The 144,179-nt window shown below is 46.1% G+C and overlaps 1 protein-coding gene and 1 long non-coding RNA gene across 8 annotated transcripts; one reads left to right on the top strand and one right to left on the bottom strand.

Moving 5' to 3' along the window:
• The first annotated feature begins 24,149 nt into the window (after positions 1-24,149).
• LOC119964821 (LIM/homeobox protein Lhx9) lies at positions 24,150-83,111 on the top strand. Of its 7 annotated transcripts, none has more exons than XM_038794856.1 (6): positions 24,150-24,678; positions 44,379-44,481; positions 74,745-74,946; positions 76,284-76,639; positions 78,853-79,055; positions 80,208-81,561. In XM_038794856.1, the coding sequence occupies exons 1-6, from the start codon at positions 24,445-24,447 to the stop codon at positions 80,469-80,471; spliced, it is 1,362 nt and encodes a 453-aa protein (XP_038650784.1). In that variant the 5' UTR covers positions 24,150-24,444; the 3' UTR covers positions 80,472-81,561. The 7 variants fall into 7 exon arrangements, with proteins under 7 accessions (XP_038650784.1, XP_038650780.1, XP_038650783.1 ...); XM_038794852.1 differs by lacking the exons at positions 24,150-24,678; positions 44,379-44,481 and adding exons at positions 64,481-64,653; positions 73,663-73,865 and having other exon boundaries at positions 74,743-74,946; XM_038794853.1 differs by lacking the exons at positions 24,150-24,678; positions 44,379-44,481 and adding exons at positions 73,318-73,553; positions 73,663-73,865 and having other exon boundaries at positions 74,743-74,946.
• Positions 83,112-83,280: 169 nt separating this feature from the next.
• On the bottom strand, positions 83,281-106,130 carry LOC119964823. Its single transcript, XR_005460374.1, has 4 exons — positions 106,071-106,130; positions 89,053-89,216; positions 87,693-88,030; positions 83,281-83,514 (listed from the first exon to the last, which is right to left on the bottom strand). It is a non-coding gene; the product is annotated as an uncharacterized LOC119964823 (long non-coding RNA).
• Between the last annotated feature and the right edge of the window lie 38,049 nt (positions 106,131-144,179).

The following is a 144,179-nucleotide window of genomic DNA, read 5'->3' as shown; positions in this document are numbered from 1 at the left end:
CTCTTTGATTATCATTAATACAGATTGTAAATAGTGAAGGCCCCCACACTGATCCTTGTGGCACTCCCCTAGTCATAGCCTGTCAACTTCAAATGCTTTGTTTATCCCTGCTCTTTACTTCTTGTCCATTAACCAATTCTTTACATGTGCTGATATATAACCCCAACTATATGAGCCCTTATCTTGTGTATTAACCTGACACTTTATCAATTGCCTTTTGGAAATCCAGTGATACTACACCTACTGTTTCCCTTTTATCTACCTTACTATTTACACCCTCACACAACCTTGAAATATTGTCAAACATGATTCCCTTTCATAAAACCAGGTTGCGTTTGTCTGGTCATACTACGGTTTTCGAAATTCATTGTTAAGACTTCCTTACTAGTAGACTCCAACACTTTCCTGATGATTTTTCTTTTTAAATAATTTTTTATTGAGATTTTCAAAAACATAAAATAACAACAAGAAAACAGTATTAACAACAACAAAAAGAAAAACACACTAACCCCCAAAACCAACCCCCCCCCCCCCCCCCCAGTAACTACAAAAAGAAGAAATAGATAAACACCCGGCATATTCAATAAACACATATACACATTTCTCCCTTCCCCCAAAACAAACCCCTCCTCCCCCCCACCCCCAGGTTGCTGCTGCTGCCGGTCTATTTTCCTACCGTTCTGTCAGGAAGTCCAGGAAAGGCTGCCACCGCCTGAAGAACCCCTGTACTGATCCCCTCAGGGCAAATTTCACCTTCTCCAATTTGATAAACTCCGCCATATCATTGATCCAGGCCTCCACGCTTGGGGGCCTCGCATCCTTCCATTGAAGCAAGATCCTCCGCCGGGCTACTAGGGACGCAAAGGCCAGAACACTGGCCTCTTTCGCCTCCTGCACTCCCGGCTCCACTGCAACCCCAAAAATTGCGAGTCCCCAGCCTGGCTTGACCCTGGATCCTACCACCCTCGATACCGTCCTTGCTACCCCCTTCCAAAACTCCCCCAGCGCTGGGCATACCCAGAACATATGGGCGTGGTTCGCTGGGCTCCCCGAGCACCTAGCACACCTGTCTTCGCCCCCGAAAAACCTACTCATCCTCATCTCAGTCATGTGGGCCCTGTGCAGCACCTTGAACTGTATGAGGCTAAGCCTCGCACAGGAAGAGGAGGAATTCACTCTTTTCAGGGCATCCGCCCACGTCCCCTCCTCAATCTCCTCACTCAGCTCCTCCTCCCATTTACCCTTCAACTCCTCCACCGAGGCCTCATCCACCTCCTGCATGACGTGGTACATCGAGCCCCCCACCTCCCCCCATGCCGTCTCCATTGCCCCCAAATTTTGAGGGTAGTCGCCACCACCGGGCTCGTGGTATACCTTGTTGGAGGGAGCAGCAACGGCGCCGTTACCAGCGCCTCCAGGCTCGTGTCCACGCAGGACGCCATCTCCATCCTCTTCGATGCTGCCCCTGCCCTGTCCATTACCCACTTACGCACCATCGCTGCATTGGCAGCCCAATAGTACCCACAGAGGTTGGGCAACGCCAGCCCCCGCCCCCTCCCTTGCCTCGTTAAAGGTCCTAACCAACAGGGGGCCCAACAGGTCTGCATACATTTTGTAAAATTCGACCGGAAACCCATCCGGCCCCGGCGCCTTCCCCGACTGCAGGCTACCTATCCCTTTGACCAGCTCCTCCAGCTAAATCGGCGCCCCCAGCCCCTCCACCTGTCCCTCCTCCACCTTCGGAAATCTCAGCCTATCCAAAAAACGCCCCATCCCCCCCCCCCCCCCCCCTCTCCACCGGGGGCTCGGACCGGTACAATTCCCCATAAAAGTCCCTGAAGACCCCATTAATGTCCACCCCCCTTCGCACCACATTACCTCCCCTATCCGTCACTCCACCAATCTCCCTGGCCGCGTCTCACTTACGTAGCTGATGCGCCAGCATCCTACTCGCCTTCTTCCCATATTCGTACACCGCTCCCTGTACCTTCCTCCACTGAGCTTCCGCCTTTCCGGTGGTCAGCAAGTCGAACTTGGCCTGAAGGTTGCGTCGCTCCCTCAACAGTCCCTCCTCCGGAGCCTCCGCGTATCTCCTGTCCACCCTCACCATCTCCCCCACCAACCTCTCCCTCTCTCTTTGCTCTCCCCTCTCCCTAGGGGCTCGGATGGAAATCAACTCCGCTCTAATCACCACCTTCAATGCCTCCCAAACCGTCCCCACCCGGACCTTCCCATTATCATTGGCCTCTAAGTACCTCTTGATACACGCCCGAACCCGCCCGCCCACCTTCTCATCCACCAGCAGTCCCACCTCCAGGCTCCAGAGCGGGCGCTGGTCCCTCTCCTCCCTCAGCTCAAGGTCTACCCAGTGTGGGGCATGGTCAGAAATGACTAATGCCGAATACTCTGCATCCTCCACCCTCGAAATCAGCCCCCTGCTCAGGACAAAAAAATCGATCCGGGAATAGGCTTTATGCACATGGGGAAAAAATGAATACTCCCTGGCCCTCGCGAACCTCCAAGGATCCACCCCTCCCATCTGGTCCATAAACCCCCTCAACACCTTAGCCGCCGCGGGCCTCCTGCCCCTCCTGGACATGGATCGATCCAATGGGGGATCCAGCACTGTGTTAAAGTCCCCCCCCCCCCCCCCCCCCAGTATCAGGCCCCCCATCTCTAGATCCGGAATGCGGCCCAGCATGCGCCGCATAAAACCCGCATCATCCCAATTTGGGGCATAGACATTCACCAGCACCACCCGCTCCCCTTGCAACTTGCCGCTCACCATCACATACCTCCCTCCACTGTCAGCCACCACCTTTGTCGCCTCAAATGACACCCTTTTTCCCACCAGAATCGCCACCCCCCGATTTTTTGCATCCAGCCCCGAATGAAACACCTGGCCTACCCAGACCTTCCTCAGTCCAACCTGGTCCGCCACCTTCAGGTGAGTCTCCTGAAGCATAGCCACATCCGCCTTCAGCCCCTTCAAGTGCGTAAACACCTGGGCCTGTTTGACCGGCCCATTCAGCCACCTCACGTTACAAGATATCAGCCGGATCAGAGTGCTCCCTGTCCCCCTCCCCTCCCGACTAGCCATAACCCATCCCCTGCCCACCCCAGGCCAGTGCCCCCCGCTCGGCCCGTTCCCCATGGTGGCAAACCCCTACCCCGGCCCCCCCTGCATACTCCAGCTCCTTCCTGGCCATTTCAGCAGCAACCCGGTACCCCTCCCATCCACCCCCCCCTCCCCCCGCCAGGCTAGGACCCCTCCCAGCCACGTTACTCCCTCCGTAACACTCCCGTGAGCCAGCTAACTTCTGCTGACTCCCACCACACCTCCGACCCTCCCCAACGTGGGGCTACTCCTCCTCCCCCAGACCAATCAGCAGACCCTCCTCCTCAGGAAAAAAAGCCCGCGCTTCTCAGCTCCGACCCCGCCCCCATCCACCCTCAGTGCGGGAAACAGAAGAAAAGCCCGCGCTTTCCCTCTGCCCGACCCCGCCCACGCAAAAAAGACAGCACCCCACCCGCCCAAGAACTAACACACAACCAGCTTAAAACAGCATAAAATAGCATAAAACAGTACCCTTCCCACCAAAAGTTAACACAGTTATTTACAAACCCCCGACCCTCAGTCAGAGTCCAACTTCTCGGCCTGCACAAAGGCCCACGCCTCCTCCGGGGACTCAAAATAAAAGTGCCGGTCCTTGAAAGTGACCCACAGACGCGCCGGCTGTAGCATGCCAAACTTCACACTCTTTCTGTGGAGCACCGCCTTCGTCCGGTTGTACCCGGCCCTCCGCTTAGCCACCTCCGCACTGCAGTCCTGGTAGATCCGCACTACCGTGTTCTCCCACTTGCTGCTCCGCTCCTTCTTGGCCCACCTAAGCACGCACTCTCGGTCAGCGAACCGGTGGAACCGCACCAGCACCGCCCGTGGCGGCTCATTCGGTTTGGGCCTCCTGGCCAGTATTCTGTGGGTCCCCTCCAGCTCCAGGGGCCCCTGGAAGGACCCAGCTCCCATCAGCGAGTTCAACAAAATGACCACATAGGCCCCCAGGTCTGACCCCTCCAGTCCCTCCGTGAGGCGCAGGATTGGGGGCAATGGAGACGGCACATTTTTCCGCCTCGACCGGTTCTCCATCTCCTCGAACCGCTCCTGCCACTTCTTATGGAGCGCCTCATGCATCTCCACCTTTACCGCGAGGGCCGCGGCCTCATCCTCTCTTTCGGAGGCTTGTTGTCGGAGCTCCCGGATCTCCACCCCCTGGGCTGCCTACGTCGCCAACAGCTTGTCTGCATTCGCCTTCAGCGAGTCTAGCAGCTCCACTTTTAGCTCCTGAAAACATCGCTGGAGAGTCTCCTGCTGCACCTGTGCCCACTGCCTCCATTCCTCGAGGCCTCCGCCGGCCGCCATCTTGATTCTCTTATCCCGCTTTTCTTAGGCGCTGCCACCGCTATTTTGCTGGCCCCACTCCTGGTCAAGACCATAGACCACTGGGGATCCGCTGCAGACACCTTCCCACGTCGGGAACCGTCGAGCAAGTACCGCTGGGGGCCCTTAAAAGAGCCCAAAAGTCCGTTCCTGGTGGGAGCTGCCGAACGTGCGGCTTAGCTCCGCATAGCCGCAACCGGAAGTCCCACTTTCCTGATGATTGATGTCAGGCCAACTAACCTGTATTTCCCTGTTTTCTCTCTTCCTCCTTTCTTGAATAACAGTGTTACAATTGCTAACTTCCAATCTGCTGGGACCATTTCACAATATAGTAAATTTGAGAAAATCCTAGCCAGCACATCTACCATCTCTACAGCTATCTCTTTAGAGCCAGAGCATGAAAACCATCAGATCCTGGAGATTTGTCTGATTTTACCCCTGTAAGTTTCTCCAATAATTCCTCTCTGTTGATATTAATTACCTCACTGTTATTAGCCCCTTCTACCATTCTCTGTTCCACAACATCTGGGCACTGTATATTTTCTCATTTCCCTGCTGTTTCATATGTAAGAGTGAACTAGATGCATCCATATGTTCTCCCGCGACATGTTTCCATAATAGGTTTAAGATGTCAGTAGGACGGGGTGCAGTTATGGAGTGTTGATGGATGAGAAACTAAATTGCATGGAAATGAGGTGGGGAGAGGAAGCTAGAAAAAATTAATCAGGTATAGTGAAATATATTCTAGTCACCCTATTGGAAAAAGTATACACTTCAGAAACCTTTCCATTTGTAAGTTAATGCCTTTCAGTCCTTTTAATACTTCAGTCTTGCCTATAAAGTTTATTCCAATATGGAAATACAATGATCTTTATGCCCACACCAGGTTTGGACCGAACACCTTTTATTGCTGTGTGGAAATGCAAGAATGCTTTTTCATCAGACCTATTGCTGTTTTAATATAGGTTATTCTTGTGCCAACTCGGATTTGCACTCCCCATTTCAGGTTATCTTGCAATCAACCTGCCACCCTTCAAATTTACAGTTTTAAGCAATACAACCCAAGTAAAAAGATTATATTTATTTGTACATGTAATGTGGCAGCACATTTTGACATTCTTGTCCTACTGTTGTTAAGCTTGTTAATTTTTACTTTGGAGAAGTGCTTTCAGGAAACTGCTGGCAACAGATTAGAGGTGGAGGACCAGAAAACTGAGCTAGTCATTTAGCATGAACTTTGTAGCTCTACAGATGTTATTAATTGTAACTAATGAAAACAATCTGACATAGTTTCCAGTATCAGCACCAGGTAATTGTGACACTGATTATTTAAAAGGGAATGCATAATCAAGTTTGAACATGCAAAAAACATGGGCAAAGCAGAGTTTCTTTGATCGCTGAAATAACGTTCAAATAATTCTATTTTATGCTGTGGTTGTACTCAACGTTCCATCTAAGCTGTACAGCTGCATAACTAGCTGAAGGTTCCCATGCAGGTCTGCGTACAAATCGGTCCCTTTAAGTGATTGCATATGCCCAGCCACAGAAATAAATTTAAAGGAGCCATTCACTTAAACAAATCACCCACGCATCTCCCTCCCCCTAAAAAAATTGTACTGCACATGGGTTATACTGGAATTATACAGTATCAATTTCAGTGTTACGGCCACGTGAGAACCAGTAGAATGATTCCCCTCCTTCCCACTTCTCGGTTGACTGCAATAAGTGTTCTTAAAATAATTTGCAAACCAATTCAGTGGATGTTTAACTGTTTAGGTACTGTGACTGTGAAAGTCACAGATGGACAGAGTTTCTTGTAAGTTTTTAAAAGCAAAGGAGATAATATGCATTGTACTGAACATCTGATATGTAAAAATAACTTTAAAAATCGAATCACACACACAGAACACATAGAAGGTACAACGCGGGAGGATTGGTAAATGGTTTAAGAGTCTAAAAAGACAGTCAATCAGAAACAGATCCTGTAGGTTGATGACTTGGATGGTTTCACGTTAGGTTCAGTGATCCTTCTGGAATCTGCGTCAATCTGATTGACAGTGTTGGTGGATGGTCTCTGTCTCTTCTATGAAATCAGTAGCTGCTTGGTTCATGTTAAAGATGTTGCCTGCTATGTTTGACTGGTCAGAATACAACCAGAGCAGAGTTACAATATGGCTGGAGAGCGATAGAGAGAGAACAGATACCACGACTTGTCTTCTAGCTGTTACCAATTCACGGTCTTTCTGAGCTCTGTAAAACCTTTCTGGTTGGTCTCCTCTATTCATATTAATTCCACCTGCATTTTGCAATCTTTATTTCCCTTCCTGTGTATTCTTTAAATATAATTTAGATTTCCTGTTTTATATTTCCTGGTTTAGTCTCTGTATGGCTGAGTGAGGATGCTTCAATTTGTTTGGTTGAAGAGCCTGTTTCTTGTGCTGCTCATAAGACACCGCAGACTCCCTGTGGAGGGTGCCACACTGGATTAGCCAGTCTTTTCTCAAAAACCTAGCAAGCAACTGTCAGCATAGTGAACATTGTTACTTTACTACTCACTGCAAAAGCAAAGTGAGTGCATTAAAAGTGAAGTGCAACTAAAAACAGTCCAGTGGCATTTTTTTCTGAACAACAGCATAGATTGTAACAGTGAAGAAATAATACATTTGTATAAAGCAATGATGGTGTCAGATTTAGAATATGAAGTTCAGTTTTGGGTGCCCCTTTATTGAAAACCTTTTGCAATCCAAGGATGCATATATTGTCATAGTCATAGAATTTACAGTGCAGAAGGAGGCCATTCAGCCCATCGAGTCTGCACCGGCTTCTGGAAAGAGCACCCTATCCCCACAACCCAGTAACCCCACCCAACATTAAGGGCAATTTTTGGACTCTAAGGGCAATTTATCATGGCCAATCCACCTAACCTGCACATCTTTGGACTTAGATTCATCAGGGTAACATCAAGAACAATAAACTTGAGATTCTGGAAGTATTTCTATTGCAGCAGAGAGGGTTAAAAGAGGATTTAGATGTTATCAACATTATGAACCATTTTCACAAGATGAGTAGCGAAAGACTATTTATTATAGTTGGGGAATCATTAATGAGAGGTCATTGAAGGATCATAAAAATAATGAGAGGGAAGTTGAGAACCAAAGATGTGCAAGTTAGGTGGATTGGCCATGATAAATTGCCCTTAGTGACCAAAAAGGTTAGGAGGGGTTATTGGGTTATGGGGATAGGGTAGAAGTGAGGGTTTAAGTGGGTCACTCCTTCTGCACTGTAGGTTCTATGTTCTAATTACCCCTTTATTGAAGGTTGTTGGGGCATGGACTGCTTTGTGGCTGAGAACTTATGAGGTGAAGACCATTGCATTTATTTCGGGAAAAGTTGTTATATATTTAAACCAAAGGGAGACATTAGAGCAATAGCATTCATCTTGAATTTCTCCAGCAAATATCCCGCACAGACACAATGGAATAAATGGCCTCCTTCTGTGCTGAAGATGCATATATTCTGTAGTTCAATAGATGTGCCTTACTCCAAAGGGTTACCACAAATAAATGGAGGTGGAGGGGGAGGGGGGGGGGGGGGGGGGGGAGAGGGTAAGAATTAATAGACATGATATTGGCAGAGATAGAGAAATTTAGATTGGGTGCTGTGGGTGCTGAGAAAGTGAAAACATAAAACCATTGCTGGTGACACAGAAAAAAAATGTTAATGAGAAAAAGGAGGCCATCAGGTCAAAATCAGAGATGTAACTTCAAGTTCCAAAGTGATGGGCTCAAATATGATTGCTGTGGGTTTCTTTGATTCACTTGGGATAAAGTGAAAGATCCATACAGTAAGTAAACCCACAGAGGAGTGGTTATACTAAATCTAAGTTTGTAACAACCAGTGAATGGTGGAGGAGCTTAGTTAGAGAACATTGTGATCTTTGATTACAAAGTTTTTGTAATAGTAACATGACTGCTATGATACATCAATGACATTGTTATCACCAATCTTTTATTGAAACAAAAGAGCAGACACTTGGTAAATCATAGACCTGCTGCTGTTGCTGTGCCACCTCATGTAGAAGGCATCACAACGAATTCCACAAAATTTCTATCAGATTTTCTGAAATTCTCAGTCTACTATGCAGGTTTTTGGGATCGATGCCGAACATGCAGGTGAAAGTTGAAGTAGTTCTTGAGTTGTTGGCATAAACCTTAGGTCTGGTTCATGTATGGGCAGCTCTTGTAATAATTTTACTCCAGTCATAACCATGTAGGACAGATTGTTTTGGCCGGAGGTTTGCAATGTTGCAGAGGGTAGGTTGTATCAGCATAGGTTTCCTCACCATTTGTCTGCAGGATTTCAGATTATTCCCAGTCCAAAAGTAAGAGGTACACATTTTTGTAGTATATCAAATATTAACTCCCTGTTGAATGTCAACTGAGACCTGATAGTTGGGAGTTTTTTGTTAAAATGTGTTTCCTGCGTTTCATATTTACCCAACCTATGCACCCTGTCTTGTAACTGAAGGAACTTTAATCTCCTGACTCATATCATAAGACACCAAGGGAAAAATTGTTCCCAGCTTTTCTGTATTCAGTAGACATTGTGTGTTTCTTTTCTGTCCCATGTATCAGATTGCACATGTGAATGAACTGGTGTTAAATGAGCTAACACAAAGACCTGGCTTTTGTTTTTAAAATTGTGAAGAAGCAGTTGAAATAGGTTCAAGATTTTCCTATTCCTGTAAACAACTATTAGGGATTCCCAAGGGATATGTTACCATAGCAGTAAAGGCCTTTGATTATACTTTAGAATTAATGAATAAATGCAGATAGAGGTCTACATTAACATGTATACATTGTGTTAATAGGAAGAATTGCATTTCTACCATGCCTGTCATTTTCTCAGGCTTTTCCAAAGTGCTTTGCAAACAATGAATTATTTTTTGAAGTATTTTATATGAGCTGACATCCAGCACCTCAATTCAATTCTCACCTGGAAGACAGCAAGTCCCACAGTGCAGCACTCCCTTCGTAAGGTATCAGCCTTGATTACTAGTTCAAGCGGGGCTTTCTGGCCTGCCACCTATTAATTAATGTGTGCACAGTATCACCATATTTCTAGCTGAAGCACTGAGATTCACCACACAATTGACATTTAAGCTGACATTTGAAACAATACAAGGTACTCAAAATGTGAGATGTAAGGGATGGCTGAGCATCAGATGATTTAAAGGTTGTAATACATCAAAATGGCTTTTTAGAATGGAGTTGAATATCGGTGCTGCAGGTGTAGTAATATTTCTGATTATGAACCCATACAAAATATCTTTCATTGGATATAGATGTATTTTGCAAGGCTCAACCCTGAGCATCCTTGAATTGAGTGGCTTACGAGATTAGCCATTTCAGAATCAACCAGACCAGGTAAAATCTGGCCAGACCAGGTAAAGACGACAGGTTTCCTTACCTATGGAACATTAGAGGACCAGATGGGTTTTTATGACAATTGATTCATGAAAACATTAGAGAGACTAGCTTTCAATTCCAGCTTTATTATTTAAGTTCCACCAGCTGCCATGTCCCCACAACATTACCCTGGGCCTCTAGATTATTAGCACCATGATATTACTACTAAAGCACCATCTCTCACTCACTTTTATGTGGATGACAAGACAAAATGCTACAGTGTCCTCTTGAGGCATGTTGAAGAATTCTAACCCTCCAGTTTTGAAACATTAGTCAGCTGTACCATGAATCAATGCATTTTTACTTTTGCAATTGGTGATGCGCCATATGAAAAAGGACAGCAAGGTGCATTCCTACCAATAATTTCACTCATCAAATTTTTAAAGTGCAAATTAAAGAGAGATTATAATTATAAGATTGTGTTGTAGGATGTTTAAGATACATTGAATTTTCCACACTTCCCCCAGAGCTAGTCAGAGCAAGCAAAATAACAAGTGGTTCAGCAATATTATTCCATGTATGTGGGAGACTTCACTGTCCATCACCAAGCACCACGACTGAACAAGCTGGCCAAGTCATAAAGGAGGTTTCTGCGAGACTGGGTCTGCATCAGCTGATGAGGGAACCAACAAGTGGGAAAAACCTACTTGGCCTCCTCCCCATCAATCTACCCATCGCAGATGCATCTGTCCATCATGATATTAGAAGGAGTGACCACTTCAGAGTCCTTGTGGAGATGGAGTTCTTCTTCACATTGAGGAGACCCTCCATCGTGTTGTGGGGTACTCCCAGTGTGCAAAGTTGGATAGATTTTGAACAGATCTAGAAATGCAAAACTGGGCATACATGAGGCACAGTGGGCCATCAGCAGCAGCAGAATTGCATTTAATCACAATCTACAACCTCATAGCCCGGGATAAACCCCCCCCCCCCCCCCCCCCCCCCCCCATTACCATCAAGCAGGGGTCAGTTGAACCCTGGTTCAATAAGGAGTGCAGGAGGGCATGCCTGAAACAAACTTTGGTTGCAGTGGCTGAACAAGCCATAGATTTTGGGAGGCCACAACAACTGTAGGAATGAAGAAAAGCCCTGGGGTGTCTGCTCTACCCCAGTAACTCCCATGCATTACCTGGTGGTCCTCTTGTGGATCTGAGGACTGCAGTAAACTGAGCTTCCCGACGAATGGAAGAGGCTTGTCCCTCTGACTAAGTGGGAAGTGGCCAAGAAGTCAGCAACAGAGCTATTCTCCCTCCAACCTGGAGACATTACACTGAGAATCCAGGGCATGAAGAGAACATGACAGATGGGTGACATAACACTTTCAAGTGTCAAACCTCATACTCTTGACTCACTCAGAATTCTCCTGCATAGAACTCCTGAGGAGAACACAAATTGCAGTTCCTCTCTTTGCAGGCATCTCACATCCCTATCTGAACAGGCAAAACTTACACTAATCTCATCCTATTGTTCTCTTGCACCCAAGCTTCAGAGTCATCTGCTGCAAATGTCCTCCCCTCCTGTGCAAGCCATAATGATCCATAATTCTCTCTTTTCTCTCCTTGCAGAAGAAAAGAGCTCATAATTTCAGGGAAAGGCAGAGATCGGGTTGGGGGTTTTGTTGGGGGCAGGGGAGATGAGATGACTCACCATTGACTGACAACTTGTCAGCCACTGGCAATGAATCTGATATAATAGCCATTAGCGAGACATGAATATTCAAGATTATTTGACATTCTGGAAGGACCTAGTATGATGTAATGAGGCAGGATTAATTAATGACCTCATAGTAAACAATCCTCTAGTTAAGAATGATCATAACATAATAGAATCTCACATTCAGTTTAGTGTGAGAAATGCGGTTTTGAAGAAGTGTCGGTGATAAAGATAGAGTTCGCTAATGCGGACTGGGAAAATAGGTTAAAAGGTAAGACGGTTAAGAACCAATACTGGACATTTAAGGGGATATTTCATACCTTTCAACAAAGATATTGAGAAAGCAAGACTTTACATATATACCATACATGACTCGCTAAGGAAATTAAGGATGGTATCAGATTGAAAAAAGACATTAAATTCTGCAAAGATTATTGTAGTGCAGAAGACTGTGAAACTTTAAGAAATCAACAAAGAATGACCAGAAGAGAAGAAAATATTGAAGTATGAGAGGAAGTTTTCAAGAAATATAAAATCAGACAGTAAAAGCACCTACAAGTGTACAAAAAGGAAAGAGTAACTAAATTGAGCGTTGTCACTTAGGGAGAGAGATTGGGAAATCAGTAAAATGAAAGAAGGGAATTACAGAAACCTTGAACAAGGATTTTGTATCTGTCTTCACAGGAGGAGACAAAAAGCATCCTGACAATAGTAAAAATCAAGAGACAAAGGCAGGCTGGAACTTAAAGCCATTACTCTCCCTGGAGAAAAAGTACTAGAGGTGAACATGTCTCCTGGAACCAAAGGCCTGCGTCCTAGGGTCTTAAATGATGTGGCTGTAGAGATAGTGGATGCATTGGTTCTAATCTTCCAAAATTTCCTAGATTCTGAAAAGCTTCCAATGGATTGGAAAAATGTAAAATTAAGAACATGGGAGGCAGAAAGCAGAAAACTAAAAGCCAGTTATCTTATGTCTCAGTTGGAAAATGCTTGAATCCATTAGTAAGGGTGCAGTAGCAGGACATTTAGAAAATGTCAATACAATCAGGCAGTCAATCAACATGGGTTTGTGAAGACAATGGTGTGTACACAATGTATTGGGGTTCTGTGAGGATGTAACAAGCAGGGTGGAAAAAAGGGAACCAGTAGATGTTGAGTATTTGTATTTCCAAAAGGTGTTCAATAGGCTACCACATCAAAACTAACTTCAGAAGAGCTCAGGCGTGTTGGAGTTGAGGATTAGCTTGCTAATAGCAAGCAAAAAGTTGGGATATATGGGTAATTTTCAGGTTGGGAAACTGTAACTCGTGGAGTGCCACAGGGATCAGTGCTGGGGCTTCAAATATTTCCAATCTGGTTTAGCACAGTGGGATAAACAGCTGGCTTGTAATCCAGAACAATGCCAGCAGCACGGGTTCAATTCCTGTACCGGCCTCCCCGAACACGCGCCGGAATGTGGCAACTAGGGGATTTTCACAGTAACTTCATTGAAGCCTACTTGTGACAATAAGCGATTATTATTATCTTGATGACTTGGATGAAGGGACAGACTGTATTTTAGCCAAATTTGTTGATGATACAAAGATAGGTAGGAAATCAAGCTGCAATGATATACAAAGGGAGAAAGATTGGTTAAGTGAGTGGGCAAAAATTTGTTGGATATAATGTGGGGAAAATGTGAGGTTGACCACTTTCATAGGAAGAATAGCCAAGCAAAGTATTATTGGAAGAGAGAGAATGCAGAATACCACGGTATAGAGGAATTTGGGTGTCTTTACATGAATCAGAAAGGTTAGCGGGAAGGTACAACAAGTAATGAGGAAGGTAAATGTAAATTGGCCTTTATTTCATGGGAGTGTAATATAAAAGTAAGGAAGTCTTGTGACACCTGGACAGGCATTGGCAAGATCACACCTCCTAGGGCACCTTGTCCAGTTCTGGTCTCCTTGTGTTGGAGACAGTTCAGAGAAGGTTCACAAGGCAACCCCTTCATCCCAGGTATCAGACTAACGAGAAAAGATTGAGGAGGTTGGGCCTATACTCATTGGAGTTTAGCAGAACGAGACATGATCTTATTGAAATATATCAGATTCGGAGTAGATATGACAGGGTGGATGTTGAGAGGGTTCCCTTCATGGGGGAATCTAGAACCAAAGTTAAAAAAAATAAGAGTCGCCCATTTAATCTGGAGACAAGGATTTTTTTCTCTCAGAGGGCTGTTACTCTTTGGACTTCTCTTCCATATAGAACAAAGAACAAAGGAAAGAACAGCACAGGAACAGGCCCTTCGGCACTCCAAGCCTGTGCCGACCATGCTGCCCGACTAAACTACAATCTTCTACACTTCCTGGGTCCGTATCCCTCTATTCCCATCCTATTCATGTATTTATCAAGATGTCCCTTAAATGTCACTATCGTCCCTGCTTCCAACACCTCCTCCGGCAACGGGTTCCAGGCACCCACTACCCTCTGTGTAAAAACTTGTCTCGTACATCTACTCTAAACCTTGCCCCTCGCACCTTAAACCTCTACCCCCTAGTAATTGACCCCTCTACCCTGGGGAAAAGCCTCTGACGATCCACTCTGTCTATGCCCCTCATAATTTTGTACACCTCTATCAGGTCGCCCCTCAACCTCCGTCGTTCCAGTGAGAACAAACAGAGTTTATTCAACCGCTCCTCATAGCTAATGCCCTCTATACCAGGCAACATCCTGGTAAATCTCTTCTGCACCCTCTCTAAATCCTCCACATCCTTCTGGTTGTGTGGCGACCAGAATTGAACACTATACTCCAAGTGTGGCCTAACTAAGGTTCTATACAGCTGCAACATGATTTGACAATTCGTATACTCAATGCCCCGGCCAATGAAGGCAAGCATGCCGTATGCCTTCTTGACTACCTTCCCCACCTGTGTTGCCCCTTTCAGTGACATGTGGACCTGTACACCTAGATCTCTCTGACTTTCAATACTCTTTAGAGTTCTACCATTCACTGTATATTCCCTACCTGCATTAGACCTTTCAAATGCTTTACCTCACAGACCTTCCAAAATGCATTACCTCACTATTAAAATGCATTACCTATAGAGCAATGGAGATTGGGGCATTACGAGTTAGACAGAGTTTTGATCAATAAAGATAGCGGGGAGGGAACTTGAGTGAAGACCACAATCAGATCAGCCACAATCATAATGCATAGTGGAGCTGGTTTAATGGGCCAAATGGCCTACCTCTGTTCCTATTTTCTGAGAATCTTATAAATGCATCATAATCTGACTCAATGGGAAGATCTTGTTCCATAAGGCTGCAGATGTCAGCAACAACCTGCTGTGAAAATGAGAGCTTCCCAAGGCACTGGTGCTCACAGATGTCAGGAGTCTTGTCTCAGGCTGGATCTGTGTCTCCACCTCTCTGGCCTGTGGCATGGTATCTGGCTGAGGAGAAGGGGGATGGTGTTGGTGTTGCTCCAGCTGCTTCTGTTGGTGTTACTTCTCCTCTTGGTTCATATCAGAGGTGCAAGATAGAACTACATAAGCTGCTCCCATGCTGTGGTGAAGGGAGGCAGAAGGGAGGTGCAGTTGATGGTGACTGAAGGATAAATTGGATAAAGTGACTTCCAAGGAGTTGGCAATCACCTTTCAAGCACTTGAAAGCTGCAACAACCTCTCACTTGGCCCTGGCTACAGATCTTCAGCTTTACTAATGAAAGGCTTCCCAGCCTCTCCGTTTCACCACTGAATCACTCCCCCCCCCCCCCCCCCCCCCCCCCAAACGTGTTCAGCATTCAACTTGGTGACCCTGGTGAGTTGTTGACAGCTTGGGAAATATGTCCACTCACCATAAAAGTCAGAATCATTGGTTAAAACTGAAGTTATTGGTCTATTTGAAACTTTAAATGGTTTCCTGACAGCTGTGGAGAGGAGAGCTACCTCTCCTCTTCAAAGAAAGAAGAACCAAGATGATTTCAGGATCCTGACCCAACATTTCTTTCAGAGGTCATTTCACTTGTCTCACTCCCTCAACCCGCTTCCATTGGCTCTAATAAGATTCAATCGCTTTTCTCCCAATTACCATATAATTATACAGAAATCAAGGTATCATCTGACCAGAGCATAAAAATGTTTGATCAGGAATCCTTTGTACTGCATTACGTCACTGATTACCGAACCACTTAAGGATTCTGTAATTTTGTACTGTGGTAACATTTCCTAGCCTTTTAATTTAATTTCAAAGTTCAGACTTTGGTATTTTTTCTACTTTCCTTTCCGAATTTCATCTCAAGAATCAGCAGAAATTCTCAAATGTATGTGCAAGAGGCCGGAACATCAAACCCACACCAACCTACTTCGATCAATCTATTTGTTTTATGTTGCTTGTGCTGGCATATTTGTATTCTTCAAAAGTCTTCAGAGAATTTCAGTCAGCAATTTTAGTTTTATTTTGTTATCGTTGTAGTAACAAGAACTGGACATAATGTTACAGCAGCAATTCTGAAAAGATGTGGAAGACATGATGCACTGTCAGTTTTGTCCAAAGTTCAATTATATGACAGGCCATCTCCAAAGCTTCTGCTCTGTACAATGCAGAGCAGTTCTTTCTGCTTCCACGGATTTGCACTTCATATTCTATGTTCAACTCAAAGATACACCTCAAACAAAAATGCATTAAGAGTGGTTTAAAACTTCAACAAAATCAGGTACAGAATGAAACTGTCTGAATCTTCCGAGCAGTGGCAATGCTGTGTGCACTGCAGCTATGTGCGGAGATTCTCCAGGCCTGACACTATTGTGCATTACTTCCGATCCCAGTTGTCAAAGAAATGCACAGAGCAGAGTCTGCCGGGGATCTACATCAGAGCAGTCGGAGGAAGTGAGGACACATCACCTTTTTCCATATTCAGCTACGTTTAAAAAGGTCCAGGGCAGGATTCTCCATTGCCTAACGCCGATATCGCAACGCCGATATTGTAATCGGCAATCAGGCGGAGAATCCCTTTTTTATGACCGAATCGTGAGTGGCGTATGTTTTCGGATGCTCCACCACCTCCAAAACGGCGTAAACGGTGAGTACACCGCACGCCGTTGGGACGGCCTCAGGACATCACCTGAAGGCCCTCCCCCAACGGGCCGAGTTCGTGACAGCGTGGATCACTTGTGCTCCTGGATTTTCGGCAACATCGCGTGACGGATGCGGGCTGTGTCCAGCGCAGCCACAGTCGGGGGGGGGGGTAGCCGTGTCGCTGGCCGGGAGTGCTTTGGCGAGGGCTGGGGGAGTGGTGAGGGGGGTACTATCAGGCAGGTCTGGTCCATGCGCGGCTGCCGCCATGTTGTACGGCACGACTGCTGCAGGTTGTCGCCATGTGCATGCGCAGCCGCAGACCAGCTCATTCTCGGCAGGCAGACTTACCCGGCGCAGCTGCTAGCCCCTCACCGGTTCTGAAATCATTGAGGGCTCACCACAGGTTTTGGCGTCGTAAAACACCACTGTGCCCACACTGGCGTCGGCTCTTAGCCGCAAAATCAGAACATCCAGCCCCCAGTCTTTGAGAATGGGTTAGAGAATGGATCATTTGGTAGGTGGGCAAGTGGTAAAATGGTTGAGTGGATAGGTGAGTGAGTGGATAGGACGTGAGGGTTGGTGTTTGTTAGATCAGTGGGTCAGTGGTTAAAAAATGGGGGATTAGGTGGATGGATGAGCAGGTAGGTAGGTAAAAGATAAGGTGGGTGAGTAGGTAGGCAGATGATTGGGTGCGTGAATAGATGTCTTCTAGTTTGTGTATATAATCCACACACACGGCTCCTATTCTTTGCATAGAGAAGGAGTATGCCCATGCATTACACCTTTTCCAACTGAACAAAAGCTTGGACGACCACCATTCCTGGTTCATTCCCAATGGCAATGCTTTGACCACTCAGTTGACAGTCCTAGTTTAAATTTGAAGCAAACCCTTGGCAGTTAACTGTTCTCCGATGTTTTCCATGGTAATGCCTCGACCAAAATTCACTGACCACCTAATCAGCACTCTTTTCTCATCTAGTATAAATTGTTGCTCCGTTTACTGTTGGTTATCTTGTGTAGGTGACCTGGTGAGTCCAAAATCAAAAGCTTTGACAGTGTGTCTCTTTTTCAACAAAACCCAATAACCATTTATTTTGCTGCATTTTTAATATAGACAATCACATTTATTCTAAAATGTCTCCAATACAAAAAAACGTTTTAAACAGAGAAATTGGGGAAGCACGGTGGCACAGTGGTTAGCACTGCTGCCTCCGAGTGCTGAGGATCTCAGTTTGATCCTGGCCTTGTGCCACTGTCCATGTGGAGTTTGCACATTCTCCCCGTGTCTGTGTGGGTCTCGCTCCCACAACCCAAAAATATGGAGGGTGGGTGAATTAGCCATGCTAAATTGCCCTTAATTGGAAAAAAAACAATTGAGCACTCTAAATTAATATTTTAAAAAACAGACAAATTGGAAAGGTATTTTGAACAAACTTGATTGTTCGCAGCAGCCAACTGATCTTGGTCAGGATGTGCACAAAAGCGAATTAGATTCTTTTCAATGACAACCCAGACAATCTCAATTGATTAGTACATTAATTCAGAGGTGGATTTGCAGTTCATGAGGCCCTGCGCTCACCTTCATTTCTGGCACCAGCCCCCACAGACCCCATCCACCCATCACAAACTCTCCTTCCCCCCAATGCAACCCAGCCCTCACACACGCTCCCTTCCTGCAATTCTGGCTAACCTCGCCTCTCACACTTTCCTCCCTCACACTCTTCCCACCCACCCCCCCCCCATCCCCTCAGTCTCCCCCCACCTCTCACATTCCCACTTGCCTGGGGTCTTCAAGGAAACCTCCCCCTCATCATATCCTCGTACCTCAGGTTTGATTTGGTGTGTCGCGCCTCGCTATTGCTGGTCTGCCCTGGGTCAAGTCGCAAACCTGCTCGCCTTTTGCAAAAACGGTAAAATCTCAACAGCATCTGCCTCTCCCTCCTCGCCTAGTTGCCCCTCTTCATTCCTCATGTGTACGTGCCTCAAATTAAGTTTGTACGGGTTTGGAACAGTAATTTCCTGCTCTTTCAGACTCACCAATCAGAGACTGATTTCACTCTGCAGAGCCTACTGATAGGCAAACACAGATTAATCAAATCAGATTGGATACCCAGCACACAGGCTGGTGCAGGGTCCTCCTATTGATCGGGGCCCTGTGCCTAGGCACGGCGTGTTTCATTATAAATCCACCTCTGCAATAATTATTGCATTTTGAATGTTTGACATTGAGGTTGGATTAGTAGCTAACTGCGCATTTGTAAAAGTGCATTTATAATACAATTTTACTATAATCATTGTCATTGCACCTGAACCACCACACATTGGTCCTAAAACGTGAATCAAACAGGTTTGCTTTTTGTATTAAATATTCCAATTGATAGGGTGCATGGTGGTGCAGTGGTTAGCACAGCTGCCTCACGGCACCGAAGTCCCAGGTTCGACCCTGGCTCACTGTCCGTGTGGAGTTTGCACATTCTCCCTGTGTTTGCGTGGATTTCGCCCCCACAAGCCAAAGATGTGCGGGGTAGGTGGATTGGCCACACTAAATTGCCCCTTAATTGAAAAATTGATTGAGTACTGTAAATTCATTTTTAAAAAATATTCCAATTGATGCACCACTTTCATGTCAATGTAGTTGGTTTTGGGAGAAAACCTTGCTCATATGAGCAATAAACAGCAATATTCATATTGAAAAAATATTCTAGTATATTACTGAATAGAGTATTTATAAGTATGGGTGGCACAGTAGCACAATGGTTAGCATTATTGCTTCACAGCGCATGTATCCCAGGTTTGATTCTCGGCTTGGGTCATTGTCTGTGCGGAGTCTGCACGTTTTCCTTGTGTCTGCGTGGGTTTCTCCGGGTGCTCCGGTTTCCTCCCACAAGTCCCAAAAGACGTGCTTTTAGGTAATTTGGACATTCAAAATTCTCCCTCTGTGTACCCGAACAGGCAACTAGGGGCTTTTCACAGAAACTTCACTGCAATGTAAGCCTACTTGTGACAATAAAAATTATTATATCATGTAATTGATGGTTTAAAGTTGTGCACACTTCTCATGCTGAAAATGAAAATAAGATTCTATGATCTAAAATTAGCTTTGATCAGAATAAAACTACCTCACGCAAAAGAACAGGAATAACTTTTTATAAAATTAGAGGTTTGGTTCCATACATAGTTGTCAGACTCTCCAGATTCAATCACTAATAAAGGGTATTATTGCCAATACAATAAAATCATTCACTTAGAATTTACAGTGCAGAAGGAGGCCATTCGGCCCATCGAGTCTGCACCGGCTTCTGGAAAGAGCACCCTGCCGAAGGTTAACACCTCCACCCTATCCCCATAACCCAGTAACCCCACCCAACACTAAGGGCAATTTTGGACACTAAGGGCAATTTACCATGGCCAATCCACCTAACCTGCACATCTTTGGACTGTGGGAGGAAATCGGAGCACCCGGAGGAAACCCACGCACACACGGGGAGGATGTGCAGATTCCGCACAGACAGTGACCAAAGCCGGAATCGAACCTGGGACCCTGGAGCTGTGAAGCGATTGTGCTATCCACAATGCTACCATTATTTTGAATTAGCCAAATTTAGACTGATAATATTGAAGGATTAAATGATTCATGAGTAAGTCAGATGACAGGTGAATTTCAATGAGGAGAAGTGTGAGGTGATGCATTTTGGTAGGAAGATGGAGACACAAAATAAAATTACGGGTAAAATTCTTAAAGGGGTTCAGGAGCAGAGGGTCTTGTGTGGATAAGTGCATAGACCATTGAAGGTGGCAAGACAGGTGGATAGAGCAGTTAGTAAAGCAGATAGTATTCTGTCCTTTATGAATAAGGGGATCGAATATAAGAGCAAAGAGGTTATGCTGAACTTATACAAGACACTAGTTGTTCCTCAACTGGAATTTTGTGTACAGTTCTGGATGCTTCATTATAGGAAAGATGTGAATGCATTAGAGAGAGTGCCGAAGACATTTACAAAACTGGTTCCAGGGATGAAAAATTTCACTTTTGGAGGAGAAATTGGAGAGGTTTGGACTGTTCTCCTTGGAAAGAAGGCTAAGAGAAAGGGGGCTGGACAGATTCCCGCTCATAAAGGAATCAAACATGAGAGGGCACAGATTTAAAGTGAATTGCAAAAGAAACAAATCTAATGTGAGAAATAAAATTCACACAGCGAGCTGTTGGGGTCTACAATGCACTGCCTTTAAGTAAGTGTGGTGGAGGCAGGTTCAAATAAGACATTCAAGAGGACGTTGAATGATTACCTGAAGTGAAATAATGTGCTGGGGTACGGGGAAAAGGAAAGAGAATGGCACCAAGTCATGATGCTCATTTGAAGAGCCAGTGAAGACCGTCTTTCTTCTGTGCCATAACAATTCTATGATTGATTCATTTCTCAGGCTATCTCCTTTATAAAGATACTTGTCCCATCTTTTCAAACTCAATCCAGTCTGATTAGTTCTTCCCTTTCACGAAGAGGTATGGTTTATAGATAACATGTCTATGTAAATGAACTACTTGTGATGCATCCACTTAACAGCAGAATTAATATTATTTTGCTACAATAGGAGAGCCACCAAACTTATATTGTCCACAGTTACTCTAACTCTCCAGATTGCAAATCGGATCAATTACATTACTTTCTGTAGATTCTCTTTTTGCAATCAACAAAAAAAATTTGATTATTTGGATGTTGTTATTCTTATTTAGTTGTCAAAGGTCCACATTTCCTAACCTATTTTCTGTTTCAGAATTTTACCTGCAACACAAACCTATATTGCCTTCCTTTTCATAAAGCCATTTGGGAATCGAGTGACGGATTGGCCAAGATCAAATGATCTTGCTCTTTCACCACATCGCTCTCATTCTCTAAGAGGAGTTCCTTCTAATTCAGCCTCTGGCACAGCCCATGTATTCAAAGCTTCACGTATGCCTTCTGAATTGTGTCAAAACTTACATATTCCAAAGATTCTTCAAAAAGGCCAGGTAAGTTGTTTTCTTCACCTTGCCACAGGCATTGGAAAATGATCCACAACACATCATATATTCCACCAGTGATTCACTGGGACTGAGGTTTTCTGTTCCACTGAATATTATCTCTAGAGACTTCAAAATGATTACTCAGCGTCACTTTGCGACAGAAACAGAACTTAAAATTAATTTTTGAATAGTTGTACCAACAGTGAACAGCAACAAAGAATGAAGTCCAATTTCTCTACAAGGCTCTCAAGGGGGTATTTAGTGTATCAAAGGATGTGGTGTTTGTTATAGGAGCATAACTGATGATGACTTTAGCAAAATATGACTCCTGCTTGGATTCATTCTCATTGAAGGCATTGAGTGGGCGATGTGCTCTTTTATTCTTTCTCCTGACTAATTTCTCATAATAGAGTCCATAGGGTTTTCCTTTGGCGCTCGAACTTCTGCCTATTTTCCACATCCGGCATCTTATTCATTATCCACTTGCTCTTTTTAATAAAACAGTCATCAATTAAGTCAGATTTGTATGACATTAAGAACGTACAATCTTAGCTCTACAAATTAAGTGACCCTGTTCTGAATGTCTACACATGTAATCCAGATTCTCACTTTGAGTTACAATTCTAATTTAAATCAACCAAAGATCAGTTAGAGGCACTCTCATCTCAGAGTTAGAGGGTCATAGATAGAATTTACAATGCAGAAAGAGGCCACTCGGCCCATCAAGTCTTCACCGGACCTTGGAAAGAGCACCCTACCCAAGCATATACCTCCACCCTATTCCCACGGTAGCATGGTGGTTAGCATAAATGCTTCACAGCTCCAGGGTCCCAGGTTCAGTTCCCGGCTGATTCACTGTCTGTGCGGAGTCTGCACGTCCTCCCCGTGTGTGCGTGGGTTTCCTCCGGGTGCTCGGTTTCCTCCCACAGTCCAAAGATGTGCGGGTTAGGTGGATTGGCCATGCTAAATTGCCCATAGTGTCCTTAAAAAAAGTAAGGTTTGGGGGGGGGGGGTTTGTTGGGTTACGGGTATAGGGTGGTCATTGCCCGGCACAACATCAAGGGCCAAAGGGCCTGTTCTGTTCTGTGCTGTACTGTTCTATAACCCTACCCGGCCATTTTTGGACACTAAGGGCAATTTAGCATAGCCAATCCACCTAACCTTCACATCTTTGAACTGTGGGAGGAACCGGAGCACCCGAAGGAAACCCATGTAGACACAGGGAGAACGTGCAGACTCTGCACAGACAGTGAGCCAAGCAAGGAATCGAAATTGGGACCCTGGAGCTGTGAAGCAACTGTTCTCACCACTGTGCTGCTGTGCTGGTCATGAGGATCAAGTCCCACCCCAGGGCTGGAGTGCAAGAAATCAAGGTTGACATGCCAGAGCAGTACTGAAGGAGTGCTGCACTAGCAGGGGTGTTCTCTTGAAGTTACTATAATAATGTTGTGCGGTTCTATCACTCAAGTTAAGAGTGGGATGGTCACATTTAAATTAAGATTAGTTGAGCTAAACATTTGAGCCTGGGGTTGACTAAGCACTCAAAGTGGAGATGTGCCATTTTGTGTAGAAGGTCCAGCCTGAAGTAAAATCTAATTTTAAAAGTGCTCAATCTATTGCAAGCTTGCAAAACTTAATCAGCATTATATTTTTACATTCTAAAAGAAACAGCCTACTTTCCTCCCACCTAAGAACAGTTGCATGCATTATAAAAATGTCTACCTCTCTTGTGGCAATGTGAGGGCCAGCTGGCAGTGTAATTCTGGTCTGCCAGACTCATTGATCACATAAAATGGATAGCTATTTTTGCAGTACAATAAGCTAACTAGCGACAGTTTAGGGCCACCATATTGTGTAAATGCTTGGAAAAGCCATCCCTTACTACCTACACAGCTAAACCTGTGAAGTCACCTAATGAAAATCCAATTTCTTCAAGCTTAATAAGGACAGGCAGTTTGCATGATCAGATTGAAGTTCCTATGAAATCTAAATAAATTGTTTTGGGCCTGCAAGTTTTCAGATAATGGTGAGCATGAGGGCTGCAATCATACCTTTATTGACTGTAAACTTCAATTTGTACTGTTACCCACCCTTGCGTCTCCAACGTCAATCCATTTAGGGTGCATTTATATAGGAAGTTGAAGTTCAGATCCATTCATGTTGCCTGGCTCATACCGTGAAAAAGAGCTGGACATCCAGCTGCTCACAGTTTGCGTGGAGCTCTCGGTGTCCACCCACAGGAAAGATGCCGTTTTAAAAAAAAAAAATGGGATGGTCACATTTAAATTTAGATTAGTTGAGCTAAACATTTGAGCCTGGGGTTGACTAAGCACTCAAAGTGGAGATGTGCCATTCCAGCAATTTTGGAGGCATTACTTCAATTATAAAAGCAGACGCCAGTTTCCAAGTTATAGACAGCTCTCTTCCCCTAAATCCTTTCCTGGGTGAAGATTAAACGGCCGATTTTCAGTTTGCATTCACGGTAGCAATCCGGAAAGCTGTGCTACTGTTCAACCATCCGGAAGGCAACAAAACATGTCCAGCCCCCAGTACCAGCAGGAAACACTGCTGCTGACATCAGGCAGGTTTCCCCAACAAACGCCATATCCTATGGTTAATTAAAATGCTCCTCTTTCATCCAGGTACACTTGGGGAACTTTAAACGCATTATGTTGCAATTTATCTTTATGATAATCTGGTGCTCGATGTGAAATGTCGACTTGAAAAATTACAATCGTCAACATTTGCAATTTTTAGCCTCCTCCCGGGTGCAGCCAACCCATTCTTTCCAATGTTGTTGCATCGAAACACTTTGAAGTGGTCGAATGTTACATATAATATTGGGGAAAATGTGTTCCAAATACTTTGTATGTCCCCGGCTCTTGGCTGCAAGGTTAGCCCGGATTTCAGCTGCAGGGGGAGCGGCGGGGAGGTGCTGGGCAGCCCGGGGAAAAGGGCAGCAGGCTTCGGCAGCAAGTGCAGAGCCTGCGCCCCGGGAAGCCCCGAAGTTAACAGCTCTTGAACAGGAGATCGCCGCCTCTCATCGCCAGGCCTGCAAGGTGAGTGAGGAAGCCCACACTACACTTGTTCCCAGCAACAAAAGGTGTGCCCGGCCGAATTTTTATTCCCTGCCCCTTCATTCAGAGTGGTGTGCAGTGCCGCTCACTAAATTAACACTTTCAGAGATCAATATTGCCATTTCCTGTGGACTGAAATATTGCAGGTGTGGTTGTAAACACAGAACAGGTAAAACCTGCCTTTAAAAATACTCAGGCTACTTTACACCATTCCTTGATGCATTACTTTGCATTTTTAATTTTATTATTTAGCTGTCAAATTAAATATGAGGCTACAGTGTTCTCTGTTATTTATGTGGGAATGATACTAAATCTTCAGGCGAGGCACGATTAAATGCCAATATCCAAAAATTACTCTCACTTATGCACCACTCTGCCATCAGCTTTGGGTAAGCAGCTCTCTGTCCCCACTGAAATGAATTGAATGGTGTAGCCAGTTGCTGTATTTGTACCGCAACCTCACCACAATCATCTTATAATTTTTACCGAAATCCCCTTGAAATGTTGTGATCATTGTTCGTTACTTACAATCAACCTCTCTAGCACGGAAAAAGAACTATTAGAAGTGACGAATCACATCTCTTCAGATTTAAATTTCCATTAGAGGTTTTGAAAATGTAAAAAATGAATGTACAATGTCGTTTATTTCTACTTTGTCTCTCTTAATCCAATCGTTCCCTTTCTGTAACTGAAATTGATATTGAAATTGTGGGCTCCAAATGCCTTTTAACGGCCCTTACACTGTGTTTCCCAAACTTGCAATCTGCTTCTTGCCCTCTTCCCCTCTCTGCATCATTCACATTTCAAACTTCCAGCATCTCAGTGGGCAAAAAGTATTTTCACTTTAAGGGTGCAGGCTCAAGGCTAACTAATCACAGGCACCAAGTGATAGTCACAGAATCATAAAGGTTTACACCATGAAAACAGTCTCTTTGGCCCAACTTGTCCAACCCGCACAATTTTTACCACTAAGCTAGTCCCAATTGACCCATATCCCTCAATACCCATATAACTGTCTAAATGCTTGTTAAAAGATAAAATTGTACCCGCCTCTGCGACTGCCTCTGGCAACTCATTCCAGACATTCACCACCTTCTGTGTGAACCAATTGCCCCTCTGGACCCTTTTGTATCTCTCCCCTCTCACCTTAAACCTATACCCTCTAGTTTTTGACTTCCCTACCTTTGGGAAAAGATGTTGACTATCTACCTTATCTGTGGCCTTCGTTATTTTGTAGAGTTCTAAGCCTCCTACACTCCGGGGAAATAAGTCCCAGTTGATCCAACCTCTCCTTATAACTCAAACCATCAAGTCCTGGTAGCATCCCAGTAAATCTTTTCTGCAATCTTTCTAGTTTAATAATAATCTTTCTATAATAGGGTGACCAGAACTGTACACTCTATTCTTACTAATATCTGGTACAACCTCAAGAAGGCATCCCAACTCTTGTATTCAATGTTCTGACCAATGAAACGAACCATGCCGAACGCCTTCTTTACCACCCTGTCCACCTGTGACTCCACTTTCAAGGAGCTATGAATCACTTTGTTCAATAACTCTCCCAAACACCGTACCACTAACTGAGTAGGTCCTTCCCCGATTTGATCGACAAAAATGCATCATCTCACATTTATCGAAATTAAACGCCATCTGCCATTCATTGGCCCAATTGATCAAGATCCCATTGCAATCCTAGATAACCTTCTTCACTGTCCACATGCCACTAATCTTGGTGTCATCTGCAAACTTACCAACCATGCCTCCTAAATTCTCATCCAAATCATTAATATAAATAACAAACAACAGTGGGTCCAGCACTGATCTCTGAGGCAGCCGCTGGTCACAGGCCTCCAGTTTGAAAAACAACACTCTGCAACCACCCTTTATCTTCTGTTATCAAGCCAATTCTGTATCCAATTGGCTACCTCACCCTGGATCCCGTGAGATTTAATCTTATGCAACAACCTACCATGTGCAACCTTTTATAGACCTTGCTAAGGTCCATGTAGGCAACATTGACTGCACTGCCCTCCTCTACCTTCTTGGTTACCCCTTCAAAAACGTAAATCTAATTTTTGAGACACAATTTTCCACTCACAAAACCATGTTGACTGTTCCTAATCAGCCCTTGCCTCTTTCAATGCCTGTAGATCCTGTCTCTCAGAATACCTTCTGACAACTTACCCACCACAGATGTTAGGCTCAACGGTCTGTTGATCCCAGGCTTTTCCCTGCAGCCCTTCTTAAACAAAGGCACAACATTTGCTGCCCTCCAATCTTCAGACACCTCACCTGTGACTGTTGATGATTGAAATATCTCTGCATGGGGAACCACAATTTCCCCCCCAGCCTTCCACAACATCCTGGGTTACATTTAATCAGGTCCCAGGGATTTAGCTATCTTGATGCGCTTTAAGAATTCCAGCACTTCCTTCTCTGTACTATGTACATTCCTCAAGACATTACTATTTATTTCCCCAAGTTCCCCAACATCCATGCCTTTCTCAACAGTAAATACGATGAGAAATACCCATTTAGGATCTCACCCATCTCTTGCAGAACCGCACATAGATGACCTTGTAGATCCTTAAGGGGCCCTACTCTCGCCCTAGTTTCTCCTTTATGTATTTGTAGAAGCTCTTTGGATTCTCCTTTGCCTTATCTGTCCCCATTTTGCCCTTCTGATTTCTGTCTTAACCCTACTCCGACAACCTCTATCTTCTTCAAGGGATCCACCTACCTGCCTATGCATGTCCTATGCCTCCTTCTTCTTTATGACCAGGGCCTCAATATCCTGAATCATCCAGGGTTCCAGCTTATACCAGCTGTGCTCTTCACTGTGAAAGGAATGTGCTTACCCTGAACCCTGGGTAACAAACTTTTGAAAGCCTCCCACTTACCAGCCATCACTTTGCCTGCCAACAGACTCCCCCAATCAACTTTTGAAAGTTCCAGTCTAATACCATCAAAATTGGCCTTGCCCCAATTTAGAATCGTAATTGTAGACCTATCATTCTCCATAGCTATAAAATAAATAAAATTATGGTCACTGGTCCCAAAGTGATCCCTCACTAACACTTCTGTCATCTGCCCTTCCTTATTTCCCAAGAGGTCAGGTTTTTCCCTCTATCTAGTCGGGTCAACCACATATTGAATGAGAAATTCCTCCTGAATACACTCAACAAATTTCTCTCCATCTAAGCTCCTAATGCTATAGCTGTCCCAGTCAATGTTGGGAAAGTTAGTCTCCAACTATTACCACCCTATTTTTCTTGCAGCTATCTGTAATCTCCTTACATATTTGCTTCTCGGACTTCCGGTGGCGGCAATGCGGAGCTAAGCCGCACATTCGGCAGCTCCCGCTGAAAACGGACATTGGGGCTCTTTTCAGGGCCCCCAACGGAGCTGTATCGGCAAATCCCGACGTGGGAAGAGGACAGGAGTCGACCCCTACGGTCCTATGGTCCGGACCAGGAGTGGGGTAAGGAGAAAAACGGAGAAAGCACCACTGAAAAAGCGGGGGAAGGAAGACAAAATGGCGGACGGCAGAGGCCCGGAGGACTGGAGGGAGTGGGCTCAGGAGCAGCAGGCGACTCTGCTGCGTTGCTTCCAGGAGCTTAAGGTGGAGCTGCTGGAGTCGTTGAAGGAAACCACCAGGGAGCTGATGGAGACCCAGACAGCCCAGGGGGCTGCGATCCGGGAGCTGCAGAAGCAGGCCTCCGAAAGGGAGGATGAGGCCGTGGCCATCGCGGGGAAGGTGGAGATGCATGAGGCGCTCCATAAAAGATGGCAGGAGCGGTTCGAGGAGCTGGACAACCAGTCGAGGCGGAAGAATTTGCGGATCCTGGGCATCACGGAGGCGCTGGAGGGGTCGGACCTGGCGGCCTATGTGGTTGTTATGTTAAACTCGCTGATGGGGGCTGGGTCCTTCCAGGGGCCCCTGGAGTTAGAGGGGGCCCACAGAATTCTGGCTAGGAGGCCCAAGCCAAACGAGCCGCCGCGGGCGTGTTGGTGCGGTTTCATCGGTTCGTGGATCGTGAGTGTGTGCTCCGGTGGGCCAAGAAGAAGCGGAGCAGCAAGTGGGGGAACACGGAGGTGCGGATCTTCCAGGACTGGAGTGCGGAGGTGGCGAGGCGGAGGGCCGGGTTTAACCAGACGAAGGCGGTGCTCCACAGACGGAATGTGAAGTTCGGCATGTTGCAGCCGGCGCGTCTGTGGGTCACCTATAAGGATCGGCACCATTAGTTTGAGTCCCCAGAGGAGGCCTGGGCCTTTGTGCAGGCCGAGAAATTGGACTCAAACTGAGGGTCTAAGATGGGGGATGCTGTATAATACTGTACTTGTATTTGCTTGGTTTAATATATGATGTGGGTTGGCCTTAGGATGGGTGGGGTGATGTCGATTTGTCTTTTCTATATGGGTTTTTCTGTAGGGGTCTGGTGGACGGGTTCGGGCAGGGGGGTAAACGGGGAGTTCGGGGAGCTGGTGGGGGGGACTGACAATGGGAGTGGCCCTGGAGGAGGCGGGGCCAGGCAGGGCGAAAGTGCGGGCTTTCTGCGGGTTTCCCGCGCTGGGAGATGTTGGGGGCGGAGTCGGGGCTGAGAAGCGCGGGTCGTTGCTGGCTGTTTCCTTTTCCCGCGCAAGAGCGGGGGGGAGGGGGGGGAGGACCCGTTGACGGGCACGATGGAGATGGGGTAGTCCCTCGTGGGGAGGAGTCGGAGGTAGGGCGGGAGTCGCCGGGGTCAGCAGAAGTTAGCTGGCTCACGGGAGTGCTACGGAGGAAGGGGCGCGGCTAGGAGGGGTCCTAGCCTGGGGGGGGGGGGGTTCTGGGTTGCTGCTGAAACAGTCAGGAAGGAGCTGGAGGACGCAGGGGGTGCTGGAGGGGGGGGGGGGGGGGAGTTGCCGCCGTGGGGAACTGGCAGAGTGGGGGACGCTGGCCGGTGGTGGGCAAGGGATGGGGTCTGGCTAATCGGCAGGGAAGGGGGGTAGGGAGCCCTCTCATCCAGCTGATAACCTGGAATGTGAGGGGGCTGACTGGGCCGGTCAAACGGGCCCGGGTGTTTGCGCACCTGAAGGGGCTGAAGGCGGATGTGGCCATGCTCCAGGAGACACACCTGAGAGTGGTGGACCAGGTTCGGCTGAGGAAGGGATGGGTGGGCCAAGTATTTCACTCAGGGCTGGATGAGAAGAGTCGGGGGGTGGCGATCCTGGTGGGGAAGAAGGTGTCGTTTGAGGCGTTAAATGTGGTGGCTGACAGTGGCAGGAGATATGTGATGGTGAGTGGTAAGCTGCAGAGGGAGCGGGTGGTGTTGGTGAATGTTTACGCCCCAAATTGGGACGATGCGCGGTTTATGCGGCGTTTGTTGGGCCGCATTCCGGACCTGGAGGTGGGGGGCCTGATCATGGTGGGGGGGGGACTTCAACACGGTACTTTATCCCCCATTGGATCAATCCAAGTCCCGGACGGGTAGGAGGCCGGCGCCGGCTAAGGTGTTGAGGTGATTTATGGACCAGATTGGGGGGGGGGGGGGGGGGGGGGGGGGGGGGGGGGGGGGGGGGTGGATCCCTGGAGGTTTGCGAGGCCGAGGGCCAGGGTATACTCGGATTTCTCCCACGTACATAAGGCCTACTCGAGGATTGATTTCTTTGTTCTGAGCAGGGGGTTGGTTTCGAGGGTGGAGGATGTGGAATACTCCGCCATTGCCATTTCAGATCATGTCCCGCACTGGGTGGACCTCGGGCTGGGGGAAGGGAGGGACCAATGTCCGCTCTGGCGCTTGGAGGCGGGGCTGCTGACAGACGAGGAGGTGGCCAAGATGGTTCGGGGGTGTATCGAGAGGTACCTTGAGGCCAATGACAACGGGGAGGTCCGAGTGGGGACGGTCTGGGAGGCATTGAAGGCGGTAACTAGAGGGGAATTGATCTCCATCCGAACCCATAGGGAGAGGGGGGAGCAGAGGGAGAGGGAGAGACTGATAGGGGAGATGGTGAGGGTGGATAGGAGATATGCGGAGGCTCCAGAGGAGGGATTTCTGGGGGAGAGGCGTAGCCTTCAGGCCAGATTCGACCTATTGACTACCAGAAAGGCGGAAGCTCAGTGGAGGAAAGCACAGGGGGCGGTGTATGAGTATGGGGAGAAGGCGAGCAGGATGCTGGCACACCAGCTTCAAAAGCAGGACGCGGCCAGGGAGATTGGGGGAGTGACGGATAATGCTGGGAAGGTGGTGCGGAGGGGGGTAGATGTTAATGGGGTCTTCAGGGACTTCTATGGGGAACTGTACCGGTCGGAGCCCCTGGTGGAGGGGGGTGGAATGGGGTGCTTCTTGGACAAGCTGCGATTCCCGAGGGTGGAGGAGGAGCAGGTGGAGGGACTGGGGGCGCCGATCGAGCTGGAGGAGGTGGTCAAAGGGATAGGGAGCATGTAATCGGGGAAGGCGCCGGGGCCGGACGGGTTTCCGGCGGAATTTTATAAAAGGTATGTGGACCTGTTGGTCCGGACCTTTAACGAGGCAAGGGAGGGGGGGGCTTTGCCCCCAACTATGTCACGGGCGCTGATTTCCTTGATCCTGAAGCGGGACAAGGACCCTCTGCAGTGCGGGTCATATAGGCCGATTTCGCTGCTAAACGCCGACGCTAAGCTGCTGGCAAAGATCCTAGCCACTAGAATAGAGGATTGCGTGCCCGGGGTCATTCATGACGACCAGACGGGGTGTGTGAGGGGAAGGCAGTTGAATACGAACATGCAAAGCCTCCTCAATGTCATTATGATGCCGGACGTGGAAGGGGAGGCGGAGATAGTGGTGGCATTGGATGCGGAGAAGGCCTTTGATAGGGTTGAGTGGGAGAGTATCTGTGGGAGGTGTTGGAGAGGTTTGGGTTTGGGGAGGGGTTTATCCGGTGGGTGAGGCTGCTTTACGAGGCCCCGATGGCAAGTTTAGCCACAAATAGGAGGAGGTCGGAGTACTTTCGGCTGTACCGGGGGACGAGACAGGGGTGCCCTCTGTCCCCCTTGCTCTTCGCGTTGGCGATTGAGCCCTTGGCCATGGCGTTGAGGGAGTCAGGGAACTGGAGGGGCGTGGTGCGGGGTGGGGAGGAGCATCGAGTGTCGCTTTATGTGGCGGACCCGGTGGGGGGGATGCCGGAGGTGGTGAGGATTCTTAGTGAATTCGGGGGTTTCTCTGGGTATAAGTTGAACCTGGGTAAGAGTGAGTTGTTTGTGGTGCATCCGGGGGATCAGGAGGAGGGGATTGGTAGGCTCCCACTGAAGCAGGCAGGGAAGAGCTTCAGGTACCTAGGTGTCCAGGTGGTTGGGAGTTGGGGGGGCTTGCACAAGCTCAACCTCACAAGGTTGGTGGAGCAGATGGAGGAGGAGTTTAAGAGGTGGGATATGGTACCGCTGTCACTGGCGGGGAGGGTGCAGTCCATTAAGATGACGGTACTCCCGAGGATTTTGTTCCTGTTCCAGTGCCTCCCCATCCTTATCCCGAAGGCCTTTTTTAGGAGGGTCAACAGGAGTATCACGGGATTTGTGTGGACGCATGGGACTCCGAGGGTGAGAAGAGTGTTCCTGAAACGGGGCAGGGATAGGGGGGGGCTGGCGTTGCCCAACCTCTGTGGGTACTATTGGGCTGCCAATGCAGCGATGGTGCGTACGTGGGTAATGGACGAGGAAGGGGCAGCATGGAAGAGGATGGAGGCGGCGTCATGTGTGGGCACGAGCCTGGAGGCGCTGGTAACGGCGCCGTTGCCGCTCCCTCCAACGAGGTATACCACGAGCCCGGTGGTGGCGGCTACCCTCAAGATTTGGGGGCAATGGAGACGGCATAGGGTAGAAGTGAGGGGCTCGATGGAGGCCCCGATATGAGGGAACCATCGGTTTGTCCCAGGGAGCATTGATGGCGGATTTCTGGGCTGGCACAGGGTAGGGGTTAGAAGGTTGAGGGACCTGTTTGTGGAGGGGAGGTTCGCGAGCTTGCGGGAGTTAGAGGGGAAGTTTGGGCTCCCCCCGGGGAACATGTTTCGGTACATGCAGGTTAGGACGTTTGCCAGGCAGCAGGTGGAGGGGTTCCCCTTGCTGCCCCCACGTGGGGTGCGGGACAGGGTGCTCTCGGGGCTGTGGGTTGGAGGAGGGAGGATTTCGGACATATACCGGGTGATGCAGGAGGTGGATGAGGCCTCGGTGGAGCAGCTGAAGGGTAAATGGGAAGAGGAGCTGTGTGAGGAGATTGAGGAGGGGACATGGGCGGACGCCCTGGAGAGAGTGAATTCCTCCTCTTCCTGTGCGAGGCTTAGCCTCATACAGTTCAAGGTGCTGCATAGGGCCCACATGACTGGGACGAGGATGAGTAGGTTTTTCGGGGGCGAAGACAGGTGTGGTAGGTGCTCGGGGAGCCCAGCGAACCATGCCCATATGTTCTGGGCATGCCCAGCGCTGGGAGAATTTTGGAAGGGGGTAGCAAGGACGGTGTCGAGGGTGGTAGGATCCAGGGTCAAGCCAGACTGGGGACTCGCAATTTTTGGGGTTGCAGTGGAGCCGGGAGTGCAGGAGGCGAAAGAGGCCGGTGTTCTGGCCTTTGTGTCCCTAGTAGCCCGGCGGAGGATCTTGCTCCAATGGAAGGATGCAAGGCCCCCCCAGCGTGGAGGCCTGGATCAATGATATTGCGGGGTTCATTAAATTGGAGAAGGTGAAATTTGCCCTGAGGGGTTCAGTACAAGGGTTCTTTAGGCGGTGGCAGCCTTTCCTGGACTTCCTGGCAGAACGGTAGGTAAATAGGCCGGCAGCAGCAGCAACCCGGGAGGGGGGGGGGGGGGGGGGGGGAGGTAGTGGAGAAGGGGGCGGGGGTCTGGTTTGGTGGGAGGGAGAACGGTGTACATGGGTTTGTGGGATGTGGCGGGTGTTATTTCTTTCCCTTTTGTTGTGTGGGTGTTCTTTCGTTTTTTCTTTTGTTTGTAGTTGCGGTTGAAGATGGGTGGGTGTTGTTCTTGGAGTGTTACCGCGGGTGTTTTGTTAATATAGTTGAGATGTTTATATTTTGTAAAAATTTCAATAAAAATTATTTTTTTAAAAACATATTTGTTTCTCAATTTCCCACTGACTGGTTGGGGGTATGCAGTACAATCTTATCAAAGTGTTCTCTCCCTTCTTATTTTTTAGTTCTACCCATATAGACTCAGTGAGCGAACCCTCGAATATAACCTCCCTCTGTACTGCCATGATATTCTCCCTAAACAAAAACGCAACGCCCTCTCCTCTCTTACCTCCTGTTCTGTCTTTCTTATAGCATCTGTACCCTAGAACATTGAGCAGCCAGTCCTACCCCTCCTTTAGCCATGTTTCAGTAATAGCTAGAAATATCCCAGTCCCACATACCTAACCATGGCCCGAGTTCATCTGCCTTGCCTGTCAGACCTCTTGCATTGAAATAATGCAGTTTAATCTGGACTTCCCTTGCTCTCTGCTGTGCTTCCTCAGATCATCTGTCAGGTCAAGTTTTGTACATTCTCCCTGTTTTATTTCTCTTAGTCTTACTGGCCCATTCACTGAGTTCGCCACAGTTTCTGTACTGTGGCCCGTTTTGATTTTTGACTTTGATTTCTCTGCCTTTCAGTTTTCCCCTTAGTGCCTTTTGTTTCTCTAGCCACTTTAATTCCCTCTGATTTCCTGTAATGGTTCCCATCCCCCTGCCACATTAGTTTAAACCCTCCCCCTAGAACATTGGTTCCAGTCTTGCCCAGGTGCAGACCGTCCAGTTTGTACTGGTCCCACCTCCCCCAGAACCGGTTCCAATGTCCCAGGAATTTGAATCCCTCCTCTTGCACCATCTCTCAAGCTACGTATTCATCTTATCTATCCTGATATTCCTACTCTGACTAGCATGTGACTCATGTGGCAATGCTGAGATGACTACTTCTGAGGTTCAACTTTTTAGTTGAATTCCTACCTCCCTAAATTCAGCTTGTAGGACCTCATCGCTTTTTTAAACCTATATCATTGGAGCCTTTATGCACCACAGCAGCTGGCTGTTCACCCTCCCCATCCAGAATGTCCTGCAGCCGCTCCGAGACATCCTTGAATATTGCACTAGGGAGGCAACATACCATCCTGGAGTCTTGTTTGCATCAACAGAAACACCTGCCTATTCCCCTTACCATTGAGCCCCTATCACTATAGCTCTGCCACTCTTTTCCCTGCCCCCCTGTGCAGCATAGCCAGCTCCAGTGCCATGAACCTTCCCTTGACAAGCCATTTCCCCCAACAGTAGCCAAAACAGAATATCTGTTTTTGAGGGAAATGACTGCAGGGGACCCCTGCACTACCTTCCTACTCTTCCTCTGTCTGGTGATCACCCATTTCCTATCTCCCTCAGTAATTTTTAACTGTGGTGTGACCAACGTGCTATTCACAACTTCCTCAGCATTGTGGATGCTCCAAAATGAATCCATCCGCAGCTCCAGAGCTCTGCTGCCCGCAACTGCTCTCTTCCCCCACCGGAAGTCCTTCCCTCTTAACCCTTAAGTTAATTTAGAACAGCAATACAATGCCAAGAGAAAAATGAAAATAAAAACTACTTACCAGTCAATCACTTATCTGCTGGCTTTGACATCATGGTTCGATTTTTTTTTTCCCACCTCTCACTTGCCCTCGAGTCTTCCTCGTAGGCCAGCCTCTCCACTCCTCCCGATGATGAGCACCTCTTTCTCCTCAGCTCCAAATTCTGCCGCCCACAGCTCCAAATTCTCCCGCCCACAGCTCCAAATTCCCCCCCACCGCAGCTCCAAATTCCCCACCCCACAGCTCCAAATCCCCCCCCCTCGCAGCTCCAAATTCCCTCTCCGCAGCTCCAAATTCCACACACCCCCACGCATCTCCAAATTCCACCCCCCCCGCAGCTCCAAATTCCACCCCCCCCGCAGCTCCAAATTCCACCCCCCCCCGCAGCTCCAAATTCCACCCCCCCCGCCGCAGCTCCAAATTCCACCCCCCCCCGCAGCTCCAAATTCCACCCCCCCCCCCCGCAGCTCCAAATTCCACCCCCCCGCCGCAGCTCCAAATTCCACACCCCCCCCCGCAGCTCCAAATTCCCCCCCCCCCCCGCAGCTCCAAATTCCACCCCCTCCGCAGCTCCAAATTCCACAACCCCCCCACCGCAGCTCCAAATTCCACCCCCCGTCGCAGCTCTAAATTCCCCCCCGCCCCGCAGCTCCAAATTCCACCCCCCCCGCAGCTCCAAATTCCACCCCCCCCGCAGCTCCAAATTCCACCCCCCCCGCCGCAGCTCCAAATTCCACCCCCCCCGCAGCTCCAAATTCCACCCCCCCCACCGCAGCTCCAAATTCCACCCCCCGTCGCAGCTCTAAATTCCCCCCGCCCCGCCGCAGCTCCATATTCCCCCCCCGCCCTGTCGCAGCTCCAAATCCCCCCCGCCCTGTCGCAGCTCCAAATCCCCCCCCCCGCCCGCCCTGTCGCAGCTCCATATTCCCCCCCCGCCCTATCACAGCTCCAGATCCCCCCCCCTCCCCACACCGCAGCTCCAAATCCCCCCCCACCGCAGCTCCAAATCCCCCCCCACCGCAGCTCCAAATCCCCCCCACCGCAGCTCCAAATCCCCCCCCACCGCAGCTCCAAATCCCCCCCACCGCAACTCCAAATCCCCCCCCCGCAGCTCCAAATCCCCCCCACCGCAGCTTCAAATCCGGCCCCCACTGCAGCTCCAAATCCCCCCCACCGCAGCTCCAAATCCCCCCCACCGCAGCTCCAAATCCCCCCCCCCGCAGCTCCAAATCCCCCCCACCGCAGCTTCAAATCCGGCCCCCACTGCAGCTCCAAATCCCCCCCACCGCAGCTCCAAATCCCCCCCCACCGCAGCTCCAAATCCCCCCCACCGCAGCTCCAAATCCCCCCCAACCGCAGCTCCAAACCCCCCCCCCCACCGCAGCTCCAAACCCCCCCCAGCGCAGCTCCAAATCCCCCCCACCGCAGCTTCAAATCCGGCCCCCACTGCAGCTCCAAATCCCCCCCACCGCAGCTCCAAATCCCCCCCACCGCAGCTCCAAATCCCCCCCACCGCAGCTCCAAATCCCCCCCACCGCAGCTTCAAATCCGGCCCCCACTGCAGCTCCAAATCCCCCCCCACCGCAGCTCCAAATCCCCCCCCCCCGCAGCTCCAAATCCCCCCCACCGCAGCTCCAAATCCCCCCCAACCGCAGCTCCAAACCCCCCCCCCCCACCGCAGCTCCAAACCCCCCCCAGCGCAGCTCCAAATTCCAACCCTCCGCAGCTCCAAATCCCCCCCCACCGCAGCCCCAAATCCCCCCCCCCCGCAGCTCCAAATCCCCCCCCACCGCAGCTCTAAATCCCCCCACCGCAGCTCCAAATCCCCCCCACCGCAGCTCCAAATCCCCCCCCACCACAGCTCCAAAGCCCCCCCACCACAGCTTCAAATCCCCCCCCACCGCAGCTCCAAATCCCCCCCACCGCAGCTCCAAATCCCCCCCACCGCAGCTCCAAACCCCCCCCCACCGCAGCTCCAAACCCCCCCCACCGCAGCTCCAAATCCCCCCCCACCACAGCTCCAAAGCCCCCCCACCACAGCTTCAAATCCCCCCCCACTGCAGCTCCAAATCCCCCCCCACCGCAGCTCCAAATCCCCCCCCACCCCGCCGCAGCTCCAAATCCCCCCCACCGCAGCTCCAAATCCCCCCCCCGCAGCTCCAAACCCCCCCCCCACCGCAGCTCCAAATCCCCCCCACCGCAGCTCCAAACCCCCCCCACCGCAGCTCCAAATCCCCCCCACCGCAGCTCCAAATCCCCCCCACCGCAGCTCCAAATCCCCCCCCACCGCAGCTCCAAATCCCCCCCCGCAACTCCAAATCCCCCCCCCGCAACTCCAAATCCCCCCCCCGCAACTCCAAATCCCCCCCACCGCAGCTCCAAATCCCCCCCACCGCAGCTCCAAATCCCCCCCCCAACCGCAGCTCCAAACACCCCCACCGCAGCTCCAAATCCCCCCCACCGCAGCTCCAAATCCCCCCCCACCGCAGCTCCAAAGCCCCCCCCACCACAGCTTCAAATCCCCCCCCCCCACAGCTTCAAATCCCCCCCCCCCCCACAGCTTCAAATCCCCCCCCCCCCCCCCCCCCCCACAGCTTCAAATCCCCCCCCCCCCCCCCCCCCCGCAGCTTCAAATCCCCCCCATCGCAGCTCCAAATTCCACCCCCACCCCGCCGCAGCTCCAAATTCTCAACACCCTCACTCTGGGTGAAATCTCACTCGAGCTGACTGGTTGTGCGCTTGCTTAACCTACTGCCTTATATAAAGCTGAGGTGAGCTGGGATGACTCATACACAAGATTAATATTCCTAAATAATCACCCCTATTGAGGCCCTAATTGGGCTTCAATTGATTGACAGATAACTGCCTCATATCTAATTGGCTCAGGTGCTTATTGCCCTTTACACTAGACTACTGAAATTGTAAAGAGAAACACTTACCAACAGTTCCCACTCACTGTGATACACATTCCGACAAAATCCTGACCCACTAGTACCCATTTCAGACAGATAAACTAAATCACAGCACAGTAACTATCTGCATCTTGAGGAATTTGCGTACAGAGTTGATGAGTCTCAGGTGTAGACATTATGATGCATGGCGGGGGTGGTAGTTACCTAGATACCCCGGGAGGCAGTCACAGAACTATGGTGTGGCTTAGATTTGGTTAGTTGTCAGGGCCAGGAGGGTGTGATTGCAGCTCAGGCTTTTCAGGAGACCACAGGTGCAGTGGTGGAGGAGCCTCAAACTTTGCTATTGCCCAACATGAACACACAAGTCGTGTGGATGGGTATGAAGACTTCAGAATGGATGGGAAAACAGACCATAGCACTGTGGCTCGCTCGGAAACCGGAGAATCTCACCCGAGGTCAATGGAGTACTCAATTGTACGCGGCTCGCCCGTGGCGTTCTTGCGGTGGGCGGGGAGGGAGAATTCAGCCCATATTTTGTGTCTGGCCTCACAGTGGAAGATACAGTGGGCCTATTGGAAATTATGAGGAATCATACATCTATTGGGATTTTAATTAATATTAGTGAAAAAAAGAGTATTTGAGAAATTAATGGGACTTAAAACTAGCAAATAGCCGGGATCTGATGGCTTTCACCATAGTGCTTTAAAAGAGGTGGTTACAGAGGTAGCACATTGATTTTGATCTTCTGGAATTAACTAGCTCTGAGAACATCTAGAACATGGATTGGAAGGTAACAAACACAGACCCGTTCTTCAAGAAAGGAGCGCGAGAGAACACAGGAGGCTACAGATCTATTAGCCTGGCATCAGTAGCAGAAAAATGCAAACAATTGTTATTACGGTTGTTAAAATTTCAATAAAAATATTTCCAAAAATAATAATTATTAAGGATGTGATTGCAGGACACTTGGAAAATCACATTGTGATTAGGCATAATCAACATGATTTTATATTGGGCAGCGAACACTGAGAAGGTGTGGGGTTGGAGTCGGGAGCCGGAGGCTTTGTGGGTGAAGATGGAGGCATGGTCTTGTAAAGGATCGGGATTGCGGGCGCTGGCAACGGCGCTGCTTCTGTTTGCCCCAGGGAAATATTCAGGTAGTCTAGTGGTGGTGACCACGTTGAGGGTATGGAGGCAATTTTGGCAGGATTTTAGGGGCGGGGTTGAAGCTGATGCCGATCAAGGGAATCATGTATTTGAGCCGGTGAGACTGGATGCTAGGTTTCGGGGGTGGATGGAGGGGGCGGGTGATGGGTGATGGAAATTAAGGAATTATTTCTGGAAGGGCATGTTCGCGAGCTTGGAGGAATTGACAGAGAGGTTTGGGATTCCGCGGGAAGAGGCCGTTAGGTAGATGCAGGTGCAGGATTTCGCTGAGAAGCTATTCCCGACATTTCTGGTGGCAATGTCCTCCTCATTGTTGGAGGTGGTGCTGGCGGTGATGGGGCTGGAGGGGGGATCATCGTGGCGATCCACGGAAGGATTTTGGAGGAGGTCGTTTTTCAGCACCATGTCCCGAAAGATGTGCTTGTTAGGTGAATTGGACATTCTAAATTCTCCCTCTGTGTATCCGAACAGGTGCCGGAATGTGGCGACTAGGGGATTTTCACAGTAACTTCACTGCAGTGTTAATGTAAGCTTACTTGTGACAATAAAGATTATTATTATTATTAAAGATGAACTGCACCTTTAATTCAAGTGATTGGTAAACTAAGGATTGACTTATCAACTCAGGCAAGGCAGATTGCAAAGAGCGGTTTCTATTTCAGATCAGCAGATTCAAGGAAAATCAGTGCTGACCCACCGTGACAGATTGGGTTGTCGGCCAATGGACTGTTGAAAATTGCCAGGCTATATGAAAGGCCGCTGCTCATTGGGGGTTGGGGTTTTCCCTGGAATGTTCCGTCCTTGTGTGACGGTGTTTGCTTTTACTTTCGTTTTGGTCAGAAGCTGGATGGTCACAGCCATGATCTCTCTCTCATCTAATGGATTCTGAAGATCCAAAGTAAAGACCTTTCTCTTTCCACAGCAAGACTGAATTGTTAGGAAGTCCACTCCAGCACCAGCTGAAGGCAGGATCAGTTGTTTAAAACCCTTTTAAAAATCATGTGTGGGGAGGGCAGCACGGTGGCCTAGTGGTTAACACAACTGCCTCACGGCGCTGAGGTACCAGGTTCGATCCCGGCTCTGGGTCACTGTCTGTGTGGAGTTTGCACATTCTCCCCGTGTCTGCGTGGGTTTCGCCCCCACAACCCAAAGATGTGCAGAGTAAGTGGATTGGCCACGCTAAATTGCCCCTTAATTGGAAAAAATAATTGGGTAATCTAAATTTTTTTTAAAAAATCATGTGTGGGGAACTCTGTTCTTATCTCAGTGAGGCTGTTGATCATTCTGGTGGAGTTGGAAGCAAGTAAGAATTAAACAGGCCTGAGACAGATCCTTTGAGGGAAGGTGCAGGTTAATACAAGTTAAAGTGATTCCCCAGAGTGAATTCTACAGCCTGGTCACTCTTAGAGTTGGGAGTCTTTGGAACTCTCATTGCCAGAGGGCTCTCGCTACACAGTCAATGAGTATATTCGAGACTGAGATTGATAGGTTTTTAGGCACTAAGTGAACCAAGGAATCTGGGAAGAGGGCGGGAGAGTGGAGTTAATTTAGGAATTCAGCCATGATCTTGTTGAATGCTGGAATGATGTGCACTTGCTCCTGTTTTTCTGTTCTTGTGTAAACAAACTCTGTAAATTTAGGAACTGTTCCCATCAGAATGATTTTATACAGAATTGTTGGTTTTACAAATGTTAACATAGAACAGTACAGCATAGAACAGGCCCTTTGGGCCTCGATGTTGTGCCGAGCAATGATCACCCTACCCAAACCCACGTATCCACCCTATACCCGTAACCCAACAACCCCCCCCTTAACCTTACTTTTTAGGACACTACGGGCAATTTAGCATGGCCAATCCACCTAACCCGCACATCTTTGGACTGTGGGAGGAAACCGGAGCACCCGGAGGAAACCCACGCACACACGGGGAGGACGTGCAGACTCCTCACAGACAGTGACCCAGCCGGGAATCGAACCTGGGACCCTGGAGCTGTAAAGCATTTGTGCTAACCACCATGCTACCATGTAAAAGCCAAGGAAATTATGGTAAACCTTTAGAAATGATGGTTAGATCTCAGATGGGAGTATTGTAGCCAACTCTGGGCAATACACTTTAGAAAGGACATCAGGCCTTGAAGAAGAGTCAGAGATTTACTGACAATGCGCCTGAGATGAGGAGTTTCAGTTATCTGGACAGACCTGAGAAGCTGGGATTGTTTTGCTTCAGGAAGAGTGGATTCAGGGGAGATTTAATGGAAATTTGCAAAATTCTGAGTGACTTAGTGTGGAGAAAAACGGTTTTCACAAGCAGAGGGCATAGATATAGATCATTGGCAAAATTGACAGAGGCAAGATGAGGAGAATGATTTTTGATTCCATGAGTTATAATCAGGACTGTACTCCTTGACAAAATAGTGGAAAGAAAAGTAGTAGTGGCTGCAAAGAGGAATTGAATCGCTGCTGAAAATGGAAAATTTTTATGCATTGAATTCACCATATTGCAAAATACAAGTGCTAAACAGCCTGTCAATATGGTGAGGTTGTAGACGTTATGATTATTCCCTACTATCTTGTGGTAACAGTACTGCACTGTGTTCACTAAATTTTAAATGGTTATAATTGATTAACTAAATTTGGACCAGACACAGCTGAAGTGGAAAATACATTTTTGGACCCCTATGATAAATGCTGTAAATGTGCCTTTTGGAAATGATTGATGCAGATATATGTAATGGGACAAAGCCACATTGTAAGCAGATTCACTATATGGCAGCACAAATAACATAAATCAAAGTCCACTTGTCCAGTCACCACAGTCTCATATCGAAAAAAAGCAGCCCACTTCAGCCAAATCCAGTAATTCAAAAAATAAATGAAATGTAAATGTAATGAAATAAGTTTCCATAGATTAAACAACCATTCCCCCAAGAATTAGCTGATTTAGGTGCATTGATTTGGACAAAGCATAATACCATTTCAGCTGCTATTCCTGTGAAATATTAAGATTCAGAAAGAACTGGCATCAGGCATTTCGCTGTGGGATAAATTTAATTTACGGAAACATTTCAGCAAGATTCTAGCAAGAATTTAACAATGTTGCTTTCAAGGTATTGGACTGTCTAAAATCAGATCTGACATCTCTTAAAAAGCACATTCCTCAAGCATGTGTTTACACTCCAACTTCAGTGTCACAACCAAGCAGGCTCTGCTTCACTACAAAGCCTCAGATCAGCAATCTAACTCAACACACTCGGGACCTGAAACTAAAACCCCAACAGCTGGTGGTTTCACACCCAAAAGCACATATCCCTCCCTCAGTTTAAAGAAGGTCTTGGCAGTTCAAATTTCCCAATTTCCAATTTCCTCCCATGTGGACCGCTGTAGCTCTGTAATTTTTATATCCCTCTTAGCAAATGATAAATCCTCTCTTCAAACCCCCCCCCCCCTCCAAAACGAACCTCCGCTACCTTCCCAAGTTGTCCTTTGCAGATGAGTTGAATCAGGAGAGCTTTCCAATCCATGTTGCCTTTTTATAAAATGTGAATAAATACATTGCTGTGAAAAGCAATTGGAAAATGTAAACTTGGGATGAAGTGTAAATGCATCAGGACTTTCACAACCAGCTTACATCGCTAACCGTGTATTACACAAAATCAATTTAAACATAGATTATAAGTATGATCAGTCAGCATCAACAGAATTTAATTTAATCAAAGAAGAATCCATATAATTTCAATTCACAGTTCAGTAAATTCCTTTTTTGCTGGGGCATTAAGTGTTGGCACTTTGACCATTGTCCAAAACTTTGGATCATTTTAAAATTCCCTTTTACCATAGCTCATGGTTGGAATTGTATTTTGTTCTGTGGTGATGTTTCACTCAGCTCTTCAAATTGCAGCAAATTCAAGAGTGACTTGGACTCTATTTACTTTTTGCACTGCAACAGCATGTTGAGATAAAAGAGTTTCAGTGCAATGCAATAAATCATATAGTATTTAGAACCCTCCCCCCTTTTATTGGTTTGGATTGAGTTAAAGTTGGTGATGAATATTATATTCAAAAGTATCCATATTTATTGGAAAATATGAAACATTAAAAAACTGCCACAAATCAGTGATCAGTATATTCTTATTCTATACATCATCACAAATGGTCCCCAAGGAAAATTATGAATCCATGGCATGCTGTATTTTCATTTTATTTTTGGAAGTGACATTTTGCTTGGTTTATGGGCATAATAATAATCATTACGTTGTGAATAAAATCATCATAAAAATGTGTGTCACACCAACTGAAAGTCTGTAGATGCATCTATTGACCCAGTGGGAACAATTAATTAGGACTTCTGCAAGTGGTCTCTGTTAATTTTCTTCCCTGAACCAATCCACAGTAAATCATATCTGTAAACTTTCATTACTCTACCATTAAGGCCATGCTTTCAGCTATGGAGTCCAGAAACTCTGCAAACGTACCCCTCAAACTCCTCCTCTTTTCAGACACTCCTTAAAACCAACTTCTTGGACCAAACTTTTGGTCATCTGCCTCAATATCTCCTTATTTTGCTTGTGTCAAATTGCGTCTGATAATTCTCCTATGGGGTGCCCTGGAATGCCATTGTTCTGCCAGGGGTGCTATATAAATGCAAATTGTTATTCTTGTTAATTAGAGGAAGTGACTCACTTGTCCTGACTACGGTCATGGAGACACCCGAATGTAAACGAACGCCCTTCACTCCCTATCGCCCCCCTACCTCAACCATATACCATTCGTCGATCAGCTTCATCTGAAAAGGATGTTTTCCTGACCAAGGGAAGGTTGGACTCAAATCACAACACAAACAAACGTCCAGCTCATCTGCCAAATATTTACAAATTATTTGTGCAAACCCATTTGAAACGCCGGTGCGAATCCCTCTGGGTAAAACGCCACCCCTATTCCCACAGCTTTTAGCCCCCAGCTGGAGATCGGCGCGCTGTCAGAACCTTTGGCCGTACTTGTTTTTTTACACTCAATGTATGCACGCAGTATTAAACGTTGCCTTTGTGTTAAAGGCGGGTCAGCAGACCTATGTGGACACAGAGAGCGGCTACCTGGTATTGACTCGTCTGGCCCACCTGCAGCGCGGGAAATGCTGCGGCTCCGCTTGCAGACACGTGAGTAACAAGCCTTCTTTTGTTTACATCCGCCTCCCATTTCCAGCAGGAATTTCCTCTTCATTGACCCTGTGAGCCCAGAGTCAAACTCCAAAATAAATCCTATCAGTTATGTGTGCCCCTTCTGGTATACCTGGGTGGTTGTCAGAGTTTTACTGTGTTGCATACAGCAAAAATCTGAAACGTTTTAAACATAAAAGTACTGGGACCAATTCTCACGGCATTGTGATTTACAACGTTAACGTTGAGTTTGGAGATCCGGATGGAAAGATGGAAGGGGATATTTTAAACTTTGTCTCAAAGGAGAATATTTAAAATCTCAACTTTTTTCACCCCGTTTTAGTTTGAAACGATTAACCCCCCCCCCCCCCAAAAAAAAACATTTTGAAAGCGATTTCTTAAAATAATATGGAAAGCCAACTTTCCGAAGGGCTTTATGCCACGTGTCTTTTTCCCAACCAGTCGGGTCACGTCCAGTTTCATGAAGGGAGTTGAAATTAAATTGGCGTTTTTGTTTCTTCAAACCGAGACCCCCTGACATAAATCAACGAGTTCCACTAATGGGCTCGGCCACTTTCGACATAACGAAGCTCGGCACTTGAGGAGACCTGTTTAGGAAGTGCGGTTTCCTGAACAGTAATCAATCCCACTTGTTGCAAAGTCGTCTTTCACAAACATTTTTTTAAGCCCGGGGGGCAGCTTGTCGAGGAAAGCGGCGTTTATCCCACGTTAATTGATATGTGTGAAGAATCTTCAAGCCTCTCACTATTAGGTGCCCGTTACCTCCATGTGCAGCACAAGAGGGAATCATATCTTGTTTTCAAATTCTCTCCACAGTGCCCGTACAACCATGTCAACGTTAGAGACCCAACGAAAAGGAAACGTTTCAATTCCAGCTTTTACGTCTGAATTTGGTGACAAACGGGAGGCAAGTCATGGGAGATGATCCAGGTTGGGGGGAGAGACACAGGGTTGGATCGTCGGTGCTGGGTGCAGAAGAACCTCAGAAGAAATACTGTTGGAGTTTTTGTATAATCCTATTTATGTTTTCCTTCCCCACTTTCCTGACTTGAGCGCCATTGGAACGCTTCATGAAAGCTGGGAGACATTTATTCTCACTGTTCCTGTGCTGTATTGTTCTTTGTTAAACATGTCTCAAACAGATCGCTGTTTTGAAAGGTTAATTCACTCGGGTGAAAATGATTTCATGAAGAACTTAGTTACCCCCTCACCCTCCCAAGAACAAAATAAAATGGTAAATGTGGAAAAGTGGTTTAGAAATATTCCTTGACAGTCATTCACGCTTGATTTATTATGTGGAAATACCAGCGTTGGACTGGGGTGAACATGGTAAGAAGTCTTACAACACCAGGTTAAAGTCCAACATGTTTGTTTTAAACACTAGCTTTCGGAGCACTGCTTCCTCAGCTGAATTCACCTGAGGAAGGAGCAGTGCTCCGAAAGCTAGTGTTTGAAACAAACATGTTGGACTTTAACCTGGTGTTGTAAGACTTCTTACCGTGCTTGATTTATTGGGAGGGCTGATGTCCACCCGGGGGCGGGATTTTCATGGTCCCACTGAAGCCGGACTTGAAGGCGGGAACTGGGAGGAAATCTTGAATTGACCAGGTGGACTCACGAGTTGGATGTCACCCTGTCTCCGGCGAGCTTGTCGGAACGGGGGCGACAGAGTTTAATTAATTGAAGAATTTGAGATACATACCATATGCACGCTTATTTCAGCAGAATTTAAGAAATTAATGTAGACATCTGACTGGCTGGTGATGTAAACTACCACCCATTTCCTATTTTTTATATTGGGATGGTTGCATTTTGTAATTTAATATGTTTTTTGATCATTCTGAGTTCCAACTTGAAGTAGGTAGCCGCACTGTTGCATTTGAGTTTGAAGTTTGTTGATTCAAATCCACTCCTTGCACACAAACCAGAATTATTCTGCAATGTATCAATGAAGTTAGTGCTGCTTTGATGGGACTAACATCCTTTGGATGGGTTCTCTGTCCATTCTGATGGTTCAGGGAAAGCAAGATCAAAATTCCATGTCACTATCCAAATAAGATTTGTGTGTTATTTTGCCTTTCTGGAGTCATGTCCCCAAAGTATATTAATTAAGCCATCTTTTGGTTCTGTTTTTATTGTGGTAGTCTGCAGAATGGCTGCTTCATTCACGCACAACCAAGTCGCTGCATTTCAAAGTACTATATAAACAGTACTATCCAATCCTTCCTCAAATCTTCACTTCCAATAATAGAAGTAACTATGTGCCGTGTGTCCTAGTATACTCCCTTGTGTCCTATAGCAATGATTTTCTAATTTGTTTTATTAAATAAATATTCTTACTCTGCTGTGATGTGGAAAACACAACATTATCTGGGAAGAAATAATAATAATCTTTTATTGTCACAAGTATGAAGTCACTGTGAAAAGCCCCTAATCGCCACATTCAATAAATGAATCCAATTAACATTATCAGTAAACTACAATATAACCAATAATTACACTACATATTACAGGGTAAATTTAGAAGTTTAAAAAAAAAATCAAAATTACACTTTAAAACTGCCTTATTCTGTCTTTTCAATTTGAGGCTTAAGCTGTTTAATTTTACTGCCTGCTCTTAATGGATTCCCACCCCCTGCCTTGGCATAACTTCTAACAAATGCATACTCTTTTCTACTATTCAGCCAATTTCTTATTGACTGCCAAATTTTATTTGGAATCTCAGGAACAGCTTTAAGATTAACTAGTTACCTTTCAGAAATAACTTTGTCGATTATGTTTTGGGGGTCTTTGTGCACAAAATCACAGAGTCTCCATAGTTGTCTTGGAATGTCACCTCATGAAAAAGATCAAGGAGAATGGCTGGGAAGCATCTGCTCCTTCAAAGCATGGCAGACTCTGAACTGCCCACTGAAATGGTGAGGCACACTATTCAGTTGTATCAAAGTGATGGATAATATATGGAGGCCTTATTATGCATCCCAAAATAGAAGTCAGTCAGATTATTAAAAATAATATTGGCTGTTGTTTACTAAGTTATTGTCTTGTATACAGTTCTTGTAATGAATTGCAGTATTTTGCGCAACATGGAAGACTTGTCAAACTTGTATCTGCTTTGACAACCTTGTTAATAATGGGGCAGTACACTAACCAGTTTCTAATCTTCTGGCATCTTCCCAATGTTCATCACTTCACTCATAAAACCGACAATGCCTGGAAAATCTTCTCTCTTTGGCACTTTTAGATATATATATATATGATAAGAGGGCATCACAGCCATTTTGTAAAGAATATTGTTGATGAAATATCATTGACATTAGTAAAAGGGGCTAACGTTAGTGTGATCAAAGTGTAACTTTGGGATGAAGGCAATAGGATTGAACATAGCAAGATTTTTCAGCATGTTTCCCAGGGTTTCACTGTTAATCTTAGTCATATTATGTACAAATAATCTTTAAAAAAACATTTATTAAATAATCTAGTTGGAAAAAATTCTCCCATTGTATTTTAGTGATTATATTAATTTACGTGATGCAAGCATTGTGGTTAAACGCATTGTTACAATTGGGCGTCTTTTAACATAAGAAAAACTTGCATTTATACATCAGCTTTAAAATGTTAAAAATTTTCCAAGGTGCTTCACAGGAGTATTATGAAATAAAATTTGATTCTGAGCCATGTAATGATATTAGAACAGATGACCAAAAGCCTGGCCAGAAAAGTAGGTTTTAAGGAACTTTTTAAACAAAGAGAGGAACTTAAAGTGGCAGAGAGGTTTAGGGACTGAATTTCAGAGTTTTGAGCCTTGGAAGCTGAAGGCGTGGCCATCAATGAAAGCATGAGTAAAATTGAGGCTGCTGAAGAGGCCAGAATTGAAGGAGTGCAAAGATCTCAGGGTGTTGTATGTCTGGAGAAGGTTACAGAGAAGAAGGTGAGTAACCATAGAAGGATTTGTGAACAATAATAAGAATTTTGAAATTTGAGGCCGGGAACCAGTTGCCAGAGTGAGGCATGAATTTGATAGTTTGAGAATGGAGTTTGTGGCTGGATTTGAAGATCATGGCTTCGGTCCTCCCAGTACTTTGTTGGAGGAAATTTCTGCTTATTCAGTACTCTTCTGTGAGACACGTACTGTCAAATCAGAGACAGTGGAGAGGTTGAGGGAGTTGTGGTGAGGTAGAACTGGGTGTCATCAACATACAGGGAGAACTTGTAGTTTTGTGTTTGGATGATATTAGTGGGGCAGCATGTAGGAAATAAGTGGTTCGGGACCAAGGAAAGATCCTTGGTGGATTTGGAAGTAATGTTTGGGAGGAGGAAGAAAAGCATTACAGGTGATTTCCTTTTTCCTCATTTCTGGAAGCAGACCACACTCATTACAAACTGTTCTCTCGTATTAAGTTAGCATAGCTCCAATTTAATAATTAAGCTTTAACATGGTAGATCACTTATTGAAAAAAACATTAGTCTGCCAACTGTCAATTTGGAGCTTAGAAGTAGCACAATTTGTGACAACAGTATATGGGCTACACCAAGATTTACATACTAATAAAATAACTTCAAAGAAATAGGCAGGATACTCTCACTCAAAATGTATACTACATATAAACTGGATTAATATTAGCATTCACAGTTCTTCCAGCTTCTTGGTAAATTTGTGATAAGGCATCATCACTAGTATATATGTATACAATGTTGACAGAGCTCTGTCTAACCGTATCTGCGATGGCACAAAGAAAAGAAAGTGATGAAGGCTAAAAGATCTGACATTTATAAATCTCTGTGATGTAGAAGTGGCTTCTTTGAAGATTGTCTTCAACAAGCAGAATCTGAGCAGACAAACATCTCAGTAAAAGATGGAAAGATGGCCTGGATATTGTGTCTCTTCTCAGTATCTTTCACGCTGTTTAACTAGGCTGCTTTCATCACAGAACAGTTGGAGGTTACAATTTTTAGTTTCAGAAATTGGAGTGATTTAACGTAAAATAGCCGCCATGCAGATATGATCGTATAGAAACAATGGACGATGTTTTGGGCACCAAGCACAGTTATGAAACAAGAATTTAAGTATTTTAGCCAAACATCCACATTGAGTAAGTCGATAAGGTGAATTCAACTGAAAAGTAGTTCAATTGGACACTTGACACCTGGACAGCTTGTTGTAAATTGTGTCTATTTGCATTACATCCATTAATATTGCCACAAACCAAAGGAAATTTCATAAAGATAGCCCAGCGACATAGATGGCTGAAACTATTTAATGTAGAGTTACGATATTCAAAACAAATGGTAAAAAACCTATCTTGGGTTTACCCATTACCAATGAAAGTGAGAGAGACGAACAAGTGACAATACATATGTCTGATTGCTGTAACTGTTACCAGAACTTGTTCCAAAAGCTGTGATTCAAGAATAATTCTTGTCTTGTAATGTTGAACATGTGGAAGATTTAATCCTGCAAGATCAAGCTGTACTATTATTGACCTCATACACTCCCGTTGTTACTAAGGCAAGCATGTTCTGTGGTAAGGGTAGATAATGTAGATAATGATATATTAGAAACAATGCCCTATATGAGCTGGCAATATTCCAATTTACCACATCTGTATAATCTTATATGCGGACTAACCTTTGTCTGCTTAGAGGGAGCTTGATGCTAGTAGATGTATATATGCTTCGGCAGAAAATTGTAGATCTTTGAAACATGTTGGCATCTTGTGTAGGGCATGCCAATTCATTAAATATTCTTCAGGTAAGAGCTGGACATCTTTTTGGTTAGGTATTTCAGAAAATGCAGGGTCATGGTGATCTCCTGATCTAGCTTTGGGTTGAAGAGGAACATCCAAGGTTTTGTTCCCCCAAATTAGCCTGGGTTTTCACATCTTCCAGGCAATTCCATAGTTTTGGGTGGGTTGGAAAGTGTGTATTTTGTGATTCAACCCACCACAATTTCTCCCGACAGGCAAGATGGGCCAGAGGGTTGTAATCTGTTCACCATTGTTCATGTGTTTATATAATCCTATCATTTTAAACTCCTTGTTGAGATCACACTCTGTCACCCTATCCACCCCTCCTGACCCCCCCCCCCCCCCCCCCCCCCCCCCCCCCCAACCTTATAAACTCAAGTAAATACAATCCAGTACATGTCCTCCGTATTTGGGGGGAGATAGTGAGGTAATGATAATGTCACTGGACTAGTAATCCTGAAACCCAGGCAAATGCTCAGGGTACATGGGTTCAAATCCCACTATGGCAGCTCATGGAATCAATTTTTAAAATATGGAATTAAAAGCTGGTATCAGTAATGGTGGCCATAGAACCATTGACAGTTGCCCTAAACATTAATTGGTTCCCTCATGCCCTTTTGAGAAAGAAATCTGTCATCTTTACTTGGTTTGGCTTACATGAGATTCCAGACCCTCAGCAACCTGACTGTTAACAGCCCTCTGAAATAGCCTTGCAAGCCACTCAAGGGCAATTAGGGATGGGCAACAAATGCTGGCCTTGACTGTGATGCTGACATCCCATGAAAGAATAATTTTGAAAACTTAATCCTACAAGCCTTGGCACCCTTCTGGTTAATCTGTGCTCTACTCCCTCCATTCTTAATATATCCTTCCTGAGGTGCAGGGTGAAGGATTGAATGCAGTAAACTAGAGGAGTCTGATGAAGTGTCTGGGCCACCTGAAGAATAAATTCCTCCCCTTTCTTTCATAAACTCCTTGAGATGAAGGCTAATATTCTGCTAACCTTTTCAGTTACTTTTGTACCTGAACACTAGCCTTTCTTGACTTGTTTGTCTCCACATTTTCTAGTCTCTCATCAGTAAGATAATATTCTGATTTGTCTTTCTTGGATCCAAAGTGGGTGACCTCTAAATCCCCACATTGAACTCCATCAAACATATCTTTGCTTACTCATTTAATCTGTCTGTGTTACTTTGTAATTTCCTGCTCCCCTCTCCCCGATTTATTGTACTTCCTAACCTGGTGACATCTGTTGTGTATATTTCTTTATCCACATCAATGATGAGGAAAATCTAATTGATCCCTGGGGAATACTTCCTGTCATATTCCACCAATCAAGAAATGGAAGTATTTGCTAAAAGACAAACCTAATACATAAGACAAAAGCTCCACTTGTGCATTCAAGCAACAATCACACCCTCAATCTCTTCTTTGCTCCTACCTCCCAAAGAATTATTAGCCTGTATGCCAAGGTTGCCTCTAATTCCTCACACTCATGTTTTGCTGATAAGCTCTTATGCAGAACCTTACTAAATGTCTTCTGAAGCCCACATAAACAACATCCATTGGCATTCCTCTGTCTACCTTACTGGTGACCTTCTCAATTAGATTAGTCAATTTTCAGAAATCCATGTTGATTCTCATTGACCAGCTTATACTTGTTCAAATGTATAGTCACATGTCCCTGATGATTAATTTTAAGAACATTCTCACCAACTGTTGTTAAATAGATATATTCATTCCTTCACAGTTGTTAGGTCAAAATCCTGCATCAACTAATAGCATGGGCTATGACAGTTCAATAAGATGGCTCAACTTCATATTCCTACCAGCAATTAGAAATAGGCAATAAATGTTTGGTCTTGTCGGCAACACACACTTCCCATGGATGAAAGAATGAATAAATAAATAATTTCCATTGCTGAACACGTGTGTAACATGGACTTGAAGATGGCTGAAGATTATGATGTATAATTTCAAGGAAAATTTTAATTCTGAGGTAAAGTCTAAGAAATATTGACTCTCCAGTCCGATAAGATTTCTCACTACGAATCTTGGCATATACTTTAATTTACAAATACGTGGGAATAATTCGCACAATAACCTGATGATGAAAGGTGAGAGGGAAGAGCACAATTGAACTTGAGTGCGTAGGCATAATTCTGTTCCCATTTGAAGTCATATATTTGGCCCTGATTTTAATTATAAATTATTAGATGTACATTATAATACTTTGTGCTGTAATTACATATTTTTGCCAGTGATGGCGCTGCAGTGCTTCCACTGGCAAGATTATAATTACAACAGGACTCATTTACATGGACAAATTATATTCTATATGCATTTGAATAGGAATTTATAATAAAATAAGTTCACAGGAAACGATTTTTCATCATGCGGTCTGATTTGCTTTCACATATGTATATTACCATCGTTAGGCACATAGCTGCTCAACTCTATGCATAATCTGTGATTTGACTATCCCCACTTTTGCATACTGAAAGCAATTTTTAAAATTACTTCTTCAAGTATAGCTGATATCATTCACAGTTAATCTGACTCCACAGATGAGAATATTCTTCATGGAAACCAGTTAAGTAAGTGATGTGATATTGTGTCCTTAATGATCTCTCAATAAAAGTGGAAAGAAGCAGGAAATAATTTTTCATATTCTGATAAATGGAAGTGCAAAATAAAAAGGCATAATTTGATGAACATGAAAAATGGTAAACTATCGTATATTTTACATATAATTAATAGCTGTGCCAATGACACAAAACTAAAAAGGATCAAGGGTCTCAACTCTTCGTGGTCACTTCACTTGATCTTCCCATGGCTTCTTTGTTGTCAGGCTGGTTATCCAATTTCCAGGCCTGTGTAAATCACTATTTCCTTTAGTTGAATATCAAAACATAATCACTGTCTTTACCACTAACCCCTGCCATGCAACCAATCCTCATCCTCTTCAAACTCTCTGCATTTGCCGCCAATTCCATTCCCTTCTCGGCCACTGTCTTGTACTGAAATAGACTGTGGTTAAATTTAGTCTTTTCTTTGATCAGTAGTTTAGCTTTTGACCCCACACGCTCTCCATGACAAATACTTTCTATTCCTATCTCGATAACACCACTCACCTCCATTTCTACCTCAAACTAACTACATACAACCTCAATTCTATCCAATATCTTCTCACTGGCATCCCACCTTCCATAAATGATGACTCCCATGCAAAATTCTGCTGCCACATTCTAACCTACACCAACTTCTAATTTCCCATCATCCCTGTACATATTGACTTGCATCATGCTCCACACAAGGTTTTTAATTTCTGATTCTCACTTCCTGTCGTTACAACCCTCCAAGGTTTTTGCATTCCTTCAGCTCTGGCCTCTTTCACTTTCCCTACTCCATATGCCCACTCTTGGTGGCTTTGTCTTAAGCTATCTGGAGCCACACTGCGGCATTCCCTTCCTAAACCTTTCTGCCTCCACTTTTATCTAATATTTTAAGACGCCCCCCCCCTCCCCCCATTTAAATGGCTGATCCCTGCCCCCATTTCTTATGTTTCTCATGTTCTAAACCTACCTTGGTGACCAAGCTTTTAGTCATTCCTCTTAATATCTCCTTTGAGTCAATGTCAATCATTTTTTCTGATTATGCTTCTGTAAAGCACCCCGGGATGTTTGTGTACATTAAAGGTGCTACAAAATTGCAGGTTGTTATAAAAACTATGAGCTGTCAATTTAGGACAATCAGCCATTCCTCCATTAAACTGATTCAGTTACATCATGATCAGTATCTCAAATGTATTTATCTGTTTTTGCTGCATATCCCTTCATGTCCTTGGATAACAAAAAAACTATCAATCTATTCTCTCAGTAGAGAAATTATACCTCTGAGTCTAACCTATCATGTCCCTTATTTATTTTAAACATCTTGATTAGATCACTGCTTAACTTTATAAACTAAAGGCAGTACAAACTAAGTTTATCTACATTATTTATATATTTCACGCAAAGCTAGAGATTAAACTACAGTATGTTGTCATGTACATGTGGTCATTTAAAATGCAATATATTGATGACCGACAGTTTCCTTTATTGGTTTATGACTATTCCCCTATTGTAATATTTAAGCTGTACAAAGACAATGACAAGAATTGTGAATGCATAAACTAATCATATAGAGAACATTTATAATTCAAAATGGAGGGGACACAGTGGCGCAGTGGTTAGCACTGCTGCCTCACGGCTCCAAGGACCCGGGTTCAAACCCTGCCCTAGGTCACTGACTGTGTGGAGTTTGCGCATTCTCCCCATGTCTGCGTGAGTCTCACCCACACAACCCAAAGATGTGCAGGGTAGGTGGATTGGCCACGCTAAATTGCCCCTTAATTGAAAATAGTTTTTTTTTTAATTATTAAAAAATAATAATTGAAAAAGGACATTGTTTAAGAAGCGCTTTTGCAGTATGCTACTTTGTGTAAGAGTTAACAACTAGTAGATTGAAACAAAGTAATATCACAGTTGACAGGCTCATATGACAGGAACCACATAGTGAAGCTCAAGTGAAGAAGGGCAAATGTTAAGAAATGGAATAGTTCTCTACTATTTGGCACCAAGTCTCACACTTCATACTTTCAGTTAGAAAATGAATGGACAAGATATAGGATGGTTTTGCCACAATTCTATTTGAATATCCCAAATCAGAATTCAGAAATAGCACCAGTATAAAATATAAAATTTACCACATATGTCAGGCACACTGCCAATTTCTACTGAATGTTGCTAACCTATACTGTTTACTCTCGTCGACCAGGAATTGTGTTAACGTTACCCTAATCCAGAAAAATGTTTGTCCATTCATTCTGAACCAAAGTTCAAGGACATCAGAAATAGAAGCAGGACTAGGCTATTCAGCTCTTGAAGCTTGCTTTGCCATTCAATTAGATCATGGTTGAGATTTTACTTCAACACCGTTTTCCTGCACTATCCCAATATACCTTCATGTTTTTAATGTGTAGAAGTGTATCAATCTTATTATTTGATCTGTGTTAACAAATAACACACTCGGTGGATTCCTCATGGGATGTTGAGTTGTTGGAGGTGCTGTCCTTTGGACAAGATATTTTGTAATATAAATTTAGAGTACCCAATTCATTTTTTCCAATTAAAGGGCAATTTAGCATGGCCAATCCACCTACCCTGCACATCTTTGGGTTGTGGGGGAAAAACCCACACAAACATGGGAAGAATGTACAAACTCCATATAGACCGTGACCCAGAGCCGGGATTGAACCTGGGGCCTCGGCGTTGTGAGGCAGGAGTGCTAACCACTGTGTCACCGTGCTGCCCTTAAGACAAGATATTAAACCACGGCACTGTCTGCTTACTTGGGTATCTCTGGCATTATTTGAAGAAGAACACTGAGTTCTCCCTGGTGCACTAGCAAATATTTATCCTCACTAACATCTTCAACGCAGGTTATTTGGTCATTATCTCTTGCGGTTTGTGGAACTTTGCAGTGTGAAAATTGATTTCCACGTTTCCTACATTATTACTGAGATGATACTTGAAATGTACTTCATTGTCATAAAGCTCTTTGGGGCATCCTGAGGTTATGAAAGACCATTATATAAATTCAAGTTTTTCTTCTTTTATTTCAATATTCTCATACTCTTCCCCAGGTGGAAGTAGTGGATGTAAACATCACCTGAGCCATAAATTTGTATCATCATGGTTACAGGCAAAACCAGAATTACTCCCTGTAAACAATCATTATGCTTTCATGACAGATTAAAAGTCTCTGTGACAATAGCTTGTGAACACTTTTGTTGTTCTTTGAAACGTGTAATCTGCTGTATGACGTTACTGAATGAGACCTGTAAGTATTTGGGGCATGCATGAATGCAAAATGTAAAGATGATTTGACTTAAGGCGTCACAAATTTATTTTGGTAGCACACTGTTAATGTCTTGGGTAGAACAATAGTTGATTTTAAGTGCACCTCAATACTTTGTGATGTGTCCAAAATGTTACTGAAGAAAACTTAAAAAGTGTTTTGAAGAGGTGAAGAATATTCTCTTTTGATCTGTATGTCACAATTTTGACAAAATAAGGACACTTTTCAAAAGTTGCTAGGTGAACGTGTGTGTCTAAAAATGTGTGTCTAAAAATCTTGAAGTCTCTCAGTTGTTTTATATGTCGTGTTTGCAAGCAAATTCAACAACTCTCTGATTGTGAGCATCCCATTTGTTATGTTTTGCCAGTAAATATTATAAACATGTGGTTGGCATCATGATAGGCTTGGTATCTTGCTTGCATGGTAACAAATGTATGCCCCAAAGTAGAGGTGCGAAGATGACTCTATCAGTGCCTATATAAACCCAAACAACAAGAGATCATATAAGGCTCTGTAGTTCATTCAAGTCACTAATAAATCCACAAAATAAGGAGCTGGCAGGATACTTCATTCTGTGAAATAGATTCAGATTTCACTTCATTATTTTAAATGCATTTGTGACTCCTCAGATAAGGAAGCCACCTATGTCCATATGGAGGAAGACCTGGACAACACTCAAAAGTTGGGCTGATACAAACACTAGGCAATGACCACCTCAAAAAGACAGAATCCAACCATCTTCTCTTGACATTATCATTTTTAAATCCCCTACTATCAACATCTAGGGGTATACCATTGACTAGAAATTGAACTATGCCAGTTAGTGAAGTCAAGAGTAAAGTCACCGTAGTCCCAGATGACCATAGGTTGCTCTTCCCTTTGAGGGGAAGAGCTGACCTGAGGATCACCACATTTTGGAAGAGGAGCAAAGTTGAGAAGACAAGGCCTTCATGAATAACCTCAGCGTGTACGGGAATTGAACGCACGCTGTTGGCCTCACTCTGCATCACGAACCAGCTGTCCAATGAACTGAGCTAAACCAGCCAGCTATATGAAAACTGTAGCTACAGGAGCAAGTCATAACCTGGGAATTTGGCGGCATATAACCTACCCTGACTCCCCAAAGACAATCCACCATCCAGAAAGCATAGGTCAGACGTGTGATGGAACATTCTCCTTTTGCCGAATGAGTGCAGCTCCAACAACACTTTTGTAGCTTGTCACCATCCAGGACAAAGCAGCCTGCTTGATTGGTACTTTATCCACCCCTTTAAACATTCACTCCCTCCAAAACTGTCATATAGTGGTAGTAGGGTGTACCATCAACAAGATGTCCTGCTGGAACTCACCAAGACTATTAGCGACTGTTAGCAGCTTCTGAACCTGCGACCTCAACCACCTGGAAGGACAGGGCAGAAGATGCATGGTAACACCGCCACCTGCAAGTTCTCCTCCAAGGCGCACTCAATCTTGACTTGGAGCTGTATGACTGTTCCTTCACTGCCGCTGTACTAAAATCATGGAATTCCCTCACAAACAGCACTGTGGCTGTACCTTCACCTCAGTGACTGCAGTTTTTCAAGAGGTTGGCTCAACAGCACCGTCTCAAGAGCAATTAAGGACAAGCAATAAATGCTGGTCTAACCAGCGACAACCACATCCCATAAAGGAACAAATCTTAAATAAATATATTATTCCCAGAGTTGTGTGAAATATTCACAAAGGATGAGAAGCGACTGACTCCCAACAAATGGTGCGATGGAGTGACTAAGGCAGCTGGCACTTGAGAGATCCAAACATTTTCTTCACAGTAAACTATATCAGTCTGGTAAATCCCATTAGCTTAAATTAAGACATAATCTTCGGACACGCCAGTGTGAGGGGAGGAATCTATTGACGTGGCTGTCTCACGCCGTTGCAATTAGATCTTTTATATATTTTTAATTATTTAAAGGAATTTACAGAATTTGGTCTCCTGAATGAAGAAAGACTCCAGTGGTTATTTTTCACACATTTTAGCAAATTGTTCAACATTATTTCGAGTGAATGAACTGTATATGATACTAATAAACACATTAAATATTTTGAATCAAAAAAGCAAAGACAAAAGGAATATTATACTGCATCCAATTAGTTCAGAAACATCACAGCTTTTCTGTATTATAATTCTACATTGATAAAGCAAACCACAGCAGAATATTTCGGATGCCGGTTTCTGTCTGCAATTAAACAGCAAGTTTGAGTGTATGATGCAAATGATTTTATACAATACCAAACCTATAATAGAAGGACTATTAAATGTTTAATAAAATGCTTTGGGTGCATTGCATTAAATGCACATCTTAGTTAAATTGTAAACAGTAATGCCTTAAGAGATCAGAATTTTGGTATAATACCTCGTCAAAACCCAATTGGATTGCTGGGTTATTGATTACTTCTGCAAACTAAACACTGTTGGCTTTATTATATGAGATTTGTGGTTAGTTGTTATTTTATATTTCTGTTGTTTTGAAATATTGAAGTGTATGTCTAATTAAACCAATTAGTGTGTCACTTTTGTGACTCAACCAATTATTCAAATTCCATCAGAAATTGGCTGGTACTTTTGTATTGTTGACTGTCCATGATTATACCTCCTGTTTCCATAACTGCCTACAATGGCTCCATTTACAACATAGCAAAGGACAAGTTTGAGGTGATGACTTAGGTTTCCATAAAGAGGGGCAAAATGTTCAACTTGGGTGGAGATTGAACCATCCTCCAGTGCTCAATAGTTTTGATAAGCAGGGTCAGTTATCTCGTCCAATTACTTTTCAGCTTTTTGATCCTTGGACTAAATAAATTTTCAAGTGGATGGGATAATGCATCCTGATGTTTGACAATATTCAAGTTGTGGTCAATCGTGAAAACTTTTTACTTACATAATGGCTCTTAAGCCATCCAGCCAGTATGCTTCAATTTAAAGCTGTGCTACTTAAACTTTATCTGGAATCAAGTTTCATTACAGCTGCTAGGATTACTTAATGGGCATAAATCTAAAAAGCAACCATGGTGTTTCGAGAATACAGTTTAATTAGGTTCACCCTGATTCGATATATGAAGGAATGGGACTGAATTGCCTGGGAGGTAAGGCATCCCGGTTTCTGTAATCACAGCTGTTTTTCCATGGCCCTGTTTATGTTGGTAAACAAGGGCTGGTTTAGCACAGTGGGCTAAGACAGCTGGCTTGTAAAGCAGAACAAGACCAGCAGCACGGGTTCAATTCCCGTTCCAGCCTCGCCGAACGTGGCGATTAGGGGCTTTTCACAGTAACTTCATTGAAGCCTACTTGTGACAATAAGCGATTACTATATTATTATGTAGAAATATAAGAAAAATGTCTCATCTGTTAAAGTTCTAGCTGATGTTACTACTGGATAGATCGATCACCAAATAGAACCCTGGCTCGATAGATTATAACTTTCATTTTTATTTAAGAGACATGGTTAACCAGAGTTACAGGACTTCTGATTAACTTTTGATAAAAGAAAAAACAGTTATTAAACATGAGAAGATAATTATAATACACTACTCCTTCACCCCACCTATATCCTGATGCCTGTACACCGATTTATAAGGATAACACAAGTTACAAAAAGTATCTTGTACTCTAATGTTCTCAGTAAGTACACAGTGCAGGTAAACCAATAAGCCAACTGGGGTCAGACACTACACACTCTGAAACCAAGTGACAGATGCCAACCAATATAACTTCTGTGGCTTACTCATCAATTCTCCCCAGATTTTTTTCACACTGTGAGCCAACTGGTCTCACTGGAATCTGACAAATGTTTTCAAATTCCACTCTCAAAAAAAATATGGCTTGGAATTTTCTCCCAAACAACACTTTCCCTTGGATGCCTTCACCAAGGATCCACTTCCAGGGTTTCAGTTTCTCCATTCAGTATTCCTCTGCCTTGGATTGCCACATGCATTTAACATTCCCACAATATTTCAGACACCTAGTCATGTCAAAGAATAGTGCTGATTCACAGGCAGTAAGTTGTCACCAAACTTCCGATTTACCTCTGATGTCTGTCTTCTCACCTTAAATGTGGTTCAAAGCACTTTCTCTGCATTTTACTTAAACTTTACACAACAGGAACTGGTTCAACTTCTTGTTCTTTGTTGCTTTAACTTAGCTGTCTTCCTTTGACATACTTTTTGTCCCAACTCGCTGGTTTCTGGGCTTCCTTTTGTTCCTTTGGGAAGGCTGTTCTCGGCAGCACCCTTGTCCTGCCCAGCTCCCCCTGGGTCCAGTTTAAAACTAAACTCAAAAGTTATTTCTAACCTCGAGTGGCTCCTGGTTGCTAATCAACAACCAAGTTTCCCTTTAAACCCCATTTACTTGCACATGGTAAAAATTTTAATTGCAATGCAGGTACAGTTTAAAGTGACCAAAACCCACAGACCTTTGTTTAACATGAAGGTAAGTAAACTTTTAACTCTTTCTGAAACAGAAACGCCAAATTAAACTTAGCTATATCATATTTCTAATACCAACAAATACAAATACAAATGTAGATTATTTAAACTACCTTTAGTTTCCTGACAGTTCCTATAACCATATCTCTGTTTCTCTTGACTTTATCAGTGGCCTTCCCTGTCTTTGTTGCTCTTCCACTCTTTCTATTCCTCTATGACTCATGCCCACTTTCTTTCTCCCTGTCTGCCATGGTCATCACTTTTTTTTGTGTATTGCTTTCAAAAAAAAATCTGTCTGCATTGTCTTTCTTTTCTTTAATTTCCCAATATATCTGCACATATCCCATGTATGATCCTTTCCTGATTAGCTGAGGTTTGTATTTTTAAGGGTACAGCTCACAGTGAAAGGTGAGATTGTTGGAGATAGCAGATCAAGTTAGAGGCTAAACTGGCAGGGGCTGCCAGAGAAAATGAGAGGTAGTACACCGGTCCTGGGGAGAATGGGAAACTTAGACCAAAAAAGTTTGGAGAGGAATGGTTCCAGCTGGGTTTACAGGGATCAGTGGGTGTCAGTTCTGCCTGGGGGAGAATTGAAATGGTGGCTTGGAGGAAGCATGAGATGCAGCACTCCACATAATTCAATTGACTCAAAGTCATGACTCCAGGCTTAATGTCACACCCACCAGCTGCTGCAACACATGGGGAGGAAAGGTAAACTAGAATTGTGGAGCAGGAGCAGAGAGTCCATAGATTGGAGTAAAAGTGAGGGCAGCACGGTGGCGCAGTGTTAGCACTGCAATCTCACGGTGCCAAGGTCCCAGGTTCAACCCCAGCTCTGGGTCACTGTCCGTGTGGAGTTTGTACATTCTCCCCGTGTTTGCGTGGTTATCACCCTCACAACCCAAAGATGTGCAAGGCTGGTGGATTGAACACGCTAAATTGCCCCTTAATTGGAAGAAATGAATTGGGTACTCTAAATTTATTTATTTTTAATTGGCAGGGAGTGAGAAGAAGAATGTTTGGGACCTTGAGCACAACCGAATCCAAGACTGCAGGGGACAAGGAGCAGTGTTGAGCTCTCCGACCTAAGATATGAGGGTGAATGGTGCTGGCCTCTTTTTAATGTAAGTGAATTTGAGTGTTACCACAGATTTGGTGCTTGAGCAGGAATGGAAATGAAGGAGCTGGCGTGGGCTTGCAGGGTACTGAAGCTGAACTGGAACACACAGTGTGAGTGGCCGAGCAAAACCTGGAAATGCATTTGAGCACACAGGCTTCTGTAGGTTGCAGTGACAAATCATAATGTTGTTTACAAGATAAGTGGATGACCAACCAAGAGCAAAAAGTGGGGACTAGCACAGCCAGCGGGAATCAATGTATTGCCATTCATTAATGAGTATATTCTGCCACAAAGTTAGCAAGCCCAATAATGGCATTACTTAATGGTGTCAATTAGCCAATCAACTGTCATAACGGGATCACAACGATATTGCAATTAAACAATCTGGGTCATTTTTATTATATAATGGTATATTCACGAATAAAGGCATGTCACTTTTTAAACGTATAGATTTAGATAGTAATCTTCCCAACAGGAAAACATATTCCACAGCCTTTGTTGTCGGATATTAGACCTCGCAGAAACATCTGCTTTCGGGAATGTGCTTGTTGTAGCTTGACTGCTATTAAGGACAAACTCTGTCATCCTGTCTTTAATCCATTCCCTTCCGGCTCTTACCTCGGACTTTAAATAGGATAGGTTATTGGCACTGCCCGAAAATAAATTCAACTGGATCTGATCGAAAATTCGCGTTCAAAAACTGCTAATGGAAGTTTTTGAACGCTTTATTTTTAATTTTTGGAATTGTTCGCTGAGAATAGATCTGCGGGCAGCTCAGCTATTTCTCTCACTTCTGCAAAAAAAAAAGCTGCAACTACCTTTGTGAATAGAAAAAAAAATCAGCTTGTATTTCGTTAGCCGCTTGCCTTCTGAAGTGTGCGTCTCTAAGATGTTTCGCCAGCATAGTGAGAACTTAGCAGTGGCCACAGTTTCAATGACAGGCGATCGGATCCCCTGTGGCACTGATCTGGGATGTTATTTTAAGACTAGAATGGCCCTTTCAGAAACTGGGAGTTAGGGTCAAAAATTAAACGGTTAATCAAGCAGGGGATTTTCCTATCGGAGGAATTATTATTCGCATGTCGTTGTTGTCGAAACGCATCCTTAATTATCTTTCACCATAGTTGATAAAGCGAAAATATTCGAGCACTATTGCCAGAAAATAACTTAAGTTTGTACTTTGCGTTGTAAGTAACCTTAATAGGGCAGGTAAAAACCTGGACACTTCCAAAGCAGAGGGAGACAGATTTAGCTGGAGAGCATGAAAAGAGGTTTATATTGTACACTTTGTCTCAGCCCCATTTTAGACACTTAGGTAACAGTTTGACGATTACATTCTAGCGAGACAATGCCCAAGTCCAGATTGTGCCAAAGGGTGCCATGCGGTGAAGATTGGCCTGTGACATGGCAAAGTGTTGGGAGCATTGGGCCTCCTGACGATAGCCCTTCGTCGTCAGACAGTTTGGTAGAGAGATGCCCGTGACTTTGCTGAGGATTTGCAGGTTAATGACACCGCCAGTTCGTAACTTGGTGAATGTAGATGTGAGGCGTGGTGTCACGTGAATGCACCTACACTAAACCGTTCATGTTCGGAGCTCAGGAGGAAGATTTGGCTGGCATTCGAATGGGCAAAGGGTTTCCTTTCATGAGAAAGCAAATACAGTCTATTAAAAAATCCCGGTTTGTCGTTTGAATAGACAACACGGATCGTTGCACAATGCTGCACCACCTTGAATACGATCTTATTGAAATCATTTTTGCATCTAATTTGATGGCTGCCCAGGCCGGGATTTGTTGTCCTGCGGTCAATACCGCCAATACTTTCATCAGTATGAATCGCACCGAATTCATTGAAAATAAAGAACATCCTTTCTTAAATAATACACAAGGATGCCGAGTATTGTCTGAAACGAGTATATATACATATATATATATATATATATATTAAAAGTACTCCCAGCAAATGTGACGAGAATAATGAACAAGAACTTCATCAATACATTAGAGCACTTGAATACTTCTGGTTAATATCGCGTCAAATGCAATTGATGTAATATATCTATCAGTCTGTGTGCCGGTAAATGTATCAGAGTTAATCACTGTTGGCTCCAGCAACAACTCGATGTTGGTATCACTTTCTTTACGGTCAAATATTAAACCTGGCTCGTTATTGATTAACTGGATATGCGAATCGAACTGGAGAACGGGTCTACATCGAAACAAAAACATGATATTCACGTATGTAACAAGTCATGATCAGTTTCAGTGTCTTGGCAGCAAGGCGTAAATAATTGTTCAACACATGAGACGCGGTAAAAACAAAAAAAATGACACTTTCACACAAAAATGGGAGAGTCGTGCATGTCAGAAATGCTGTGAAATTCGCCGAATAAAAAGATGTCATCTTCGACAACCGCTGGATTGTGGAAACACAGTCTCCAACGGAACTTTTGTGATAATAGGCTGAACAAATTAGATAGATAATCATTTAGCAGTCGATTGTGCTGGAAAGTATCTGTAAGATGCAAAAATAAATTGAAGGTGGAAACGCCGAATTTTTTTTTAAAGAACACATTTCGGAACCGAATTCCTCTCCTGGCAGTTCTATTTTCTTTGTGTATGTGGATTTGGTACAGGTCAATAAATAATGAAAAAGCTGGTGGTTGTGCTGGAGGCGGGTCAGGGATCGCACCTTCCACGTCAGTTATATATTGAGCCCAGCGTTCAGACTGCGGGCTCAATTGCGGGAACGTCCTTAACAAGCGGCTCTTTTATTTTAATTAACAGGAGCAACCCGCTCGCGAGGCTCAAGCTCAACCCTGAGCCGTGACAGGATAATTCCCACCGACTCCATCCCAGGACCAGCTTTCCAACACCCGCCCTCCATTTTCATGCTGGAACCGAACCCGGGAAGGTGAAGGTAAGTTCCACTTGTGAGATTTTGCCGATGTATCCATGCTGGTGACATTATTGCGAAACGGAATTGGAAGCCAGCCTTACTGTAGAGCACACTTGGTGCTTTCTTAACAAAGGGCATTAATATTTACCCATTTGAATTGCCTAGCAACGCCATTCAGATTCCCGAGAGCTTGGAGACGCCGAATTGTGTCGGGTTCTTGATTAATAGCAGGTATTGTGAAGAACACCCAGCTATTCACCTGTTTCCAACGCCGGAGTGTAATTGTGCGCATCTTCCGACCTAAAGCTGTGTCTGTGGTGTGAATGAGCCCATGGAATTCTGAATGCCCGTGCTTTTCATGGGGCTGAGTTTAAAGAGAAGAGGATTCTTTATTACACCGAATACTCCATAAATAATTTGAGCTCTTTATAAACGAGGTGAGGGATGGTATTAATAGGGATGGGCTAAAACAAAACTCGGTCTTTTCTCCTATCAACTTCGTCGGATGTTACTTTAAATTATCCTTCGATCACACATGGAGCTGAGGAACGCCCAAGGTTTTTTTAAAAAATCATGTTTTTCCATCAAATTGGTAATTTTCAAAAATGGCCTTAAATCTAGAAACCTTACATTACCTGAGAGCGTACGTATTGTTTTTACACTGTACTATGCTAACGCATGCAAGCAATCAAATCATGGCCCTCAGCAATGGGAAAGGGAAATATTTCATGGTTTTGGCGGAGCTGTGAGGGGAACATTTAATATTGTTCTGAAAATACATACTATGGATACATTATTTTTTTCAGTATTTTTCTATTTAGCAGATTTCCGAATGTTCCTGCTCTGATTGTTTAATGAATTGCATCATTTTATAGTTAGTAACTTGAAAGGTAACGTAAGTTGAAGGATTGACCGAGATCACGATGGCACCAAACTAAACATTCGCTGTGATTAGCTGTAACATCGTGCTTGCAGGGTTTTTTTTTAGCGGAGTGCGTGGATTGGGGTTGGTTGAGGGAGTGGTGTGGGGGCTATGGTTAATAGTCCAAACATTGTTTAACACTCCGCAGGGCACTATATATAGTTGCAGCTTAAAGCAAATTGGAAGCCCATAACAGTTAGAAAAAAGCGCACTTCCAGAAACTGTACACCACTGTGGCAGCTCAAAGGCTCGGACAGTTATGGTAATGATTCTTTGAAATGTATGAAGTGTGTGCCAGGCCCATACTTAAATATGGCACCACATTTAGCCTTTGTGTCGAGATAGCTCTTCCATTTTGGCCTTGTTTTTTTTGCCCGAGCGTTTATCAGGCACGGCATCAACCTGCTCTTCAGCAGAATCCAATCCAAGTGAAGATGAAACATCGTTCCCAAGAATAGCGCTTTCGGCTGAACACTCCAGCCAATATATGTGGGTGCTATTTTATCCTTTTTTTAAAAAACAAATCTTGATCCAATTTTTCACATTCAAGGCCCACAGAGCAATTTCAACTTTTGTTTGTCTGTAAATCCTTTGAGCCCTTTATCATGTTGTAATTGCTGAAATCAGAGATCCGCTGCTCTGGCGGATTCACCTGTTACTTAATGAGCTTTCTCTTCACACCCTGGACAACAGCCTCTTGCCTCCGGAACTTGGTTTTGCCGAATCATCTGTGACAACGCTTCTGAAATGACATGTTTCTACCTGCACTCTAAATTATCGCTTGTAATGTATCTTACGTGAAGATTACAATCGAAACTTATTTTACCCTGATTACGAACCAATTGCGCTGGCAGTTGACCATTTTAGACTCTATCTAGATATTGTTACTTCCCTACTTGGTATTCAATCATTCGGAATTGAATTATAAGGCTATCCGGTGGGACCTTTGGGTGGTGAACATTACATTAAAATATTAACTTTAGACAATGGTACTGGGCAAAAAACCAAATTGACTGCCTTTCCTGGAAACATGATAATTATATACTAAAAATCGTTCACGCCATAATAGGCTTATTCGGTAGCCGAAGGCCAAGAATGCGCATCCTTGAACATAAATACCATGCTAATTATATACAGTAAATATATACACAGTCACTCAAAAATAATTTGGATAACAAAGGCTAACTAGGATTCCAAAGAAGAGCATTTAAAATGTTAGGGACTGACTTTTTAATTTTAGTTTAATTTCCAATTTACGATTAAATCATTTAACCTAGACTTATACGGATGATGATGAATTCGGATGTTAATATCTGCAGGTACAACCGCAACTTTCACATTTTAATTAACAAATTCAAAGTGTGTGTACATTCCATGTAGGTGTCTGTTATTGCAGTGTATGTCCTGAAATCGTATGGTTTGCAACCACCCAAAATGTTCATTTCCGACGGAATAAAGTTGATTCTCTCTCCACACCCCGAATTCTGTTTTCCATTTAACCAGGGCAGACAATATTAATCAAAGTGAAACAAATAAAATCGGCAAAGGGTGACAAATGTGTTCTAAACAAACTTAGGAAAACGCTAAATTTGATAAGCTCATTTTTTAAAAAACATTTACAAGGACCCCGTGATACTTACAATGAACTATAGCTTTCAAAAAGGATTACAGAGATGACCGGTACAACACTCAGATCGCGCTTAATGCGTTTGTAACTTCTTTTCCCCCTGCATGTTTTAACTCCACAAAGTGCTGCAGTAACAGGAAATGGTGTAATTCACTAATAATTGAGTGGATTCCGTCCTCTGTAATGTAGCTGCCTGATCTCCGCCGCTAAGACAATGCCCGAAAGCTGTTGATTAAGAATTCGAGCAGCGAGCATTATCAGCCCACGTGTTGTAACAACGTGCTGCCATTGACGCCAGTACACTTTAATTTGTATCACTCTGTTGTGTAATAAGAACGTGCAAGGGTAAACTGCAAATTAAATGGAAGATATCGATAAATGGAAGCAAGATAAGTCGCATTTTAAAACGTTGTAATTTTAGCATTGTTCGCTCCCAGGATTGCAAAAAAATCTGCTCTCCTTGTCAGCAGCTCATCACCCCGTGCACCTTACTGTGCCTGATGGAGCGGACCAAGAGATCACATAATTAATTAAATGAATACAGATGTATGGGTTTAGCCATTTTTGAGTTATGTTATTGTAGCCGACCAATTACTGGTAATAGTGCCATTGAGCAGAGATAGATATGTAAATTTAACACCGTTTTTTACCCCTCAAATGGAAAAATAGCTCCTCAGCTCTTATGCACCTGCAGGTTTGCATAGAACCAGAGGAAGTGCATTATCCAACAAATGGAAAGAAAGTACTCCAACTTCAGAGCCTGTTAATTGAATTCATTCAATGGAGCTTGGGTTATGTTTGAGCTTTTATCCGCCAGGTCGGGATGCACAGATAGAAGACTTCGGCATCAATTCATTATGCCGAGGCACTGGGTTTAGAAAGTGTTTACAGCTGTAGGACACCTTATATAGCTGCGATTAGAGAAAGGAGAAAGAACGACTCCCGGAGTATAAAACTGCCATTCTGTTAAAGCAATTCCACATCAATAAAGCGGCGAGAGCATGTCAGTGTGCGTGAAAGATAACTCGCCTTCAGACGTACACAAGATCCTGATGTTTAATGTTTGTTTGAATTTGCATAAGGTCCTCATTAGATAGTTGTTAATTAGAGTTAAACACGCACTCATTAGTTGAATTTACTGGTCTCCTATTGGTTGGGTTTATTACCTGAGAATAACATTTGCGTACGCGCACTTTATTCTGTTCTACCCGTGTCCGCCTGCGAGCGGGAGGAACAGAACCGAAATCTATCAGAAACTGCCTCATAAAATGGCCACTTGTGCCAAACTTGCGCACGAACCGGGGCGGCACAAAAAACAAAAACGCTTTGGTTAAATCGACTCAGCATTTAAAACTGATCCCTGTGTCAAGGAGCTCTGAAGTTGGGGCTGCGTGGACGGGGCCATTCGGTTGTAACCTCAGACAGCAGCTTAATTCTGGAGCAATGCTCATCCACAGCATATTAGGCGTGATACTATTGGATAACATTGTGTGCTATGAGATCACATAACAATATGCTGGGGGCGAGAACGTGTTATGTAGTCAGACCCCCCCCCCCCCCCCCAGACAATTTGCAGTGACCATTAACAGATTTACAGATAACGTTAGCCCTGTCACAAAATCACTTCAGTTCGAGATGTACTTTTCCTCTTGTTTTGCATTTGATTTTCAATGGATCATATGGATAATAACAGCAGTGAGATGTGCTTTAATTCCTGGTGCTGAGATTTCTGTGTAAACGGTGACCCGGTGGCAATGACTGACCCTTGCTTTGCAATTGCATTTTCCAAAATTACAGCAATGAAAATCATTGTTGAGAACTGTTAGCATGTGACACCAACGTGGAAAACATCCGCAAGGGTAATGGGGATTTCCTTGAGAGTATTTCTGCGCACATGTAGAACTATCACTGCTCTATTTATAAGCCATTGATTTCTGTACAAAACGACTAATTGCATTACTTACAGCAAATAACAGCCCTGCTGTACATATTATAGCGTGCCAGCAACAAACAAATCACTGCTTATTTCACTTGATTGACTTCATTTTCACATGAAATTGTGCCTTATGAGCTAAACTCTGGCAATCTGGCTGGTGCACATACCCGCTAAGCAGCACACATTGCTAATTGAATCTGTTTAAAAATAAAAGCTTCTCCATGTCGTAAATGTTCATCTTACAGCTGCAACTAAGGGACAAAGAGGGAGCGTCAGTTAATTTACAGGTACGATGCTGACTATGAGCTTGCATCTTGCTGGGAAATTTAATCTGTATGGTTTGCACGCGATCTAACCGTTGTATGTGAGATCCCAAGGGATTTCAGAAGAGAAACTCCATAGACAGGAACCCCCCATATAGATCGGGCTATAGGTGTGATCAAACACGCGGCAGCTGGCACAGCCAAGACTGGGGCGAAAACAGCTTGTCAGAGGATTTGTTCTAAACCAATTAGTTTAAACTGTATATCAGAATAAGCATATGGGTGTGAGGGAGAGGCAGAGAGAGGCAACGATAGAAACAGAGACAAAGACATACAGACAGACATCCGTAATAGACAGACTTTGACAAAGGCGTTCGGGACGAAATTGAATTATTCCCAGTACCGATAAATAAGGATTGGCTGTTTGCAACCAGTGTGCATTTGCGAATGGGCATCCGGCGTATTTCTAGTTACATACCAAACCATTTTGAAAGACAGTTAGCAGTTCCTCGGAGCTCGATTAGGTCTTATCAACGAGCACATCCAGCCTGGATCTAACCAGAGGTCGGCCTGTTCCCCTTTATAATTCTGGACAGTGTGTATTCCCCTGTCAATCGTATCAGAAAACTGTCACCGTTTTGGAGCCTTTTAAAAAAAACAAGTAATTTAGTCCGCATTCAGAAATGTGCTTTAGATATTGTGAATGGAGGGCGGAGGAATATCCACATTCAGTCGAGTAATTTTTTAAAATTGTATTAAGGTACCTTCAAAAAAATATAATTTGGCCAGTTAACCAAACGCATAAGATTGTTCAAAACCGCAAATCAGCGGTAAGGGGTGGTGTAAATAAAAGGTCAAATAAACGATTAATTTTCGTTTATTCCCATTTCCTGCAGAAAGTGCATCAGTTGTGATTATAAACTAGAAACCGAAAATACCGCTTCTGTACATTTTAGTGCGGTCCTTTACAATTCCAAATATACAGCATCTGTTTTGGTGTCATTGCAACTGTTATAAGATATAATCAACAAGAAGGGGGTAGATTCAAATTGGAAAGCTGTACGCTTTCCTGTCTGCATTTATACTCTACTATCTGGTCCAGGCGAGTATTGAAATCCATCTGCCGTCCACATTTACTGTTCCAGATTCTTTCACCCATCCTCCCCATGCCCTTGCAGCCCTCCATGTGAATTTTAACACCTCTCCCAATCGGAAGGTATGTTTAAGACTAGAATAGGCTTAAGATTGGGTCCTTCCATCAAGATCATGGCATTTGAGCGAAATAGGTCGGAGACGCCAGGTTGCAGGTTAAATGTTGAATATTAATGATAAAATAAATAGGTGTGGGTTGGGAGCAGGGATCCACTGAGGTTTCTCATTCTCGAATCAGATTTGTGGTCACCACCCCCCAATATTGCGGCGCACATTCTGGCAGAATCATCTGCAGGTTCAAACTCAAGGGTGTTCCCAATGTTGAAGACCTTTGTCCATGTTGGGGTCAGGGTGTGTCTCACTACTAGCCTGCACGAACACAAGCTTGAGCAACTCTCTTGTGCCCACCGAGATGCACCGTAGATACAGAATGGGAGTGTGACTCGTGTAATTTCAAGGGAGGAATTTGGAAAGTTTCGATTGACTTGAGACGCACGTGCGTTCTCACGCAAGCGCGCAAACTCTCGTGAGCATGAGCTGAATGAGCAGCAGCACAGACAAAACAAAAGGCAGAGGCTAACCATGGACATGACCTCCCCCCTTTAAGATAGCTCTGTTCAACGTCAAAACTGCGAGTCGCTGAGAAGAGTGTGAAAGGATGCTGAGAATGGATAGGTTCACTGCAGAATTGCAGACATTTGCGGACATTTGCAGAGAGATTCTGCTCCTCAAACTGTTCATTCCTATCTCTGAGAGTTACGCTTATAAATGTTTATATAGTAAATATCGTGTATCCATAAATACATCCCGATAGTCCCGATAGTCACAGACTAATTGGGGATGGGGTGGAATTGCAAAGACAATTGCACACGCAGTAAAATCTCACACTTACCTTGAGTTAAAGGTTACCTTGATGGTGTTTAACTTTTGGAATCCATGCTGCAGTTTGTTCTGAGTGAACCATGTGCTGATGTCCACATGTTGGATGTGCTAAACTTTTTTATTTCGGGGAGGGGAGGTTGGAGGTCCCCCTCACTCATGCTGGCGACTGATTTTCACAACAGAGCTGTGACTCTGTGCGATCACATACAATTCAACACTGATCTTCAGGGCAATGCAGGCCGGAGAAGTGCGGCGCTGCACTCATTTCTGGGCCCAACTGGCCTGTAAATATCGTGGTTGCTTCACTGCGAGTGGAGAGAGGAGGAAGGTGGGGAGAGAGGAGGAAGGTGTGGAGGGAGGAGGAAAGTGGGGAGGGAGGAGGAAGTGTGGGAGGGAGGAGGAAGGTGGGGTGGGAGGAGGAAGGTGGGGAGGGAGGAGGAAGGTGTGGAGGGAGGAGGAAGGTGGGGAGGGAGGAGGGAGGTGTGGAGGGAGGAGGAAGGTGTGGAGGAGGAGGAAGGTGGGGAGGGAGGAGGAAGGTGGGGAGGGAGGAGGAAGGTGGGGAGGGAGGAGGAAGTTGGGGAGGGGGGAGGAGGGGGAGGAGGGGAGTGGGGGGGAGGGGGGAGGAGGGGCGTTGGGGGGGAGGAGGGGGGAGGGGGGGAGGAGGCTGGTGGGGAGGCGGAGGGGATGGTGGGGAGGGAGGAGGAAGTTGGGGAGGGTGGAGGGCGTGGAGGAAGGTGGGGAGGGAGGAGGAAGGCGGGGTGGGAGGTAGAAGGTGGGGAGGGGGAGGGGGAGTGGAAAGAGGAGGAATGTGGGGAGAGTGGAGGAAGGTGTGGAGGGAGGAGGGGAGTGGAGGGGGAGGAGAGTGTGGAGAGAGGAGGAAGGTGGGGAGGGAGGAGGGGAGTGGAGAGAGGAGGAAGGTGGAGAGGGAGGAGGAAGGTGGGGAGGGAGGAGGAAGGTGGGGAGGGAGGTGGGAGAGAGGAGGAAGGGGGGAGGGAGGAGGAAGGTGTGGAGGGAGGAGGAAGGTGGGGAGGGAGGAGGAAGGTGTGGAGAGGAGGAAGGTGGTGGAGAGGAGGAAGGTGTGGAGGGAGGAGCGGAGTGGAGGGAGGAGGAAGGTGTGGAGGGAGGAGGGGAGTGGGGAGAGTGGAAGGAAGGTGTGGAGGGGGAGGAAGGTGTGGAGAGGAGGAAGGTGTGGAGAGGAGGAAGGTTGTGGAGAGGAGGAAGGTGTGGAGGAGGAGCGGAGTGGGGAGAGAGGAGGAAGGTGTGGAGGGAGGAGGAATGTGGGGAGAGAGGAGGAAGGTGTGGAGGGAGGAGGGAGTGAGAGGAGAAGTGAGGGGGTGAGTGGAGTGAGAAGACGGTGGTAGGCGACTGCTTTAATGGCCGTGGAGCGGGGTTGCTGTGTGGGAATAGAAACACTGCCCGGCCAAACAGAGACGATTCATTTATTTCCCGAGTCTACCCAAACAATTACAGGACTTTCCGGAAATTAGTTTGAAATGATGTTATCATAAAACACTTCAACTAGACCTGATGTGTCTTTTTGTAAATAAAAATGTAGCGGAATGTTGCAGGAGAGGTGGGTGTATATAATCCCAAACTTGCTTTAAAACCAATTGCCTTCATTTTCGCCTAAAATGATGTTTTCCTATGCAGGTTAATTTGTTGGTATTTATACAAAGCGAAGTTTTTTTTTTGAGAAATCCATTATCCTATTGAAGAATACCTGTTGCTTTGGAGAGAGATAAAGGAAGCTCACATTTCTCCTTTTGCCCAATCGGAAAGTGGCATAAACTAACCACATTTGGAAAATCGAATCCGCCTGGAGCTGTCATTGACCGTCCGTCAATAGCCAATGAAAAGCCTGTGACAGGCCTTTGTAAGAAAAGGATTAGGTGGCAGTGTATCCAACTCCTCCTACCAAATTATCCAACTGTGCCCTGGCGAGAGGTTGCAGCAAATCGGCAAAACTGTGTGCTCCCAGCCAGCAAGCTGCAATCGGATCAGCAAGGACTTGGAGCTGAGGAGTCAGGGGAATGCGGCTAAAATCACCCTAACATCATTGTTTGCCCATTATTTAAAACTAATCTGCAGGGATTCCCTCTCTCAGAAAGCTTGGCACCGTATGGTCCCCAGCAGCAGCGAGTAATGACTATTTCCCCCCGCGCGCTGGAGAATTTGACGTGTTGTATTTTTCCCCCATTAGAGATTAGCACTTTATTTTTTTTCTCTCTCTCTAATTGTCTTGTGGCAGTATATCCCATGGTTTAAGCTGGGGCCTGTATGGAAGTACTAAGGGCCAGGTCCGAGGAAGACACGTGTACTTTCCGTCAATCAGCTATGCTTTTCCACGGTATCTCTGGGGGCGAGATACAGGGGATTATGGAGGAGATGGAAAGGCGATCCAAGACGGATTCCCGTCTCTCCAAAGGAGTGCAGATGAACGGAAGGGAAACGGTAAGACGAAATCATCATCAACAACAAATGACTTGGGAGACACACACACACACACCGCTAACTTCCTCCCTTTCCCCTGAGCAGTTCCCCAGAAATGAAATGAAAATCGCTTATTGTCACAAAATTGAACCCGCTTAGTACTGCTGGTCTGCGTTTAAAAGAAGCAAATGTTAAGCCATTCGATTCACATTTACTTTTTGGGGGGGAATCAGGGAAAATATCTCCGTTCCATTCAATACACCACGGCCTGATTTTTAATCCATCGCACTGACTGAGAGAGAAATGGGTTTGACAGAGATTTACTCTGGGAGTGGGGGTGGTGGGGTGTATCCACACACAATGAAATTCAAATATTGCAATTAAACACTTTTTTCAAATCGCCTTGTGAATTGACACCTTTCTGCCGCGATTGTCCGTTCTTCGGATTGGCAACAACATTGCACCAATTAATTACAATCCTAATAAAGTAATATTTTAGGGTGGGGGATGAGAGTACGTTGACGACGCGGTTATTTAGTCAACTTTCAGCGAAAGAACTCCCCGCTTTAAACGAGTTGCGCGCACTTTAGGCTTATTCTTTTTAATTAACGTTTAGCAGAATGACTTGAACTTGCTCCTACCTAGAGTGTAAAATATGATAACTCGGGGTTCTGAAAGTTGCTGGAGCGGGGGCGGGAGAATCTTCGGGTAACAGCAGATGAACACATCCAAAATCCTTACCTGCAAAATATTTTGCTTGATACAAATCTTGCCCCGCCCCCTCCTGTTTTCTTAGCCTTCTGCAGCCTGTGTTTATACATTTGATATGGTGAACTTTTAAACTGACATTGGCCTGGTTGTTGATTTTATTTGTTGTTTTTTAAACTCTGTTTTGCAGACCCATGCCTTCTATGAACCCGGATAAACCCGCCTTGTGCGCTGGCTGTGGCGGTAAAATAGCAGACAGATATTACCTGCTGGCAGTAGACAAGCAGTGGCATCTAAGGTGTCTCAAGTGCTGTGAATGTAAACTCGCTCTGGAGTCAGAACTGACTTGTTTCGCCAGGATGGCAGCCATTTACTGTAAGGAAGATTACTACAGGTAATCATAGTCACACGCCTGATTTCCTTTCTCGAAATAAAGCGTGCATTCCGCCCCCCTCCCTCCGCTCCCCCCCTTAACTCGGGCGCACGTAAATAGAAGGGAGATAACGCACCACTTGGGTTAGTGACCACATTAGTGTTGTGTTGTGTATCTGCTGCATTACAGTTGAGGCGTATGTATTTCCCAAACATCTACTGCTTAATCCGGCCAACCAGTTATCTTATTTTTTCCGCGTTTAAAGCGGATCAGAAGTTGGGGCCTTTCACTTGTTAAGACTGTGGGGACAATTCCGAATCACCCTTAAAATAGACATGAAGTGGTCGCGGTTGTTTGGCTGGGTTGCAGTGGGACCCCTCTTCCCCCCCCCCCCCCCCCCCCCTTCCCACCATTCTTTTTTTGCACAGCTCATTGTCGGCCTGTGCAGGACCCAGGAGAAGGAAGCTGCAATTTAAACTAGAACTGGAAACTCATTTATTATGTAGCTATAACATATTTTCCTGCACGTTTGCTAATGTGTGATTTCGTTTTGAGGGTGAGATTTATAGAAATAAACTAGATATCGACCCCCCCCCCCCCCCCAAAAAAAATACACTGTGCCAGTTACAGTTAGAGATACAAACGACAACTAATGCCAATGAGCCCTTCACATGTTTCCTGATGTGGAGACGAAGCTAGCGCTATTATGACAAACGTCAAGTTCTGAGAGCAACTTTGCCATATTTCATCGATCATAAGTGTGGTCATTAATTCTCTTAAAATGGACAGATCAGCTACTATTGGTCCTCCCCCCCCCCCCCCCCCCACCCCCCCCCCCCCCCCCCAGTCCCTCCACCCCAACCCCCCCCCCCCCACCCCCCCACCCCCCCCCCCCCCCCCCCCCCCCAATGATATTTTGCCGGACACCACCAGGTATTCGGCCTTTCCTCCTTATTCGCCAGAAATATGGTAAACCCCAGTTTTAGTGAGGAAGCTTCAAGTTGTCATCGCTCTCCGTGCCACTTTAAGATGCCTTAGCTGGAATTGGTCAAAGTGTCTTCAAACCCCTTCGAGGTGACACTCTTTTCACGCTACAGATATCTAGTTGGACCTAACAGAATCTACCACTGATCCAACTACGGTGCAAGTAACACGAGCACCAGTTCACTGCAGTCGATGTGGCCCAGGTTGTTCAAAATGTGAAGTAAAAGTTGTAAGCCGTGATTAAATATTAATAGATCAATATGATTGTTGTCCTTTGACACTTACTTTGTTGACGGCAGGGCATTTCGCCCAGCAATATATATACGGTGCGCCTATGTCTAAACGCTGTGCGCCCTTGTTTCTTGTTTTTGCAGGAGGTTTTCTGTGCAACGCTGTTCCCGCTGCCATCTCGGAATATCCGCCTCGGAAATGGTAATGCGAGCCAGGGACTCAGTCTATCACTTGAGCTGTTTCACGTGTACGACTTGCAACAAAACACTAACCACAGGCGACCACTTTGGCATGAAAGATAATTTGGTTTACTGCAGAGTTCATTTCGAGTCCCTGATGCAGGGAGACTATCACACGCAGCTGAACTACACCGAGCTGGCGGCAAAGAGTGGGGGGCACGGTTTGCCTTATTTCAACGGGACAGGCACTGTCCAGAAAGGACGCCCCAGGAAAAGAAAGAGCCCTGCCCTCGGAGTTGATATCCCAACTTACAATCCAGGTGGGGGAAAAAATACCAAAAAACTGTTAAAAAAATGTAACAAAAATAATCGATGAAGGGAAGACTGCGTATTGAGATACGAGCATAAAGGGTAACTGTTGACCAATGTGTCCATGATCCATTGGAAATTCTTTCTCATTTACTTTTAAAATTCCATTCAGATACTACTGATCTTAAATGATATTCAGAAATGATTTTTGCAAACTCTCCGCTGTTGTTTTAAAAGTCCCGCGAACCTAGAACGTAAATAACGCTGCAAAGAAAAATATGCATGCTAAGATTTAGAATCGTTAGGCTCCTGTCGGCTGCATGGTCCCACGGCCTAACTCAAAATATTCCTCAAAGTTGTGGCCCACTTAAGTGTTTTGATTGGACTAATCGGGCCGCCATACAAACTAACTTCCCGTATTTGGTGACTCCAGGAAAAAATTGTTCTGCATAGATCTCTTAAAAAAATAAGTCAACTTGATTTTTTACTATTTTTCAAAAGAAAAAAGAATAAATGCTTTGTGGACGTTCTACACACTGGGCCCAATTACATGCTGGTCCATTGTGTCCCTTTTGTAGATGTTTCTTAATTGCGGTTATTCCTCGGAGCAGTTTGGCGCGCATTCCGAGATTCTGATGTTCAAATGAATGGAAGAGGAATCACGTAATCTAGAGGTTAATTGTTTTGTGTTAATTAGACGTGACATAGGAATCCCTGGTTTCCAGTCAGGCATAAATCACCCCATCGCACTCAAAACCTACCGTAGACCCACCTTGAGGTAACATACTGTGTACACTCGTTAGTGTATATCCATGTAGTCTTCAGCGTTCCCTTCAGCTTTAATGAAAATGCATTTATCAAACTTTAAATATGTTTATACATTTAGTACTAAGTGCATAATCGTTGACAAAAAAGCTGCCTTTACTGAGAGAAAATGTGGATGTTAAAGTGTGAACAATGTCCATGCCTCGGTTACTGTTGAATGGCATGTTGTTTATTCGATCAGATTGTAAACGTGAAGTAGTACCTGCTAATTCACACGACTGTAACCGGGATTTCTTAAAATTTACCTGTAACTTCCTTGGTTTGGAAATTAGGAATCAAAAGATTTAATTATAATTCATATGTCCTATTCAATAATCCCGAATAACCGTTAACAAAATGTGGTAAACTGTTTACCTGCCTGCAGCCTTTGACAGGGTTGATGGACAATATGCTACCCCCGCCTCCAAAAAAAAGTCGGTTTGGATACAAGAAGTTTTTTTTTGAATGAACTTACACAAATCCAAAGATTTCTCTGGTCAGAAAGTTCACTAGCAAAGGTCATGTTTCAGAAAGTGTGCAGCCTAAAATGTGCAGAACGTTCTTGTGTTGGTGTGAACGGTGTGGGTCACTGTCCTGCCTGCTGGATTGTAAAATTATATAACGGCCCTTGATCCAAACCTTCGCATAAAACGCCATTAATGATTCAATAATTCCACAGCATCGGCTTAAAATGGTAAAAAGAAATGTGTTGTCGCGTTTACTTTAACACAACATGAACGGTGTACATTTTAAACAATGTTTTTGCCCGGATGTAACAACATAACGGGCAGAAAAATTACCTTCGATTTCTAAACAAAATATCTTGGATTTACTATTGAGACTGCTGAAGGGTTATTGAGACGAATGAGTGTGCCCGAGCGTAATGATCTCTGGCGAGGTATTCATTGTGGGAATAATGTGGACTCCATTTGCGAAACTTTTACCTCTGGCAGTCGCACCGAGTTAGAATGAAAAGCGGCAAATATACTCACCGACATCGATCCGTCCCATGGGTTTTGTGTCAAATATGTTACTGAACCTAAACACAGAGGCCAATGTTTTTTTTCTCGCGTGTGTGTGCCTTCAAACTATTTGTAACGTAATATTTTGAGGAGGGCTTTAAAAATAAAGTTTGCGTTGAAATTCCTGGGAGCTGGTAATCGTTTCTATGGGAATAGTGGAAAGCGACGTTAATAAGGAATTTCAAATATTGTGCAGTCCACCCCCCCCCCCCCCCCCCCCAAAACCCGGTCTAATTGGTGTGGAAAGAAATCTGGTGTATTGAAGCACACATTCCAGGGATGAGAGTTTAGCGCCCTCTAGCGAAGAGGACGCGTGGGTGAACAGTGAAGGGGGGAATCCTATTGCCCCGGTGTGAGAGATCATTAACAAACAGCATGGGTCTATTTGTAAATCCTAGGGTGCAATGAGAACGACGCGGACCATTTGGATAGGGAGCAGCAGTCATACCCGCCAACCCAGAAAACCAAGCGCATGCGCACCTCCTTCAAACACCACCAGCTTCGCACCATGAAGTCCTACTTCGCCATAAATCATAACCCAGATGCGAAAGATTTAAAACAGCTTGCTCAAAAAACTGGGCTCACCAAAAGAGTTTTGCAGGTAAGAGGCGTTCGTATTTATCTAGATCATGTTATGCACTGTAAACCCTCTGCTCCCTCCCCCACCCCCTTAATGGAATCAGAAAACTCTATATTTTCATTTCGAAACACTGACACTTGGACATGATAGACTGGGAGATCCAAACCAGTTTTAAACCAGAGCTGAAACAGTTAAGGGGGTAGTATACCACGAGGGTTTACAGTGGAGAGTCTATGTTTCATCCACTCTCGAATTGCATACATGTTAGACATTATGGTCTATGTGGCAATTCGAAAATATATCAGCATCTCGCCTGATCACCAGATGAATCACATCTTAGACTTTTCTATAGATAGCTGAAGATCAAGACTCGACACACTGCATTGCCTTGCCCTTAAATACACGACTCAGAATTAATCACTTAACTCGATTTTATTTTTTCGAAAATGACAACTTTTCAGACTTCTTAACGTTCGGTGCAAAAATGCAACTTCAATCAGCGCACTCCCAAGTAAACATCTCAAAATTGAGTCTTGATTTTAAATAGCCGGTCACACCCAATGCATTGTAAAATGGTCCACCCGCCCAACTGGGGAGTAGAGGCTGAGATTTTAATTTTCACCGGATGGGAAAACCATGTCAAGTAGAGCAGCCAAGCCTTCCTTCCATTGCCCGAATTAACTCGATCATTGATTTCATTTTCCATTGCGTTCTTTTCTTGGTCACTGAGTGAGCAAGCGGGAGAAACAGCCCAGCAGCCTAAGCATTCCTCCAAAACCGGCAGACCATAATTACCATGATGTGTTTTTGGTGGATGCAACATACGACTTCAATAGACTCATCTTAAAGTTTTAATAATTTTAGTTGCTAACTCGTTAAAGAAGCCGTTCCTTGTGTGTGTGTGTGTGTGTGGTGTTCTCGAACTTGTTCCTAGTTTTGTGCAGGAGAAGTCAATGGTATTAAAATGTAACCGGTTTCTGTTTGCATTGTGCAGCGTCAGCATTCCCCGATCCATTTAATGCTGGCCAATTTAATTCTGCATAGTATGAGCTGTTTTATTTATCTTTATATATCTATATATATATATCTATAGCGATAATTTGTGGTTTGTGATTAGCTTTTAAAAAAAGGATCAAATAATCGGTAAAAAGATTACATGGGATTGGTTTGCAGGTTTGGTTTCAAAACGCAAGAGCCAAATTCAGAAGGAACCTTTTACGACAGGAGAATGGGGGTGTTGATAAACCTGATGGCACAGCACTTCCTGCCCCGCCCCCAGCCGACAGGTCCGGCGCCGCTCTAAGTCCAAGCAGCACTTCGACCACTTTAACAGACTTGACCAATCCCACTCTGTCAGTAGTGACATCTGTGACCACTAACCTGGACGTGCACGAATCCGGGAGTCCGTCACAAACTACCTTAACGAACCTTTTCTAACATTTTTAAGCAGATTCCTTTACAACAGAACAAAACAAAACAAAAAATCCCTGGGAAGTATTAACAAAACAAAAGACAAAAATAAAACAAATCCTGTTGTTGTGTAGGATGATTTTGTTAAATAACTGATATGAATATATATTTTTTGTTTATTGACGAATTCTAGTTTACAGCAGTAGAAAAAAAGAGCAGTTTACAAAAAAATAAATGTCAATGGACTGTGCAGTGGTGACTGCGCATGCTCGAATATAATTCCAGCCTCCAATTATACTTTTTTTCCTAAAAGCTTCCAGATTTAAAAAAAAGTTTAAAGCTCCGTTAATCTTTACACTTCAGTTTTCCTCGGCACTGGTCATGTAAACATACATTTTTTTTTACTTCTGCTAAACTTACCCACCACAATTATGACTGTCTCTCCAACTGCAGGGTTGTCTTTAGGGAGAGGGAGACAAGTTTTTGTTTTTTGGTAGAGCTAATTTCATGCGCATTCACCAGTGAACATCTGTTCAGGCTACCGCGTTGTTGTCATTATGTACTGGTACCAACATGACTAAAATAAAACTCGCCAATATTTTAAAACAATCGTTCTTCGGCAGAACGAAACATGGTACTGGGTCTACTTCTCTGGAGTGGGATCCATCACAGCTTTATCATGTGCCTTATGATATATCTGAAGAAAGTCTGTGACGTGGTGTAGATTCGTGTTCCCTTGTTTTTTTTTGGAAGAGAGAAAAATAATCAATGCCCTTCTGACACCTCACGAGTTTTTTTTTGTATTGTTACCTCCTTTTCTGATAACTTTTTAAATGGGAAAACTGTTTTTTTTAAACAAAACAAAAAAAGGCGGTTGGACATGTCCTTAAAGGCAACCGTGGATACTGTCTGATTCGGAGTAGCTGGTATTCCCGATGTTAAGTACATTCGAGGTCCTTCTGTTGAACTTCGTGTTTATAATTAGTACAGTAAGTGGTTTGATGAGATTGTTGATGTTACTTTGTTTTAAAAATGAAACCATTGTACAGGCGCGTTCTCCCCTTTAATATTTATGGACCAAACCTTTGTGATATCTTATTAAAATTGTGTGATTAAAGCAGTTTGTTTGATCGTTTTCAGTTTAGCCTTCTTTCATTCGGCGCTTATAATACGATATCAAATAAGTTCCTCATGCTGTGTCTATATGCATTACCAATGGACGAAAGACCAAAACAGTGTAAAACCAGAGAAATGCGGTAATAATACAAAAAAAAGTAGACGGAGTGACATAACACCTTTTATTAAAAACAAACGGAATAAATCAGGATAAATAATTCAAGCTAAACGCACTAATGCTCTGAAAAGTGCCTGAAATAAATACACAACACATAAACGCGACAACACGGACTTCTTTCAGGAAGTTATAGATTGTATGTTTATACCAGCATTGCTTTGCAACGATCTCTATTTTTTCAATTGTCTATTTACGACTCTAGAATGCCCACTTAAAATAAATGAAAGATATTTCAGGGACAAAAAAAAAACATAGGGAAACAATTGTGTTTTAAAATGGCAAATGAAACAAGGCTGTCTATTACCAGGTCAAATGATTCAAGTAAGTCAGGTTGTGGAAGAGAGAGAGATAACTAAAAACGGCTCTGAGTAAAATTACTCGCTCAAGTAGGAGAGGGACACCACAAGTTGTCATTTTTTTTAATAAAAGGGGGTAATATAAACCGCCAGAAACTCGATAAATTCAGGGAAGACTAAAGCCAGAAACAGTCAACATCTAAACAATGAAAATTTACCTTTCCAAATAGTTTTTCACGAAACGTTAGAATTATTTTCCTTGTTTAAAAAGACATAATAAAGAGACCCCGAAAGGACAGGTTGCTCTGTAGTTTAATCAACTGTTACTATGATTTCTTTCAGGGAGAACAAATCTTGGGGCATTACAGCCAAACTTCCCGACGTTTGAAAATTCCCTAGGTATTTTAAGAAGGGGGAAGGTTGATCGGAATTCAACAGCAGTGAAGACAAAGACTATATTAACACACAATTAAATATCCTAAAACTTTACTCAGATACATAATTACAATAAGCCTCCAAAATGTCATTTGCTTGAATGTTTAAGCTAATGTAGGACGCAACGTGTTGTATTTCTTTTACGTTTAAGCTGTCAGTGGGCATGTAGAGAAACATAAAGTATGCGCTGGACTGAATCTGAAGGAATTAGGATGTGGTTAGGACAGGTCAATCTGATTTCCATCGCACAGCCAAGCTGACCAATTAAATTAAAGAGTTTTTTTCCGGACATCAAACGCAAGGCTTTGTCTGTATTCTACAATTCTAAGTGTATAATTAATTTGATATCCATTTGTAACGTGGAGACTTGCATATGATGATTATAAGCGGCATTCCTCTAACAGGGATTATCGATGTAAGGTATTTGGAGTCCAAATTCGCAAGTCCTTCAAGCCCACAGGCGACATTTTGGTGTTTCAGGTTGTAAAGCTAAATTGAGAAACCTTGTGCATGCTATTCTAATACTTTTCTCTAAATTCTTTTAAATATCAAAAGGGTCGGATGTAATATTGTCAGTACTGTTCTTGGGTGATGTGTACATTTTCATTGGTTGATGTTAATTGTAATAAACAGCTTTCAGTATTGAACGAGTTCGCTTGCTTAATGCGACAAATGATTTTGTTCACTTTCGAAGTGACCTTTTATATACAAGAGATCACACAGACTGAATTAACAGATATTTTGAATAAATTGCTACCTTCCTGTACAAACGGCCGATTATTTTATTGGAACTATCACCTACAACATTGTTTTTTTTTTAAAACTCTCAAGTACTGATCTCTGTCTTTGGAGCTTGAAAGAAAGCATTGAAACACCAATACTCATGGAGATTGAGGAGATTGCCCATGCATTCACCACAGAATGTAAATCTTACTCAGGAGTGTCACCAGGCAATTTCTTCTGGCTTACCACTATGCCGATGTTATCTCCAATACTTTATACGAATGAGCAGTTTGTAAATCTCTAAATAGAGACAATGAAAAACCTGTAAATTAAAAACAAATAGGAACTCAGGGGCTGTGCTATTTTCCTTACAAACTGTACCAGAAAGAGAGAGAAGCTCTACACTGCACAATCCTGTTGAGTGGCGGTACGCTTTGTGTATCCAATATAAAGTTCATTTATCGAATATTTTGTAACGAACATGCAAGCAAGCTAGAACATTACCAATCTGTAAAAAGAAAAAAAAGTACTGCGAAACGAAATGTTATTGGTGGGAAACAACAAACACCTTGGCTTAGATTAAATATCGGCATCAAATTATTTATTCAGCACAAGGAGCACTGGAGTTAAAATCATTGGTCCAACTGGATCGCTGTTTGCAGGCAGACGGAATTGGGAAGGGACAGTTGTACATTATTCTCCGTTGAATTAAACCTTTGAAATAAGGATTGGGCATTTTTTTTAAAATCCAGTCCATTTTCATCCAAGGGATCAAATTGGCAAACGACCAGTTAGTTATCAGCTGGATGATTCAGTGTGACCCTGTATTTGAAGACTAAACTAGTTGTCACACTTTATACCCAACCATGCGCAATTGGGGATACAGCTGACCAACATCTTCCATAAGTGATTTGTACGGAGAAAGGGCAGATGCAGTACATTTTAAAAACATAAAAAATCTGGAACTAAACAATAGGACCGCCAACATCTGAAAATGAGAACGTTTCAACACAAATCAGGCTTCCTGATTACATACACTCCGATGATGGGCAGACATAAATGTTCATGCAATCAGAAGCAATGACCCTTTCCTGCAACAATGCAGCTCTGAAAGCATTGCAGAACAGCATTAATGAACGGCCCCTTTTAAATTGGCACTGCTCCGGTGATTTTGCCAGTATTTAACAGCAGAAACGGAAGCGGCAGTATTCAATGCTTGCAACTATTAACAGACATGTTTTGAACATTTCCCAGTGTCTTTGCATGTTTCTCAAGGTGTCAGGCAGGAGATCAAACGGTGGATTCCACTGCTTTATGTCACAGCGTTGGAATGCAGCCACATTTTGAAATAGTGTGTAGCACAATACCCATTATCTTTTATAATAATAGCTTTCCGAAATGGATCTGAAAAAGTACCAAAACAAAAATCAAAGTCGAGTCCAGATTGATTTTCCCTCTTGTAGATAACTGACTTCACAATGTCTCCTTCAGATTCTCTTTCCCAGAGGTTATAGTTTTACAACCTTCTGCGAGCAGGATAGCATCTCGTTCATTTTATCAGTCGAAACCGGCAGTCCTTCTCAATGAGCGTCGTTCAGAGTTTGAGAGTAAATAGGGAAGCTTTGGTTTGCAGCATGTTCCAAGGCCTGAACGCTGCTTGCCCTTAACTAAAAAACTGGAGGTAACGGTGACATGGCTCTCTGCATATTGGACCGAGGAAATAGCGTGACGCCTGATTGTTTACTCCCTATTCCTGGACCAGTGGATGTTGCTGTGAGGGCGTTTCAGGGTCAGCAAAATGTCAGAGACGGAGGAAATAAACCCTTTAGAGGTTTTGCTATTTGGAGAAATCCGCGCTGTCAGCTTCTTTCCAGCGATTTGAATAGCCTTATAATGATTTCAGCAGTAATGTGAGCGATTAGATAGGACAGAGAAAGGGGTTGGCCAAGGACACATGGGCAGCCAGGGACTAAATTTACAAATAGAACCACAACCTCGAGGCTAAGCTTCAGTCAGACGCGGGTATCAGTTCGAGTCACACGCTGGAAACTACAAAAGTTTCAATACTTATTAATTTTTTTAAACATCTTTTTAAACGAGGAAATGTTTTAGAGTCAGCCCATTTTCACGCAAGTGTCACGGCAACTTCATTTTTCAAGGTTACCAATGGAAACCCTCTCTGTTGAGACAATGGGATAAAATTCATCTCCCACCTTATATCACCTCCCCCAGGAGCAGATTCAGGGCAGCTCGCTGTTACCACTGGCGCCGAGAAAATAAATCAATTGAAAATCGTTCAACAACAACAAAGAAGTGTGGACAGGGGATGTCAAAGGAACCGACTCGAAATTTAGAACATAAATTAATCGATTATGACGTTCACCATTTCCTTAATAACAAAATGCATTACATTCCCGTATGTATTAGCTGATACTTGACATACCGAGGCTCCAAGTGGAGGAAATCCCTGTTTATATCCCTGGTGGATTGGCCATGCTAAATTGTCCCTTCCTGTCCAAAAGTTAGGTGGGGTTATGGTGATAGGGCGGGGGTGTTGGCCTACGTGGGGTACTCTTTCCAAGGGCCGGTGCAGACTCGATGGCCTCCTTGCGCACTATCGGTCCGAGAGTTTGCCTCCAAGTGAGAGACAACCATCATTTCATGGGCTCCCTGGCCGTAGGATGAGTCAGTATTTTATTTACACAAAGTGCCAGAGGTTACAGCCCTATTTGAGGGACTCAAGTACTGGCTCCGCATAAGCCAGCCTTTGTGTGTGTGGGGGAGGGGGGGGGGGGGGGGCGTTGCGGAGAAGCAAGAGATCTCCTGGTGAGTGGCTCTCTGCCAGGCCCAGGCCATTGGGATGGTCACTCAGGTCTTTTGCCCTCCTTGTGCAGCCTTTTCCACGCTCAGGTGGCCCTGAAGAAGGAGCTTGTGTTGTTTGCCATTGCACTTCCAACACCTGGAGGGTGTTCGGCAGTGAGTGTAAACAATGTTACTATTTAAATTATAACTTTACTTTGTCTTTTGATTTGAAATTAAAATATGTTTGTTTGACAACTCCCTAATAGCTGAAGAAAATGTAACTTTTATATAATGTATAGACTCCTTAAATGAGATGTGCCTTCCGGAAGGCTAAGGCCTCAAATTATTTTGAGAGGGCATTATAATGCAGCTTGTTATACACAGTCCCTACATTTCTGCACTATGTTGTCAAATTAATTCACTTTTGGTTTCAATTGTTTTTCCCTCAGGCAGTGCAAGGGTATCCTTTGCTGGTAAAGTAACTGGGATCACAACCCAATCTGGCTGAAAATTCAGGATTATGATGTCCTCCCACGACCATGCTCCCCAAACACCAACAGCTTCAGGATTGCCCTGGATTCTCCAGGAATTGTAGATCGATCTCTGGGGCACAGCTTCAGTCATGATGAACACTTTCAATTCTTAGTTATAAAAATATTGGCGATGGGGGATTTAAAGTTTGTATGTCTCAGAGCCAAACATGATCCAGTCCATAACAAAGTGATTTTTCACTTTCTTTGATCTGTGACGCTAATGCGCCACAAGCCTGGATGTACTGGGCAATGAATGGTAGGGGTGTGGGGTCCCAGGGATTGGAGGGAAGAGGTTATGTGATGACCCCCCCCCCCCTCCCCCCTCACCCCAGGAATTTGTCCCAATAGAGTTGGCAACCCTTGCCCCTCCAGAAGACCAATTCACACCATAACCATTTAATGTGGAGTGTAACTCTGCGGTAGTATCTAACACAAAGTAGTGTATAACTTCAGAATGATGTTGAAGTCCAGGATGGTGTATCATTCCTGGAGGCAGGAGGGAATGTACCTCCGTTAGGTGCTGGATGCAGATAATAACATCTGGGAGGGGTAGATGGTGTGTCCTCTGTGAAGAAGGGATATGAGTAAAACTGTGGTTTGCTGCCTAACTTTGGTGTGGGAGGTGGCAAGTAAGTTTAAGATGTTGAACTATACTGTCGGAATACCCAACTACTTTATAAATGTTCTGCATGGTCCTTTGGAATGTTTTGAGAAAGCAGGGGTCACCAGTTACCTTCTCCAAATGCTTAATAAATAATCAGTTTGGAGTGTACCCCTGTGTGTGCATGGAGGCACTAATTGAGGCAGAGTAGGATTATTTGGGGTCTTTCTGATAGTGCTTTGTATTGAGCAGCTATGTGTTGAAGATTTACACTGTGGTACTACCAGGGTATGAGAAGCCCAGCTGTGAAATGGAACACTTTTCAATTTCTGAAGGACTATACATCATGGTTAGACATGGAATGAAGCTGCCTCTGTCCCCAAAACTATTATTTTGTTTTAAGTTCTTTTCCATGGCTATTTATTATTCATAATTATTGTTATCCAATTATTTATAAATAAAGAGTCACCACATATGTTCACATCGATCTCCTCCACAATATTTTATCTGAATTTTTTGCATGCCTTTCTCTCCTTTTCCACTCCTCACTGTTTCCCCACTCACCAGTGGTAAACGTCCAGAAGGAGCCCGTGTGGCTAATTTGCTGCATTTCTGTCATTATACTGTTATTAAAGTTTCTTCTGCCCACTGGCTACATTATAGGGACTTTATGCGAAATAGCCAAGTTCATCCTGGTCTTGGCCTTGCAGTCTACTTCTCCAAATTGATGCTCCAGTGCGTTATTTAGTGAGTACTGCACTGTTGGAGGTGCCTTCTTTTGTACGAGACATTAAACCGAGGCTCCATCTGCTTGCTTGATTGGATGTCAAAGATCCGTCTTACCATTTCTAAGAAGAGCAGGGGAGTTATCATCGGTAACCTGGCCCATAGTTATCCCGCAACTGAAATCACACACAGAAAAACAGATTTTTACGGTTGTTATTACATTGCCGTCTATAGGAGGTTTCTCTGTACAAATTGGCAGCTGCATTTCTTACATTACAACAGTGACTACACTTCAAAAGTAATTTCATTGCCGGAAAGCACTTTGAGAATTTTAATAGTCTGAAAAATGCCATATCAACATCGCAAGTCATTATTTCTAATCTGGCAATTCTGACCAGGAGGATTCTGGCAATCAATCTATGTTTAGGCTGTTGCAAGTGTGCTCAAACCATTCTCTCGGAGTTGCAGGTAAATTTTTTCCCTTTTTTTGTGAGAGTCTCCACACTTCTATTAATCACCTCCTTCTCATCTCCTCCTGTTCAACATATATGGAGAGTTCACTTCAGAGGAAGCTGTCCTATCACTGCAGAGGACAATTGTCAACGGTAATTTTACGTTAACATTGAACTAAGTTTGCAAGACAACGTTTGCCTTTCATACTGTTCACCAAATGAAAGGTGGAAGTATCAGCAAATAAAAGCAAATTTCTGCATTGCACCATTCAATGGATACTAAGTCTTTGCATGTAAGTCACCACGTTAGACTCAGCTAGCAAACAAGTTAGTTGGAAGTATATATTTTGTTTAAATCTTAACGTTAGGCATCCCGCTTTCCAGCTGAGCTGTTAGCTCCCTGAGAGAAAAAAAAACAAGATTACACCTTGGCCAAGCCTCAGCTATCAGTTGTATTTTCCATTTGTATGTTGCATATTCCTTTCAGTGTGGTCACAGGGATGTGTCAGAGTTAGCCCCATGCCCCCACAGCCACAACCCCTGCTCCCCCTCCCCCCAACCTGGATATACAATGGAAGACATGATCAAGAAACAACTATCCCTGATAGTTTTAAAATAAGCTTCTTTTTAAATTAGTCCAGGATTTTCATTTCCAGGCAAACATTGAAGTAAAGCCTGATTCCGAATTAATACTTACAAAATTCCTTAATTACAATCATAGTCAGAAGCGTGGTTTTGCTTTTTACCTGCTGCATTGAAGCATGTTTAAACCGGCCAGGTGCTTTATGACCACTCCTCATCCATGTTCTAGAGGGAAATGGTCCAAGTTGACACACTCCAACGTCAGTGGAGGCTGTTGGCCAAGTGAGGTTTCTATTGATTGGCAGATGCTTGTAAATCCCAGCTTCTGCTGTTTGGCAGAGACAAATTTCACAATGTCAGCAAAAACAGCATGGAATGATTGCATTTTCTTTTCCTTTGATACTTTATGATGCAAAATATATAAGACTTTCATTTATACTGTCGAAGAGTATATGTTTAAATATTGTTTTCTAGAGATAGTTCTGATTGTATTCTTTCAGTCAAAATTTGATGTGTTCCATAATAGTCTAATTTGGAAACATTTTTTAAAACAAATTTAGAATACCCTATTATTTTTTTCCAATTAAGGGACAATTTAGTGTGACCAATCCACCTAACCTGCACATCTTTGATTTGTGGGGGTGAAATCCACGCAGACACAGGGAGAATGTGCAAACTCCACACAGACAGTGACCTGGGGCCAGGATCGAACCTGGGTCTTCAGCGCCGTGAGGCAGCAGTGCTTATTTGGAAACATGAGGTCATTATTTATTCATCTTCAATATTTTTCTGATAATTAAATTGGACATTACCTTATTCAGTTCTAATATTCATATATGGTGAATTGTATTTAATTGCCATTCAACTTGATGTACTCTATTCAGCTATATATGTAATCTGCTATGTGTTTCAGATTATCTACACATTAATCTGAAAAATGTTGATCGATATTTAAACAATGTGCTTATAATAATTTTTTTTACTGTGCTGGAAATAATGACGAATACAATATATAACCTGCTGTGCTTTGTCTTTCACCAATTTTTGAAAATTCTTCACAATTGCTCTCTTGGGTGACACTGAAATAATGAAATTAACATTGGACTAGAAACTGCAACTGTCCCAATTAATTTATAGAAAATCTTAGATTTAGTAAAAGTTTCAAAGATTCAGTTGCTAACTAAAAAACTTTACATATGTGTTCTTTCCCCCCTTTACCCAGAATAGTTCCAGTAATTTTTGCAAGATGTGGATTATATTAGGATTTTTAAAAAATAAGTTGATATATTTTATTTTGATGATTTAATAAAATGAATCCAAAAGCATGTTTTGGCTTAAACTGTGCACGAATGGTTTGGTTGCCTGATAGGAGCAAGTCGATATTCAAAGGTTCCTTGTTCAAAGAGTCACGCTCAATTTTCCACACTAAAGGGCAGTGGTTATTATGCACAGATTTGCAAGGGCTCAAATGTATGTGGTGGTTCATTTTTAATAAAAAAATGTGACTGAGCATTTTTTTTTAAATGAGTGCTTTGGCAAGAATTCTAACCATGAAATTATTGAATAAGCCACGGAGGCAATTGTACTACCGTTTCACATCAGGAACCTAGCTTCACACTCAGCTTGGCAATGATGTAGATCTTCTCGGCTGGTTGCAATGTTTCTAGTGACATGACCTGGGGATGTTTACAGATTTACTTCTCAAAGGATCGGGCCCCGTGGGTACCTTTGATGCCAGGGGAAAAACCAAAACCATAAATTTAATGAACAAAAGCGGCCTTTATTTCAGGTAAAAGTTTGCGCATAGTCCTTCAGAGCTAATTTTCCAGTCACGTGGGGAAACATTATCACTGAAATTACATGGAATGTCGAAGTGATTTACTTTAAAAAATATGTAATTGATCAAATTCATACCAACTGAACAATCTATTCACTATTGCAAACATTTTAGGTATGTTACTAAAACTCAAGATAACAACATTTATTGATGTGTTAATAATGGTAATTTTTATGCACCAAGTCGATTCGTGCCATTACCTTAGTGGTATTAGTATCACATTAGAAGTCTATGTTTGTGCCGAAAATGGATTTGAGTCGATGACTTTTTAAAAACCTCCAGAACTCAAGTTTTCAGCGGGAAAAGCGCCCAAAGTGTAAACAATTTCTGTTCTACCTCCTTAACCTTCTTCCAATTTTACTCGCCGAGAAAACAAATCTAAGACCTGGCCTCTTGCGTCTGCATGTGCTGACCTTTGAACCACTCACCAGGGATTATGTGTGAGTGAGTCAAGTTGACTCAGCCTATTTCTCCATCCGAGAGCCTTTGTTCTCCAAGTCCCCAGGTGACCTGACTAAGGTTGGGGGGAAAGCTGTGTGGCGAATCACTGGGAATCATAGAATCAGAGAATTTACTGTCCAGGAGGATGCCATTCAGCCCATCGAATCTGCACCGGCCCCTGGAAAGAGCTGCCCACCTAAGCCCATGCCTCCACCCTGTCCCCATAACCCAGTAACCCCACCTAAACATTTTGGACACGAAGGGCAATTTATCATGGCCAATCCACCTAACCTGCATATCTTTGGACTGTGGGAGGAAACCGGAGCACTCGGAGGAAACCCACGCACACACGGGGAGAACGTGCAGACTCCGCACAGACAATGATCCAAGCCGGGAATTCAACCCAGTACATATCTTCTAGATTTGCCATCCTGATGCTGACGACACCAAATGCAGCCTGTGTGCATCCATGTCCCCCTTAGACACACAGAGTTCAAAAACAAACTTTCCTCCTCCTGCATCAATCACCGCTGTAGGCACAGAGAACAGCACAGCTGCCCATTGAACAACCATCATTCACATATGCCAACTAGCCATGTCAGCAACCTGAGCCAGTCAAACTGCATGGCAACAACATGCTTAGAGGCCCATACCCTAACGTCCTCTCATCATCTATAATACAGGGGCAGAAATAACTCAGAGAGATACCCCTCCCTCTCCCACACCCACAACAGTCAAATGAAAATTAAGTATCATCTGAGGTGTCCTCAATGGTAGTCTGCCTTGTTTTTCAGTCTTTCCCCGAATGTGGTGTGCAAGGAGGAGGTACATTGAAAAATTGTTATACCTGTGAGAAGATAACAGTAGATGCCTATAAATAGACAGCATAATGGCCTGGGGTCACAACAGTTTAGTAGCAAATTTTCAGTCAGGGATGCCATTCAAGGGAAAAGGCTTTGCGGCCTGAAGGAATGTAAACCTAGTCTGGGAAGCCACAGTGCAGGATACAATAAACCATATGAATGCCTCCCCTCGCCGTACTCCCCCTGCCAAATACCATCTCCTTTCCCCCAACACCACACACTACAATACTAATCCAAACTCCCACATAGCTGAACTCAACATTATTCTCCTGAATTTTAATGGGATCAGCCAACAAATTATGTGGAAGAAGACACCCACGACAGGAGGGAGCAGGCAGTGCCCCATTGCTGCAGTGGATCTACTTAATCCCCTCCCAGAGCCCACAGCAAGCTGGCAACAGTTACTCAAGAGCAGAGAAGTGACCACCCTACATAGCAAGTGTGTGCCCGGCATCCTGTCGAGAAGGAGATCCTCCAATGCAAGGATTGTTGTTGGAGTCTGAGTAAAGGCCATTCACTGGTCAAGTTGATCCGAACACCAGAAAATCAACTCACCGCCTTTCCCCACAGTAATGTTTCTCTCGCTGACCTTGTATATATAGAAGGCAAAATAATTGTAAGAGAAAACATAAACATCACCCCATTTAGACAGATAAACAATAGCACTGGGCTAGCAGCCAGAATGACGCATGAATGACGGAATGACTTGGGGTTGGATGATATTTGGCAGGCTATGTATTCACAAAACCTACCACATCTCTTTCCAGAAGAGATATTTATCCCAAGCCTGCCCCCTCAAATCAACCCAGTACACATCTTCTCGCAATTTCTGGCTCATGAGGCTCCCATGAAGCACTTTGGGACCATTTGCTGCCTTGAAGACACAATTCAAATGTAATTTTTTAGTATAGCTACCCCATTCCTGCAGTGCATACTGTTCACCGTCACTTTCCCTGACTTTCCCAGTTAATACTGGCACATTCTTTCATGGCTCCCCCTCAGTTAATACTGCCACTCTCCATCCTCCCTTAACCTTAAGTACTGTTCTCAGTTTCTCCCTGTTTATAGTCCCGCTCCCTCCTGGACTCTTGCTCACATCTTCCCATTCCTGACTCTTGCATTCTTTCTTGCCCCCTCACCCTTCATTCTTTTCTGCCCTTCTCCCTTTCCTGTCCACATCCTATCCCAGCTTTCATCTCAGTCCTCTGAGCGCCATCTTAATCTTCCTGCTGCTGTCTGAAGTGGTTCTGCCGACTTCAGCCTGCCAGTGGGATTCACTCTTCCAGCCAGTAATTCCCACTCCTGGTCTGCTGGAGAGGCACGGAGGTGAAAGGCACCGAGTTGTATCTGTAAATACTGAGGGAGAATTCAGAATGTCCAATTCACCTAACAAGCACTCTTTTGGGACTTGTGGGAGGAAACTGGAGCTCCCGGAGGAAACCCACGCAGGCACAGGGAGAACGTGCAGACTGCAGAAACAGTGACCCAAGCCGGGAATCGAACCCAGGTCCCTGGCGCTGTGAAGCAACAGTGCTGACCACTGTGCTACCCTGCCGCCCATTGTAAGGGACATTGTACCGTAATATAGCGATATCTACAAAATGGGTATAAAGAAGAACGAAAAGACACAACTGTAGGAACATACAGCGATATGTATATAAGGGTAGCATTTATTTAGATACAGATAAGGGAGCCCTGGCTCGGGTCTCCCGTTGTTGGCTACCCCCTCCGTGTTGGACTTACTTTACAGGTATCACCTCCTGGTAGTAGAAATTACCAGGGACTGTGTTTGCCGCCACCTGAGCGTACCTTTGGTGTGGTGGTATCCATGTATATCCTCGCCTTTGGTCCCCTCTGGTTCCTCTGCTTGCTCGCCGTGCATTCTGGTTGGTGTCTACCCCTTCTCATGCCCCTCCTTTACTCCCCCCGCCCTCCTGCCTCCCCCCCCACCTTTCCTTTCTTCCGTTCTGATCTCCCCCCCCCCCCCCCCCTCCCACCCCCCGGCCCCTCTTATTGGTTGTTGGTTACAAACAGGTCTCGGAACAAGCTGGTGAGCTCCTTCCACGGCTTGTGGAAGCCTTTGTCCGATCTCCGTATAGAGAATTTTATTTTTTCCTATTTGGGGAATTCTGCGGGGAAGAATGGAACAGATTCAACTGTCCTGACCATTCGTAATATACAAAATAAATAAGCAATGCAAAATTTCAAATGCAAAAGTTTCACTTGCCCCGCACACCCCCTGGCAACGTGTAAGCATGTGCAGCTGTCATAGCGCGCCACAAAAAAGATGCATCTACCCCTCCCCCATGGTGAAGGACAACCTTTCACACAACAAGCGTGAGAGAAACACTTACGGGACATATGCCAGTCAGAGCGGGTAATGTGCAGACTCTGCCTGGAGCACTGGAAGCACCATGCAATCTGCAGCTCTTTAAGACTGTAAGAACAAGATATCTCCATGTGCACATTCATACTACTGCCTCCCCTCCCCCATCAGAAAGATATGAATGCATTGCCTTGGAACGCAGTTACAAGCTGTGAGGATACTTTTCCATTCAACCAGGCCACAAGGTCCCACAAGGGGGAATCAACCAATACTGTAAGGCACCTTTCTGTGCAGCCAGGACTCTGCAAACCTGAGAGTTGGCATGAAGCTATTCTGATGATCAAAACGGTAAACTAATCTGATTGAATTCAGTGCTGGATTGTAAAAGGAGAAACATAACACAAATATGAAAGATTTTAGATTTTAGGGAGGCTAACTTCAAGTGGATGAGAGAGAGACTGATATCAGCAAATCTTTTCAAAACTGTAATCAGGTAACAGTACAAATGAATGATGGAAGGTGTCCAAAAAGGAATTTAGCTAAATAAGGACTAGTACATTGGAATGTACAATTAAGTGGCTGACAATTTAGAAAGAACTGAGTTGATTAGATACATGGATTTGTGAAGGTAGATAATGTCTAATGGACCTAATTAAATTTTTAAGGAAGTAACTGAAGTGTCATTCAGGGAAATGCCTGTGGATGTCATTTATATGGACTTTCAGAAGTCATTTGCTAAGGCTCCACACAAGAGACTGTTCACTCAAATTAAATCTCATTAAATTGAAGGGCTAGTTAGGAAATTTGTTAAGCAGGAGTAGTGTGGAGATGTGAATATGCACTTAAATTGTAAAGAAATGATGACTAGTGCCATAAAGACCTTTGCTAGGCCCTCAATACACACATTCATGAGTGAGAAAATAGAATAAAGAATGCAGGAAATGTGGATGTTTAATATTTTTCTGTATTAAAACATTTATATATTCCGATATATGTTTTGTACAAACCTTTGGTAAAATAAGAGGTTATTGTTGTTATATATTCGATTGGAAAATACTGCTTGTATTGATTAAGTGTAACCCAGTTACGGGGATAGGGCGGGGGAATGGGGCGTGGTAGTGTGCTCTTTTGGAGGGTAACGGAGTAACCAGTGTAACGGAGAATACTGCCGGCGGGTCGGGGCAGAAATGTGGCCTGGCAGGCCACAAGTGGAGAGGGGCTTGAAATTGCAAAAGCAAACTGAACTCTAAAAAGTGATGTCCAAAAAAGAAAATGTCAGTATTTTAGCCATTTGATAAGAGCTAAAAAGATACAGAGATCACAGGCTGGATTCTCCATTGGCGGGATCCATTGCTTCTCCGGCAGTGCATTCACGCCTGCGGATTTCCCGACGGTGTGGGGGTGGACACAATTGGAAACCTCATTGGCTGGCTGCCGGGACGGAGGATCCCACTGCCGGTGGGGATGCACCGCCCCAGAAAACGGGTCTGGTGGGATGGAGAATCCCACCCTTCTAGAGGGCAAAGTCTTCCAGAGGGAGAGAAACTCGCCAGGGCCTGAACAAATGACTAAGAACGATATCTACCAGCCTTGTCGTGCTCTCACTTGAGCACAACGCAGCCATTAACAAGAACGATTCCATATCTTTTTAAAAACTTTATTTTTATTCAACAAATTTTCATAATTTCACCACACAAAAAAACCCAAGAACAACCCCAACTATATAAAAAAACAACCCCACCCAAATCCAAGAAACCACCACGCCCCTCCCCCCGATACCCCCTGAACAGTCAATGCTAAGCAACACCCGAAAATCCACAATGAACAAACCCCAACAATTGTAGATTCCCTCTTTTGCTCCACCCCCCCCCCCCCCCCTCCCTCAGCTCAAACCTCACCTTCTGCAGCGTCAAACACTCCAGCAGGCCACCCCGCCACGTCGAGGCACAGGGTGGAGAGAGTGAGCTCCACCCCAACAGCAAGGCAAAAGCTCAAACATCTGCCCCTGCCTCTGCCTGCAACTCGAGCCAGTCCGACACCCCGAATATGGCTTCGAGGGGACCGGGCTCCACGTCCACATGCAAGACCCCCGAGATTGTACTAAATATCGTCCTCCAAAACCTTTCCAGACTTGGGCAAGACCAAAACATATTAATGCGGTTCACGGGGCCCCTCCCACATCGCTCACAGACATTCTCCACCCCCTCAAACAGTCGGCCCATCCTTGATTTTGTGAAGTGTGCCCTGTGTACGGCTTTCAGCTGTATCAGCCCCAATCTTGCGCACAAGGTCGAGGCATTCACCCTCCGCAGCATCGCACACACATTCCCTTTTCCAATGCCACCCCAGCTTGTCCTCCCACTTTGCCTTAATCCCATCCATAGACAACCTATATCCTCCAGGTTCCTCCCGTAGGTTGCCAAAACAAACCCCCTCTCCTACCCTCCCGCTGACAGCACCGCCTCCAGCAATGAAGAGGCCGCGCTATCGGGAAGGTCGGGGAAACCTTTCTTTTTTAACTAAACTGCCTAAACTGCCTCCAAATCTTCAATGTTGCCCCCACCACCGACTCACGAGCACTTTCCTGGAGCCATTGGAAGCGGCGCCGTTCCAGCGCCCGCAACCTTGACCCCCTGCACGAGTCCACCTCCATCTTAACTCACCGGGCCTCCCCCTCACGCTTGTCGGTCTCTCTGCGGAACCACCCTCCGAATCCTGGCCACCTTTCCTCCCCCTCAGATGAACGAGGAGATCAACTCGTCCACCCCCCTGAAGAAGGACTTTGATAATTGACCGGCAGGCACTGGAATAAAACCCCCACTCTACCCGATCAAATGCCTTCTGTGCGTCCACCAACTCCGTCTCCTTTCCCTCCACCGGAGACAGGATCACATTCAACAACCTCCTCACTTTCGAGCCCGGGGAGGACCTGCAGGACCAGCTGGAAGATGGAGAACAGACATCAGCGGCGAGGGTCCGGCATGCCCGGTGGGCCAGAGAGGTCCTCATCTTCACTCGCTTCACATAGGACGTGGCCATGCACGTCATCCCACTCCCTCCCCCCCTTCCCATGCAGTGTCTCACCACAGCCGTTCCCCATCCCTCACCTCACCTACCCTCTCTGCCGCCCACCCCCCGTTCCCCACCTCAGTGCTCTCTCAGTGATTCTCCATCTGACAGGGATCAGCTTTAAGCTTTCAACTTGCTTTTTGAATTCAGTTGGGACTGAATTGGGAACATGAAAAGCTGCTCAGCTTGCATTCTCCTTGCGTTGCCTGAGATAAAGTGGTTAACAATGTCCAGCTAGGAATCCTCATGTCAGGGAACCAGACTGTCTTTGGGAAACCGAGAGGCTGGGATGAGAAGGATTGTTCCAGCCATATTCTCCTCCATGCCAAAGTTCTGCTGATGAGAATGTCTAGCCTCTACTGGGACTCGTCTGCCTGCACGTGAAGGAACGCCAGATCGACAGCACCGCAACCATGTGAAATTTATCCCTTTATTAGAAACCTATTTTTCAACTGCCCATCTCTGCAAATGCCCTGATCTGTTTGTCCTTTGTGTGTGTGCGTGTGTGCTTGTGTTTACTGGGGAATTTGAAAAGTGCTAGATAATTATACTTCTGGATTACAATTGTGTGTTGACCAGATCTTGCAACGTGTTTTAAAACAGAAGTTTTGTTTTATAATAAATCTTCAGAAGGTGGTAGTGAGCTGCCTTCTTGAACCATTACATCCCTGGGCTACAGGTACACCCACAGTGTGGTTAGGGAAGAATTTGGGCAGCACGGTAGCATTGTGGATAGCACAATTGCTTCACAGTTCCAGGGTCCGAGGTTCGATTCCGGCTTGGGTCACTGTCTGTGCGGAGTCTGCACATCCTCCCCGTGTGTGCGTGGGTTTCCTCCGGGTGCTCCGGTTTCCTCCCACGGTCCAAAGATGTGCAGCTTAGGTGGATTGGCCATGATAAATTGCCCATAGTGTCCAAAATTGCCCTAGTGTTGGGTGGGGTTACTGGGTTATGGGGATAGGGTGGAGGCGTTGACCTTGGGTAGGGTGCTCTTTCCAAGAGCCGGTGCAGACCCGATGGGCCGAATGGCCTCCTTCTGCACTGTAAATTCTATGAAATTCCAGTTGGCAGAAATTCAGTATCTGTTAGAAAATCAGCGAATTCAACCTAGTCGAAACAGTTGGAATTTTCCAGTCATGTTAGTGCCTAAACCTGATGGATCAACCAGATTCTGCATAATTACAAAAGAGTTACTGCAGTGACGAAAATGGATTCCTATCCAGTTCCTCATTTAGAAGATTGTATTGATAGTGGTGGTAGTGTCACATTCTTTAACAAGATAGATTTAGTGAAAGGATACTGGCAAGTAGCGTTAATGTCGTGAGCTAAGGGGATATTGGCTTTTGTCACACTGAATGGGCTATATCAATGCTAAGTGCTGCTATTTGGCTAAAAAATGCTCCAGCCACTTTCCAAAGTCTAATGAATAAAGTTGGATCTAGTTCATAATTGTGCAGTTTATTTGGATGATGTATTGATTTACTGCCACATGTGGAAAGATCACGTTAAGCAATTGGAAACCCTATTTAAACTATTATAGTTGGCAGATTTAATAATAAACATTGTCAGGAGTGAGTTTGCAAAAGTGTGAGTAACTTATGTAGGCATATTGTGGGAAGGGACAAGTGTTGCCAAGAACAGCAAAAGTACAGGCTTGAATGGAATTCCCTGTCCCGAAAACACAACAGGAAACCATGAGATTTTTCGGGAGAGAAAACGTTAGACTCTCTACAAGGAGTGAATGGCTGAGTGAGTTGGAATTTTGTTTACATATTGTGTGTGTCTTTCCTGTACACTTTGTAATAAAACACATTTGGAAATTATGTTTCTTTTCCCAAGGGTGGAGACATGTTGAGAAATCCATCACAAACTGTAATTTTCATTGAAAATTTGGGAGCTCATTGTATTATTTGGACACATGGATTTTTCTTACATAAAAGGTCATAAACTCACTTTTGGATTGGGAACAAGAATGCCCTTTCCAAGAAAGACTCCTGGGTCTTCTGACCAAATATCACCACCTCTGGACTCGGAACCACCTCCAATTATTATCCAGCACCTTGGATATCACGTCCGAGAACTCCTCGCCAGAACCCACTCAGTCTCGGACACGCCCAAAATATGCGGACGTGATTCACGGGGCCCCCCACAGACCACCCACACCTATCCTCTACTCCTGCAAAGAACCTACTGATTGTCACCACTGTCATATGAGCCCTATGCACTACTTTGAACTGGATGAGGCTTAACCTCGCACATGATGAGGATGCGTTCACCCTCCACAAGGTGACCAACATGGTGCCTGAAAGGGGAAGAACTGTGTCCTTGTTTGCACTGCAATTATTTTAATTGAGAGGAAAAAAACTGGTTAAAAGGCAATGGTGATTTACTGGAAATCACATAACAGGGATAAGCTTTAAGTTTTGAACTTGTTTTTTGAATTCAGTGAGTGATAAGTGAACTGAGAAAGTGAGACGCTGCCCAGCTCGCATTCTTGTTGCCTTGCCTGAGATTGACAGTATCCAGCCAGGATCTCACTGGACCTTGTCTGTCTTTGGGAAACCCAAGTAGTGGATGGAAAGAGGATTGTATCCAGCCATATTCTCCCCCATGCCATAGCTCTGTTGGCGATAGTCTCCAGGCCTCTATGGGATCTAGTGATCTGTCTACACTGAGGGAACTCCAGATAGACAGTATCAAAACCCTGCAAACTTTATCCTATTTTTCAATATCTATTTTTAGCTGCCCATTCCAGTAAAGATCTGTTTCTCTTTGTCCTTTAAAAAAAAATAAATGTAGAGAACCCAATTATTTTTTTCCAATTAAGGGGCAATTTAGTGTGGCCAATGGATCTCCCTGAGCAGCAGCAGAGGCTGGTGGGATAAATTATTTACTTTTGTTCCTCCGTGTGTGATTCTCAGGGTGAGCTTACCTTTTTTTTCAGAAAATATTTTATTCGAGACGTTTTCACATATACATACAAAGAATCAGAAGAACAAAACAACTCAATGAACAACCACCGCACCTCGGATATCACGTCCGAGAACTCCTCGGCCAGAACCCACTCAGTCTCAGACACACCCAGAACGTGTGGACGTGACTCGTGGGCCCCCCCACAGACCACCCACACCTATCCTCTACTCCCGCAAAGAACCTACTGATCGTCACCACCGTCATATGTGCCCTATGCACTACTTTGAACTGGATGAGGCTTAACCTCGCACATGATGTGGATGTTTTCACCCTCCACAAGGCCTCTGCCCACGTCTTGGCCCCCAACTCCGCTCGCCACTCCTCCTCCCATTTGCGCTTAATGTCCCCCACCAGGGCTCCCTCCCACACCATCAATTCCTTACAAATATCCGACACCTTCCCCTCCACGGTGAGCTTATCTTTACCAGCAAGTTTGTTTCTTGTGGCAATCATACCACAAAACTGTACAGCCACCTCCACAATACGTATGTATTTTTTTGACCCTACAACTTAACTTCAAACCCACCTCTGCTAATATGAGCAAAACTCCCATGGCAGTAAGATGAGTGTCTCTGCATCAGGGAGTTTTAATGTGCTGAAATGTGTACATCTCTCAGTGACGGTATTATAGAGTTTTAAAGAAACAAGTAATTTTAACAAGAGGCCTTTAATTGTTATTATTTTGAAAATAGTGTCTAAAAATAACGACATAAAAAATCCACGAGAATTTATGTTAAAAATAAATACTATTTTAAATGAAGTTTGTTGTGAGTTCAGAAGTGAAACAATGCCCTGTTGCAGTAGCTATTCAAAATGAGACCTATTAAAAAATCATGACAGGCTTGACCTGGCTGGTAATTTATTTCTTGCTGTTCAAAATGTTGTTATATCGTCAGCAAGTACTTGTTCTCCAGCAATATTTGTGAGCAAGCATTTCTGACTTGTTTTTTTGGATGCTAAGCATAATATGGGCTGCACAATTGAACATCTTAAACTAGTTGGATCATTTAAGAAGATAAATGACATGATTAAAGGAGAAATACTATCACTCAGACACTTCGGATCGCTCAATATACTAGCTGCAGAATTAATTTGGGGATGCAGTCCCCAATCTTTTGCTGCTTCGCCTAAGGGTGGCGTGGATACATATGGTTAGCAGGAATTAAATCCACATCTCAACAATTTTGTCCCTTTGCGTAAAATTCCAGCTCAAACATAGCAAACTGGCAGCTGTACCTTGCTTCACAAAACACTAAACAGGAGCTCTGCACACGTAAGCGGCAAAGTTGTCGTGAGCTTTCCTGAATTGATGGTGTTTCTCTGTGCACTGTAGCATTTGTCACATGAGATCGATCCTCAGGAAGTACAAACAAATAACAAATTGAAAGCCTTGATAGCATATTGCTTGCAAAAGTGGTGGGGAACAGAAGATGTGATTCCTTAATTTCATTTTGTTGTAGATTGGAAATAGAAATTGCAAAAGGAATAGAGTGTAAAGGTAAGAAGTGTTGTTGCAACTATACAAGGCATTGGTAAGACCACACCTGGAATATTGTGCACAGTTTTGGTCCCCTTATTTGAGGAAAGATATAGTGGCATTGGAGGCAGTTCAGAGGAGGGTCATTAGATTGATTCCAGAGATGAGGGGTTTGTCGAATAAGGGGCGATTGAACAGTTTAGGCCTATACTCTCTAGAGTTTAGAAGAATGAGGGGAGATCAAGTTGAGGTACACAGGATGTTAAAAGGTATGGATAAAGTAAATGTGCTGATGCTTGTGGAGCATTCTAAAATGAGAGGTCATAATCTTAGAAAAAGAGGTGCAAATTTAAAACAGATACCTCCCACGTGAATTCACCTCTGTACTCATCACAGCAGTTGACATTCCACCCCAGGCGGAAGTGAAGAAAGCACTTGGATGAACTACATTCCACCATCAACAACCAAGAAACAAATCACCCCGAAGCCTTGACAATCATGGCTGGAGACTTCAACCAGGCCAACCTCAGGAAGGTCCTACCCAAACTCCATCAACATATCTCCTGCCCCACCAGAGGTGCAAACACCCTGGACCACTGCTACACGAGTGCAGGGACGGACCCTGATGGAGTCCCTGAGCGAGCACTCGGACCCTGCGCAGACCAGCTGGTGAGTGTATTTGCAGATATCTTCATCAAACGTGCCTACCACTCTATTCCCCAACCACACTTTGGCAAATCCGACCGCAAGTCAGTATTCCTACTTTGGGCTTACAAACAGCAACTCAAGCGTGCTGAGCCAGTCAAGAAAACCATGCAGAGCTGGTCCGAGGAATCTGAGGATTCCTGCTTGGAGACTGCTTCATATTCAAGGAGGAGTACGCAACCACCGTCACAGACTTCGTCAGTAAGTGTGTCGAGGACTGTGTACCAAAGAAGACAATATGGGTATTCCCCAATCGGAAACCCTGGCTCAACCAAAGGGTTCACTCCCTGCTGAAGTTCCGGACGGAGGCGTTCAAGTCTGATGACCCTGACCTACATAAGAAAGCCAGGTACGACGTATGGAAAGCCATTAGGGATGCAAAAAGACAATACCACATCAAACTAGAGTCCCAGGCCAATGACACTAACCCACAATGACAATGGCTGGACCTACACAAGATCACAGGCTGTAAAGCAAGGCCAGGTGGAATATCTGGGGCTGGAGCATCCCTACCCAATGATCTGAACAAGATCTATGCCCGCTTTGAGCAGTCAGCCAATGCATCAGTGTCACCCGCCCCAACAGCCCTGGACAGACCCATACCCATTATTACAGCCTTAGAGGTAAGAGCTGCCTTCTTGAAAGTGAATCCACGGAAAGCGACGGGCCCTGACGGAGTCCCTGAGTGAGAACTCAGATCCTGCGCAGACCAGCTGGCAAGTGTATTCTCAGACATCTTCAACACCTCACTCCTCCGCTCTGAGGTCCGCACCTCCTTCAAGAACACCGCCATAATACCAGTACTAAAGAGGAACAAGGTAGCCTGCCTCAATGACTACCGACCGGTGGTCCTGACTTCTGTTATCATGAAATGCATCGAGCGGCTAGTCATAAGATGGATCACTGCCAGCCTCCCAGACGATCTCGATCCACTGCAGTTCGCCTATCACCGCAACCGGTCCACAGCACATGTTATCTCCCTGGCTCTACAATCAACACTCGAACACCTCAACAAGTACACCTGCTGTTCATCGACTACAGCTCCCCCTTCAACACCATTATCCCGACAGGACTTATAACCAAACTCTGCACTCTTGGACTTTACCCCTCCCTGTGCAGCTGGATCCTTGACTCCCTCACCAACAACCGCAATCTGTCAGGATAGGCAACAGCACCTTCTCCACAATAATCCTCAACACCCTGCAAGGATGTTTCCTCAGTCCTCTATTGTACTCGCTTTCGATACATGACTGTGTGGCTAGATTTAACTCCAACTCAATGCATAATTTTGTGGATTATATGACTATGGTAGGCCATATCTCAAACAACGCCGAATCAGACTACAGGAGGCAGATAAATCATTTGGTTGCATGGTGTACCAAAAAAACTGCTCTCTAATTGTCGGAAAGACAAGGAACTGATCATCGACTTCAGGAAGCATAGCATGATACACACTCCTGTCTGCATCAATGGCTCCGAAGTGGAGATGGTCGATAGCTTTAAGTTCCTGGGGGTCACCATCACCAACAGTCTGACTTGGTCCACTCACGTTGATGCAACAGTCAAGAAAGCCCAACAATGTCTCTACTTCCTCCTGAAGCTAAAGAAATTCAGCATGTCTGCATGAACTCTCACAACATCTACAGATGTGCAATAGAGAGCATCCTATCCCGCTGCATCACAGTCTGGTATGCCAACTGCTCGGTCCAAGATTGCAAGAAACTGCAGAGTGTGGTGAACTCAGCCCAACGCATCACACAAGCTTGCCACCCCCACATTGATTCTGTATACACCTCTCGTTGCCTCAGGGAGGCAGACAGCATTATCAGAGACCCCTCCCACGCAGACATTGCCTTACAGACCCTTCCATCAGGCAGAAGGTACAGAAGTCTGAAGACCTACACATCCAGACATAAGAACAGCTTCTTCCCCACAGCTACCAGACTCCTCAATGACCCCACCTCGGACAGATCTGTTCTCTGTAACAACACTATTCATGACACCCTGTGCTGCTCTTGCTCATTTATTTGATTTGTTTAGCCCTTGTTCCGCACTGTAATCAATCACTGTTTGTCCATGTACTATTTGTCAGTTTTCTATGTTGATTTTTTTTTGTCTACCATTTTTCGTACTGTGTACGTTTCCTCAGTCACAGAAAAATACTTTTCACTGTACTTCGGTACATGTGACAATAAATCAAATCTCATCAGATTTGAGGGAAAACTACTTCTCACAAAGGGTTGTGAATCTGTGGATTCGCTACCCCAGAGTGCAGTGCATGCAAGGACAGTACTTAAGTTTAAGGAGGTGTTAGACAGATTTTGAATTGGTGATGGGTTGAAGGGTTATGGAGAACAGGCAGGACAGTGGAGTTGAGGCCAGGATGGGATGAGCCATGATAACATTGAGGGTGTTAGGCTCGGGAGGCTAAATTGCCTACTCCCGCTCCTAGGTCATGTGTTATCAAGAGGAGATGTTCTGCCTGGTTTTGCAATCCACCTCTTGGTCTGTAACATTGTAGGTAGCAGATGAGGAACATATCAGCCATAATGGAATAGCAGAGCACACTCGATAGGCCAAATGGCCTAATTCTGCTCCTGTATCAGGGGCGTGATTCTCCAAACCTGCGGCGGGTCGGAGAATTGCCGGGAGGCCGCAGAGTGGAGAATCGGTGCCATTGGGACCGGCATGGTCAGCACGACATCAATCAGGTGCCTCCCCCCCCCCCCCGGAATTCTCCAGCCCGGATGGGCCGAGCGGCCGTAAAAAAAATCTGAGTCCTGCCGGCACCATTCTAACCTGCTCTGAGCCGGCGGGACCTCAGCGTTGAAGGGTCAGGTGGCGGCCTGTGGGGGGAAGGGGGGGTCAATCCCCAGGGGGGTCTCCGATATGGCCTGGCCCGCGATCGGGGCCCACCGATCGGCGGCCGGCCTCTCTGGCTGGAGGCCTCCATTCCTACGGGACAGCCCCTTTAGTCCTGCGCCATGTTGTGTCTGGGCTGGCGTATTGAAAGAGGCCACTGCGCATGCGCCCGTTGGCGCCGGCGCCACTGCGCATGCGTGGATCCTGAGGCGCACAGTTCACGCCGGGATCAGCAGCTGGAGCGGCATGAACTGCTCCAGTGTCATGCTGGCCCCCTGTAGGGGCCAGAATTAGTCCTGGGAGCGGCCCGTTCACGCCGTCGTAAAATACAACGGCGTTTACGACGCCATGGACACTGCCATGGGATGAGAGAATCCCGCCCATATATCTTATGAACTTATGAAACCCTGTTGGCTGTTCAATAGACCCCAGGAATAGGTCACAACAGAGTTTGAAACTGTCACTTTGGAGAAACAGAAATACCTTCTCAGAAAGCAGTAACTTTGGTCAGTCCTGAGAAAAAATGATGAATTTCTTCAGGATCAGAAATACACAATACAAACAGACACAATTTTTATTCCCAGGTGTGTAATTATACAGCATTCAATTTGTGGACAAACAACACTTACTTTTGAACTGGTTTCATTGATTATGAAAAGCGACCGTGAAGCTGCAGGCAATCCTCTGCTGTAAATGGCAGAGAAAAAAAGGGTTTATATTTCCTTGATATTAAACTTGACAATATCATCACCTGCTGAGAATGTTCATTTAGATTATTAATGTAAGAAGACTGTGGAGGAAAAATATATTGAAATGCATGGCGTGTAAAGATTGTACAATATTGTTTGAATTACTATTATGAAATAATATTGTCCGATTTCTAGTTGGCAATGTAAACACTATCTCCACATCGCAAAACGTACAATGCTCAGAAATTTTGGAGTCCAAAAACCATTATCATAACCATGTATAAGCAGCTAGAAATGAATCACTGTAAGAAAAAGATAGAAAGACTTGACATGTATAAAATAAAAACTGAGAGTGTTGGAAACACTCAGCAGGTCTGGCAGCAGGGGTGGAGAGATAAACAGAGTTAACATTTTCAGTCAAATATGACTGTTCTTCAGAAGAGGCCTCCTTGTGGCAGATCAGGTGGTTATCAGAGCTGGTTATCAGAGCTCCAACAACATCGCTGAGGGGGATGAAAGACCAAAACTGTGTCTGCCACTTGTCCTATGGTGTACAACCGACATGCAGGTGGAGAATTGCCTAGTCTGCACATAGGACCAAAGTTTTCAACCCAGGGAATTTGGTTACCTGCAGAAGTATCTGAAGTGCGTCATGAGCCTCGATCCTATGAAGTCACAACACCGAATGGGGGGACATTAAAAAGGAACAGAAGGACTTCCGGTTGCGGCTATGCTGAGCTAAGCCGCACGTTCGGCAGCTCCCGCTATTTAGGGACTTTTGGGCCGTTTCGAGGGCCCCAAACGGAGCTGTTTCTACGCATCCCGGTGGGGGAAGGTGCCTGGAAGAACTTGCCCCACACTATATGGTGCTCACCCGGAGTGGGAAGAAGAAAAAGGCTGCAGTAACTCCCCCACAAAAATGGGGGAAGAAAAACAAAATGGCGGCCGGCACTCCTGCTATTTAGGGACTTTTGGGCCGTTTTGAGGGCCCCAAACGGCGCTGTTTCTACGCATCCTGGTGGGGGAAGGTGCCTGGAAGAACATGCCCCACATTATATGGTGAAAAAGGTTGCAGTAACGCCCCCCAAAAAAACGGGAGAAGAAAAACAAAATGGCGGCCGGCGCTCCCGCTATTTAAGGACTTTTGGGCCTTTTTGAGGGCCCCAAACGGTGCTGTTGCTACGTATCCCGGTGGGGGAAGGTGCCTGGAAGAACTTGCCCCACACTATATGGTGAAAAAGGCTGCAGTAACTCCCCCAAAAAAAGGGGGAAGAAAAACAAAATGGCGGCCGGCGCAACACCCGAGGACTGGTGGAAGTGGGCGCAGGAGCAACAGACCTCGCTCCTACATTGTTTTGCTGAGCTGAAGGCTGAGCTGCTGGACTCCATGAATGCAACTACGACCAAGCTGCTTGGGACCCAGGCGGCACAGGAGGTGTCTATTCGGGAGTTGCAGCGGCAGGCCGTTGAAAGAGAGGAGGAGTCCGTGGTCCTCGTTGGGAAAGTGGAGTTGCACGAGGCACTTCATAAAAAGTGGCAGGACCGCTTGGAGGAGCTGGACGTTCGCACAAAGCGAAATAATCTGAGGATCCTGGGCCTGGCGGAGGGGCTGGAGGGGTCGGATCTCCCGGCATATGTGACCACGATGTTGAGCTCGTTGATGGGAGTGGGGTCCTTCCATTTGCCCCTGGAGCTCGAGGGAGCGCACAGAGTGATGGCCAGGAGGCCCAAGGCAGGTGAGCCCCCGAGGGCGGTGCTGGTGCGGTTCCACCGATTCAGTGACCGGGAGTGTGTGCTGCGCTGGGCCAAGAAAGAGAGGAGCAGTAAATGGGAGAATTCGGTAGTGAGGATCTACCAGGACTGGAGTGCGGAGGTGGCTAAGCGGCAGGCCGGGTTCAACCGGACGAAGGCGGTGCTTCATGCTAAGCAGGTCAGGTTTGGAATGCTGCAGCCTGCGCGCCTGTGGGTGACATACAAGGACCGGCACCATTACTTCGAGTCCCCGGAGGAGGCGTGGGCCTTTGTACAGGCGGAGAAGCTGGACTCGAACTAGGGCCTGGGGACATACTTTGGCCGGCGTTGTTTCCGCTGTGGCTGTTTTGTTCCAACTGTTTCAACTTTTTCAACTTCGACATGTGTGTTATGTATGCTGGTTTTCTGTTTGCTCTGTTTACGGGTGGGTTTGTCTGTTGGGCATGGTTGTGGGTTAGGTGGGGAGTGTTGTGGGTTTGTGTTCTATATGTTCTCTTCTGTACGGGGCTGGGGATTGAGGGGAAACTGGATTTTGGGGAACTGCGCCAGAAGGGTGGGGTGTGGCAGTGTGAAAGCGCGGGCTTTCCTCTGGTTTCCCGCGCTGCGGGGCAGGGGGGGGTGGAGCTTGCGGTGGGGGCGGGGCCTCTACGGGTCTTTTTTCCCGCGCTGCAGCAATGCCAAGGAGGTGTGGCAAGAGGGGGATGACCCCAAGCCGGGAGGGGATAGGTTTTGGCGGGAGCTGCCGGGGTCAGCAGAAGTCAGCTGACTCACGGAAGTACCATGGAGGGTGCGTCGCGGCTAGGAGGGGTCCTAACCTGGGGGGGGGGGGGGGGGGGGGGATACCGGGTTGCTGCTGGAACGGCTAGGAAGGAGCCGATGGGGGCCGAGGGGGAAGAGGTGAGGCGCTATCGCCATGGGGAACGTGTCGAGCGGGGTGTGCTGGCCTGGGGCGAACATCTGCCAAGCTATGGCTAGTCGGCGGGGGAGGGGGTCGGGTTGCCCTCTGATCCGGCTGATTACCTGGAACGTGAGGGGGCTGAACGGGCCGGTTAAGAGAACCAGGGTGTTCTCCCATCTAAGGGGGTTGAAGGCCGACGTGGCTATGCTCCAGGAGACCCACCTGAAGGTGGTGGACCAGGTCCGTCTGAGGAAGGGGTGGGTGGGGCAGGTTTATCATTCAGGATTGGACACGAAGAACCGGGGGGTGGCGATTCTAGTGGGGAAGAGGGTGGCGTTTGAGGCGGCTGAGGTGGTGTCGGACAAGGAGGGCAGATATATCATGGTGAGGGGTAGGCTGCAGGGAGAGAAGGTGGTGCTGGTGAACGTATATGCCCCGAATTGGGATGATGCTGGCTTCATGAGGCGATTGTTGGGCCGCATCCTGGACCTGGAGGCAGGGGGCCTGATCATGGGGGGAGACTTTAACACAGTGCTGGATCCCACACTGGACCGGTCCAGTTCAAGGATGGGTAGGAGACCGGCGGCGGCCAAAGTGCTGAGGGGATACATGGACCAGATTGGAGGGATGGATCCCTGGAGGTTTGGGAGACCAAGAGAGCGGGAGTATTCCTTTTTCTCTCACGTCCATAGGGTTTATTCCCGGATAGACTTTTTTGTCCTGAGCAGGGGATTGATCCCGAGGGTGCAGGATGCCGAGTATTCGGCCATAGCGATTTCGGACCATTGTTGCACGTTTTGCTATGGGTGTAAAACGCATTTATTGGGGTGTATTAACTTGCCTGTGTTAAAGGCCGTGTGCTTAACACCACTAGGCTCTGTCTATGTATTTTTCAGCTCAGGAGTCGCCAGTTGCCGTATAGACAACTCACATATATTCCAAGGTCAGGTTCAAAGTAATAAAACGATACACCGATTAGTAAGTTCCAAACGATCAATATTTATTATACAATTATAATAAATACGCATGCACACACTAAGGGACTAAGCTATGACTAAACTAAGCAAACAGAATACTTAACTACACAGGAACAGGCAAGGTCAGGGAGCGAGGCCTTCGTCCCGGTCTTGGTCTGCAACCTTCAGAAAGCGTGCTGGTCACTGGGGGTCTAGCGGGCTTGGTTCGCGTAGCGAGCGTCGTATTGGCACTTACGGTTCGGCGGCTGGTGCTCAACGGCTGGAGTCAGGATACACGTTGGAGGTCTTGGTCAAAGCCGGAGCACGAAACAACAGACAGGACCATGTGTGGGGGTCTATATTTATAGGGGTCCCCAATGTCCTTCCCTCTTCCTGGGCGGGCTTTACCTTTAGGTATCGATTGGATCGCTTCCAATCGATATCTTTTGAATTCCTCCAATGTGAGGGTCTTTCTCGATGGTGGGGGCGGTTTCTATAGTGGATACTTCTGGTGCCGCTCTGTCTGGACATCCACTTAAAGTATCTTATTCAAACCCAAATGTTGCCATTGTGTGTGCCTAGATCTGGACTGCCTCATTAGTATGTAGAACGTTCTGCCATTATCACCTTTGGTTGGAGATCTTCCACCTGGCCAGAAACTGGTTTTGCTGCTTGCAAAATGCTAATGAGTGTTTGCAGGCTGTTTGCCTTGGCTAAACTGTTTTTCCCTACAGTCTTAGCGATTCTCCATTTTGTTTGGTTCAGTGTCCATTTTAGGTGGCTACAGTGGCTACATTCCCTCCTTGTGATCCTCACAATCAAAATATTGTGAAGGATCACCTATGTACGTTGCCTTGAGTGCATCTGGGTTGCCTTCTTTGTGTTCCCTGACCTCGGCAAGCTCCTGAGCGTCTACTCTGTCCTTAACTATGGGAAGAAATTTTTTTTACCTGACATCTCTACTTGGCGCTATGTCAAAGGGGACATGCATTACCACAAACGGGAACCTCTACCTATCACAATTATCCTTAACTTAACTTAAACATTTCATTACAGACTAAATCTCATCCATTCATACCACATCACATAACATTTCCTGACTCGGCAGTCGAGTTCAGGACAATATAATACATGGGTACATTTTTTTTATTCATTACACAGTGCTTTATTCATTTATGGGCTGGGGGGATTGGTGAAAGCCGAAGATAGGAGATTGAACTCCATAGACGGTTGAGGGGCAGGAACGGGAGGCTCTCCTCTTCCACTTCCTCAACCTGAGGGTCTGTACAAGTATGGCGAGGATCGCAATCACTAGCAGTGATTCAATCACGTATGACATGGAGTACCATGTCATAAATTTTGTGCACCAGGTCTGAACCTCACTGATCAGAGCTGAGCACGGGGGAGTTGCTGTAAGTGAAACATTTACGGTGGGGGTTGTGAGGGAAACGTGTCTTGCTTCCACACAAACAAATATAACATTTAAAAGCAATAAGTGGGCTTCCATCATCTTCTCTTCGTTTTCCTTCTTTTCTTCCTCCTGTATGGCCGATCCTTGCTGTGGTCCCTGTTTCGTCCTTCGAAAGCTATGGGATCAAGCACAGTATCTGTCAATACAGCTTAATATCCGTACTTGTTAGTGTATCTGTCTTTCAATTCCAATTGACCCATTAAAAATGACTGGCCAAGTCACACCCTGTGACTCCCCTCATTTTTTTTTCAAAAGCAAATTTAATGAACACAATACACCTAACAACTCTCCTCCTGCGAGCCGTCTCGCAGGCGTTGCTCATTTACCATCCGAATGTTCCTGGATGTAAATAGCATGTGGGATGGCGGCCTAAGGGCTGCCTAACGAAAAATGAAAACAAATTGGAAATGAAAGGTCGAATGGGTTGCGTATGGGCCGCTACGGGTACGATTTGAATGGGATCCCCGGGTAGGGCGTGCTGTGCCATACCCGAGCTTGGCTGACCAAAGTGGGTTCTCAGACAGGGCGGGTCCTCAGTGCCGTTTGTCCACTGCCTGAGTAACCTGGAGTAAACGGGTAAGAATGTGTTTATCATGGATTTGCAGCCTCTATTCGCCGAATAGAGGGGCACCTAAAAACAATGGGGGAGCCAAGATGCTCCTTCATCTGAAAACAGGGAACAAGTCGTGAACCGTGTCGGTTCACCAGAGGATACAACTGAAGTTCTCAGAAGTTTCGGCAGACAAGCTAACGTGCTTGCGAGGTGGTCACAATCCTTACAACTGAAAAGATCTCCAATCAAACGGTTGGTTGCAAACCGAAGTTCTCAAAGGTATTTGCGGACAAGCTAACGGGTGTGTGAGGTGGTCACAATCTTTTCAGCTGAAAAGATCTGTAATCAATCTCTTAACATATTAACAAACAAACATAAACTGACAAACAAACATACGTGCAGGTTCCATCAGAAAGGACAGCGCTTCCCTCAAGCGATTCCTATTTTACATCATCTGGACACCTCACTTTTCCTCTGTCTCTGTGAACAGGGTCACAAAGGGGTTGCCGTATCGGGATTCAGACACCGTGTCGTCCTGCTCTCCCGGATCCCACACCCTTGTGTGGATCAGGCATGATATCTTTGAATTGTGTGACCGGGGGTCACTTTCATCGTTGCGGACAAGTCTGTACGAATTGTCCCTGTGCCAGAGTGTTGGGTCCAAAAGTGAATGGGTATTGTCGGGGTCGTCGGGGTCGGGTGGTGGGTCTGGGTTTTTAATGTAAGTGACTTCCATGGGGTCACTGTAGTCGGGGTCATAGTCGCTGCTATGTGGGCTGTAGTGTGGTGTGCTGTGGCTGTCCTCAGAGTCAGTGTCTGTATCGCTGTCTCTGCCGCGGCAGCTTGTGGGCGTTTCGGGGCGTGGTCTGTCGTGGTCAGTGGGCGGAGTCGTGGGCGAGTCCGATGAAGAACTGGTCTGTGAGGGGGATGGTGGAAACGTGTCTCTAGTGGGTGGGGTGAAGTGTTCTGCTGCGTCTAGCAGGACATGGTGTGCATGGTTGGCCTGTGTTCCATATGCCTTTAACTGGTTGATATGGAACCACGCGGTCTTACCATTAGGATATTTTATCCTATAAACTGAGGGGCTAATTTTATCCGAAATTGAGTATGGTCCGGAATATTTTGGTGCCAAAAAACTGCTGGGGTTGTATACAGATAGCATTACCTGTTGCCCAACCTGGAATTCTGTGGGGTGAACGGTCTTATTAAAGAATGCTGTGCGTTGTTTACGGCGTTTCCCTAGCTGAACTGCGGCTGCAATCTGTGCAGACCTCACAGTCTCAACCAGGTCTTTAACCGTCTTTTCGTGTGTGAGGGCCGTCACTTCGGGGCTAGTCATGTCCAGTCCTAAAAGGAATTCTGTACCTTTCATAGGGCGTCCGGTCATGAGTGTGTGTGGTGTGTATCCTGTGGAAGTGGAAACTGTATTTCTGATGAACATTAATGCAAATGGGAGCACTGAATCCCATGTGGAGTTGTTCTCTTGAACCATTTTTCTAAGCGTAGATTTTAGGGTCCGATTCATGCGCTCTACAATCCCGCTGGACTGTGGGTGATACGCAATATGAAAATTTTGTTTTATTCCAAATATTGTCAGGACGTTCTTCATGACCCGTCCTGTAAAGTGAGATCCCTGGTCCGAATCAATGCTACGGGGTAAACCCCATCTCGTGAAGATGTGGTGGGTCAGGATCTTTGCAGCTGTCTTAGCTGTATTCATTCTAGAGGGGAATGCCTCTACCCATTTGGTAAAGGTATCGATGACCACCAGAACGTATTTATAGCCATTCCTACAAGGGGGCAATGGGCCTATAAAGTCGATCTGGAGGTTTGTCCAGGGGCCATTAACTGGTCGAGTATGCCGAAGTTGTGCCTTTTTAGAATACCTCTCCGGGTTATTCTGGGCGCAAATAAGGCAATTCTCGATGTAGTGACCTACATCTGTCCTTAGGTTAGGCCACCGACAGAGCTGCCTGAGGTGCCTCGTGGTTGCGTCGGTCCCTTGGTGCCCGTGTCCATCATGGAACAAAGCAATCATTTCATTCCTGTCCTGCTGCGGGACCACATAAAGCTGATCCTTTATGATCACACCCTCATGTGTGGTCAGTGCGTGTCTGAATTTATCATACTGTGGCACAAAGTTGCCTTTGAAAATCTCCCTGAGATCCTCATCCTGCTTTTGTGCCTCTACTAAATCTTTAATACTGGTCTGTGAGACTTGGACTGCGCTCACAGGGGCGCTAGCTGGTGCGCTAGCTGGGGGTGTCCATAAGTGTCCTCGCCTGGAACCTGCCTTAGCCAGTGCGTCGGCTTTTACATTCCCAGGGGGGGATGACCTATGGTGGCTTCTTACTTTTATGATGCCGAAGGTCCTGTCCTTCGCTTTCTCTAAAATGTGTTTGAGTAAAGGGGCTGATGGAAGGGGTTTCCCATCTGCGGAGACAAAACCTCGTGTCCTCCACAGGGGCAGAAAATCGGTTAAACTATTGCAGACATATAAACTGTCCGAATATATGTCCGCTGGGCTGGGGAAAGAATCGGGGTGGTCCACTATATAAGCTATGGCCGCGAGCTCTGCTGCCTGCGCGCCTAAGTGTCCGGGTAATTTTAAAGCTATCTCTTCGAGAGCGCGCCCCTGCGCGTCCTCGACATAGATGCCGCATCCTGTGATACGCTCACCTTCTAAAACTGTGGATGAACCGTCTACGTAAATCCTCAGTGGTCCACACGTGTCTGTGGGTTGGGGGCTTTGTTTTGGGTTCCCTATCTTCCTGGGGGGTGTCTTTGCTATAAAGGGTCCTGTGTTATGTAAGGGGGCTACAATTTCACATTCATGGGGCTGTCCTGGGTATTGGAGGTTGTCGGCTAAAAATGTGTGTGTGCGGGTCCGTTTTACTGTAATGTCCCGTCCTTGTAAAAGTAGTGTCCACCTAGCTGCCCTAATCTGGCTAACTGAACCGTCCTTCAGTCGACCGTCTAGGAGTAACTGTGTGGGGGTGTGCTCGGTCAAAATGGTGGTGGGGTTGAGTCCGGTAATGTAGGAAAATACTGCACTGCCCAGAAGACAGCAAGGAGGTGCCTCTCGCAGGCTGAAAATCCTTGTTCAACTGGGTCTAACAGTCGGGAGGCATAAGCCACTGGTCGTAGCTGCTCGTGCCGTTCCTGAAGTAACACGGCCGAGAGGGTCAGATCTGTGCTCGCTACCTCTATTGCATAGGGGGAAAGTTGGTCTGGGACTTGTAGCGCGGGTGCTGCGCTAAGGGCTTTCTTCAACTCTTCCACAGCCTCTGTATGCTGCGGAAGCCATTCCCAGGGGGCTCCTTTCTTAAGGAGGTCTGAGAGTGGGGCGGCTTTTGTCGCGAATCCGTCGATGTGGTTCCGACAATAACCAACCAGTCCTAAGAACGACCGGAGGGCTGAAACATTCTGGGGAAGGGGCAATTTGACAATCGAATCAATTCTTTTGAATTCGATCTCGCGTTTGCCGTGCGTGATGACTGATCCCAAATACATCACTTTACTTTCCAAAATCTGGGCCTTTCTTGGGTTAACTTTACATCCAATCTCGGTTAAAAGTTCCAGGAGTTCGGCCAGAAGCGTAATGTGCTCTGCCTTTGTGTCTGTCTGCAGTAGTAGGTCGTCTACATACTGTACCAGACATTCGGGGTGGGAAAATTTTTCTAAGCCATTCGCCAACTGTCGGTGGAAAATGGAGGGGGAATTGTGGAATCCTTGTGGAAGGCATGTCCACGTATACTGTTGAGCTTTAAAAGTGAAGGCAAATTTGTACTGGCACGCCTTTGCCAATGGGATTGACCAGAAGCCATTGCTAATGTCCAAAACCGTGAAATATTTGGAGTTGAGTCCCTGCTTGAGCATGGTCTCGGGACTTGTTGCTACCGTGGGGGCTACTGCTGGGGTTACTTTATTGAGTTCCCGATAATCAATGGTCAGACGCCATGATCCGTCGGGCTTTCTCACTGGCCAAATAGGGGCATTATTGGTCGAGGCTACTGTTCTAAGCACACCTTGCTCCAATAAGCTACCTATTACCTTCTCTATTTCTCCCTCTGCTTCTAGGGGAAATCTATATTGTTTTTGTGGTCTGGGGTCAGGTCCGGTAACGTGAATTTGTCCAGTCATTCTGCCGCAGTCATGCCGGTGACTGGCAAATGCTGTCCTGTGTTTATTCAGTACTGCTTTAACTTGTCTGTCCGTGTTTAGTGTAGTCGGGTCAAATGAGTAGTCTCCTACTGCACTAATCCTGTTAGCGTACTCTCCTACTGTGAGAGTAGCGGGTGCTCTGTCCGATCTTGCCATTCGCCAAACACATTGGTTCACTGGGTCGAACGACAGGCTATGGGCATTCATAAAATCTATCCCTAGGATGTGTTCTGCTGTCCGGGGAAGATTTACTAAAACAACGGGGTGTTTGGTGGAAATATTCCCTAGCTGGATTGCTACGGGTGCTGTAATGTGTCCCTGCTGCGAGTGTCCGGTGAACCCGCTAAGTGTGATGGTGGAGGTGGTCGGCCACGAGTCTGCTTGTGCCGTGGTGGTGGAGTTAATTGTGGTGCGGGAGCCTCCTGTGTCCCAAAGTAACTCTATGGGCTTCCCTCTTAACTTTGCCGTGACTACCGGTCTTCCTGATGGATCCCATAGTGTGTCACAGACCCAAGTGGGGGAGCCCGAACACCGTCAGTCCGTTCCGTCCACATTGGTCTGTCCTGACTGGATCCCTATACTATGGATCGGTTTTGTTTTATTCCTACTCAGAGTGCCTGTCTGCTGGCCTCTCTGTGATCTCTGGGGTCCATTACATTCCTTAGCCCAATGTCCTAACTGGCCACAGTTGTAGCATTCCTGCGACTTCTGTGGAGGACTGCTCTTTCCTTCATTCACCCATGCGGGTTTTTGGTGCTCTCTCACTGCCTGTATGTCTGCTGCAGCCTGAGCTTCTTCTGGGGATTTCACTCCACTCTTGCCCTGAACTGATTGCTCCCAAGCGCGGGACAATCTTTTCAGGACCCACTTCTCATTATGGGCCTCCTCTGAGGGGTCATAGCTGTTGCAAGCGCTCTGTCCTGCTTCTGTTGCATGTGAAATTATGGTGCGCGTCCATTTAACCATGTTTTCACGGTTCAAATGGGCTCTATTTAAATCGCCAAATACTGCGTTAAAATGAATCCACAGCCTTCCGGCGAATGCTGTGGGGTGCTCGGATTTCTTCTGCCGGCACTTATTAAGTCCTTCTACGGGGTCACCTCGATTATACCCTATGGCATCTAAAATGGAGGTGTGCATTTCCTCTAGGGTGCCTCCGCCAACGTTCTGTGGGTCGGGGAGGGCTGCTACAACCGATGGGTCTAAACTCAGAACTGTGAGTTTAACCTGCTCTCTCTCGTCCAGGCCGTACATGGTAGCCTGTTGCTTTACCTTAGCGAAAAACTGGTGGGGGTCTGCGGTGGGGAGAAACGGAGTGATCTTCTCACACGCGTCCCTTAGTTGGGTTACAGTTAAGGGGGTGGTGTAAGTTATATCGGGTGCGCCTTCTATGGTCGCTTTTCTCTGGGTGGTGACTGGATTCATTGGAATGGTAACTGTGGGGGGTTGGGGTGCTTGCCTTTTCTGCTGCGCTGCTGGCGCACATGTTCCCTGAACATAACGCTGCGCTGTCTCACTTAACTCTTTCCAGTCTGGGGCATTCTCCTCATCTAACTGGGTTCCAAAGGTGCTTTGAAACCCATTTTGCACCGAAAGCAGCGATTGCAGCTCTGCAATCTGCTTCCTGCATTTCGCGTGATCTACTGTACTTTGCCTTTGTTCTGTGGTTGCAGCATGGAGTGCTCTCAAAGCTGCTTTAAGGTCAGAGCATTGCCTCTGCAAAGCCTCTACCTGCTTCTCTGATTCTTCTCTTATCAGGACGGCACGTTGCACGTCCTGATAGGCCTTTTCGTACTGGGTCTGGGAACTGCTGAGGTGGGCTAGACAAGACTGATGTGCCCTCTTGGCATCATCCACCTCTCTACCTTTCTCTGCCAACTTCCCTCTTAGATCCATGTTTTCCCTTTCGATGTCCCTGACATCCACTTTACTCATTCTATTCCTTTCTTCTAGTTCTGCCCGGAGCGTCTGAACGACCTCCTCTGTGCCTCGCAATTGTGCCAAACAGGACACAATCGCCATCGGCTTACGTGCTTTACTCATGTTTTTCTTGTGAATTTGAGAGAGGTTCTCCCACCAAGTATGTCCTATACTTCCGGGACCTGTCTCCTCATTCAGACAAAACTCTTTCCAAAGGGGCCATCCCTTTCCTTGCAGATATTTGCGGAGTTCCAGCTCCCACATGGGACACTGACCTACCCTGCTACTGCTGCTGGTCGCTGCGACCACAAACCGTTCTGGGTTCATGAGGCGTTCCATTGCCTGCATGGCCATTTTCTCTGACTCACTTTTAAATTTAGGAACAGGGGGTGTTGAGGTTATGTCTCACGAAACGGGTAAGGCTTACGCTATGTTCCGTTCACAAAACTACCGAAAGTTTGTCGTAACAAAAATGCTTTCAGGTTTTCCTTACAACCCTGTTAGTACGCATGCACTAAACACACTTCCGAATTACGCTTATTGCTTTGAACACCTTGAATATTTGTGATTTCTTTCCGTTTTCTTTACCAGATTTCCAATTCAAATTTCAGGGTCCTCGACGGAGTGGGGGTACCACTTGTAACCGTGTCCCGGCGGAGTCACCACTAAATGTTGCACGTTTTGCTATGGGTGTAAAACGCGTTTATTGGGGTGTATTAACTTGCCTGTGTTAAAGGCCGTGTGCTTAACACCACTAGGCTCTGTCTATGTATTTTTCAGCTCAGGAGTCGCCAGTTGCCGTATAGACAACTCACATATATTCCAATGTCAGGTTCAAAGTAATAAAACGATACACCGATTAGTAAGTTCCAAACGATCAATATTTATTATACAATTATAATAAATACGCATGCACACACTAAGGGACTAAGCTATGACTAAACTAAGCAAACAGAATACTTAACTACACAGGAACAGGCAAGGTCAGGGAGCGAGGCCTTCGTCCCGGTCTTGGTCTGCAACCTTCAGAAAGCGTGCTGGTCACTGGGGGTCTAGCGGGCTTGGTTCGCGTAGCGAGCGTCGTATTGGCACTTACGGTTCGGCGGCTGGTGCTCAACGGCTGGAGTCAGGATACACGTTGGAGGTCTTGGTCAAAGCCGGAGCACGAAACAACAGACAGGACCATGTGTGGGGGTCTATATTTATAGGGGTCCCCAATGTCCTTCCCTCTTCCTGGGCGGGCTTTACCTTTAGGTATCGATTGGATCGCTTCCAATCGATATCTTTTGAATTCCTCCAATGTGAGGGTCTTTCTCGATGGTGGGGGCGGTTTCTATAGTGGATACTTCTGGTACCGCTCTGTCTGGACATCCACTTAAAGTATCTTATTCAAACCCAAATGTTGCCATTATGTGTGCCTAGATCTGGACTGCCTCATTAGTATGTAGAACGTTCTGCCATTATCACCTTTGGTTGGAGATCTTCCACCTGGCCAGAAACTGGTTTTGCTGCTTGCAAAATGCTAATGAGTGTTTGCAGGCTGTTTGCCTTGGCTAAACTGTTTTTCCCTACAGTCTTAGCGATTCTCCATTTTGTTTGGTTCAGTGTCCAGTTTAGGTGGCTACAGTGGCTACATTATGCCCCGCACTGGGTTGATATGGAGATGGGGGAGGCACGGGACCAGCGCCCGCTCTGGCGCCTGGATGTGGGGATGCTGGCGGAGGAGGAGGTGTGTAAGAGGGTTCGGAGAAGCATTGAGGGGTATCTGGATACCAATGATATGGGGGAGGTCCAGGTGGGGATGGTCTGGGAGGCTCTGAAAGCAGTGATCCAGGGGGAGCTGATCTCCATCCGGGCCCACAGGGAAAGGAGGGAGAGGGAGGAGAGGGAGAGACTGGTGGGAGAGCTTCTGGAGGTGGACAGGAGATACGCGGAGGCACCGGAGGAGGGGTTGCTGGGAGAACGGCGCAGGTTGCAGGCCAATTTTGACTTGTTGACCACCAGAAAGGCGGAGACACAGTGGAGGAGGGCGCAGGGCGCGGTATATGAGTATGGAGAGAAGGCGAGCAGAATGTTGGCGCATCAGCTCCGTAGGCGAGATGCGGCTAGGGAAATTGGGGGAGTGAAGGGTGGGGGTGGAAATGTAGTGCAGAAGGGGACAGAAGTAAACGGGGTCTTTAGGGACTTTTACGAGGGATTGTACCGGTCGGAACCTCCGAGGGGGAGAGAGGGGATGGAGAGCTTCATGAACAGACTATGTTTCCCAAGGGTTCAAGAGAGGCTGGTAGAGGGGCTGGGGCGCCGATAGAGTTGGAGGAGCTAGTCAGGGGGATCGGGCAAATGCAGTCAGGTAAGGCCCCGGGGCCGGACGGGTTCCCGGCAGAATTTTACAAAAAATATGCGGACCTGGTGGGTCTCCTGCTGGTGCAAACTTTCAATGAGGCGTGGGAGAGGGGGGGCTTTGCCCCTGACGATGTCGCGGGCACTGATTTCTTTGATCCTAAAATGGGATAAGGACCCCTTGCAGTGCGGATCATATAGGCCTATCTCGCTCCTTAACGTAGACGCTAAGTTGCTGGCGAAGATCCTGGCTACCAGTATAGAGGATTGTGTGCCAGAGGTAATTCATGAAGATCAGACAGGATTTGTCAAGGGGCGGCAGCTCAACACGAATATGTGGAGACTGCTCAATGTTATCATAATGCCGGCAGTGGAGGGGGAGGCGGAGATAGTGGTGGCGCTGGACGCAGAGAAAGCGTTTGATAGAGTTGAGTGGGGATATCTGTGGGAGGTGCTGGAGAGGTTTGGATTTGGGGAGGGATTCATCAAATGGGTGAGGCTGCTTTACGCGGCGCCGATGGCGAGTGTAGTCACAAATGGAAGGAGATCGGAGTATTTTAGGCTCTATCGTGGGACCAGGCAGGGGTGTCCCCTGTCCCCCCTGCTCTTTGCACTGCCGATTGAACCGCTGGCCATGGCGTTGAAGGAGTCAGGGAAGTGGAGGGGTCTGGTGCGGGGTGGGGAGGAGCACCGGGTATCGCTGTATGCGGACGACCTGCTGTTATATGTGGCGGACCCAGAGGGGGGAATGCCGGGGGTGATGGAGCTGTTAGCGGAATTTGGGGGCTTCTCGGGCTATAAGCTGAACTTAGGAAAGAGCGAGGTATTTGTAGTGCACCCGGGAGATCAGGAGGAGGGAATTGGGAGGCTCCCCTTCAGGAGGGCAGTGAAGAGTTTCAGGTACCTGGGGGTGCAGGTGGCCAGGAGTTGGGGGGCTCTTCATAAGCTTAACTTCACCAGACTAGTGGAACAGATGGAGGAGGAATTTAAAAGGTGCGACATGGTGCCGCTATCGCTGGCGGGCAGAGTGCAATCCGTCAAAATGACGGTTCTCCCGAGGTTTTGTTCCTCTTCCAGTGCTTGCCCATCTTTATCCCTAGGGCCTTTTTTAAAAGGGTGACCAGCAGCATCATGGGATTTGTTTGGGCGCATGGCACCCCGAGGGTGAAGAGGGTCTTTTTGGAGCGGAGTAGAGATGGGGGGGGCTGGCGTTGCCCAACCTCTCGGGGTACTACTGGGCGGCCAACGTGTCGATGGTGCGTAAGTGGGTGATGGAGGGGGAGGGGGCAGCATGGAAACGGATGGAGAGAGCGTCCTGTGGGGATACAAGCCTGGGGGCCCTGGTAACGGTGCCGTGGCCGCTCCCTCCCACGAGGTATACCACGAGTCCGGTGGTGGCGGCTACCCTCAAGATTTGGGGGCAGTGGAGGTGACATAGGGGAGAAGTGGGGGCTCGATGGAGGCTCCATTAAGGGGGAACCACAGGTTCGTCCCGGGGAACATGGATGGGGGATTTCAGGGATGGTATAGAGCGGGCATTAGACAGCTGAGGGACCTGTTTATCGACGGAAGGTTTGCGAGCCTGGGGGAGTTGGAGGAGAAATTTGGGCTCCCGCCGGGAAACATGTTTAGATATCTGCAGGTAAAGGCATTTGCTAGACGGCAGGTGGAGGGATTCCCTGCGCTCCCCATGAGGGGGGTGAGTGACAGGGTGCTCTCGGGGGTCTGGGTCGGGGAGGGGAAGGTATCCGATATCTACAAGCTTATGCAGGAGGTGGAAGAGGCGTCAGTAGAGGAGCTGAAAACGAAGTGGGAGGGGGAACTGGGGGAACAGATCGAAGACGGGACATGGCCTGATGCCCTGGAGAGGGTAAATTCTTCCTCCTCGTGTGCGCGGCTTAGCCTCATCCAATTCAAGGTGCTGCATAGGGCCCACATGACTGGGACGAGGATGAGTAGGTTCTTTGGGGGTGAAGATAGGTGTGTCAGGTGCTTGGGGAGTCCAGCGAACCATGCCCATATGTTCTGGGCATGCCCGGCATTGGAGGAGTTCTGGAAGGGGGTGGCGAGGACGGTGTCAAGGGTGGTGGGATCCAGGGTCAAGCCAGGTTGGGGACTTGCGATCTTTGGGTTTGGGGTAGAGCCGGGAGTGCAGGAGGCGAAAGAGGCCGGTGTGCTGGCCTTTGCGTCCCTAGTAGCCCGGCGAAGGATTTTGCTACAATGGAAGGATGCGAGGCCCCCAAGCGTGGAGACCTGGATCAATGACATGGCGGGCTTCATTAAGCTTGAGAAGGTTAAATTCGCCCTGAGAGGATCGATGCAAGGGTTCTTTAAACGGTGGCAACCTTTCCTCGACTTTCTGGCTCAACGATAGGGTACTGGGACAGTAGCAGCAGCAACCCGGGGGGGGGGGGGGGGGGGGGGGGGAGGGGGGGACGTTGATTATGTTTGCTTATTTTATTTAAATTTGATTTATTTAATTTTAATTTATGGTTAAGTTCTCTTGTTGGGGGGGGGGAGTGTGATACATGTGATGTTACGGTATGGGGGAATTGTGGGTGTTATGGGGCTGTTAGTTGCATATTACTGCTTGTTGCTATACTTGTTGTTATATTTTTATATTTTCTGTAAAAAATTCCAATAAAAATTATTTTAAAAAAAAGAACAGAAGACCGCTAACCAAATTATATAACATCTGCCAGTCCAACTGTGTCAAGAACATATCCAAAGATGGAGTAAAATTGTGGCAAACCACCATAGAAACAATCAGAACTCTGACAATACCAACACACCTACCTACAAGTCAAGAACATCCAAATGATAAGTCTGGATCTCAGGAAGATCATATTATTATGAAATCTTGGAAGGTTGTTCAATTGCCCATATGTTATTCAGAATCTGAAACTCTTCAATTCATAAATCTTTAAATTCTTGAACAAAAATAACTTTCACAACTACAGTATGTGCATGTATTTTCACTCTTCGTGTATAATGTTATTTTGGAAAGTAAAGGGGATATTGTAGTAGTTCTTTTAGAGAAAATGCTAATGAATAAGTAGCCCAAGTGTAAACCATGTGACCAGCGGCGTGCAGAGGTCTGGTGATGCCCGGGGCAAATCTTGATTGTATGCCCCAAAGACTCAAGTATAAGGCCTAATATACTGAGAAATATTATGAGAAAGGAAAACATTTTGAATATATAAACACAGATAAAACATGAAATAAACGCTTTATTCGATTTTAATATTAATCAATCAAATTTATTAAGTTCTTTTCCCCAAATGATACCTCCTGTCACAAAACACCTGAACTACTTCACTTTTTACATCAGCTGTGAGAAAATTTTTTTCAATGCTTATTAAAGCCAGGTTGGTCAGTCGCTCCTGTGACATAGAAGACCTCAGATATGTTTTTATTAATTTCAGTTTTGAAAATGACCTTTCACAGCTTGCGACTGAAAATGCAATTGTAAGCAGTAATCTGTATGAAACACACAGCATCGGAAAGACATCCCTCCCATACTGCAGTAAAGACTCCAGAGCATCTTTAGGATCGGGGGAACTCTATTCCCTCCAGCTCGAAGGAGCATCACAAAATCAATAATTTCGTCATATAACTGCAACCACATCATTGTCATAATAATTTGCAAAGTCTGAACATTCCTTTTTTAATTTCTCTCTTTCTTGTTCATCTTCAATCACTACTGAATTCAAGTTCAGAAGAAAAGAAAATCGGTCACTGAGTCTTTGAAGACGGACACTGCGGTCTTCAATTTCAGTTTTTAATCTGTTCACAATCTCTACCATTACTCTATTCATTTCTTCTTGTGCCGTCAGTCCACTATCTCTTGCTGACTCTCCAGGCATTCTTCTTCTTCTCCTTGTTCGTGCAATTGGTATTCCCCAATTTTCACAATATTCATTGGCTAAATCTATTGCATTGTGGATAATTTCGTCATTCTTCAAATTCAAGATATGAATAAGTCCTCTCAGATCACAAGAAGCTTCATGGAACCCCATTTTCGGATCCTGCAAACGTTTTGAGACTTTCTCCACTGATGATAAAACTGAGTACCAAAAATTTAATAAAGCTATAAACGGGAACTGTTGAATAGAGTTAAGTAGCGATCCTGCATCAGATTTAGTTTCCCTTGAAAATTCTCCTTCCAGCAGGTGTTGAAGGCTTGCAATAACGTTGTCACACTCTTCGTGGATTACTTGCACAGCATCATGGCTGGAACTCCATCTTGTGTCACACTGTCTTTTCACAGTCCGAGTGACAAATGATTTTAACACTTCCCAACGAGAAGTAGATGAAGGAAAAAAAGTAAAGAGTTTTTCTAGAATGCCAAAAAATGTAACAACAACAGGTTGCACCTCACTTGCATGGACACAGGCCAAATTGAGGCTGTGGTTCTCGCAGTTCACAAACACAGCTTTTGGGTTAACTTCAAGAATTTTTTGTTGAACACCTCCTCTCACTCCAGCCATAACTGCTGCGTTATCATATGCTTGACCACGACAGTCATTCATGGAAATTTTGTCTTCTTCCAATTTTTCCTGAATTTTATTTACCAGGCTGACTGCATCTTTCTTGTTGACTTGAAAAAATCCCAGAAATGTCTCCTTTATTTCTACTTTTCTGTTTTCATCAATATGAACGTAACGCAGAATTTCAGAAACCTGATCTTCATGGGTAATATCTGGAGTTGAATCCAGCATTATGCTAAAATATTTTGCGTCCTTAATTTCGGAAATTATATTTTTCTTGACAGTTTCACCAAGAAGATTGATTATTTCATTTTGAATTCTGTTGGACATATAGGTGACACTTTTTGGTTTCTCTTTCCCTCTCTGCAAGTGTTTTGCTAAGATGTCATCATATTTGGCCAAAAGTCTGATTGTTGCTAGAAGGTTTCCTGTATTTTCACTGACTGTCTCCCCTGGCTCTGATAACCCAGATATTCCTTCTCCTCGATGTCCACGATAGGCCAGATTCTGTTTTGCCAGAACCTCGACAATCCGTTCAGTTATAGCTTCCCATCTTTTCTTTTCAGCAGACATTTGCTGTTGAAGTTCAGCATCTATCGTAGTTGAATGATGGAGTCGAACTACAAGGTTCAGGTATTCCCTCATGTGAGCTCTATGAGAAGGGCTTTTCTCATGGTCAGGTATTGTTGGATTTAATTTTCTCCAAGTGGAGAAACCGTCTTCCTTTCCAAAGTTTGACACAGACGACAAATGCTCCTTTGAAAACAAAAAGCAAACAAAACAGTAGCATGCTTTCCGATATGGAGAGTATAACAACCATTTTCTCTCCACAATTTCTCCGTTTGTGGAAACTTTATCAAACCACTGTTTGGAAAATGATCTCCCATCCTTCTCAGCAAATGGACCACTTTTATTCTGATATCTTTCAGGGCCATGTTGTAATATTGTCATCTTCAAATGATCTGGAATCGGTTTCTTCAAACAGCCAAAATCGCTTCTTTGCAAAGATATGCAAATATCTTCTTTATTTTCTTCATATGGATCATCATCCTGACAACGAGACTGAGGAGAGAGAGTATTATGTTCTGACCGAGCTGAATCTGTATCAGAAAAATCCTTCTCTGCACCCACATCATCTTTTACTTCTCCAGGTTCTCCTACTTCTTCTTTACTTCTTTTTATCCATGCATCTAATGCCCCTCTTTGATGGGACTCTTCTTCGACTCTGGCCCTCTTTTTTTTCCTGTTCTGTGCTCCACTCGGTTGTACACGAAATACTCGTAACATTTCGTTTTCTATCTCAAAAACTGTAAGACGCATGAGAAAATGGGAAGAAAATGGTAAACAATCAGTCAGTTGCAGACGGATAAACCATATTTCATTTCTTTGTTCCTTTGTATCAAATTATTTCACACTGATTCTCCACTGATAATTTTGTGCAATTTATATCATAGATTTGCAAATTAGTGGTATCTGTATTCGAATATTAGCATGTTAAGGAATAAATGTCTCCTATTCCGAGATTAAATGCCATAGCAGTCCTCTGATCATCCAGGTTTCACTCTTACTACATCCCACATAAATATTTCATTAAATATCGCCAAAAAACCTATAACAACCGTAGTTGCACCTGTTCTAGAGCTATTCACTGACCTGAGTAGGTAAAAGAACTAATCTAGATGCACAAAAAGCTGAAGACAAGACGAGTTGTGACTCGAGGAAACGCAGGAACGAACAGCCACGTCTGCTTGTTGCTTTTGATGGTTGCACCACGTACATCATCCGCATGCGTGTGGGGGGATGGGGAGAAGGACCATTTTCTCTAGACAGAAAGGCTACACCATGTTAAAGGAATAAAGGGCTAACAACTGCCGCTGCAGTGTGGTGAGCCTCCAAAAATTGATTTATCACCGCTGAAATTTTAAAATTACTATCTTATTTCCTTCTCTGGGGCAGCATGGTGGCCTAGTGGTTAGCACAACCGCCTCACGGAACTGAGGTCCCAGGTTCGATCCCGGCTCTGGGTCAATGTCCGTGTGGAGTTTGCACATTCTCCCCGTGTCTGCGTTGGTTACGCCCCCACAACCCAAAAAATGTGCAGAGTAGGTGGATTGGCCACGCTAAATTGCCCCTTAATTGAAAAAAATAATTGGGTAATCTAAATTTAAAAAAAATTTAAAAAAAAAAATTTTTTTTTTTTCCTTCTCTGATTGGATGCCCCCATCCAATGGATGCCCGGGGCCAATGCACCGTCGCCCCCCCCCCCCCCCCCCCCCCTCTGCACGCCACTGCATGTGACCAGCAGACGTTGTTCTGGGTAGCTTTCAGTTTAGCTGGCAGCATGTGGTGTGAAGGAGTTGCAGCTGTACTTTCATGTTAACAATGGTTATTGAATCTTTACAGTTAAACTGTCTGCTGTGCAATCCTGTACTACATCTTCACATAATCTGCACCTATATTTATTTTACTAATCCTGTGTGTGATTGGTAAATTTGTATTAAGAAAACAGAGAAAGACAACACACAATGGAGGGGAAAAGCAAGGATGATAAATGGGGAATAACATGCTTGCAACATAGAAAGCCAGTCACTTATTTCTGCTACTTATTAAACACATTGACAATTTTGCAAAGTTTTTTCAGTTGTAATTAGTTACTTTATCTTCCGAACATTGCATTAACAATTGTTGAGTGTACATATCAAATTATACATAATGCACAATAATGCTGAAGTTATTGCAGTGTAGTAGCAATCGAAAGCAATGACATTTGCCTTAGGGTAACCAGTGAGACACATGTTCTATTTCCATACCAGGAAACAAGATTAATTACTTCAGGCCTTAAATGATGTGGTATCTTTTGACAATATGTGGTTGACTACAATTATCATTTTAATGCGTGTACCATGGATGATTTGATTTTCCCACAACATCTTTTCTTTACATATAGAATACATTTCAAAAGGGCAATGAAGTCCAATTCCCCAATCCCTCCTCATAATGCTAATGAATCTAAAGTTAGGAATTCTTCAGTTGCATATTCATTGTCACTTGAGGATACAAAGTGAGAATACACAGGATCACAATCACCTCAGTGGTCATTACTTTGCTCTTTAAAAAAAAGTTGATATATTTAACATGGGAAGGTGGCATACTGATTAATTGGGTACACTTTGAATTCCTGAATTGCAGAGCATTAGGAGTAGCGAGGACATGTCGTTTGTATGCTTCACATCAGACTCCTGAAGCAATTGCTCCATTTGGAACTTGGTCGTGGCAGGAGGCTCCCAGAAAGACAATGGAAATGCTTTAGGGATGTCCTCAAAGCATTCCTGAAGAGGTCAAACATCCCTGCCGATTCTTGGGATCCCTTGACTTGTGACCGGCCAACATGGAGAAGATTAATTTGGGCCTGAAAACTAATCAAACTGGAGTGGAAGCTAGTCTTCCGCAATGCTGAAGGACTGCCTAAGAAAGAGTGAGGCCTAGATTTTCAACTCAATCACCCTGCGTAACAGGGTTGGGGAACAAAGGGCAGCACGGTAGCATTGTGGATAGCACAATCGCTTCACAGCTCCGGGGTCCCAGGTTCAATTCCGGCTTGGGTCACTGTCTGTGCGGAGTCTGCACATCCTCCCCGTGTGTGCGTGGGTTTCCTCCGGGTACTCCGGTTTCCTCCCACAGTCCAAAGATGTGCAGGTTAGGTGGATTGGCCATGATAAATTGCCCTTATTGTCCAAAATTGCCCTTAGTGTTGGGTGGGGTTACTGGGTTATGGGGATAGGGTGGAGGTGTTGATCTTGGCTAGGGTGCTCTTTCCAAGAGCCGGTGCAGACTCGATGGGCTGAATGGCCTCCTTCTTCACTGTAAATTCTAAAGAGTTAAAAACCTATTGGTTTTTCACTCATCCCATCACTTCGAAATATCCTTCTGGAAGTGACAAGCAATGCCAATTAATCTGTTTCTGTATTAAGATAATAACATGTAAATAAGCACAATGATGCTGATGCCATTCCTTAAATTAAAACAGAGTAACGGATTCCAAGAACAAATAGTAAAAAAAAGTTCCTGGGGCTAATAAAAACGTTGATCACCAAGAATGATGAATTGCACTTGACTTTGGCACCAAATTCCTGAAAAAAACGATTAAAATATTTAATCCTGACACATCGCACCAGGTAGAATGCCTTCGCAGGGGCAGTATTATACAAACAAACAAAGTATTATACATACAAACTAGTGGAAAAATAATTGGGGGTGGATCTTTGTGGTGGGTGAAAGACCCATCATATTGAAGAGGCAACTCAGTGATCGAAAAAGGAAGTCTCTGAACAATTAGTAGCATGCTGTACCATTGTGCTGAGATTCCTTTCACCTGAGGAAGGAACAGTGCTCCAAAAGCTAGTGTTTGAAACAAACATGTTGGACTTTATCCTGGGGTTGTAAGACTTCTTACTGTGCTCACCCCAGTCCAACGCCGGCATCTCCACATCAGAGATTCCTTTGAACCACAATTTGTACAGAAACTGCAACTGTAGGGCACATTGAGGCGATTTTCTTTATTCAACGTGCTATATAAATGCATGTTTTTAGCATTGCTGTAGTGTACAAACTGGTATCGTATCTTCCAGTCACCACACTTTAACTTGAATGCTGGCTTAGTTTCAGCTTTAATTTGTAACCCGTTGGATTAAACTGGAATATTCAAAGTGTTTCTGTCACAGAAAAAAGTCTCCTCATTAATTCAGCTGAACTTTCTTTTTACTCTCCAAGGACTGCACCAATATTTTAGCAACATGCAAACAGTTTTCTCTGTAAACACAAGCATGTTCTGTTGATAATTTACACAGTTTATTTGAGGTTTAGTTTTTCAGTAACATATCAATTAACCAACCATTGACAAAAGCGCACACACAACACACACACAACACACTTGAGATTTATGCAAATAATTGATGAACTGCTGTTATGTTTTAGTGTAGCACAACCTCTGATTGGCCTTGCATCAGAGAATGACAATGAAAGTTGCTTTATTATTATAAAATCCCATTTGTTCACTAATGCCCGACAGGAAGGGGGATCTACTGCTCCTAATTAGTCTTGTTATACCCCTCCTAGTTCCCATATTATCTCACATTATTAATGGTTTGCTGTCTTCAGGTACTGTCCCCATCTACTCCAAATCTGTCATCATCACCCCTCTCCCCACTGTTCGTGCAAACTACCAGCCCACCTCAACGCCCCCCCCCCCCCCCCCCCCCCCCCCCGCCACCCCACTCCGCCCCCACTCTTTCTTTTCCAAATGCCTTACTTATGTTGTCAACTCGCAAATCTATGCCAATCTTTCCTGGAATGCTATGATTGAATCTGTGCAATTCAGTTTCCAAACTTGCCACAGGACCAAAATGGCTCTCATCAAAACATTCTATGCAACTGTGACAAAGGTAAACTATCCCTCTTTGTCCTTATCAACTTGTTCTGCAGCCTTTCACCTAGTTGACTACGGATATGATCTAACCAAATTCGTTCTCAGTGGTATAGCGAATGGGAATCACCAGGTGTTTGCCGACGGCTAATCCGGCGAGCTGTCACCAGTAGCTAACGTTAATTGGGGCACTTAATGATGCCCCATGCCGCAAATGACTGTCCTGCCGGCTGATTCGCTGAGATCGCGCCCGGCAGCTTCCTGCTAAAGAGGGGGAGCAGCACTTAAACTGATCCCGCAGAGCAAACCCCAGACAAAACACAGCCATGCCACTGCACAGACTATGATGCTGAGATGCTGACCTGGCCAGACTGCTGGACGTGGTGGAGTCCAGACAGGATACCCTGTTCCCGGAGGGGCTGGAGGCCATTCCCCCCTGTGAGGCAATGGCACCAGCTGTCGGCACGGTGAGTGTCACCACCAGGACCGCCACTCAGTGCTGCAAGAAGCACAGCGGCCTCCACCGGGCTACACAGGTGAGTTGGCATTGGCTCTTGGCACCGGTCCTGCTTGCGAGTCCCTGGGCAACCCTGTGCCTGGCACCGCCCCCCTTGCCACCAGCACAAGACCACAATATGCCGAAGCACATCTTTGCACCCACCAACACACCCCAACCATGCCCAGCAGTGGTGCACCCGCCTGTCCCCTGACATGCCTCCCCTCCATCCCCTGCAATGCATGAAGCGTGCGACACACAATGCACCTCTGTATCTCTGCAGGAGAAGTTGGCCCACAACAGACAGGAAAGGACCCAGACAGGCAGCGGGGTGCTGGACCTCAGGGTCCTTACTCCCGGCGAGGGACAGGCCTTGGAGGTCACAGGGGTGGTCGAGGACAGATCGGTCACCAACATTGAGATCGTCCTGCACTGCAGAGGTGAGTATCCATTGGCCCCCACCCAGGTGAAGTGCCACATGGGAGTTGTTTATGCCAGCATGATGATCCTTCCCTCCCACTGACCACATGTCCTTTCCACGATGGCGCCGACTGCGCCCGCCCCCCTCTCCCGCAACCAAGTGAACACCCAGGATGCCACATCGATGCATCATGGCTTTCATCCCCACCCTTCACCAGCACAGAGTCACACATCTTGGTGGGTGAGAGTAATGGTCAGTCTTCTGGGGCACGATCTGTGAGCACCAACAGTTGCTGATGCGCATCAGGTGGAGGCAGTAGTGCCCAGGTGAGACGGCAGTTGGAGATTTGCTGGATCCCAGGACCCAGCTGGGCCCAGTCAGATGCTGAGTCTCTGGACCAGGTCATCCCGGTGCTGATGCAATCGAATGGGAGTGGCCGTGATATTCAGAGGAGGATGAAAGCGACACTCCAGTTGGTCCACAGCCGATGGAGGAGTTCTAATAGTTACGGGTACAGGAGATGGCGCCGGCAATGGCAGGCACCGATGCCAACACTGCTAGGTGACTACAGTGGGAAGCAAGGAGCAAGACGTCAGCATCATGAGTGGTGGTGTCCAATGCGTAGCTCAGTCAGTGACAGCCACGGCTGGGCGGATTGACAGCATGTCTGAGTCACTGGGGGACGTTTCCTTGAAGCAGGTGGACATTTCCCAGTCTCAGGTAGGCCTTCCTCAGGCACTGCAGAGCATATCCCAGTCTCGGGTGGGAACCACAGAGGTGCTCCAGAGCATGTTCCAGTCACTGAGGATCATGTCCCAGACATAAGTGGACATTGACGAGGCACTCCAGAGCATGGCCTGTGTACAGAGGGGCATTGACACCATGGTGTAGATATTAGGGAGCTGCCTGCACTGGCAGAGCCAGATCATGCAGGGGCATCCGGAACATAACCCAGCTGCCACTCCATCTCAATGTGACTCCCAGGGTCCACCTGCATTGATTGGGAGGAGGGAGCGCTGGACACTGACCCAGAGGCTGCCCACGGTGTGATGACGGCAGTCACTACCTCTCCTGTGTCCACCCCCCTGACAATGGTATGTATTGGGGTCAGCATGTGGAATAGGGAGGGCCAGCAAGGCATGTGCCACCGCCAAGTCAGACAAGGCCCTCTGGTCCCCCCTTCAAACCATCAAAACATAGGGACAGTCGGAGTCACTATTGTACATCATTAAAGAACATTACATCCAAAACATGTGAAGCCTCTGTCCCATGATTCTGCACCATGGGCCTGCCTGCACCCTCCTCTCTCGGTTGCCCTCCCTGGCCTCAGCTGCCCAAGCTTCCAGTTACTAGACCTGGGCCCCCCACCAAGGAGGGTGATGCAGGTGATAGGTGTGAGCCTGCTGTCAGCAGACAGTTAGGAGTCTAACTATGGCATAGATCGAGGAGCACCAGAGTTTAGCTCACAGCGGGTTATCATCACTCTCCTGCCTTGTCTATTGTCTATTGACCCACTGACAGTGCCTACACAGGCCCATCAGCCTAGAGTGATGTAACACCGTCCCTGGGAGGGTGGAATAGGATGATTTTGTGGGGGGGAGGGAGTTGGTAATGGGTGGGTGAGTGGGGGATGGTCAGAGCAGGGGTGGGAGGGGATAGTGTGAGGCGTGGGGGGGGGGGGGGGCAGAGGTGGGGGGGGGGGGGAATTACAGTTAAAGCCACATCCTCTGTGGAGTGAGTGAGGATGAGGGCCTGCTCCACCCTGCATGACGAACCTTCGCCTCTGCCGCCTGTCGTCCATCCTCCAGCTGGTCCCATGGGTACTCCCCGGGCCCGTCCTCAAGCCTCTCTGAGCCCGGCTCCCCCTCGGAGATGGCTGCATGTTCCTCCTCCTCCACCTCCAGCATGTTGCCCTGTTCCTATGCCAGGTTGTGAAGGGCACAGCAGACCACTGCAAGGCCGGCTACCCTCTGGGGGGTGTACTGCAGTGCACCACCAGAACGATCGAGGCATCGGAACCCCATTTTCAGCCGTGCGATGCACCACCCCAAGGTCAGCTTCACAGGGGTCCAGGATACCATTCATAATATCACATCTGTAAGGAATTGGAGAGGGTGTGACAGCTATAACAGCGCTGGTGGTTACAGGGGCCTTGTTGTCTTGGGCCTCTGCACCGGTCACCGGACTCTGTACTGGTGCCATTAGCCAGGTCCTAAGTGAAGTGTTGGCTAGTGTAGACTTGAGAGATGAACAAACACTTCCAACACTGATGAAAGTTCAACTCAATTTTATTAACTACTTCTAACTAACTAACGCACAATGACTGTGGGTCTAAATGATGCTAACTTAACCTAGAGACCTAAGCCTTGTCCGAACCAGTTGATTCTCTCAGCACGTGGTGTGAGTCTGTGCTGGGCTGGATGAGTTCTTGTTACACTGAGAGGCAGCACCCAGAATTAGCGGGAACCGTGGTGGCCTCTGCCTTTATAGTGTGTGTGTTCTAACTGGTGATTGGCTGCGGTATTTGTACATGTTGATTGGTCCCTATGTGTGTCCATCAGTGTGTGTCTGCACCATGATATACTGGTGTATATTATGACACTAAGCAGGTACCCCTTATTCCCCAAGAGACAGCCCGTCACCGTGGGGTGTCCCTCGAAGGTGCCGTAATCTTAGACTGCCCCAGATGCAGCTATCGTGCACAGTCCCTGGAAAGTGTGGACACATGTGCATGATCTTCATGTGGTGGTCGCACCTAAATTGGACATTTAGGGTGCAGAGCGCCATCCTGTTAATGAAGCTGTTTCAGACCATCCAGCATGCGCAAGGTGACATGCATGCCATCAATTACCCCCTGGACCTGGGCATCCTGGCAATTGTGGAGAATCTTGCTGCCCGCACATCTTGATGGGCTTGCTCTCGACAAAGTTTATAGAGTCGGTTGCCAAGGCAAACAGGTCATCCGTGACCACACAGGTGCACTTTTGGGCTGCAGCTTGGGAGATGCTCACAAGTCCCCGCTCGAGCCCTGGAATGATCCAAAGGCATAAAAGTTCAGGGCTGTAGTGACCTTGATGGACACTGGGAGCAGGTATCCTCCTCCGCTGCGTAGTGCCAAGTCTGCAAGGACACGGCACAGGTGCTGCACCGTATCCTTGGTGAGGTGGAGCCTCCTGCAGCATAAGCTGTCCATCATCTGTTCAAAACGCCAGTAACACCTGTACACCTTGAGCCATCGCTGCCCTCCCCTACTACGTCATTCCCTGGCCTGATGGGCAGCCAGCTCCTGAGTGTGTGGGGCGGGTCCCTGGACATGGACCACTGTCTCAAGCTCTTGTTGATGCTGCTGCTGCCGCCATACCGGTGTCTGGCAGCCTGGCCTGCCAACTCCACCGCAAGGGCAGCTTCACAGGGGTCTGGGATACCATTCAGAATGTCATATCTATAAGGAATTAGAGAGCATGTGAGACTGACAATCAGCTATGGCTTCCACCCCGGTACTTGTGGATCCTCCAAGTGCCCCCCACCCTCACATCCCCTGCCATCCCTCAGCATGCCATCCAACACACCCTGCACCCGCATCCCCAGCCGCAACAGTGGCTCCTGGGCACCGGACCCCAGACCCTGTACCCCAGACACCCGCTGGTAACATCACCTGGGACTGGACGATGGTTCCCTCCCCAGTACACATACTCACCCTCTGGTCCCGGGGATGTCCCCAGTGTTGAGGCCCAGCTCTTGGATAGTCTAACATTGGCTGCTGCCTCTGTGATGTTGATGTCTCCTGAGCTCAGGACAATGACCAAGCCTCACTGCCTGTTTGCGATACTAGGCAGTAACAACTGCCTGCATCATGGCAGGGGGATCCACTTGGGATCTGTGAAGTGCTCACATTACTAGAATAGCCAATTCACTATGAGCAATAGGCTTCAGCTTGTGAACAGCAGTCGCCATGGTCAGCTAGAGGTAAAATGACCTTCACCATATTACCATGGGCAGGGCTCTTTCACGGGGTTTTTATTTGGACAGCCAGGCAGCAGCTGGAGCTGCCCCCTTTATGGATATAAATGATCCGGGGGTGACATGGCTGGCCCGTGGGCACGATGCCCCCTTGCCCCCCGGACCAAGAGCAATACCCCCCAACGATAGCAGCCAACTCCCACCCCCCCCCAAACAAGCCCGAGGCTGAGCACCCACCCCCCCATGCACTGGGGCAGGAGCCCTGGTGCGCTAGGGAAAAAAATAATCGCGCGTGAGGGGTCTGGTTAGTGGCCGTGCACAGGAGGGACCTAATTGCATGGAGCGCTTCAGCGAGGACTCCTGCCAGTGGGAGGTTGGGATTTCCTGGACTGTAGGGTCAGTAGGACGGCCTTCCAGACCATCGCGTTCTCCCTCTCCTACATGGGATAGCAAACGGGAAAACGGGAGAATTCGTCTATGACGTTGAGGAAGTACACATTTCAATTGGTCGAGGGGAGTGGCCCTTTGAAATCGATGCTCAGGCGTTCAAAGGGCCGGGAAGCCTTTACCAGGTGGGCCTTGTCTGGTCTATAGAAGTGCGGTTTGCACTCCGCGCAGATCGGGCAATCCCTGGTGATGGCTTTTACCTCCTCGGTGGAGAAAGGCAGATTTCGGGCTTTGATGTAGTGGGCGAGCCGGGTGACCCCCAGGTGGCAGAGGTCATTGTGGATAGCTTGTAATCGGTCGTCTTGCGCGCTGTCGCATGTGCCGCGGGCCAGGGCATCTGGGGGCTCGTTGAGCTTCCCCGGCCGATATATGATATCATAATTATAGGTGGAGAGTTCGATCCTCCACCTCAAGGTTTTATCATTTTTATTTTGCCCCGTTGCGAGTTGTCGAACATGAAGGCAACCGATCTCTGGTCGGTGATGAGTGTAAACCTCCTACCTGCGAGGTAGTGCCTCCAGTGCCATATGGCTTCCACAATGGCTTGAGCTTCTTTTTCGACTGAGGAGTGTCGAAGTTCCGAAGCAGAGAGGGTTCGGGAGAAGAAAGCGACTGGTCTCCCTGCCTGGTTCAGAGTGGCAGCGAGAGCGACCTCTGAAGCGTCGCTCTCCACCTGAAAGGGGACGGATTCATCCATCGCCCGCATGGCGGCTTTGGCAATGTCCTCCTTGATGCAGTTGAAGGCCTGGCGGGCCTCGGCTGACAGTAGGAAGAGTGTGGTCTTAAATATTGGGCGGGCTTTGTCCGCATACTGGGGGACCCACTGGGCGTAATAGGAGAAAAATTCAAGGCACCTCTTGAGGGCCCTGGAACAATGAGGGAGAGGGAGGTGTAATAGGTCCAGGTCAGGGCCCAGGACTCTGTTTTCCACGACATAGCCAAGGATGGCTAGTCTGGTTGTGCGGAAAACGCATTTCTCCTTATTGTATGGGTTGAGTTTCTGGGCGGTTTGGAGAAATCGGTGGAGGTTGGCGTCGTGGTCCTGCTGGTCATGGCCGCAGATGGTGACATTATCCAGGTACGGAAATGTGGCCCGCAGCCCGCATTGGTCCACCATTCAGTCCATTGCTCGTTGGAACACCGAAACCCCATTCGTGACGCCAAAGGTACCCGGAGGAAATGGAAGAGGCGGCCATCTGGCTCGAAGGCCGTGTAGTGGCGGTCCTCCGGGCGGATTGAGAGCTGGTGGTATGCAGACTTCAGATCCACCATGGAGAATATGCGGTACTGGGGGATCTGGTTGACCATGTCTGCAATTCGGGGGAGGCGGTATGCATGGAGGTGCGTGAACCGGTTAATGGTCTGGCTGTAATCAACCACCATCCAGAACTTTTCCCCGGTCTTGACGATCACCACCTGAGCTCTCCAGGGGCTATTACTGGCCTCTATGACTCCCTCACGTAGGAGCCGCTGGACTTCAGCTCTAATAAATACCCTGTCCTGCAGGCTATACCGCCTGCTGCGAGTGGCTACAGGTTTGCAGTTAGCAGTGAGATTAGCGAAGAGTGGAGGGTGGTCGATTTTTAGAGTGGCTAAGCTGCATATAGTGAGAGGAGGTAGGGGTCCACCGAAGCTGAGTGTGAGGCTTCTAAGATTGCATTGAAAATCGAGCCCGAGTACGAGTGGGGCGCAGAGGTCTGGGAGTACGTACAGCTGGAAATTAGATTAGCTGGCGTCTTGTATTGTTAGGGTCGCAACGGTGCGCCCTTGTATTTGGACCGAGTGCGATCCCGAGGCGCGGGAGATAGTTTGCCGTGCAGGGAAGCTAGGGAGTGAACAGCGTCTTACCAAGTCTGGATGCACGAAGCTCTCGGTGCTCCCGGAGTCGAAGAGGCACGGTGTTTTGTATCCATTGAACTGAACGGACATCATCGAGGTCCTGAGGTGCTTTGGCCACGACTGGTCCAAAGTGACTGCGTTGAGTTGCGGGTAGTCGGTGGCTTGATCAGCAGTGCTGGAGTGGCCCCGTGATGACTGTCCGTGGAGGTCGTAGTCGTCGAGATGAACATCGGGTGATGGCCAAGATGGCGGCTCCCATTGATCGCACGTGGTGAGCGATGAAGAAGATGGCGTCCAAGATTGCCGCCCCGTGGATCGCACGTGATGGGTGGCGAGGAAGATGGTGCCCAAGATGGCGGCCCCCATGAGTCGCACATGTCGGGTGGAGGCGGAGTCGGCAGACACGCTGCAACATTGCGGGGTCTGCGGGCCTGCGAGTTGGGGGAGCGATTGCTCTAGACAGCGGGAGAGTTAGAGGGTTTCGATTTAGACAGGCATACTTTAGCATAATGTCCTTTTCTCCCTCAGCTGCTGCAGGTCGCATTGCCGGCCGCGCAGTGCTGCCATGGGTGTTGGGGCTGACCGCAAAAATGGCACGCCCGCACTCCATAGTGGGTGAGTGGCTGCGCGGCGCAGGCCTGGGGCAGTCTCTGGTCGGGGGTCCACGATGGAGTCACGTGGTCTGCGGCGAACGAGTTCAGACTTTGAAACGTGACCTCCATTGAAGTTGCTAGCGTTACAGTGTCCTCCAAGTTCTGGGCCCCTTTTTCGAGGAGACGCTGGCACACATAGTTAGACCAGACCCCTGCAACATACACATCACGGACAGCGAGTTCCACATGCTGGAAGGCAGTTACAGCCTGAAAGTTACATTCCCATGCAAGGGCTTTTAGATTGCACAGGTAGTACGCTAGCCACTCTGCAGGGTGCTGGTAGGAAGCGAAAATATGCCGCGTGTAGACTTAATTTACAGGCCGCACGTATAGTCGGTCGAGCATAGCGAGGGCCTCGGTGTACGAGTCGGTACTATTGAATTTCGTAGAGATGCGATGGCTCACCCGTGCATGCAGTAGACTGAGTTTCTGCTCTTCAGTAGTAGTGGAGGTAGTCGACGCAGCCAGGTAGGCCTTGAAGCACCAAAGCCAGTGTAGAAAGATTTCCTTTGCTTCTGCAGCCTGCGGGTCGTGTTCCTAAGTCTATTAAATTGATGTGATCAACAATTCACTCGAGACACGAGAGGAAGTAAACTGTGGCTTTAATAGACTTACAACTGAGCCTGCCTGCGACCAGAAGAACTGAGGGCAGATTCACAAGACCGCAGCACTTTATACTTTCGGTAGTGGGAGTGGCCATGGGTGGAGCCATGGGCGGAGCCAAGGGTGGAGTCCTGTACAAGCTCCTCATCTCCCCCGTGGGCAGAGCCGCGCAACGGCTCACAGACAGAGTCCACAAGTACACAATGATATATAGTGTGAATGAAAGATTATACATTCACCACACCCCCGCCATGCACTGGGGTAGGAGCCCTGGTACGCTCACTGCGCCCGGGCTGATTTCCTGATTTTGAAGATGGCTACTCACATCCTCAGATTCCCCACAGCAGCCAATTCGTTAGTTTCACGTTTTTAAATAAGTGTGCTGGATGGCACCCATGTGATCGCTCGCTGGGGAAGTGATCACCAAAGGCTTCTCGGGTCAGAGGTCGAGAAATGCAGCAAGCCACCTCCACATCTGATGTGCTGCCTGGGATTCCACCTAGAAGGAGCGTTGGAGCACGTAAAATAGGAAAAGCAGTTAAGTTGGCATAGGTGCAGCACGTAGTTTAGAGGTAGGGGTCAGGGCACATCAATATATGTAGTCACAATTAAACACCTTTTCACCAACATTCTGACCTGCCTCGATCCTCTGTCTGATGGGTGTGAGGGATGAGGTGGACTGGGTGTAGAGGGTGTGCCGGATGGGAGGTGTGGGGTGGGTGTTGGAGGATTACACAGGTGAGGGCCGTCAGGATACTTGAATGTTCCACCTGGGGTCAGGCTCAGAGGTGACAAGGAACGGGTCCAGAAGTGTGAGGATGCCTTGTAGAGCTGCTTACCCAGTGAAAGACCCATCACCGCTCACCATCTCCATAACCGCTCCCCCCTAATCCCCCTCAAAGGATATATGGGCCGGTGAGATAGAATGGCCAACAGACATGCAGGGATCACCCAGGTGGACAGTGGAAGGTGATCCTGAAGACAGGGGTCAGATTTTGTTAAGCGATGACCAAAGGGGAAATGTTTTCAAACTGAGGGTGGTGAGCATCTGGACTGCGCTGCCAGAGGTAGCGATAGAGGCGGGTACAATTTTTTCCTTTAAAAAATAGTTAGACAGTTACATGGGCAGGATGGGTATAGAAAGATACAGGCCAAATGGGGACTAGCTTAGTGATAGAAAGTGGGCGGCATGGACAAGTTGAGCCGAGTGGCCGGTTTCCATGCTGTAAACATCTATCGCTCTGTGATCACGGGAGGCAGTTTAATAGGGAGTCCTTCCCATTAATGGGATGGAGATTGGCCTTAATTGGTGATTATGGGTTTCTTGCCATGCTGTGGCGGGATCCGGACCTCGCCAACTAGAGCGGGCGGGTTAGATCGGAAACCAATCAGCGTTTAGCGGGGTTCCCAATTTCAGCCTCTCCTTTTATCTAACCAGCCCGCTCATTTTCGTGCCCAGCGCGACACGGATGGTACACCGCACCCCATGACCCATCCAACACTTCTCCATCATCTTTGAGCTGAATGGGATTTCACTCACCTGGTTCCTTTCTCATCCATCTAATCGTAGCCAGAGAATCACTATGGGCGGCACTGTAGCACAGTGGTTAACACTGTTGCTTCACAGCACCAGGGATCCCGGTTCGATTCCCGGCTTGGGTCACTGTCTGTATGGAGTCTGCAAGTTCTCCCCGTGTCTGCATGGGTTTCCTCCGGGTGCTCCGGCTTCCTCCCACAAGTCCCAAAAGACGTGCTGTTAGGCGAATTGGACATTCTGAATTCTCCCTCAGTGCACCCGAACAGGTGCCGGAGTGTGGTGACTAGGGCCTTTTCACAGTAACTTCATTACAGTGTTAATGTAAGCCTACTTGTGACACTAATAAAAGATTCTTGCTCGCAATGGCTTCCCTTCCCACACCCAAACTTACATCAGCTTCCCCCAAGGACCTATCCTTGGATTATTCCTTTTTTTTTGTGCTGCCCCTTAGTGACATCACCCATAAACATGTCATGTTCCGAATGAATGCTGGCGATGTCCAGTTCTACTTCATCGCCTCCTCTCTTCAATCCTCCACTGCTGCTAAATTGACAGGTTGTTTGGCAGATATCCAGCCCTTGATGAACTGAAACTTCCCATGATTAATGCTTCTGCCATAATGTTTCCTTATGTGGCTCAGTGGCAAATTTTGTTTGGTAACACACCTGTGAAGTGCCTTGGAATGTTTTATGATGTTAAATGCACTATATAAATACAAATTGTTGATGCTTTAGTACAAGAAGCATCGATGTGACGATTGTGATTCAGTAGCCTTGTTGCGCCTGACTTGGTGTCGGTACGTGGCCGTTTAATCTCGCAAGATTTGCAACATTCAAAACGTCTTGCGAGGTCCAATGGAATCTTGCAATCACTGCGTTAAACTCAGATCAGCATGTTTAAATGAACCATACGGCTCATTGCCATATACGTTTGCCGGATTCTCCGGCACCCGGAACTCAACGGCTGCCTGCAAAACTTTGCCAGGGTGCATTTAGTACTAGCCCACACAAGGCAGAACAGCACCTGGGGGATCTCCCAGGCCATTAGACATCCCAGGGTGGTTGGGAAAAGGACAGGGAGGCACTCTGGCACTTCCCCTGGCACCCAGACACCTTGCCACTGCCAGCCACTTCTAGGGTGCCCAGGTGGCAATTCCAAGCTGGCACAGGCATTGCCAAGGCCAAGGCAACGTTGTACAGATGAAAGGTTAGTTTTGGGTATTGTACCTGGCCAGACTTTGCATAACCTTTGATGGTCGGCAATACTACTTTGACACGCCAGAGGAGGCAAATTACTTTATAAGGACCATAAGTTGGGGAGAACTGAGGGGCGGCGTGGGATGGAGGGGTTAAGTCCGCAAAAACTGAGTGTTACGTCTGTTTTTTGTTGCTGAAGGAGGGAATTTTTTGAAGTTTTAAATTTGTAAGTTGGGGAGGGGGGCGGGGGGGCGGTGGGGGGGGGGGGGGGTGCGATCACTACCCCTTCCGATCTTCTGCTGTGTTTTTGGGAGGAAGTTATTTGTGAATTTGGGTGAATTTTTCATGTAAGGGGTGTGCTTGATGGGGCCCTATGGGTGGCGTTGATGGTTTTGCCGTTATTCAGAGGGGTTAGGGGTTGGTTACGCAGGCTAAGGATGGACTGGTGGGGGGGAGGGGTGAGAGAGTGTGCAAGGCGGGCCTTCGGGCATGAGTTGCTACTCTAGCAAGCAATGTTAGTGAGTGGAGGTGAAGTGGGGAGGAGACTGCAAGAGGTGGCCAGTTTGGGGGTGGGAGGGGGAAATGCAACATGGCAGGTTTGGAGGTTGAGTGTGGCCATGGGCAGAGAGGAGAGCCATCTTGGATGGGCCCGGTTCAGAGTGTGATTAAGTGAGGCAGAACTGATGGGGGATGATGGTGGATGATAGAGGGGAATGGTGGAGTACGCCTCCACTCAGCGTTGTGACATGGAACATCCAGGAGCTAAATGGACCAGTCAAGGGGTCTCGGGTTTTTGCACACCTGAGGGGTTTGAGCGCGGAGATGATTTTTTTACAGCAGACATATCTCCTGGTGAAGGATCAGGTTGGGCTGAGGAAGGGATGGGTGGGGCAAGTATTTAATTCGGGGTTTGATTCCAAGTTGAGGGGGGTGGCTATTTTGTTGAGCAAAAGAACAGGATTCATGGAGGCCAGCGAAGTGCAGGACGAGGAGGGGAAAGGATGTGATAGTGAGTGGGGTGTTGGAGGGAATGCCTGTGTTAGTCAACGTATATTAGATTTGATTTGATTTGATTTATCGTCACATGTACCGAAGTACAGTGAAAAGTATTTTTCTGCGGCCAAGGGAACGTACACAGTACATACATAGTAGACAAAAAAAGAATAATCGACAGAGTACATTGACAAATGGTACATTGACAAACAGTGGTTGGTTACAGTGCAGATGTAGGAGTACCGACTTGTGGTCGGATTTGCCAAAGTGTGGTCAGGGAATGGAGTGGTAGGCACCTTTGATGCTCATGCAGCAGTGGTCCAGGGTGTTTGCACCTCTGGAGGTATGTTGATGGAGTTTGGGTAGAACCTTCCTGAGGTTGGCCTGGTAGAAGTCTCCAGCCATGATTGTCATGGTTGTTGATGGTGGAGTGCAGTTCATCAAGTGCTCTCTTCACTTCCGCCTGGGATGGGATGTAGACTGCTGTGATGAGTACAGAGGTGAATTCACGTGGGAGGTAGAAAGGGTGACACTTCATGGTCAGGTATTCTAGGTCTGGGGAGCAATGGCATGCTAGGGACACCACAACCGACACTAGGAGGTGTTGATGATGACGCAAACAACCCCGTTCTTTGACTTGCCTGAGGCCATCGTGCAGTCCATCTGGTGGATTGAAAAACCTTCGGCTTGGATGGCGCAGTCTGGTGTAGCCGGAGTAAGCCATGTCCCAGTGAAGCAGAGCAAACAGCAGTTTCTCACTTCTCTCTGGGACGTAAGTCTAGCGTTGAGCTCATCCAGCTTGTTCTCAATCGCCTAACTGGGACGATGCAAGGTTTGTAAAGGGGTTTCTGCGGCGATTCTAGACTTGGATACGCACCAGCTGATTACGGGTGGAGATTTTAACTGTGTAATGGAGCCAAAGGTCGAGCCCCAGTCGATGTGAAGGTTGACGATGGCAAAGGAGCCGAGAGGGTTTATGGAGTGTATGGGATGGTGGATCCGTGAAGGTTCAGGAACCCGGGAGGGAGTACTCTTTCTCGAACGTGTAGAGGGTTTATTCGAGAATCAAATTTTTGTGGTGAGTCCGGCGATGCTGATGGTGGTGGGGGGGGGGGGGGGGGGGTGGAGCATGCGGGAAATGTGATTTTGGACCATGCCCCACATTTGCTGGAGGTTAGGTCAGTTCTCTGCAGGTGCAGAGGCCAGGGTGGATGGAGGTAGGATTCAGGGCTTTGGAGGATAAGGCATTTTGTGAAAAGGTGAGACTGGCGATTGGGAATTATGTAGAGCTTAATCAGAACGGAAAGGTGTTGGTGGCCACGTTTTGGGAAGTGTTGAAGGTGGGGGTTCGAGGTGAGGTTATTTTCTAAAGGCTCACAGGGATAGGAGGAGGAAGGAGGAGCACAGGCGGCTGCTGGACGAGATAGTGAGGTGGATAGGAGGTACTCAGGGGTCCCCACAAAGGAAATGTTGGTAGAGAGGAAAAGTCTGCAGGAGCAGATTGACAGGTTGACGATGAGCAAAGTTGTGGGGAAGCTACAGAGGGCAGCGGGGGTGCAGTATAAGTATGGAGAGAAGGTGAGCTGTAGGCTAGACCATCAATTGCGGCGGCAGGTGGCGTCCAGGGAAATTTTAAGGGTGTGCACGGAGGATCGGCAGATGGTGTCAGAGCCGGAAAAGATAAACGAGGTGTTCAGGGGGTACTACGAGAAGTTGTATAGGGCTGAGCCAGGGGGAGAAGAGGGGGATATGGGACAATTCTTGAACGGGTTGGAGTTCCCAGAGTTGAGGAAGACAAGAGGGAGGCTTTGGAGGAGCCGTTGGGGCTGAGAGAGGTGATAGATAGTATCAGGGGAATGCAGTCGGGAAGGCCCTGGGGCCGGAAAGCTTTCCAACAGAGTTTTATAAGCAGTTTGCGACAGAGTTTGCCCCATTCTT

This window comes from Scyliorhinus canicula, chromosome 4 (assembly GCF_902713615.1).
Source record: "Scyliorhinus canicula chromosome 4, sScyCan1.1, whole genome shotgun sequence".
NCBI classification, from domain to species: Eukaryota; Metazoa; Chordata; class Chondrichthyes; order Carcharhiniformes; family Scyliorhinidae; genus Scyliorhinus; species Scyliorhinus canicula.
Note: the sequence above shows the minus strand (reverse complement) of the source record. Positions and strands in the feature narration are given on the sequence as shown.

Coding starts and splice junctions, on each gene's coding strand:
- LOC119964821 (XM_038794856.1), top strand. CDS start 24,445: ATGTTACATATAATATTGGGGAAAATGTGTTCCAAATACTTTGTATGT. Junction 74,947..76,283: donor TGTAAGGAAGATTACTACAG/GTAATCATAGTC, acceptor TTGTTTTTGCAG/GAGGTTTTCTGTGCAACGCT. Junction 79,056..80,207: donor TCACCAAAAGAGTTTTGCAG/GTAAGAGGCGTT, acceptor ATTGGTTTGCAG/GTTTGGTTTCAAAACGCAAG.